Below are 127,466 nucleotides of genomic sequence, written 5' to 3'. Positions count from 1 at the left end.
GAGAAATAAATTGACTGTATATATATACGAGACACCCTAGGTCTTAAGATAGAAACATTCTCTTTTCATTCTTTAAAGTATTATTCACAAATCTCTCCTCTCATACTATTAAGGTATTACGACGATGCTGCTTGTGTGCTAAGAAAAATGTGTTTAGACGCAAAGGCTCCTCATCTTTCATCGACTCCGCCACCCACTTTGCCTTGGAAGTATTATATGCTACTTGATGAATCGACTCTGCCACCCACTTTCATCGACTCTGCCACCCACTTTACCTTGGAAGTATTATAGAAAGATTAATAATGTTTTATTTATTACTTTTAATATTTATAAACTATAAAATACAATGAACGAAATTTTATATAAGATAATTATAATAGTTTTATACTCTACTTGATGAATTATGTTCGAATATAATTATATAATAACTATTTAAATATTACAAAATCCAAAAATGTTTATTAATATTATTTTTAAATTATTTATCGTTGTTTAAAGAATAAATTTATCATAATTTTAAAATAATTTATAAAATGATGCAAGGCAAACTTTCACTTTCAAGAGTTAAGTCGAGATCTGGATTAAAAATCCTAATAACTGGTAAAGAAGGGAAGCCGCAGACAAAAATATTGAATGTTGTCTACAAACAAGTTTTTCAGAATATTTCGTAGTCACGGTACGTAATTTTAATCTACTTTTTTTTTCAAATACAAATTTTAAAATGAATAAACTGTTGCAATTATTTACTTTTTGTATTTGCTAGATGGGTTGTGATGAGTTAGGAGACCGATGACAGTATGTCAATTTAATATTATTTCATGTTCAATAAAATTTAGAAATTTATAAATCTATCAAATAATGTTAACCCGTCAAATTGCTTACAAAATTTATTTAATTTTTTGCAAGTTTCTAATTGAATTTGCTTTCTTTATCGAAAAATGTACTTCATAATTTATATTATTTATGGATAATATTTTGATTTTTATTATATTTTCTTTTAATATGTCTACATAAATGTTTGTTTATTATTTATGGAAAAATAATATTATTCACCTAAAATAAAGAATTACGAAACATATACAATACAATTCTAATTAATGATAATATAAAATCTGTTACTTCTAAAACTATACACTATTTATTCCATTTTTTGAATGAAAGTATCTTCGTAAACACACAAAATATTTTGTGACGTTGCAATTATACATACACACAATATATGCCTCTTCATACTGACGTTACTGTGTTATCTCTCCTGAGGTACGGACCGAGAGAGAACACAGAGTGCAGACCGATCATGTTCTTATGCCCGCGGAGGGTGCGGACCGGTCACCTAGTTTATATTAATTGGGATAATTTATTCCTAGTTTCTTTAGGCGCCAAGTATATACTTTCGAATGAAGATTAAGGGAAGGCGAGAAAGAGGTAGTTTGTGCGGGACTTGATGTGGTCAACCATGCTTGCCGACAAGTTCTAATCCCTCACAATCATTACACTAGTCTCAATGTATGTTATTCATGAAATGAAAATACATTTTCCTCTAATCAGAACACACTGAAATTTATAAAAGATACAAACTTTTCATTACTAAAACCTGTTGAAAACCGATACATAAGCCAAGCTGTGTTTCAGTCAGCAACCGAAGTGTATCACAAAAAAAGTGTTGCATCTCAACATTACAAAACCACTATATGACCTCTCTCCTCAAATCCTTATTCCGGGAAAAGCAAAAGACTAGTTTCAGTAAAGGACACTGGGAAGGAAGATTGGGCTACAAATTCACAAACCATCTTCTAGAAATGAAACAGAAGACTCTTAAATCGCCTGAGTTTGGTGGTTCTTCAGTGTAAGAGAGACTATGTGTGAAGTAGAGAGTAGCAGATAATTGGTCTGTTGGATCAGACCAGAGCCAAAAGTCGATGGTCGAGAAAACATCTTTCGCTTTTCACCTCATTTGTGGCCGTTGGAGGTGAAGAACATGTAGTCCGGATGATCAACTTGCAGACGCTTAAGCCATTTGTCAGCAGCTTGTTGCAAAGACGAAAGCTTTTGGGACTCTTGAGCTCTGTTTTGGTTCCACACAGATAGTTTTAGCTTATAAGATGCCAGTCCAAAAGTAGGTAAAGGTAGCTTCATGGATGGCTTAGTATCACTACAACCCACAGAGCCTGCTTGATTACATACACAATACTGAGTAAGAGATCCCGCTACTTATGATAATCAGGACAAAGAGATACTATCTTATTCACATGAAAAGCATAAGGTTACTTACTTTGATGAGGTGGTGTTGAGAGAGAGTGGAATGTTAGAAAGCAGGCATCGAGATTTTGTAGTGTTGGACCAACTGGTATTCTGTATATTGGATACCTACACACAAACGCATTAAAACCTCACCGTTTCAATTCGAAAAGTAACAATCTCAAGACTCAAGAGAGGGTTAAAACAAAGCATACCATGACACAGAGACCCAACTTGATGGAGAAAGGTCGCAGCTCCGGTATGTCTTTAGCTCAGGAAACTTCGAGGCGAGATCTGATACCTAATGTTATGAAATTTTTTGTAAAAATGTGAAAAAAAAACAAAACAATGAAGATAGCTGTCTTTGCTTACGAGGAAGGACAGTTTACTTTGTTAGCAAGAGGTTCACGGCCAAAGGGGGGATCATACTCCAAGTACTCAAACAATAACCGTCCATGAGGGTTGCTCATCTCAGTCTCTCCACTTGACAACGAACCGGTAACAGATTGATCTCCCAGACTAACTCTATTCAGTTCACTGACACTAAAGTCCACCGCATTCTCCAGAGTCTTAGCATGGTTAGGCAACTTATCAAGCTTACTATTGCTGCTTCCTTCACTACTTACATCATTATCTTCAACTGGATTTCTGTTTCAAAAGACAATAATCAAAGCTGTGAAACGGAAAAGATAAAAACAGCAAGAGTTCTTTCGTGTAATGAACAGAAACACTTGAAAGAACTAACCTGGCTTTCTTTGATGGTTCTACTACATACAACTGAATGCCAGATAAGTAAGGCACGTAGTACTGCACCGTGGAGTCGCTCCCATGCATATGTAGAGGAACACCCGCACCGTACGCACTCCACTCTGCAAACGACTCCCACAGATCCTCCAGAACAAAGTATGCATTGCACTCCGATTCACTGGGTTTAGATTCCAACCTGCTCCTCTGTAAAACGAATTGCACCAATAAGCAATGCTCAAAGGACACAAAAACAAAACAAAAAAAAAACACATCTTGCAATGAGCTCTAAACTAAAGTCTTCCCCAATTAAAGTTCAGGTGTGACCAAAACTCTTAGATCAACGTCACAATCAGCAATAAATAACATTTCTAACTTATTCTACCAGAAAGAGTCTTACCATGGGAAGTAACCGGGGATGAACAAGGGGAGTGGTGTGCTCCAAGAACCGATCCAAGTTTGACCCCTCGCTCTCAACCCGACCCGACCCGGATGATTCAGATGAGCCCACGGATACTTCCGACCCGGAAACCACCGCCCGACTCTTGCTCCTAGCCTGAGCTTTCCTCAGACGAGGCGGCGGCATCGCAGCAGACGAAAGCTCCTTATCCACCAGCATCCCACCTTCTTCCTCTCGTTGCTGCTTCTCCCTCAGCTGCTGCTGCATCCTCCGCATCGCCGGAGGATTGTAAAAACGATTCTCGCCGCGGATCGCTGATCGCGCGATTGAAACTCCTCCAGAACCCGACATTGTGTTGATTGCAAAATCGAACAAAACCCAAAACAAAAAGCAGTAAAATTTATTTCTCCCCCAGCAAAACGTAAACAAGCTTCTTGGTTCTGTCTGCTTAGAGTTGGAAACTCAGGAAGTGAGTCTAGGGTTTTAGAGATTGGGAAGAAGATGAAGGATTTGGGAATTTCGATTTATATTATTTACCACAAAAGAAGACTCTTTTTCATCATTTTATAGTGGCATAGACTTTAATATAAAAACAGCTGAAAAAAGTTAAATATTACAGACAGATGTGGCGAAAAGAGGAAGATGGTGGGAAGCCAAGAGATGTGTTTGGTAGCGAACGGTGTTTCGTCCGTTGACCAAGCAGTTCTTCGTTATTGAATATTGGGCCGGGCTTTCTTAACAGACCCTGTGTTCTTCCAAATAGTATTGTTGGCAGCTAGTTAAATCTTTTCTATTAAAACATAAGTTTAGTCTAATTATTTACAACCTATATTTTTAAATAGGATTTTCTGTAAAAAAAAACCTCAATGTGGTTTTTTTTTTGCAAATTAATCCGCGAATTCAAAAACCCACGGATCAACCTTCCAAGTGCCTGTCAAACCGCAATATAACTCTCGGCCGTATATATGTGTATTTGACTGTGTATAATTTTAACATTTTTTAATACTACGTCGTTTTGACACTATTTTTTTAATGAAAATTTTTTGTTGAAAACATGGTTTGAACCTTGAACCTTAAACACTATGTGCATGCTACGTAACCATCTCGGCCATCAAATATATTTGTTTACTTAACAAACACAGTTATATAGATTTCTAAATTCATTCTGAAATGTATTTGTTTCTTCTTCTTCCCTTAGACATGGGAGCTTGAATAATGAAGGTGGGGTGATCCATAAAAGTGCAGCATATATTTCTTTTTTTCTATCTACATGGGCGCGTATTATATCTTTCTTCTTTGCTCTGGCCACGATAACACTCGAAGAAGAATGTGGAGATGAGCCGGAAACCCGAATCCCATTCTGATTGTTGTTCAAAACATGTGAGATAATAACTATAAGGAAAGAAAATCGAAAAATAAATAAATGCTTGAGTAACAATCAAAGGATCACCCCACCTTCATTACGCATTTACGCAAGCTCACATGTCCAAGAGAAGAAGAAGAAATAAGGTCATTTCGGAATGAATTTAGAAATCTATATAATTGCGTTTGTCAAATAAACAAATATATTTGTTGGCCGAGATGGTTATATTGCATGCACATAGTGTTTAAGGTTCAAGGTTCGAACCCCGTGTTCAACAATTTTTTTTTTCATTAAAAAATTAGTGCCAAAACAACGTAGTATTAAAAATGTTAAAATTATACACAGTCAAATACACATATATACAGCCGAGAGTTATATTTCGGTTTGACTGGCACTTGGAGGGTTGACCCGTAGGTTTTTGAGTTCGCGGATTAATTTGCAAAACAAAACCACATTGAGGGTTTTTTTTGCAGAAAACTCTTTTAAATAATTAACTGCAAATATTTAAAATATATATATCTGTAACGAGACTTGGTATTTTATAACTTCTCCTCCCTTTATTTCCTATAATTTTGGCTTGCATTACTTTGAGTAGAAAAAAAATCACGTATACATTAACTATATATCTAAGCAAAGAAACAATATTCGAATAAAAATATTTGGCTAATTTGTTAATAAATAGTATTTTTACTATATTTAGTTATTTAAAAATTAAATATAATTAATATTTTTAGGTATATAATTTATTTAAAATTTTTGTTATAGCAAGATACAAATGATCATAAATTATATGAGTAGAAAGTTTCATTTAATTGATATTCATATTAAATATAAAATATCATTTAAATTAAAATATTTACCGTATAAATATATAAATATTTTAATTTTGAAATTTTAGTAATATGTATCATACTTGAATTGATAAAAAGTAAATATTTTTTACTTTTTAATGAAAATATTTAGTTTTAGTTAAAAAGTAAATATTTTTTACTTTTTAATGAAAATATTTAGTTTTAGTAAAAAAGTAAATATTTTTACAATAATATATGTATTTTAAAATTTTAATTTGATAAATGTTTTATAAAATATCTCACTCCGCTCATAGCTGGATTATTACCTATTATTTATTATATCGAAAGCATGGGAGAAAATATTGTTTCGGTAAACCTCTTTATTAACCAGAAAGATATAACTTGTTTGCTAATTATTAGAAGCTAGTTAACTAAAAACCAAAAAATTCTAGAGAGAGAAAACAAAACAAATCCGATGTTGATGAAAAATCTTTTCTTAAGCCATGTGAATAATCTCCACTAAACAAAATGTTAACTAAGTAGCTGAAAGTTTGATTTTTACTAAAGTTGTAGTTGAAATTTAGAACAAATCTACTAATAGTTGAAAGTTTGTTATATCAACTAGATCCTTTCTCCGCGCTACGCGCGGATAATATATTTAAATTTGTTACATTTATCATTTTTATTTGTATGTGAATTTTTCTATATTAAATTATATATAACTAATTTTTAAAATTATTTTTTTTATATTTTTAGTTTGAAGTAAATATTTCTATTATATGCAACACAATTAACTAATAAAATATGAAGACTCAAGTCCAAAATTTTAGAGTTATGTAAAAAATATATAATTATGTATAGAACACAAATTATCTTAGTTTAAAAGATCGGAATCTCATCTCGAATAAATTTACGAAAAGAAAAAGTATTCCAATAACCTACTTAAAATATAAACCTCTTTTTCAAAAAAAAAAGCGTACTTAACAATATTTTTTTACGTGTAATAGTTGAAAACTGACAATTGAATATCGATCTAGAATATTATTTTAATATATCTAATGTAAAATATTAATTGTAATAAACAAATTTTGAATTTTGTAATATTACATGAATTAGAAGTCTTTAAAATCTAAAATCTATTTTATTAAAATACTATATTTTTTATTCATTTATTATTTTGACGTTACAAAATATTGCTTTAGTTTTATTTGTATATTAATTTTTTAATAATTTAGTTTCTTTTTAAGTAATTTTAAAATTATCAAGAATATAATATATTTAAAATTATTTATTTAAATATATCCAAATATGATGTCTCATTTTTATGTGTGTTTGCGTTGAGCATATTTAATTTGTAATTTGTATATTTAATAACACCTTATTGCGTGTCGTTCTATGGTTTTAATAAATGTGTTGTCATTTCATTTTTATTACTACTAACATGATTTTTTTAGTGAACAGTGATAATGTATTTTTAACGTTATGTATTATATTTTATAGTATATTTTTTAACTCTTCGTGCTGGCACTTTTTTTAAAATCATTTTAATTAGATAATAGGTTTAAAGATGTAAATAAAACTGTGTATGTTGTAAATTTAGACTTTTTAGTGTAGCTAAGCACTATCAATTAAGGAAATTATATTATGATTTTATTTTCCTAAATCTTTTTTCTGTGTATTTTTTTGTTTTATTTTGTATTTTTACAATTTTATCGCATTATTCTTTAATTGCAGAGAATTGATATTTCCAAATTTTGTTTCATATACCTTAAGTCGTCGGTTGATTTTTGTTTGTTTTCTTTTTCTAATTATACGTACAGTTCGACCGTTTCTTCTTTTTTGGATCAAATTACTAATATCATGAGATAGAAAAGTTTAAACTCTAAGAATGGAGTGAGTATTTGTGCTAGAGAAAACTTATTTAACCACTAATATAGTGAGATATTATAATATTAGAAGGTATGGAAACTCTTCTATGTTGTCCTACGCTGGACATAATTAAGTTGTTGTCAGTTGATTCTATATTTGTGATAACTGGAAATACATCTTTATGTCTTCCTTACATCATCCTTAATTGGTTTACGGTTCGACCATTTCTAATATACTGAGAGTAACATAAAATTAGATGTTGATTATCTCCTCCCAATTAGGAATGCATAGAATGAGAGAAATTCAAGATGAGACCTCTTTACAATTTTGTCCTCATATCTATATAGAGTTAGTTTATAGATTACTCTATCTGTTTCAAAATGTAATCATTTTTAATTAAAATCTGTAATATTTAAAAGTTATTGCTTTAGAAAACTGTCATTTAATATATAAATTTAATCAATTACACAGTAATTTACATAATTTAATTGGCCACACAATATCCAATAAATATAAAGTTACATTGAAATATAAAAACAATTTCCCTACCAAAAAAAAATATAAAAAAAAAATTATATAGTGAAACAAAAAATACTTTTAAACCATTATATTATAAAACAAAGAGAATATTTAAATTATATTGAAACATTAAAATAGTAAAAATCAGAAAAGCTGAAATCTCAACGTCGATCATTTACGTTGGCCATGTTATTGACTTTGAAGATAACGTGAATGATCAAGAACAAAAAGATTAATTTTAGCTTCAGTCTTCTTTTTTTTAATAATTTTACCAAAAAAAAAAGAACAGGAAGATGACTAATAAAAAAAGATACAGACAGAGTACTGTAAAAAGGTGTTGATCACAATAGCAAACATTATAGTCGCAAAAATAATCAATTTTATATTAAATATTAGTCAAAAATAATAAAATATATAATATTAATAAATTTCATTTTAAATATAATTTAACTTTAAAAAATTTATGCTGCACATGGTGCAGAAAAACACCTAATATTATTTGAATTTCAAAAACTATCTGATGCACTGACTTTTTGTGACAAATCAAATTTAAGGAACTGGACAAGAGATTGAGAGGAGTGATGTGGAGAGGTACAAAGAGTCTTCACTTGATGAGTTATAATGGAGCATTGAAGTGCCATTGTTGTAGTCGTAGGAGTTACACCGATGAAGTTGGGTAGACGAACAGTTTTGGAGTCGTTGGAGACGTCTGAGGCGAGTAGACTAAAGAAAAAGAAGCTATAAGTTATACAATGGGCTGACTATTTTGATGGGTTTGGATGGTTCGAGACCCATCATCTAAACATTCGCGATGACGTGGCAGTTTGATTGGTGAAGAATATTTTGTCCTATGTGGCACTTCTAAGAAGCCTCAAAATTAGTAACTTTTATATAGTAGGATAGCATGAAAAAATAATAATTTTTTTTGTTGAACCCGAATCTTTATTAACCATAAAGGTATAATTTTCTTGCTAATTATTAGATTAGTTAGTTAAAAACGAAAAAAAAATCTAGAGAGAAAACAATACAATTTTAATGCTGATGAAAGATCTTTTCTTAATCCATGTGAATAATCTCCACTAAAAACAATTTTCACTATGTAGCTGAAAGTTTTGATTTTTACTAAATTTCTAGTTGAGAGTTTTCAATAAATCTAATGATATTTGAAATTTTGTTATATCCGAAGCATGAAATAAAAATTATTTTCAAGTTGAATTTGAATCTTTATAAATATAATTTGTTTGTTAATTATTAGGACTTAGTTAGATCAAAACAGAGACATTTAGAGATATTAAGAAAATAAAAAATTGATGTTAATGTAGAGAATTTCTTAAGCCATGTGAATAATTAATCTCCACTTAAAAAAATGTACTAAATAGCTGAAATGTTACTAAAGTTATAGTTAAAAATTTTGAACAAATCTACTGATATTTAAAAGTTTGTTATATCGAAAGTATGGAAGGAAATTTTTTTTTTGAACCCTAATATACCATAAAGTTATAATTTGTTTTCTAATCGTTAGGAGTTAGTTAGCTAACAATCAAAGAATTCTAGAGAGAGAGAAAAACAAATATGATGTTGATGAAAGATTTTTTCTTAAGCCATATGAATAATCTCTACTCAACAAAATATTCACTAAGTAGTTGAAAGTTTCGATTTTTATTAAAGTTGTAGTTGAGAGTTTTGAATAAATCTACTAATATTTGAAAGTTTGTTATATCAACAACATAGAAGAAAATAATTATTTTTCATGTTGAACCTGAATCTTTATCAACCATAAAAAAATATATATCGTTCGTCAATGACTCTATTTTTTGTATGGCTTTTTAGCCAAGTTTGTGTCTCCATTTTTCAGGGAGTGCTACTGTTGTTTCTTTCATTTTGTTTTAGTAATATTGTGTTACTCTTATTGAAATTACATGATTTCTGTTATTTTGATTTACTAAAAACTAGGGAGATTCTGACCAAGAAAAAGAAAACATAAGCATCAAGAACATAAGTAAAAAAAGGCAGATCAGAATTTATAAAACTACAATTCGTTCGAGTGGAGAATTGCCAAAAAAAACAATTGTCGAAAGAAGAAAAATATGTGTAATGGAGAAAAGAAATTAAGAAAAGAGGTAAGTGTTCTTTACGTGGTTGTTCTGTTTTGTTTTTTTCCTGATGAATAGTTAACTGGCTTCCATCTTCCATCAAAATAAATTACTGAAAACAGCCGAAGCTTAGCGTAAGAAGTTAAAGAAGGAAAAGCAGAAATAGAAAAAGATAAAGTTAGTCATCAAATCCACATCATTGCTGAGATTGAGACTAAAGTGGTTAAAAAATACATTGGAGGTAATGAAGTTATCTATTGTTTGTATTATCCTTCAACATATATTTTAGATGTTTTCTCTATTTTGGATATTTTGACACTTAATTGGATATTTTGTGACTTAATTATAGACACCGAGTGCCTCTAGCATGCTATTAACATATGACTTTGCTTTCAAAGTTCTATGAGGGCATTACTTTCTGTATATCCCCTAATCCTATTGAGAGATCCAACTGTGGACGATGACAATTCCAGAGGATATTGCTCCAGTGTGAATGAAATCTCAATCACTTTGATTTTTGAATTTGCTTAAATGTTAATTAAATTGATTTCATAATGAGTCTCATAAAAAACAGTCTTGCTTCTTGTCAATTCAAGTACGAATACCCACGCTATTTCATTTTTAGGTATTGACTATGGTGGATAATAGTTTTAGTTTATTCCCGCAAATCATTGAGTTGAGTTGTAGAATCCCACAAAACAAGTCATCTCTCCATGCAGTTAAACAACTTAAATGCAATAAATATCCCGCATCAAAGGCTTATGTTAAACTTGCAAACTATCTTCTTATGTGTGGCTAGTAATGTACTTCACCTGTACAATTTTGAAGTAAACTCATATGTTTTATGCACATGAAAAAACTAACTACGTTATTAGTAAACGCTAATGGTGCATTAGTCCCCAATGACTCAATTGACAAACACATGATTAAAAAAGTCAATGGTAAGCTTAATTCAATTAAGCATTTTAAGTTTCCCTGATCATTTTTAATTAGGAGTTAGTTAGCTAAAATTCAAAGGATTCTTAAGAGAGAAACAAAACAAATCTCATGTTGATGAAAAATATTTTCTTAAACCATGTGAATAATCTCCACTAAACAAAATGTTGATTAAGTAGCTTCAAGTTTCAATTTTTACTAAAGTTGTAGTTGAAGTTTCAAACAAAACTATTTTTTTTTTTGACATCCAAACAAAACTATTTATATTTGAAAGTTTGTTATATTGAAAGGAAGGAAGAAAATAATTATTTTTCTTGTTGAACCCGAATCTTTATTAACCAAAAGGTATAACTTGTCTACTAATTATAGGAGCTAGTTAGCTAAAAATAAAATAAAAAAAATCTAGAGAGGGAAAACAAAACAAATATGAGGTTGATGAAAGATCTTTTCTTAAGCCATGTGAATAATCTCCAATGAGCAAAATATTCATTAAGTAACTGAAAGTTTTGATTTTTATTAAAGTTGTAGTAACAAATATGAGGTTGATGAAAGATCTTTTCTTAAGCCATGTGAATAATCTCCAATGAGCAAAATATTCATTAAGTAACTGAAAGTTTCGATTTTTATTAAAGTTGTAGTTGAGAGTTTTGAATAAATCTACTGATATTTGAAAGCTTGTAATATCAAAAGCATGGAAGAAAATAATTATTTTACTGTTGAACATGAATCTTTATTAACCATAAAATACAATTTGTTTGCTAATTATTAGGAGTTTGTTAAGCCGTGTGAATAATCTCCACTAAATAAAATGTTCACTAAGTAGCTGAAAGTTTTGATTTTGTACTGAAGTTATAATTGATAGTTTTGAACAAATCTACTTATATTTGAAAGTTTGTTATATCGAAAGTATAGAACAAAATAATTAGTTTGTTTGTTGAACCATTATATTTATCAACCATAAAAATATAATTTGTTTTCTAACCGTTATGGAGTTAGTTAGCTAAAAACCAAAGAATTCTAGAGAGAGAAAACAAAACAAATATGATGTGGATGAAATCTTTTCTTAATCCATGTGAATAATTTCCCCTAAACAAAATGTTCACTAAGTAACAGAAAGTTTAGATTTTTACTAAAGTTGTCGTTGAGAGTTTTGAATAAATCTACTAATATTTGATAGTTTGTTATATTGAAAACATAGAAGAAAATAATTATTTTTCCTATTAAACCTAAATCTTTATCAACCATAGAAAAATATATATTTTCTAACAGTTACGGACTTAGATCATCTCCATCGCTGGTTTATAAGGAGTTCATAAGCGAGCCTCTTACCCGCTTTTGATTTAATAAATAATATAATTAAGTGAGATGGTTAGAGGTGCCTCTTAAATAACAATTTTAAGGGGTGAGCTCTAAAGTATGTGGCAACTGCTTTTCTCCTAGTTTCGTTGAGAGAAGAAAAAAAAATAGTTATTCGACGCGGTAGAAAAAAAAAAACACAGACGGCGCATACTTGGCGATTCGGGAGCGTCTTTGTTCTTAGGTAAATCAATACGAAAATCGATTCTCCTAGTTGTTTAGCCGTCGATTTATGGATTGGTACTTGTTCGATGTTGTTTTCCTGTGAAATTTGTTTTCGGTTTTGATTAACAAATCGATTTGGGGATCGATTTGAAATAAGGGTTTTCGTCAGGGTTCAAAGACGATTTGGGATTTGGGGCTTTCGTCTTCGTTTGTGTTTGATTTCGATTAGATTAGGTATTCAAATCGATACAGGGTTCGTTTTCAAATTAGGTTTTCAAATTAGATTTTGGAATTGGTGCTTTCATCTTTGTTTATTTCTTGTTAATGCCCCAATCTGTTTTTGACAGTATTGGAGGTTAGCTCATGGATCCTAATGAAGAGAGGAGATCTATGAAGGCGCTTAAGGCCCACTTCGATACCCTGCATTTTGTAACAGACTCGATGCAAGGAATTCAAGAACGGTGTGCATGTGGGCAACGCTTAGTGCGCGAGAGAGCTCCAGCAGAAGTGTTTGACTACCTACCAGGGAAGAGATTCTTCACCTGCAAGGAGTACAAAGTAAGCGAAATACATGTTCTATTTCTATCTGTCCAGATTGCTTAGAAAATGTAATCATAGTTGTTTGTCCAGTTTTCTTAGAAAATGTAATCATAGTTGTTATATTTCTGTAGGATGATGGGATGCATTACAGGCAGCCGTGGGTCTGTGCAGTCGAGGAAGAGCTAGGTTTCATGAAAACGAGGCTGGAAAAATGTGAAGAGTATAAATCCCTGGTGGTAAAGCTGGAAGTCGAGAATCAGGAGTTGAAGGTGAGTTGCCTTCTATCTTTTCTTAACGATTTAGGTTATGTGGCTGGTATTCTTCAAAATCTTGACACACATTTTAAAATTCTTGCAGGCAGAGGTGGAGAAGCTCTTAGCCCGAGTGTCTCAGCTTGAGTATGTGCATAAGGTGAGTTCATAAAACATTTTAAAGTTTTTTTACGATATATAATCATCTAGTTTGAACATTTAAACATTATTTCAAACTTTGAAGTTTTTAAACATTAACTTCCACTTCATTTCAAACTTTTTTTTCTTTGAAACATTAACTTCGTATCTGACTCCAAACTTTTAATTGTTTCTTCCTAACTGCATTGAGTTGATTGGTCTTTAAAGCTCTATGTTAACTTTCGAAGAGTGGTGGTTAGGATTAGGTTAGATAGTAAATACATCATTTAACGAAGAACACTAGTTAAATAGACCTAGACACCCATAGTTTTACCAACCACAGATAGTAACCAAAACCCACAAACTTAGAAAATGGCATCGTATTCTCCAGGGTTTGTTAGCCTTTTAACAAGCCAAAATGGAGAATTTAGCACTCCAGGGTTTGTGAACCTCTCAGGTTCTGAATCCATAGACCTCGAGTCATCTGATCTTCCAGCTTTTAGCAGCCAATCCTCAGAAGCATCTACTGTCAAGGAGAAGAAGAAATGGTCTCCGAAGGAGGATGTTATTCTCATAAGCGCTTGGCTCAACACCAGCAAGGATCCAATAGTAGGGAATGAGCAAAAGTTGGGAACTTTCTAGTCAAGGATCCAGAATTACTACAACTCAAGTGTTCAGCATGTTGGGCTGGACACTAGGGAGCTAGGTCAATGCAAGCAAAGGTGGGGAAGGCTTAATGACCTAGTCTGCAAATTCTGTGGTTGCTATGATGCGGCATTGAGGGACCAATCAAGCGGTGAGAATGACAATGATGTGATGAAGAAGGCACTAGACATGTTCTTCAATGACCATGGTTGTAAATTCACTCTAGAGCATGCCTGGAGAGAGCTTAGGCATGACCAGAAATGGGCCTCTGCGTATAAGGCTAAGGATAGTTCTAACGTGAAGCGGAAGACGGTTGGTGGTGATGTTCAAGGTGATGAGGAGGTTACTGGTGCTAGGCCTCCGGGTATCAAAGCTGCTAAAGCGGCTAAGAAAAAGAAGGGTGTTCAAGAGGAGTCTAACCAGACAGAGTTAAGAACAGTGTTGGAGATGAAAGATAAACTAAACAAGCAGAAGTTGCTGGAGAAGTTGCTTGAGAAGCCTGACCCTCTATCTGAGATGGAAATGTCCCAAAAACTTAAATTGATTTCGGAAATGTTAGGATAAGTTTGAGTTTGTTGTGTTCTTAGGTAAATCAGTAATAGGTTTGTGTTAGTTGTCATGTGTTGAATTGTTTAGCACAGAGGAGTCTAATGTCTTGTTGTTTTCTGTCACAGGTGGAATAGATGACCACGGGAGCAGAGCACGGGAGCACAGCACTGCTATCTTTTGTTGTTTTATGTCATGTGTTTTCAGCTATGGCTTGTTGTTTTATGTCATTTGAACCTTTCTTTTTATTTTCGTTGTCATGTGAACTACTCTTTCTCTATTTAAACGTATCTGAACAACTATTTATCATGTTTCTCGTTCTTGTCTACCTTCCAAAGCATTTACGGTTCAGTATAAGCAAAGGAGAGTGTAAGCGGTGTTGTTATATCTCTTCTTTCTGGTTCTTGCTATATCATCTTTCTTGATACTACTATTACTATATATCATCGCTTGTGTTTAGTGTTTTCATTAGAAACACGAAACGATCATGAAAAGCAACAACAAAACCATAAATAAGTTAGTTCATTTACGGTTTACATTGCTATAAATTAGTTAAATACCATATGTTATCTTATATACTTATTAATATTTAGTTTCAGTAATTATTATTAGCCACCTGTAAATGTTTATTGCTACAAAATTAAATTGTGAAATATATCTAAATATATAAATGTAAAATAAGAGTTTATATAGAGTTAACCAATAATATTGTTTCGGACTTTCTTTTATTACAGGGATTTAAAAATTTTATTAAGAGTTTAACATGGCATCCTCATCCAACGACGAAGAACAAAATTTAGAAAACATGTTTGAAGATTATTTCGAACAACAAATCGACGTAATATACAACAACATAGTGGACTATCAACCGCCAGTACCGAGGAGACGAGCATACATAGAAAGAAACCGCGAGGAAGGGCATAACCGCTTGTGGAATGACTATTTCAGTGAGGAGCCGACATATCCACCTCACTATTTTAGGCGCCGTTTCCGAATGAACCGATCATTATTCACGAGGATCGTTAATCGCTTCTCCAATGAAGTTCCTTATTTTCAACATAGAAGAGATGCAGTTGACCGGTTCGGGCTATCTCCACTACAAAAGTGTACTGCAGCAATTCGTATGTTGGCTATGGTTGTGCGGGTGATATGGTGGACGAATATCTCCGCATGGGTGAGACCACTGCCTTATTGTGTTTGGAAAAATTTACTGAAGGAATCATCGATTTATATGGAGAGGAGTATCTACGAAGACCCACACCTGAAGATCTTCAACGACTACTTGATATCGGAGAGGTACGCGGTTTCCCTGGGATGATAGGAAGCATTGACTGTATGCATTAGGAGTGGAAAAATTGTCCACACTCTTGGAAAGGTCAATATAGACGTGGTGCAGGGAAGCCAACAATTGTTCTAGAAGCTGTAGCTTCACAAGACCTCTGGATATGGCACTCGTTTTTTGGACCACCGGGTACCTTGAACGATATTAACGTCCTTGATTGGTCTCCGGTTTTTGATGACATTATCTATGGTTGAGCTCCAAGAGTTGAATTCACCGTCAACGGTCACAAGTATAATAGGGCCTACTACCTCACCGACGGTATATATCCAAAGTGGCCTACCTTTATCCAATCCATCTCTATTCCTCAAGGTCCAAAGGACGTGTTATTTGCAGAACGTCAAGAAGCCGCCAGAAAAGATGTCGAGCGTGCATTTGGAGTCTTGCAAGCTCGTTTTGCAATTGTTAGAAACCCGGCTCTTCTTTGGGAGAAGGAAAAAATCAGCAACATTATCAGAGCATGTATCATATTACACAATATGATAGTGGAAGAAGAACGAGATGGATACATTCGATACGATATATCCGAATTCGTAGAAGGAGAAACAAGCATAAGTTCAGAGGTAGATTTCTCGTTCTCTACAAACATGCCTTCAAATCTCGGTAATATACTTGCCATTTGGAGTGAACTTCGCGACCAAAGGAAACATCAACGATTGAAGACCGATTTAATTGAGAATATATTTACAAAATTTGGTAACCAACAATCATAATTATTATATGTTTTCTATTTTTTTCAATAAACATAACTTTTTTTTCATAAATTAAATAATATTAATTTATTCCTAAAAATCTCATTTTGGAGTTCACCAATGGACACCCAAAAAATTGGAAATCCTTAACTTTACAAAATTAATTAAAAAAAAAAACTATTGCTAAGAACCTCTCTTAAGAGGTTCACCAATGGAGTTGCTCTTAGTTAGCTAAAAACCAAAGAATTTGAGAGAGAGAAAAAAACAAAGTTGATGTAGATGAAAGATCTTTTTTTAAGCCATGTGAATAATCTTCACTGAACAAATGTTAATCGGTTACACATGAATGAAGAAATGAACCTGTACAGATATATGAATCTCACAAGCTGCAAAAACATGTAAAAATTCTACACACTGTTTTTTATTTTATTTTGGGAATAAAGAAAAAGAATCTGACCTTTTCTGCTAACTTAACAAAACAAATATGAATCATGGGGCCATGAGCAGCTTCTTTTTTCTAGATGAAGTTTGGTTTCATAAGGCCGCAGCTCTGCCGTAAGAACTTTCAAAACTCATCAGCTCATAGCAGGGTTCAGGGACCACGGACTCTGAAGAACCCTCCACATATAAGCATCTCCAAGAATCATCATCAGGAGAACCAGAGTTAGTCATCGACAGAGATATATTCGACAGCACAACCGAAGTGAAAGGAGACTCTTCGGTTCCAAAGAAATCTCCTGCGATGCTTATGTTCTCTCCAACAATGTCATGTAACCTGATGTGGCTCACTAGCGGGTAAGCATTTTCATCGAAACCTGAATCAGGGTGAGTTCCAAAGCTACCATTGGCTAGAAACGCAGTACCAACGTTAACCATATGGATGTTGGAAACATCAATCTCTTTAATGTAACCGCCTCTTCCTTTTGTTGTCCTAAAAGCAATCCCGGATAAAGAGTTGTGCATGTAAGCGTCGAGGACCACGACATCAGATATGCCACCAGACATTTCACTTCCAAAGGAAATAGAGGAACCAGAAGCTGCTCTGAGGTGAACACCTCGTATCTGGACATTAGCAGTAGGTCTTGCGTACGAGATACCGTATTCGTCCCAACCACTTTTTAGTGAAATGGCGTCATAGCCCATGTTGATGGTAGAGTCTTGGATGCACACATTATCAGAAGAATCTTGAAAAAAGAAAAAGAAATAAAAACATACTAAGGTTTCAATTGTAAAAGCAAACAAACAAGTGAAGCCAAGCCATAACAGAACAACTAACCAGGGACAATGCCTACGGTGTAAGGAGATTCTGGAGAAGTATTAGCTGTTACTCTATGAATGTATACATGGCTGCACAACATCAGAGACCAGAGTCAACATTTTACAAAAAAAATCTAAAATAATAATAATAATAAGAAGGGAATCTTCAGACACAATCTTTTACCTGCAATAGACCGAATGGATAGTGTACTCAGGAGCATTCAAGAACGTAAGATTTGAGACAATGACATTTTCTGAAGAGACAAACTCGACGAGATGCGGTCGACTGTACTTTAAAGAATGAGAATTAAACCGATCCCACCAAAACAGGCCTTGACCATCTATAGTACCGTTATCACCTATGAGAACACATGGAAACGTAACGTTGAGTTTTTCATCTAGCAGTTAACAAATAAAATGAAATGAAAAGGATCAAATCATATATAACCTGTAACTACTACATCATGTAACATATAGCCGTTAATCAAGCTCATGTATCTCTTCCCAGGTAGATCAATGCCTCGTCCATATGATGGTAACGGATCCACAGCTTGCCAATGCGACGGATCCTACATAACAGTTTTTGTTTGAGGTAAAGCAACAGACTCTGATTCAAACCATCACACACACACACGAACAAACCTGAGAGGCGAGAATGACGGCGTCTTTCTCGAGGAAGAGAGTAAGGTGACTGGTGAGATTGAAACTGCCGGTGAGCCACCGTCCGGGAGGAACATAGAGCTGAGCGCCGCCTTTATCGGCGAAAGACTTGAGGTAGAAGACAGCATTCTGAAACGCGAGCGTGTTCAGCGTTTTACCATCTCCAACCGCACCAAACTCCAAAATTGAGACACTGTGTGGTCTCGAGCTCGGTCTCCGACCAAGATCGCATACGTTCCCGGCGCCGTTGCTTCGAATCAGACTGCTCAATGCCAGCAGCAAAACTAATGCCACCTGACAAAACACTTAAAAGAACATATATCAAATCAGCACAGGCTGATTCCAAATTTCAGATCGGATCCATCGAATTGATGGAAACATAGCGAACTCGAGGAGGCAACGAATGGTGGATTAGAGTTTTTTAAGCTTTGACTAAAAACATTTCAAATCAATCGGAACCAACCAATCTCGGACAAGACAGGGTCACGTGGGAAGAAGGACAAGGGACTTAAGAAGTAAACATAATAAGAACACGTACTTACTGGCATCTTTATTTGTAATAGCAAAAAAAGCTGTCAGAAAACGAACAGAGAAAAAGCTAGGAATTTAACGCGCCAAATGCAACCTCCTGATCGTGAGAAAGAAACAGAAGGAGAGCCAAGAAGAAGAAGAAGAAGAAGAGTTATGACAGAGACGAGAGAATTTTTTTAATTTTTTTTTATTGAGCAAAGAGTATAAATGATAAATGGAAAAAGAGGAATTATTAATTTTTATAGTATGATATAATTCAGTTGAAAAAAATATAAGCAAATAAGGTAGGAAAAGATTAACGCCAGAATGACAGCCTTTTTTATGCGTATAACATTATTGGGCGTATGAAGAAAAGATGGAGAAGAATAGAAATATGACAGGTGGTAAGAAAATATAATATAGAAGGAAGTAAATTTAATTTTGGAAAATACTAATTTTAGCTAATTTTAATCATTAGTATCCACTAATAAGCAATTAATACCTGCTTGGCTACTAAACAGTTTTAAGAATAAACGTAACGTATTCTCGCCGACAGATCTTCTACATACCAGAGAGAGAGAAAGAGACCTTTTCTTCTCTCTTCGCACCTCACATGGGAAAAAAAGAAGAAGCAGAAGAAGAAGAAGAAGAGACAAAAATGGCTGTCTGAAATTAATCTTTCTGTGTTTTATTTGGGAAAGTGCATGTGTTTGGTCTTTTTTCTTGTAATTCTTTCTTTTTTAGATATTATAAAAATGATTTTAACAATATTTGACCTTTCCGGTGTTTTGGTTTTATTATGTCTTTTTCATTGCTTCGTCGCGGTCAGTGGTATACTGTTATTGGTTAGACGTCTAGTTCTTCGGTCCACATTGATGAGTCAGTCCTGATAATTTTATTCAACATATTTCTATTAACTCATGTTTCTTCTTTACAGACTAGAAAAACACTTCTGTGATGTAATGTCTTTTCTTATGTATCTCAATTTCAAAAAGATATACAAAATGCTTTTAGACTGATAACAAACTCCAGGGCAAGTTTACTTGCATTTTTTATTCATTTACTTCTATACTCTTATCCATTTTTACTTTATTCACGTATTCTTCTTCTGTTACCCATGCAGCAAACTCTTTTTGTCAAGAATCAAATAAGTGTTTTCAGTTCTAAAACAAAGACATGATGAACATATGATGTAATTTCTTGTTTGGAGGACTATAATACTATATAGGCTGGGAGACTTTATGTATATGCATATATGTTCAATAACTAATATTGAACAAAGTATATAATCTGAATAAATTATGCCAAAAGCATCGAAATTTGAAAAAAAAATGTGAAAATAGATAAGAGGATGAGCGGTTAAAAACAAGAGAGAAAAAACTTGCAAAGTTTGAAATACATAGAAAGAGATTTGCACTAAATGAGGGAATATAAAGAAGAAAGGAAACTGCGGTTGGGAGAAGAATGGAATACTCAAATCCATGTGGCTGGATGCTAAATAGGTCCCACTTCTATCATGCTTCTAACTTGCCAGCCTGTCCTTTGTATGTATATTTTTCCTCTAACGTTTCATTTTTCATTTTTTCTCATCACTCGTTCATCAAAGTTTATTCATATGATAGTTCAGTTTTGTTTCTATCTTCTCGTTCGAAGTCAGATAGTTCATTTTTTAAATCACAATGTTACAGAAAAAAACATAGAACTAATATAGGACGGGAATATAACCGGACTTGGTTCATTTTGAATTGTTTTCATGCATATGACCTTTATACCGAATTTTTGACATAGCAATATAGCATCAATCATTACTATTCGATTAACACATTCAGTATGCTTTTTTGCATAGAAAAACAAATCACATTTTTGAGTAATACTGACATGAAAGCATATGGTAAATAGTACTATTATTGCTCAAATAGCATAAACAAATACAAACACACAATGCAGTAACCACAAGTGAAAGGCGTGAGGCAATCTTTTAGAACATACCACTCAGTCTCAGGTTATGACTAAAATGAAGGATCAAGAAACTCTTCAGCCTCTCTTCCGCGTACCACTAACAAGTAACAACAACGATAAGCACAAATTCACAGCGTGGGAAAATCCGTGGTACAATGTTTACACAGGAAGCATGTACTAAGTGGTAACAATGAAAAGCAAAGTTTCCTTATTATTGACCAGTTTTTAAACTTATCCACCAACACTCTTTATGTGCTTAATGCAAAGAGGCCAAAAACGCCTTCCGCTTTTTTTTCTCTATCTGAAGAAGAAAAGAGAGTAGTTTCCGACAAAAAACACTAAGGTGATCGTTTTCTCAAACAAGGATTCAGAACAGAGATGGGCGTTGGTTCAGAGAGTAGTGGAGTCAACCAGCGCTTCCGTAATCTTCTTCTCCAGTTCCTTTGGCTCGATCCACAATGAACTTTGCTCATGCAATAGCTTCTTTCTCGCTTTCTTCTTCTCTTCCCTTTTTAGTCCCGTCATTCTCCAGAACTCCAGCTTCTCCGCTCTTTCTTTCATCTGCAATTTTTTTAACACGAAACCAGTCAATACTTCAGGCGTTTCTTGAAACAGATTACAACTCACAAGAGAAGCACTAGACCATTACAGATCCGTATCTATGACCAATAGACATAAGGAACTCAAACTAGAATCAGAAACCTAGAGTAGTTACTTTTCAGTCACGATTACATGAAATGAATTTTATGAATCACCGACTACTCATTTGCAAAGAGTGTGTGTGTACAGTGTGTGTCTCTACCTCGCTAACTAATAAGTTTCACAGCCTCCAAAAGAATCACCCATCAAAAGCATCACTTACATCTTCTGTTCGACTAACAGGCTTTGAACCAGAACAAGAGCTAATGCAGAGATAGTATAATGGTTATAGGATTCATCAAAACCTCCACCTGAGGTTAAGCAACAACTATCCAACAACTTCACCAGCTCTGATCTAAAGATCTCTCTACAACTGGTCGATAACAAAGCAAAGATACCCTTGAAGCATAACTATGAAAAGTCCCAAACTTTCAAGAAACCAAACCCTTTTCCTCTATATTATCCAAGAACCATCTCACACACACTAAGACTTACCTACACAGAGCCTATAAATTGTAAAGAAAGAAGAAGGAAACGTACCAAGGTTTTCCTGAACTCATCCTGGAAGATCTTACGCTCCTCAGCTCTAACCTTAGCAGCCTCAGCTTTCAAACGCCGCCTCTCCTCATTAGCAGCCCTTTCAGCCACCAACCTAGCCTCATCCTTGCGCTGCTTCTCCACCCTAAGCATCTCAATCTCGTGAACGTAGTCCTTACGGTACAGGCTCACTTTCTTCGCGTAGTCTCTCCTAAGCTGCGCGAGCATCCTCTCCGCGTCCTTGGGATCTTTCGGGGCCTCCCAGCTGCCTATGTAGCTCTCCGGCTCGAGGAAGCTGTGCGTCTCCTGGTGGTGCCTGTGGTGAGTCGCCGCCTCAGCGGAGAAAGACCTGAGGGACTGTTTGGTGAGAGGGGATTGCTTGACGAGACGGCTTAGTTGATTGCAGAGAGACATTGTAGTGAATCTGGAAGGATCTACAGAGATTTCAGATCTATCGACAAGACGCAAGGGGGGAAATGGGAGATTAGTATTGGTATGAGAGGAAGAAGCTTTTACCTGAGAGAGGAATGAGTCAGAAGAAGATTAGCGACCGTCTCAGAGGGAGAGAGAGTCCCGGCGAAAAACAACAAAACGGCGTCGAAACGGCGTTAGACAGAACATAAAGCGTTTTAGGTTTGGGAGGAAACAAGAAGATCGTATTGCTTATTGAATAAACATTTGTGTTTCCTATGACAATTTCTAAATCTTACTTATTAAAAACTAGTAAATTACTTATTTCCACACCAGAACTATCATATAGTAACAAATCCACACAAACTTTAGATCTACTCCAATTCCATACAATTTAAGTATGTAAACCTATTTCTCCCCAAACCAAAAGTTCGAAACCCGACTCCCCCTGAATTTTGAAGAACGAACTAATACCAACAGATTCCGGCTTAAAGTAGGTTTAGTATTCTGTGTTTTAAAGCTAAACCAATGTCTAACCTAAATAAACCTAACATGATCCGATTACGACTCGATTAGAAATGTAAACCGGATTAACCCAAAATTAAAACCACAAGCCCTAAATCCCCAAATCAAAAAATATGTGCCTCTCTCTAAAGAATCGACGACGAAGAGTGTAGGAGAACGACGACAGGTAATTTCCAAATTCCCTGACCTCTCTGTTGATTTTGTTTTTTTTTTTTGTTTTTTTCAGAAATCAAACATGGATGATTCATGGACTGATGTTAACCTGGAATGGAACGAGGTTTCTGAATTCTTAGCTCCAGACTCATTACTCATTGTCTCAGGGTGTGTGAGAAAGAGAAATGGATGAGAAGGTTTTTGATTTTCGATTTAGGATTCTTAGGAAAACTGAAATCGATTTGTTTTTTGTTTTTACCTTTAGTAGGTGTTGGTCGGGTATGTAGTTGGATAGGAGGGTTGGGTGGGGTTTTAAAATCGGTTTGGTTCTCTGATTACGTGTGGTTTAGGTTCTAAACCATTAAAACCAACTCAACTATTCGTCTGGGGGAGTCGGGTTTCGAACTTCCGGTTTGGGGAGAAATAGGTTTACATACTTAAATTGTGTGGAATTGGGAATAGGTGCAAAGTTTATGTGGATTTGTTACTATATGATAGTTATGGTGTGGAAATAGGTCGTTTACCCATTAAAAACAAATGTCACAACTTTGATTCATGTGTAATTTTTTAAAAAATGGACCTAATGGACATATTCATATAAAGTCATGTTACATTTAATCTATAATCTTATTATTTAAATTTTAGACTTACCAGAATTTTTTATTGGGCTATTAATAATTGGATTTAAAGAATAGATGATCCATTGGATTTATAAATAGTATAAATTAAATAGATATATATAGAAGAAGATACAAATACATGTGAAAGTTTAAAACAATCTATTCAATGAAAAAAATATACTGTAAACTTATTATGTTTTAAAAATTGATAGACAAAATATTTATATAAAAATAAATGAAAACAAAAATCTGCGTGGTTGCGCGGATCGAGATCTAGTTGAGTGTTACAATTTATTTTTTTCGACCAAAAAAAAGTGTTACAGTTTTTTTTACACTGGATAACATATTACCTCGTATAATTTCTAACTTACGTATAATGATCAATTATTTGCAACATGAACAATTCCACAGATAAGGATTCCACGATGAAACTCTCTCCAAGACACTTGGAACGAGGAACCGTTTTGCATATATGATATCTTCGATGGACATGCTCTTTGCGCAGCAAACAACCACAACGATGGTTCTGCCTACAGTACTCTGGAACCTACGATAAGCTTAGCATCTTATAATACGTAAGAAATTACATAGTTTGGAATTCGAATCTTTAAAAGCTTTTAAACCTTAACTAATAGGCTACGGTGCTTCCACAATTTAAATTAGTATTCACTAAAGAGACTGAATGAATGTAAGAATTCAATTGTAGAATTTAAAATTTTGTTAAAACTACATTATTATTTTGATTACAAATGATGGAAATTATTACATAAATTTTGTAAGCAGTAATTTTATTTGTTTAAGAAAAATGTTTATATAGCCGTTCTATTTGCATCACATCGAACCTGGTTAATCTTGAATCATGTTGAAGACTTCTGATAAAACTTCACTATTAATATACGTATTTGATGATAATCATGTTTTGTATAATTTGAAATTTGGTGTGAAAACATTAATAAAATATTAATCAAATGATTTGAATAAAAGGACTTCCACTTAAAATTGTAAATTTAAGATAACAAAAGAAGCTTAGAAATGTTAAACAAATCCAGCTAGCTAATTTAACGAAATACGGGCAAAATATCCAGTAAACTCCATTACGAGTCTAACAGAATACCATGGGGGAAGGATAACAACGTTGAGAGATGAAACGCACGGTGGCTTTGAAGCTGATTTATCGATGGTTCCGTTACTTTGAAGCTAATTATGCTAGTACTTTTACTTGTATACTAGATTCTAACTCGCACACCCGTGCTGGTAACATTTCATTTATAAATATAAAATTTTATATTATTTATATATAATAATTTATGATAATATATTGCTGTCATTTTAAAAATAACTTAATAGATGATATATAATTCTAAAATATTAAAATTTAACATATGTTGACAATTTTATTTTTTGTAAAAATTATTACTTAATTTATGAATATTAATCATTTTAAAAGGTGAATGATATTTTAGTCACTTTAAACGGTGAATAATATTTTTTTTATTTATCTTAATGAAAGTATTTTTTAAAATATATTGGTTTACCAATTCAACATAATTTTAATATGTTTGGACAAAAAACATAATTTTAATATGTAATTCATTAATTACTTCTATTTTAATATAATGTAGAATATACTTATAAAATTTATAAAATTAGCATATAATTTCATTATTTTGTTTATACTAAAATTTTAATTAAAATTAATTTATAATAATATTATACTACTAATTTCGAAATTAATCAGTGCATTAATTAAAAGAAAATTTAAATTTTTAAAAAGATTTTGTTAGATCTTTTCTCAACAGATTTTGTTATTCCTAAAACTAAAATTTAAATTTATAGTTAAAATGGATTTGTTATTAATATCCTTATAATTATTTAGAAATGTTATACATTAAATAAACTAATGTAAACAATAAAAAAATTATTTGAATATATGACCTAGACTTCTAGTATGACTATTTTGTAGTAGATAAAAATGGTACTTCTTTTTTAATAGAGAATATTCGTGAGTTGAAAACAATTAGGATCATAAAACCTTTTCCATTGGCAAATTCTGAAATGACTTTCATGTTATAAATCATGTGATGGATGTCCATAACCGGTCTGATCCATTAGAGGCCCAATCCGCATGAGAGAGAGAGAGAGAGAGGAGAGAGAGTCGGCCAAAGAGAGAGAGGCGGCTACCTTGTGTTTTCCTTTTTCCTTTTTCCTTTTCCATTTGTGTTTATGATTTGTAATCTTTCATTTTATCTATCTTGTAATTCCCTATATAAAGAGCACACTTTATAATTAATAAAATAAGAACTTACTGATTCCAATCCTAAGTTTTACAACACGTTATCAGCACGATAGCCTCTAAAAACCTTAAAGCTAAAAACCAGAAATTGAAAACCTTAATCCTACCCGACGAACCCTAACCCGATCGCGTCTCTTGTTCCTGCACGCGTTCCCGTCTCAGCTTCATCCGATCAGCTCCAACCCCAAGGCGTTCCTGATCATACACAAACTCAGCCTCAGCTCTTGACCAGGACAGTTCGCGATCCGACAGCAGCAGCTCCCGTTCGACGATCAGCCGTTCGCGATCCGACAGCAAACAGCTCGTGTCTAGCTCGCGTATAGATCGTTCCCGTTCGTGTTGCAGCTCGAGGTTCATTCTTTGGTGGCCCGGTTCATCAAACAACTAAGCTAAAGGTAATTCGAATTCTAAGAACATATGAATCGAATTGGGTTGATTGATAAAGAATGAAACCATAAAATATAATCTTTATGATAAAAGTCATATGATAATAGATCAAACCCGAATGAGTAAATCGAAGCTCTAAAAGTTCGATCCCCAAACCCTAAAATCAAGATTGATCTATTGATCAATTAAAATCAAAGCTTTAATGGTTTTGAATCTCAAATCAAACCCCTTTGATCTAAGATCAAATCGAAACCCTAAAACCCTAATTTGAGAGAATCGGCTTTGATTGTTTAAATTTGAATATTGATTGATTGATTTGATCACCTAGAACTGTTTTTAAAGATGGTTTAAACTCAAATCTGAGTAAATTAAGATTGTTTGGCTTGTTTAAACTGAAACCCTAATAACCTAGTCTAGATTGTTTTAAAATCGAATCTGAAACTACATGCTAGGTTAATTGTTCTAGATCATATCTCGTGGCCGTGTGGCCTTGCTGCATTCATACCCTAATTGATCACAATTGATTGATTGCAAATTACACTTAGAACATTATTCTAGGAATGGTATTGAATTAAAATCAAGTAGCTGTGTGGCTTGTTCTTTTGCTTGGGCGGGAGTTTTGTTTGTATTGATTGCATCGTATGAACTGATAGAAACAATATATGTCAGGATTGCAATTACATGATAAACAAAATGTATAAGATTGAACCGATTGCATCCATAGCCGTGTGGCTTACCTTGCATACATAGCCGTGTGGCTTAACTTGGCCGTAAGGCATAGATCTTGGCCGTGAGGCTTGATTGATTGTTTAAACTTAAAACCTGTTCGTTTAAAACATTGAAACTATTCCTAAAAGATCTAAAAATATTAATCTATGATTTCAGATGTCGAAAATCAACAACCTTGATTTTGCTGCCCTAAATCTCTCTGGAGATAATTACCTTCAGTGGGCGCTTGATGCTAAGATCATCCTGAAATCCAAGGGACTCGGTGAATGTATCACCGAGAACAATAATGCTAATGAGAAAGATCGATACAGAGCCATCTTGATCATTCGTCATCATCTAGCTGAGAGTCTCAAAGATCAGTATCTAACCATTGAGAATCCACTAGATCTTTGGACAGAATTGAAATCGAGATATGATCACCAGAGAATGGTGATCTTACCAAAAGCTCGGTTTGATTGGACGAATCACAGGATCCAAGACTATAAGTCTTTGGACGAGTATAACTCTGCACCTGTCAAGATGATGAACATGACTTCGATCATGAAAAGGACGATCTTATGGACTATGAAACTTCAGATTGTCTTAAAAACTGAAGATTGATTTCGACATTTGTAATCCAAATTTTGGTGTTCTTTGATTTGGTGTTTTTCATTTCTATGTTGTCATTCCTTTGAACTTAAAACTTAATAATAAATGAATGGTTTTTATATATGAAGTCTCTAAATAACGTCCTTTTGAATCTTGTTTTATAAATGAACGAGAACAAGGATGTACTCGTTGTGGACAGTGGGTCAAGCCACACGATCTTAAAAGATAAGAGATACTTCATAAACCTAACTCTGAAAAACGCCAACATCTCCACCATTGCGGGTATGGCTAGTCTCATAGAGGGTCACGGCCAGGCCAACATCATGTTGCCTATGGGTACACTTCTTGAGATATCAGATGTTTTGTATTCACCCAAATCTAAGAGAAGTCTATTAAGCTTTAAAGACATTCGAATGAATGACTTTCATATTGAAACCACGAGCGAAGGAAACAAAGAATCCCTTCAGATCATTGAAATCGTCCATGGCAATAAGAAAGTTTTAGAATCCATACCTGCACTATCTACTGGTCTTTACCATGCTAAAGTCAGTATGATCGAGGTCAATGCCACTTTTAATAAAGAGGCAATCGACAACTTCACTTTATGGCACGACCGGCTTGGCCATCCCGGTTCGACCATGATGCGTAAACTGATCATGAACACTAACGGTCATACCCTTAGAGAGGAACGAATTAACCCTAAGAACCTATCGTGTGTTGCTTGTTCCCAAGGGAAACACATTTCTAGGCCATCACCAGTTAAAGTCACTAAGGAAATGATAAACTTTCTGGAAAGAATTCAAGGAGAAATCTGTGGATCAATTCACCCACCTAGTGGGACATTTCGATATTTCATGGTCCTCATAGATGCGTCCACTAGATGGTCGCATGTCTATCTTCTCTTGACCAGAAACTTGGCATTTGCCAGGTTACTTGCTCAGATAATTCGATTACGAGCTCATTTTCCAGATTTTCCTTTGAAGACTATACGTCTTGACAATGCTGGTGAGTTTACTTCCCAAGCGTTTAATGATTATTCTATGTCCATGAGGGTAACTGTGGAACACTCCGTGGCACATGTACATACACAGAGCGGCTTAGCCGAATCATTTATAAAACGCATACAACTCATTGCTAGACTGTTGCTTATGAAATCAAAGCTGCTGGTTTCTGCATGGGGACATGCCGTCCTTCACGCAGCTGAGCTCATACGCATCAGGCCATCTAGTGAACATAAGTATTCCCCATCACAATTGCTTACGGGTCATGAGCCAGACATTTCCCATCTTAAGACATTCAGCTGTGCCGTTTATGTTCCAATTGCACCACCACAGAGAACAAAGATGGGACCTCAAAGGAGGATGAAGATATATGTTGGATTTGATTCTCCCACCATTATAAAGTATCTTGAGCCAACTACGGGTGATTTATTTAAGGCCAGATACGCAGATTGTCATTTCAATGAATCCGAACTTCCAACATTAGGGAGAGATAGCAGTAAAATGGTAAAAGAAATTTCATGGAATCAAACATCCATATCTTGGCAAGATCCTCGAACTCAAGAATGTGGTCTAGAAGTTAAAAAGATCATACATTTACAAAAGCTAGCTAATCAATTGTCAGATTCCTTTGCTGACCCGAAAAGCGTGACTAAGTCATACATACCAGCTGCTAATGCACCAATAAGAATTGATGTTCAAGAGGGACACAATCAAGTTGCTACACTGTCTAGACAACGTGTGAAACGTGGTAGACCAATAGGTTCTAAAGATAAGAACCCTCGAAAAACAAAGAAAGGTGCAGAAAATGAAACCGAGGTTGATAAGATACCATACATGGTCGCGGCCGATCCAGCCCGTAATGTGGCCGCACCCGACTCTCCGGGTTGAGACATAACCGGACCTGATGCCATTAATGTGGCCGGCCCTGATGTGCCTAACAATGTTGCTTGGGACGCCAAGCTTCATGGTACTGATGGTCCAGATAATAATGAGATCTCAATAAACTATGTCTTGTCTGGGAAGCGATGGAACATAAAACATGTCGACATGGATGATATATTTGCTTATGAATTAGCACTTGAACTTATGGATAATGAGGATCATGAACCCACGTCTATAAATGAATGCATGCAACGACCAGATTGGCTTAAGTGGAAAGAAGCCATAAACGTGGACTTAGAATCATTGAGAAAAAGAGGTGTATTTGGTCCAATAATCCGGACATCTCATGATATCAAACCAGTCGGATACAAATGGGTCTTTGTGAGAAAAAGAAATAAAAATGGTGAAGTCGTGAGATATAAGGCACGACTTGTGGCACAAGGATTCTCACAGAGACCATGAATAGACTATAAAGAGACATACTCCCCTGTGGTGGATGCTACGACCTTCAGATTTTTAATAAGTCTGGCCGTGAGAGAAGGTCTAGATTTACGGTTAATGGATGTTGTAACCGCATACCTATATGGTCCACTGGATAATGAGATTTACATGAAAGTCCCAGAGGGTATCGAATTGAAAAACAAAGAGAGTTCTCGAGAACAACATTGTATTAAGTTGAATAAATCTCTTTATGGACTGAAACAATCAGGTCGAATGTGGTACAATAGACTAAGTGAGTACCTAGTGAAAAAGGGATATAGAAATGACCCTATCAGTCCATGTATTTTCATTAAGAAATTCGAAAACAAAGGATTCGTGATCATAGCAGTATATGTTGATGATCTGAATATCATAGGAACCTGTGGAGAGATTTCCCAAACGGTTGAATACCTTAAGAATGAATTCGAGATGAAAGATCTCGGAAAAACGAAATTTTGTTTGGGATTACAACTTGAGTACATAAATGATGGAATCTTTGTGCATCAAATGACATATACAGAAAAAGTACTCAAGAGGTTTAACATGGCCGACTCACTCCCTTTGTCCAGCCCCATGGTCGTGAGGTCACTCGGCCTGGACACTGATCCTTTCCGTCCCAAAATGGACGATGAAGATGTCCTAGGTCCCGAAATGCCATATCTCAGTGCCATAGGAGCTTTAATGTATTTGGTAACTCACACACAGCCTGATATAAGCTTTGCTGTGAACCTAATATCTAGGTTTAGCTCATGTCCGACCCAAAGGCACTGGAACGGGATTAAACATGTTCTTCGTTACCTGCAAGGAACGAAAGACTTGGGTCTATTTTATACTAACCATAACAAAGATGGTTTAGTTGGCTTTGCTGATGTAGGCTATCTATCAGATCCATACAATGCTCGATAACAGACATGATATGTCGTTACACATGGAGGTACGGCCATATCATGGCGTTCCATGAAACAAACGATCGCGGCCACTTCGTCTAATCACTCGGAAATATTGGCCATTCATGAGGCCAGCCGCGAGGTCGTCTGGTTAAGGTCGATGACCCAACATGTCCGATCAGATTGTGGGATGGTCGAGTGCAAGGAACCGACCGTGATGTATGAGGACAATGCTGTGTGCATTGCTCAGCTCAAAGATGGTTACATCAAAGGATACATGACGAAGCACATATTGCCAAAGTTCTTCTTCACGCACGAGCTTCAGAAAGCCGACGAGGTCCATATCGTCCAGATATGGTCTAGCGAAAATTTTGCTGACCTATTCACTAAGTCACTCCCGACTTCTACATCCAGGAAGCTCACGCATCAGATTGGGATGCGTCGACTGAAAGATCTTCACTGAGGTTCACATCAGAGGGAGTAATACGTGTTAAACTTTTTTCCCTTCATCATGGTTTTTTCCCACTGGGTTTTCCTGATAAGATTTTAATGAGGCAGCATCCAAAGCATACTACGAACTCTGTATGGTTATGGCATCCAAGGGGGAGTGTTATAAATCATGTAATGGATGTCCATAACCTACCCGATCTATTAGAGGCCCAATCCGCAGGAGAGAGAGAGAGAGTGGAAAGAGTCGGCCAAAGAGAGAGAGGAGGCTAACTTGTGTTTTCCTTTTTCCTTTTCCCTTTGTGTTTATGATTTGTAATCTTTTCTTTTATCTATCTTGTAATTCCCTATATAAAGGGCACACTTTATAATTAATGAAATAAGAACTTACTGATTCCAATTCTAAGTTTTACAACATTTCAAATATTATTGTATGCTGATTGAGCCAATTGCCAGTTGGAACATTCTTTTACTATCTCTCAGAAAAGAAGAATACAAAGTGTCGCCTCAAATCTCAATCCCTATTTATCTTTTTAGCTAGGTGATTTTTCCGTACTCATGTCAGATATAAATATATACAAATAAATATATTATAAATTATTAATATTCTAATTTTAATTTATGTGTACGATTTATATTAAATAATATTATATTATTTTAATCGCACATATAACTTGAATATGTAATATCTATTTGATGTGGTTATTACTTCGGTGTATTGAATTGTATTTAATTCTCCAAATTTAACCATAGTATATTTATGTGCTGATATAGATTAATTTTTTTATTAATTTTTATTTTTCTACATTTAGTCTTTGGTCTTGGACTTAAAAATATAGATGATTTAAATTACTCATTTTTGGGTTATAATGAATTACACATATATTTTTCAAATTGAATCACAATTACTTTTGATTATAGCTAAACTAAATTTGAATATTTTATTTATTTCATTTGTTCAGATTTTTATCTTAAATACGTATATATAATTCCGTAAATTCTTTTGTATAATTTGATATTTGTGGATTTGTAAATTTTTAAAAACTCGTAGTTAAAATTTTAACCAAAAACAAATTATGTATAAATGAGTAAACATCTCAATCGTATTAATTATAAAATATTTTTGGTTCATCAATGATATTTTAGCATATGTTATTTAAATTACCTTTTGTAAAAATCTGAGAAAATAGACTGATATAATTAAAGAGATGATTATCTTTTTAACATCAAAACTGTTATTTGTACACTTTTTTTTATGAAATCACATTATATATAAAATATATTTTCATAAAACATGTTTTCTTTCCTTTTTGTAAATATTATTTTCGTTTTTTATTATATGAACATTTTCTTTTTATTATGTATGATATTTAGATAATATATAAAAAAACTAAAATTTAATTAATAATGGCAATTTGAAATAATAGTTGAATTCATTAAGAATAATTTTGTAATTAACCACTTTAAGAATTAACGTGAATGCGACACGTATGAAATTGACTTCTCAAATAATATTATAGAGATGAATCCTAATATAATAGAAAAAAACTGTCTTTTTTGTATATTTATGTATACTTTCTCCGGTGAAATTACTGAATAACTTAGTAAAATAGAAATAACTGTTATATATCCAATACTAAATAAAGGAGTATATAGTATTTGATATTTGTATATGATCTTAGGCCACTTTTATCGGTAGTATCTAGCGGAGTTTCAGCAGATTAAAAGTTATAAAAAATGTGAAAGGAAGAGAAGGGGACAGATAATATCTCTGAACAGAACCTCTTATTCAGTTTTAAGAACCTCTTCCGACAGATGTTTGATTGGGGAGAACGGCTTATCCATGCCCGCATTATGAAGTCAGAGAAAATATATACCCAAACAATATTAACGTGCCAAAACACTCCTCAACTAAATAAGAATTTGAATTGCATACCTAAACTCATAATAAATAGCTAAAACATGCCTATAGCCGGTTATATGATGATTTGGACTATTTTTTTAAAAAAAATTATAGTTTAGTCCCTATAATTCTATTTTTTGTTAATATGCCTTAAATAACTTAAACAATCAAATTTATCGTATTTATAATTTTAATTTGATAAGTACAATTTTATTGTTTTTTACCAGATTTTAATTAAATTTAAATAATAAATTTAATTATTTATCAGAAATTTAGATAGTTATCATATACAATATATTAATTAATTTAGTTATTAAAGTATGTTATCTACCTTATTAAAACATGAGAATTAATTATAAATAATCTTACTCATATGTAACATTTATAAGAAATACCACTCAATTTATATTTATATAAAATTTTCTTTACAAATATAATCATTCAAATTTTGAGACACATAATTAAAAATACTCTTTAGAAATTTGAGTTTGCAGTAGAGATCTTTAATAATATTACTCTTACTTAATAAAAAGAAAAAAATGGCTAGTTAACCACACTACAAGAAAACACTGGCTTTACAACGAAGTTTTACAAGGAACATAATTCCTCGTAAATTTACAAGTAGATTACGTCGACGTTACGACGAAAAGCAGTTTCGTCGTAAAGCGGATGTAATATTACAACGAAACTGTTCCGTCGTAAAGTCGTTGTAAAGTTACAACGCTTTTACGTAGAAAATTAAATTCCACGTAAATGCTTTGTAATGTAACAAGGACTTTACGACGAATCTTGTTTCCTTATCTTTCCTCGTAAAGACGTTGTAATGTTACAAGGACTTTACGAGGAATCCTATTTCCTTATATTTCCTCGTAATGGCGTTGTAATTTAACAAGTATTTTACAATGAATCGGGTTACCGTTATACTTGGTCGAAACGTGTATTAAGTGTGCTTTATACCTAACTAAATTCCTTGTAAAGTGGATGTAAAATCCTTGTAAAAAAGTTGTAAATCCGTAGTAATACATTGCGTTGTAAAATACTTGTTAAACCTTTACCTACCAAACTCGAAAATCTTCTATATATATGTCATTTCTCAATGCTAAAAACACACCAACAAATCTAAGAAAAAAGAAAAACTGAAAAACACAACTAAAAAAAATGGCTGATGGATGCAATATCTACGAGATACGGAGTTGGACGATTAGTGACTTTCCTGCTTATGGGATATTGTCTGGGTGGACAACTCATGGAAGATTATCTTGTCCAATTTGTCGTGGATCGACAGATGCTTTTCAACTGAAGAATGGTAGAAAGAGTTGTTGGTTTGATTGTCATCGTCGATTTCTTCCCATCTCCCATCCGTACCGAAGAAATAAGACATTGTTTAGATACAAAAAAGTTGTCAGAGATAGTCCTCCTCCATATCTCACCGGACAACAGATCCTAGCAGAAATTGATTATTATGGAGCTCTGGAAACGGTGCCGCGTGGAGGAAACTGGCATGTTCAGGGAAATATGCCTGATGGGTATGGAGTCTCTTACAATTGGCATAAGAAGAGTATATTTTGGGAGCTACCTTACTGGAAGGATCTTCTTTTACGCCACAACTTGGATGTGATGCACATAGAGAAGAACTTTTTTGACAACATCATGAATACAATATTGAACGTCCCAGGAAAGACAGAAGATAACAAAAATTCAAGGATGGACTTACCTTCTATCTGCTGGAGAAGTGAGTTACATATCAAGAGCAATGGCAGTATTCCTGTTCCCATCTTCCGGTTGTCATCAGCAGCGAAAACAACTTTGTTTGATTGGGTCTCATCAGAAGTTAAGTTCTCTGATGGTTATGTTTCAAATCTGTCAAGATGTGTTGAACGTGGTCAAAAGTTTTCCGGAATGAAGAGTCATGATTGTCATGTGTTTATGCAACGACTACTTCCATTCGCTTTTGCTGAGCTCCTTCCAACAAATGTACATGAAGCACTTGCAGGTAAATATTAATTTATAATATATTACATATGTTTATAAAATGTTATTAATTGGGTTATATTCGCAACATACAACAATTGAAGCATTCTTCAGAGAATACTCGTATGTGGGATACCTTTCACACATACGAGTTAGGAAGACATCGGGCAACAAGTAACTACGGAATATGTGTGAAAAGCGAAACATAATTTTACGGGATCTTGCAGGAGATTATTGAAATTGAATTTCCAGGGTTATTGAAGCTAAAATGTGTCCTCTTCAAATGTGAATGGTTCGATCCCGTTGAGAATCGAGGTGTTCGATTTAACAAATTTGGTGTTTTGGATGTCAACTCTGGGAGAAGATACAACAAATTCGAGTCTTTCATCCTAGCTTCCCAGGCTGAACAAATTAGCTTTCTTCCATACCCTCGCCTTCGAAGTTCTGGGATTAATTGGTTGGCTACTATCAAAATTACACCTCGTGGACGAATTGTTGCTGGAGAAGAACCACCATTGCAAGAAGAAGATGCTATTAATGAAGTTGAGGTTCCTGATCAACAACTTGATGAAAATCTTCTGATCGACCCAAATAACCATCAATAAGAAGATCTTCCCGAAGATGCGACAGATGAAGCACGTGAAGACGAGTTCGATTGTAGTGACGACGATGACTGTTCAGATGTTGATGAGAACTCAAACGATTCAGAATGATGTAATATATGTAACAAATGTTGTTTTTATCTTTACAAAATATTGTACCCAATGTTGTTTTTTATTGCTTAAGTGAGATACTTAATGTATGTGTACTATAAGTTGTCTTGTATAATATCTATTTCTTAAGGTAAAAAGTTTTATTTTGTTGAAGTTAAGGGTTTTAGTTGGATAAAGAGGATGAAAGTATGAATGAGTGATAATGGTAAAGATGATAACTTTGGGGTTTAGGGATTTGATTTTCGGGGTTTCATACTTTCCTCGTAAATTCGTTGTAAATAAAAACACGGGCCTGGTAACTTCGTCGTAACATAAAATATTATTTCCATGTAAATTCGTCGTAACATAAAATACTATTTCCTAGTAACTTCGTCGTAAATGAAAAAACACGGGTCTGGTAACTTTGTCGTAAATTAAAAAACACGGGCCTGGTAACTTCGTCGTAAACCAAAACACGGGCCTGGTAACTTCGTCGTAAACGAAAACACGGGTCTGGTAACTTCCTCGTAACATTACGACAAAGTTACGAGGAAACCGTTTTTATATATATGGGAGAAGTTTTTCAGACGAGCACTGCTCGTATCTTCCTCCCTAACTCTTCTCCCCCTCTAAGGTAACTTTCTCTTTTTTTTTTTTTTTTTTTATAGTTTAGGTGGTTAGTTTAGGTTATTAGTTTAGGGAATTAGTTTAGGTGATTAGTTAACGGAATTAGTTTAGATGATTAGTTTAGAAAATTATTTTAAACAATTCGTTTAGGATATATATTAATTTAATTTTTTTAAATTTTCTAGATGGCTCCAAGACCGAGACCAGCAGCTCCTGCACCTAAGTATGCGGATTTGTTTGGCGATGGATCTTCCTCTAGCGGTCCATCGTCTTCTTCCGGGACAGTTCCGGACTCTCGCACATCTCGGAGAGTTTCTTCGACCCCTCCTCCTCTTCCATCTCAGATGCCTCCCCCACCAGCTCCACCTGTCGCCCCGGATCAGCCTGCCCCACCGGCTGCAGTTCATCCCGATTTGCGGGTGCCAACTCATGCACCATTCGCAAGATACACCGTCAAGGATTTGCTTGCCCAGCCCGGACGAGAGGGTTTACACGTTCTGGACTCCGATAGACCCCCGGGTACTTATTGGTAAGTACATAAAATTATTAATTTTAAATTTAAAATCTTTGATCAATTTTTTTAACAAATTTGTTATATTTGCAGGTTTGGGGCTAACAACCGTGTTAGCCGGAGCGTTTCAGAGACGATGAAGGGATATTATGACGGCCCTTATCCCAACTGGACCATGACTCCCGATCACGTCAAGACGACGTGGTTTAAATGTTTTGCGGTAATTATATTTACATATTATTAATATTTATATTGTTAATTAAATAATTATTATTTTTTTTTCTAATCTTTTAAAATGTTTGTTTTTTCAGCAAAGGTGAAACTGGTCCGTAGGAATCACCGAGAGGGAGAAGAGCGAATTTATTGCAAAGGCGAAAACTCGTCTTTGCAACACCGTCTCTGATTGGAAGGACAAGTGGGAGATTTACGGCTATGAGGGGAAGCCGAGCGGGGTCACAAAGGAAGCATGGGATGGCCTCATCACCTATTGGAACGAACCCAGCTCCATCCGCAAAGCCAACTCCTGCTCCGCTTCCCGAAGAACGAGGGATAAAGATGGCCATTTGCCCATGGTTCATAGAACCGGCCAAAAACCCCATGCCGGAATTCGTCTCGAAGCTGTAAGTTTTATTTAAATTTATAATTTTCATTATTTTAAACTTGTATTTATTAATTATATTTAATTTATTTATTATTGTTGTTTATTAGTTGGAGAAGACGGGAGTTGTGCCATCTCTCTCGGACTTATTCAAGATGACTCACGCCTCACCAGATGGGGTTTTTGTGGATCCTGCATCCGGGAAATTCTTCAACGCTGTGGCATCTCGGGTTGAAGAGCAAGAGACGCAACTTACCCAACAGTCTGCAGATGGATTACCCGTCAAGTTGTCAACCGAAGAGGTCGACCGGATCTTCGAGGAGGTAAAATTTAATAATTTTAATTTTTTTTCTTTATTTTATTATTAACTCGAAATACGTTTTTATATATATACATATAGGTGGCTCCTAGAAAGAAGGGAAGGACGGTCGGAATAGGTTCCGTTAACGAAGTTGCAAGGGCGACTTCGTCATACTATTCGAGACGGGACCAGGACAACGACCGGATGCAGGCTCGCATGGATACCCAGCAGCAGCGTTTGGACTCTCTCGAGGGTTTGCTGGATGTGATGGCGGTGGGAAATCCAACTTTGCAGAGAGCTTTGGCGGAGAGACGAGCAGCTCTCGGGATGAGCCAGCCGGATCCCGAAGCAGGAACGTCTACAGACCCGAACCCCTCAGCCAACTACTTCGATGACGATGGTGTTGGCCTTTAGTTTCCTTTTTTAATTTCTTTTGTTTTGTATAAAAAATTTAAATTCTATTTAATTAATGAATTTATAGTTTTTTAAAAAAAATTATTTGGTTTCATATTTAATTTTATTTCAAATATTTTAAATTTTAAAATTATTGTTTTATAAAATTTATATAATTATTATAATTAATTAATATTTTAAATATGGAGATGTAAATTCGTTGTAAAATTCCACGTTAAGTCCTCGTAACGTTTACGAGGAATTTACATGGAGTCGTTGTAAAGTCCTCGTAAAGTTTACATCGACTTTACGTGGAAGCCTTACGTGGCTTTTACAACGAACTATTACGAGGTATTTACATCGTCATTTACGAGGGCATTACGACGAATAGTTTCCTTCCGCTTTACGAGGAATTGACTTCCTCGTAAACGTAACTAGGACTTTACGACGAAACCTCCGTTACGACGAGCGTTTAACAACGAAACGCGTATCGATGTTAATTCGTCGTAAAGCCCCTATTACGACGAATTTACAACGAATACCGCCCTCGTAAAAAATATGTTTTGTTGTAGTGCCAAAAATAGTTTCGAACGCAGCATCTCAAGAAAACAAATTTTGCACAAAACTACTAGACCATATTACATTATTTTTATTTTGCTACAAAACTAGTATGTAATATTAATAATAAACAAAAAGTTTACAAAACTATTTCCCGATTAATTCTCGTATAATTACCAAATAATTGATTCGGCGCTAGGTTAGGGTCAAGCGCACACATTATGCCTAGTGTAATTAACATTGGTTTTGATAACTACAAACAAAAATTACAAATTTTTAATTTTATTTATATTATATATATCACGCAAGCACATAATAAGATTTGCAACTAAAATAACCTAAAAAAATATAAAAAATATTTTATAAACTTTAAGAACTAGTGAGATTAAATCAGACTTTAAATTATGATATTGTTTTTATGTTGTTTTCTCTTTATTTAAATTTTTTGTATCAAATATTTCAATATGAAATAATAATAAAAATAATATATTTATATTATTAAATATATTTTATTTGATAAAAAATATTTCTATTTTATATATCACCATATATTAAAATTTATTTCCAATTTTGAAATTATAAATAAGGCCAATTTGATGATTTTAATTATTTGTGGCACTTTACAAACAAATAAAATGACAAAAGCTAAAAGATAATAATTTAAAAAATAAATCAATATATTTTAAAATAGACAGACACGTGTCAGTTACGAGGTATGTTTTAGCTATTTATTATGAGTTTAGGTATGCAATTCAAATTTTTATTTAGTTTAGGAATGTTTTGGCACGTTAATATTGTTTGGGTATGTATTTTCTGACGGATGTTTGACTGCTACTGGTAGTAGTCTGATTTACTATAAATAAATAAAAATAGTTATACGATAATAATACTATTTTATTAATTTCTTAGGAAAGAACAGATTCAATGCGATGTGGATGCCCCGTCTAACTAGTTAACTATTTTATCAATTTCTTAAGAAATAAGAGATTCAAGGCGATGTGGATGCCCTATTTAACTAGTTAAAAGTCGAGTTAAAAACCGCTAAGCCATTAAGGCTACCCTTCGTACTAAATTTCTCTTGCTCCCACTTCTCCTTCGGCGTCTTATAAGTTGAGTTAGTACCATTGAGATTGACGTCGATAAGCATTATGTTCTCACAGGCCACGACAGAGCTGCACTTCAGATTCACCCCGAAATCACTTCTGTACGTTCCTCGTATGTTCTTGAACTCTATGTTGCTCAGTTTCACCATCGATGCCTGCATGCGTTTTCATTTCTCCATATTTTTATCACCGAGAACATACAGCTATAAGGACACCAGCATTAGGAGTTCATAAGTGAGGGGTTCACACGCTTTCCGAAAAAAAAAATTATTAAAATATGCTACAGTCACGACTCTGTCTCGCAACGCTCTTTCTGCATGAACCCGGGTTGTTACTGTTCAGCGGGCCCGCTATTGGTCAATTTTTTTTTTTTTTTTAAAAAAAAATCAAACGAAAAATAATAAAAAAAATAATAAAAAATTCACATGATGAACCCCAACCGGGGGTTCATTAATGCGGCTGCTCTAAGGAAATAATATTTTGTAACTTACAGAGGTGGTGTTGCAGCTATTAGAAGGGCAATACTCTTGATCAATGAAAATGGGATTAGAGACATTAATCATTAAAATGTCCTCGAACGTTATATCACTAGCTTGGCTCGGCGGTGATGTAGGCCATGTCTTAATCCTAACTCCGTTATCAGCTCCGTTAACGGTGCAGTTTTGAAACTTAATTCTTCTCACTTCTTCCTCGTTCTTAACCTTCCCCAAGCTCCCAATACTGCACACCAAACCAATTAATGGAACCAAAATTAAACAATGAACAGGATTGCTCACCCTTGTAAAATGAAAAAAGAAGAGAAGGGTATTATCATCTTTACTAAATACCTGAATCCATGGCCTGGACCACAATGTGTGCCGGAGACGAGCACATCAAGACTCCCAGTTGAGATGGAGACGCAGTCGTCTCCGGCTCCAATGGTTGAGTTGGTGATGTTGATGAAAGAGGAGCTATGAACGTGGATCCCATCGGTGTTAGGACTGTCCCATGGGGAGCTGATACTAACGTTGTGGACCGTAACGTTGCTAGCAGAGTGTAACCGCAAATGAAACCCTTTCGCATTTGATAACGAAATGTTTTCGATTATCGAATTTGACACGTTGTCCAAGCTCAGAGACTGTACGTTTGACATCAAACTAACACACATTCATATAAATGAAGTATTTAATATAATCATATTAATTCAAATTTACTAACCGTTATGAGTTTGTCACATTTGGAATCTTCGCAACTTTTTTGTTTCCAGGCTTCGACGTCGCCTCTACCATCTAAGTTAGTACTTCCGTACAAGAAGATATCGTTTAGTTGACTAAAACCAATCCATTGATTCGAAGGAAAATCCTTAATGCCCGTTGGAGCAATTAGATCTCCTGTAATCTCAACTTCCATGGTTGATTCAGTGCGACAAGGGCCCTTGAACTGGATCGCACCCACTAAGAATCTACCTTCCGGGACGTAAAACTTTGATCTTCCTTGGTGGTTGCAAGCTGCCCACCATGTCTTCCCAAATGCCTTCAATTATGAAAATTATGTAAGCCTTATAGGCAATCATTTATGATGTGTCGTAAAGAAAGAGTAAATATAAACTGTTACAAATATTCAAAGAAGTGAATTTGTAAATAAACTGACAAGAGTGTTGTCTGAGTCGGCGTTAGGGCTGGCTCCGAACTTGGAGACATCAAAAACTTCATATGGGAATGATGGACCCATTGGTTCTTCAGCATATCCATAGAATCTATCATAAAAAGCTAATATTTTGTTTGGAGACACAAAGATTAAGAAGGTAACCAAGAACTTAACGACAATGATAAAATTATAGTTAGTCATCTTTGTGATACAATCTTCTTAGCTTTGTGTGCTTTGTCTTTGGCTATGACTTTCTTTTAAAGAAAGAAAATTAGAAACAAAATCTCAATCAGAAAACAAAATTAGAAACAAAATCTAAATTACCCATGTTATCAACTTCAAGTGGAATGTATGACCAATCGTCCAAACTAAAGATTTTATTACAAAACTAGAGATTTCATACGTTTTAAAATTATATTTTGGAATGCAGAGAAAACATCACATGGTATTTCATTTTTAAACGGAACTTTGTAACAAAACAAAAGAAAATTACTGACAAAACAACTTATTCTATTAAAATTTTAAATTCTATACATGGCGGATGCAAAATTGGACGTCACATGACCACTAAATTCCAATAAATTAATTGCTTGAACATATCTGCTCTATTAACTCAGAGTTCTACTTTTTATCTAATTATAAAAAAAAAGTTGTCATTTAAGTATTAAATTAATTACTTGAATACATCTGCTCTATTAATTTGAAACTTCTTAATAATCTCAACAATTAATACCAATGTAAGGGAATATTCTAAACTAGGCATGGGCATCCGGGTCCTCGGGTTCGGATCGGGTCTTGTCGGGTCCAGATCCTTTGAGTCCTAGAAATTTAGACTCATATAGTTATCTATAACTTTTCGGGTCGGTTTCAGGTCGGGTCTTGTCGGGTCAGGATCGGTTCGGGTAATTTTAATACCCGTAAAATACCCATAATTTTTGGGTATATTTCGAATCCGGGTCGGTTCGAGTATTTAGGACCCGAATATCCGAATTGGACCCGGAAATTCTAAAAACACCCGAAGAACCGCAAAAATACCCAAAAATTTATCCAAAATCAGATCCGAAAACTCAAAACATACCCGAATACCCGAATTATATTTTCTAAAAATCTAAAATTTTACCTGAAACCTACAATTATACCCGAAAACCCGAACCCAAAACTTTTAAAAAAAATCTGAAATACCAAAAATATACCCGATCACTCAAATATACCTAATATATACAATTATTTGCGGGTACTTCGGGTACCCGAGCGGGTCTCGCGTAGGACTCGGATCCGAACCGAAACCCGCGGGTCCAAAAAAAAGACTCAATAGGTACTTTAACATGGACCCGAGCCCGAACCTATATTTTCGGATCGGTTCCGGTTTGGATCTTTGGCTCCGGATAAAATGCCATGCCTATCCTAAAAGTACAATAAACCCCTTTAAACTACATAACAAAATGTGATCCATAGCAGGGGCATCGAGGCGATTGGAAGAGGTTGTAGAAACTGTGGACATCCACTTTTATTTCCACAGCTTTTTTTTTATTCAATATTTGCATATATTTTTCAACAAACGAACTATTCAATCATTGTTACGAAATATTTGAAACCAAGAACAACATATCGTATAGCCACAGACGTTCCCAAAAGTATATAATAATGCATTTATAAATTATTATTACTCTTACTTACAAACCTGTTTTATGTAATATATAAAATATCTTTAATTCATCTTACTAAAAATTTAGTTTCATAAATATTTATACCATACATTCAACAACTGTATACTACATTAAACAACCTCGTTATAACAATATTTTATGTTTATTTACTTCTTCGTACAAACGTATTTGAACTTTCATGTTTACCTTACATTAAAAGTTGCGTTTATGAAAATAATAAAATTTTATGAGTAAACTTGCCTTAAAGAAAATAAAACTAGAGTTAACTCCGTGCACCTGCACGGATATTTGTTTAATAGAATAAACATATGAAATTAATGTAATGATTGTACAAAATGAGTCCATATGGATGTTCGTTCAATTTATAATATATAACATTTTATGATACATAGACGGTTTTTAAATGTCTATAATTTTTTGATTGCTCATATTGCATGATATAAACAGGAAACTCTATATACAACCCTCAATTCCAGAGGTTAAAATGATATGTTATATTGTTGCTGACCAAAAATAAATGATATGTTATATAACATATTCTTCAATTAATATTTTTAACTATAGTAACCATCTTTGATGTATTTATTTATAAATTAAAACACTAATTATCAATATTTATGTATATTAGTAAATATATCTTTCCAAAGTAAAATGTATTTATGCATGTAATAAGATAGATATGTCACTAAGTTTTTTATATGTCAAATAAATTGTATTTCTATATTTATTTTTGAGAAAAAATATTAAATTGAAATTTATCTTGTTGTATTATTATAATTCAAATATATATGTGTGAATTCTACTAATCATCAAAATATTTAACATATATTTGAAAATAAATTTATATGTTTTGACAAAAACATTTATAGTTTATATTTTGTATGGTAAATGAAGTTATAATATACATGGATATATAACATTTAAAGTTTGTATTCACATTTTAAATATTTTTTTTTAGTTTACTGTAAAATTTGATTAGAGGATAATCCGGTTAGATGATAACTGTAATTTTTGATAAGTTTGATTAGATAATAATCTAATAAAATAAATGATTTTTGGTTAGTTAACCAAGTTCGGATAGAAATGAATCTAACGAAATAATTAATTAATATTTATTAATTGTGTGGAAGAAGTTGATAAATACTAAGGTGTAGTAAGGATTTTTTTTCAAATGGTAATTCGGTTTTAATAATATATAAGTTTCGGATTCTCACTATATAAAACGGTCGAATTTTGGCGGGTTTTCATGTGTAACAAATTGGTTTAACAAACCACTGCCTCGTCGTTTAACAAATTTAGCGTAGAATCAGAGCATGGAACTCCGATTGGAGCGTGGCTTTCACGTACCGGAGGCCCACCACCTCAGCGGGCGTTACGCTCTAAGAATCTCGCCCACGGTTTTCTTCATCTCCCCCCCGCCAAGTGTCTTCCTCGTTCGCCACTTCTCATCATGTTACAGGGACCATAAAAATGGCGTATTTCTTCAGCCCCGGGTATAAATACACACATGATCCTGTGGTGGTTTCTTCCACAAGTTACATCTCCTTCTGGTTTTTGTATTGCAAGTGTTTGTGTTTTTTGCCTCCGAGAGAAAATCATGCCGACCGGTAGGTTCGAGACGATGCGTGAATGGGTCCACGACGCCATCTCTGCTCAACGCAATGAGCTCCTCTCTCTTTTTTCCAGGTATCTCTCTCTCTCTCTCTTACTGAATATGCGTTACATATATAAGTTTAGTACATGCATTGTCACTTTGTCAACTGTCAACAGTTGAGAGTAGAGTTTAAGTTCAAAAAAAAAACAGTTGAGAGTAGAGCATGTTAAAAAAAAAAAAGTTAGTTCGTTTTACTTGCATGTGTGTTGTGGTTAGTCTCAGGAGTAATGCTTTGGTTTGCTATGTTTAGATACGTAGCTCAGGGGAAAGGGATACTGCAGTCCCACCAGCTGATTGACGAGTTCCTCAAGACTGTGAAAGTGGATGGAACTACAGAAGATCTTAAGAATCGTCCCTTCATGAAAGTTCTGCAGTCTGCAGAGGTGAAACTACAGCATAACTATATTATATGTAATATGTCTCGGTGTCTATATATCTAAACGTTTAATACAATTTTTCGGATTCAGGAAGCCATAGTTTTGCCTCCCTTTGTTGCGCTGGCGATTCGTCCCAGACCTGGTGTTAGAGAATATGTCCGTGTGAATGTCTACGAGCTGAGCGTAGACCATTTAACTGTTTCTGAGTATCTTCGGTTCAAGGAAGAGCTCGTTAATGGCCAGTAAGTGAAATCTTGTGTGTATATGTATATTCTTCTATGCTTAGATGCTTAAAGTCTAAACCCTTTTTTTTCATCAGTGCCAATGGGAATTATCTTCTCGAGCTTGATTTTGAACCGTTCAACGCAACGTTTCCTCGTCCAACTCGGTCATCATCTATTGGGAATGGGGTTCAGTTCCTCAACCGTCACCTCTCGTCAATCATGTTCCGTAACAAAGACAGCTTGGAGCCTTTGCTTGAGTTTCTCCGCACTCACAAACATGACGGCCGTGTTAGTTTTTTTTTCCTACACTTTTAACTTAGTTTATGTTATAGTTAGTATAGAACAGTGACTATGTACTCTCTATGTATAATGCAGGCCATGATGCTGAATGATCGAATACAGAACATCCGCACACTTCAGGAAGCTTTGGCGAGGGCAGAGGAGTTCCTCTCTAAACTTCCTTTGGCTACACCATACTCTGAATTCGAATTTGAGTATGATCTTTCGCCATTCTCTGCATGTCCATTTTTTTAATCATTTTCCTTATTTGGACGTTGTACTTTGGTGAAGACTACAAGGGATGGGATTTGAGAGGGGATGGGGTGACACGGCACAGAAGGTTTCAGAAATGGTGCATCTACTTCTGGACATACTCCAGGCACCTGATCCTTCTGTCTTGGAGACGTTTCTTGGAAGGATTCCTATGGTGTTCAATGTTGTTATTTTGTCTCCGCATGGCTACTTTGGCCAAGCCAATGTCTTGGGTCTTCCTGATACTGGTGGACAGGTAGACTTGATCCAAAGCTTCCATATATGTGGTATTCAGGGCCGGTCCTCGGGATAGCCAAATGAAACATTGGACTATAAACTATGGCTTCCAAAAAATTTAAAGAAAATTACATAGATATAGGCTTCCAAAATTTGTAAAAAAAAAATTTATCGAAACATTTACTAAATTACCTCCAGCCTCCAAAATTTCAGGCCCGACCCTGTTAAACTTATATGCTACTGTTGAGATTTACAGGTTGTCTACATTCTTGATCAAGTACGTGCTTTGGAAAGCGAGATGCTCCTTAGGATACAGAAGCAAGGACTGGATGTTACTCCAAAGATTCTCATTGTATATTTGCTTCCTAACTATCTACTTAGCTGAACACACATTAGCATTCAAGTTTCAGTTTACGTTTATGTTTCCATGCTTGGCTTATATAGGTAACAAGGTTGATACCAGAAGCAGAAGGAACAACATGCAACCAGAGGTTAGAAAAAGTAAGCGGTACAGAACACACACATATTCTACGAATACCGTTTCGGACTGAAAAGGGCATTCTTCGCAAGTGGATCTCGAGGTTTGATGTCTGGCCATACCTGGAGACTTTCGCAGAGGTTAGCACTTGTAGATGTCTATGCATGCACCTTTTCTTTTACGTTTATGGGCTTTACACTTTACTTATGTGTGATTAGGATGCATCAAATGAAATTGCTGCGGAGTTGCAAAGTGTGCCAAATCTCATCATTGGAAACTACAGTGATGGGAATCTCGTGGCTTCATTGTTAGCTTGTAAGCTAGGCGTGATACAGTGCAATATTGCTCATGCTTTGGAGAAAACCAAGTATCCAGAGTCTGACATTTACTGGAGAAACCATGAAGATAAGTATCATTTTGCAAGTCAGTTCACTGCGGACCTAATTGCCATGAATAATGCTGATTTCATCATCACCAGCACATACCAAGAGATCGCTGGAAGGTAATATGTCATCCAATAATTCAAATGCATGCATTGTCTCCCGGAGTTGTTGTTTGATGTCTGTTTTGCCTTTTTTTGTGCAGCAAAAACAAAGTTGGGCAATACGAGAGCCACACAGCTTTCACCCTTCCTGGTCTTTACAGAGTTGTTCATGGAATCAATGTCTTTGATCCCAAGTTTAATATAGTCTCTCCAGGAGCTGATATGACCATTTACTTCCCATATTCTGACAAGGAAAGAAGACTCACTGCCCTTCATGAGTCAATTGAAGAACTCCTGTTTAGCAGCGAACAGAATGTTGAGCATGTGTAAGTCCTTTTACAACGATTTTGATTTACCAATATATAACAAACATAGAAACTAATACCATGGCCGATTCTGAAATTTTGAGAGCTGTAGACAATTTAGTGAAGATTATAATAAAAATAATTATTACAAATTTGGTAGTCTATGCCTATGAATTTTCTTCAAAAAAATTCGGGAGCTATAGGCCAATGTTTTACTTAGCTTTGCTTAGTACCGGCTCTGACTAAGACAACCACATAATAACTTGATCTACTTCCATGTCTTAATACAGTGGTTTTCTTAGCGACCAGTTGAAGCCAATCATTTTCTCCATGGCCAGACTTGATAGAGTGAAAAACTTGACTGGGCTAGTTGAGTGCTATGCCAAGAACAGCAAGCTGAGAGAGGTTGCGAACCTCGTTGTAGTTGGTGGCTACGTGGACGTGAATCAGTCCAGGGACAGAGAGGAAATGGCTGAGATACAAAAGATGCACAGCCTAATCAAGCAGTATGGTTTACACGGTGAGTTCAGGTGGATAGCTGCTCAAATGAACCGTGCTCGGAACGGTGAGCTTTACCGTTATATCGCAGACACTAAAGGTGTTTTTGTTCAGGTAACAAATAAATCAACATTTAGAATCTTTGAAAGGTTTAGAGACTCATCTTTCTCTCTTTTCGCACCACAGCCTGCTTTCTATGAAGCGTTTGGGCTCACAGTTGTGGAATCAATGACTTGTGGGCTCCCAACGTTTGCTACATGTCATGGTGGACCTGCGGAGATCATCGAGAATGGAGTTTCTGGCTTCCACATCGACCCTTATCATCCAGAACAGCTTGCAACTACTTTGGTCAGCTTCTTTGAGACCTGCAACGCTGATCCAAGTCACTGGGAGAAAATCTCTGATGGAGGGCTTAAGCGAATCTATGAAAGGTTGACCTCTTTTTTTTTCTTGACAGGCTCAACAAAAGAACCCTATAATGGCTTCACCAATATGACTGCTTCATTAAGGGGTTTGTGCATGTATAGGTACACATGGAAGAAGTACTCAGAGAGGCTGCTTACGCTGGCTGGTGTCTATTCATTCTGGAAACATGTGTCTAAGCTTGAAAGGAGAGAAACACGACGTTACCTAGAGATGTTTTACTCTCTCAAGTATCGTGATCTGGTCAGTGTAATTCACTCTTCTTCTTTAAATTTCTTCGCCTAGTTCACATGATCATTTTTTTCTGGTTTTGCAGGCCAATTCAATCCCACTGGCAACTGATGAGCATTGAGCAAGCTATGGTTGGATTCTAATACTTGCTGCACTCCCTGTTGTGTGTTTCTGTTATCTTTGAATAAATAAGCTATTGTCGGCTTTTGTTTCCATGACTAGTTTGGTTTTCAGACTTTTCCTGTTGTTTTCTTGATATGAATAACAAGTATCGTTGAGTTCTAAGCTCGGCATTAAATAACTTGTCGTGTAGTAAAAGTTTGATAGAAAAAGATCACGTGCTGTTTGTGACCAGTAAATGAAGGAGAACAATGAGTGTTAGGAAGGGCCCATGAGATTTCCTTGCTACTAATAAATGTTCAATGCATCTTGAGATACTCAAAAGTCAAAACCAACAACAACAAAAATGTACTGTTGTATATTGTATAATAACAAGAAATCATTTGTGTAACTTTAGAAAGATTCAGATGATCATGACCCTATTATTAGAAATCATTAACAGCGTGATCACTACAGAATTCAACCTTTTTATTACAACAAAAAACAATAAGAGTTTTAATCTTCCTTATCTCTATCTAGGCCTTAAACTGACCTTTGATAAATAATACAAACATGGCATATAAAAGCATTTTTGTACCAAAACTCAGAACTAGTAGCACAACAAAACTAAACATTCCACTCCACTTAGCCCATCCGCATTAGTGAATCTTTCGCCATAGTTTCTCACTAATTAATATATAGTTGATGAGTTTAAAAAAAAAAAAATTAGAAACTCATGTAAAATTTCCAATTTTTTTAAGAATTTTTAGTTAAATATTAAATATAATTAGTGATAGATTTTGGTGAGAGACTTACCAATGATGTCTTTAACTACTAGTCTACTAGCTACATCATCTGGTGGTAGAGACTACAAGTTACTAGTTTAGTTTATGTAAGAAGGTCCCTTTCTAAAAAAATATAGTTGGAAAGTATTTGTGGGATGTAGTAACCGAAAAAGAAGGTGGAAAGGGACAAGATAGTTGCAAGAGCATTGAATCAAAGCAAACAGCTCTGTCTCCACCTTTTGTCTCTCAAACCTCTTTAAAGTAAACCCAATAAAACCCACTCACGCTCCTCTCCAAGTAGTAGTGGTAAGTAAGAACAGATGTCAAACAACACTTCCCCTGTTTCTCCCATGCCCCTCTCTCAACACTTCAGCGACTATGGCTTCGATCCCCAAATCGACTACTTTCAGGTTCTTCTTCTCTTCTTCCTCCTCCATGTTTCTCTAGTTTCAAGTTTTCTTTGTTATAAGGTTTTGGAAGAAGCAAGAAAGCACAAGAAAGAAACTTCCTCCATTGACAGTATGCATCAATTCAAGCTCCAGAAGCCTATATCCAAAGACGACCTGATCCGAACCGCTCTCCACAAGAAGAAGAAGCGTTGGTTCTTGAAAAACGCTTTGCTCTTCTTCAGCTGGCGGAAATGGCGAAGGCGAGACAGTCATTACGCAGGGGAAGGAGACGTGGAGATGGAACTCGACGTTCACATGGCGAGGGCTAGGAACTTTCGCGCCTCATCAGTCGGACCCGGTTCGATATCTGGTCCGGTTTACGTGACGGAGAGCTGGAGCGGTTCGAGCACACCGTACCGAACGATAAGACCTTCTTCGCTGACGTCGACGCCAGCTGCTGTTCCGTATATGAGTCTACGGGAGCTTAACATGGAGCGGCAACACAGGAGCAACGCATCTTCTTCTAGGTCGGGTCCTCTTTACTTGGTCACGTGATCCCCTATATATTAAAAGAGAAGCATTTTTAAAACTTACCTTAAAAATTTATTGGCAAGGAATGTGACGTGGTGACGTGGCTTCACGAGAAGGTTTTGATTAGTAAAACGCTTATGTGTCACGCAAAAAACGCCTCTCAACAAAACTGTGAATTTAATGCGTTCACACTAACATTCCTTTAAAAGAAATTCATATCATCTATATTTTCCTCGACAAACATTTTTACGTGATAAACCTTCAGTTTCAAGTTAGATTAGTTGATTTATCAATCCACTCAATATAATCATAGCATCAATAAAGATTTCTTATTCCTCTATACGTTTCTGTTAAAAACGATTAGCCATCTGATCTATCGTCATTAAGTCGACAAATCTGTAGAGACGACAAAGCGATGAAACTTTAGTACGATGCCAAGTGTTAATGAAAGAACCCTTTTCTCCATATCTGCTTTCATGCATTTAGCAGAGCACTCACATCTTGAGAACCGCCTCTTATTGCTGAAAGAGGACGTTGGAAATCTATTTCTAGATAAATGTGTTGTACTCGGTTTTGTTACTGCTCGATGAGGTGATCTCTGTTTTAAGGAGACTGAATTACTGTAAATCGTTTCGGCTTAGAGTATTAGTCTTCTCAAGCAAGCAATATAAGCATGTGAGTGTCACCACCTTCGCCGCCATGAGAACTCTGCATTAGACGACCTTGAAGATGAGAAGAAACTTCCAGGAACGAACCACCAGCAAGTCTCACGTGATGGTCGCATCTGGAACAACCTTTACAATTTAGAGGGTCAAATAAACTTCAATTTCTTTTATTACGCAACTATGTTTTCTGAATTTAAAAGAGCTATACTTTTTTATTTCACACAGTTACTGTTTTGCTTATAATACGTTACTGATCCATCTTTTTCGATTTTATGTGTTAAACCCCTAAGTCCATAATTACTACAACATGATAGGCGAAATATAAAAAAAATATTTTCTAAAGCTTCTTCTCAAACTTGCAAACACCATATATTAAATTTTAATATTAGTGAATCTATTATAAAAAGTCTCTCGATTCGCCCCTGATAACAATCATATATTTAGTTCTATCTAACTATCGCTTAAAGTATACCTTATGTTATACATAATCATAATATATAATTCCAATATTAGTATAGATATCTTATCCCGTGCAAAGCGCGGGTTACTATCTAGTTTAATTATTATCGGAATGGACGAAAATGAAATAAAATTTTAAGTTACATATTTGGGTGTGATGTGTGGGTTCTTTAATTTATAAGAAAAGGGTAAAAAAAAAAAAAATTAGGGGGTCCATCTGGCCCTTATGGATTGATAAGTCCATTACATAAAGGATGTGTGTGCCTTGGCCGTGGGGGCAGCTAAAAAGAACGTTGTAATTTATAGTTTGATATTTAATATGATGCTGTTAGATTTGTACTCATCGTTTGTAGTTGTCTACTGCATTTATCAATAGTCTGGATTGTTAAATTTAAAATAAACAATCCGGTGAAGCATTTGGAACAGAACCAACTTGGAATCGAGTCTAAAACTGAACCGAAACTCTACTAGTTCTTTTTATGAGTAACCTTATATACCGGAATAACCGGATCCGATTAAAAGTGATTCGAATCCAACAACGAGCATGATCCGAAATTCTGAAGGAGATACTTTGCAGAACTTTTATTCAGTGTGCATCCAATTTTGAATCGAAATTCATTTGATAGGAAACAAGCTAATAACATCTGGTAAATATTTATTCTTTTTTTTTTTTTTTGATGCTAATAACATGGTAGCTTCATTTCATTTATCATGGAAAGTGCTAATTTTTTGTTGAATATTCATATTGAGAAGAAAAAAAGTCATTTGTCTAGGTGTGAGATTATTTGGGATTCAACTCCTATCAATTTATCCACCGGAGTTTTGGCGCCAATTAAGTGTCGGTTTAATTTATTTAGTAGTAATAATGTAAACCGAAGAACCTGAAATTCAATTTGTTTGGTTAACACTGTGGGTGAGCAAGTGATTCGGCTTCATAATGTTGAATAACTCGGAAAACCCAAGTCGTGTTCTAGTTATATATTTTGGTCAAGTTAAACCGAGACCGGTTTGATTAGGGTTACAACGTCAAGATTGGGTTTCAAGTATTTCCTTTTTTGGTAAAGCACTACTCCATAATCACACGCAAAACAAACTACTCCCAAAAAGGAAAAAGCATCTCCTATATATATATTACTTGCTCGCTCTCTCACCGTACGTGAAAGAAAACAAGAATGGTGAAAAGAGGAGGCACTAAGAGAAAGATCGATAAGATGGAAAAGATCCAGAAGAGAGAGTATCGCGCGACTACTTTCTCCAAACGTTGTTCCGGACTTTACAGCAAAGCCTCGCAGCTATGCCTTCTCTCCGGCGCACAGGTAGCCATCTTGGCGACTCCTCCTTCTTCGCAGTCCAACGTCTCTTTCTTCTCCTTCGGTCACTCTTCCGTGGATGCCGTCGTGAAAGCTTATCTCACGGGACGGCGTCTTCCTCCTGTTCGAGAAGAGCCGATGGAGGAGGATATTGGTGTATGCTTGGCTCGCAAGGAACTAGGGCTGGAGTTGTGGTGGGAGAAGGAGAGTCTTTCCAAGTCCAAGAATCGTCAAGAGTTGATGGATGCGATTAACTCCATGGAGAGGATGTTGAGTAAACTACGTTCTGGAGACTTAGTCAGTAATTATAAACAAAGAGAGGAAGACCTAAAGAACAACGAGGTGACGAAGACCGATGTCGTTTTACACAAGGAAACTCAAGAACCGGATAAAACCCTAGATCTCCAAGCAGTTTGTTGCATCCTTGATGATGATTTAGCTGTTGGTTTTGACAAGGTCACTGAAGAGCAAGATCAGATCCTGGCTATTTGTGATAGTTTTTGTGCTGAAGAGAACAACAGCAACATAAACGGTTCAAGTGTAAGTTTGGATAGGTCTGATCAAGCGATGGATCATCTCATGGATATTGATGGACTGATAGATTTGGAGACGACTTATGAAAGCTCAGCATTCGATTATGGTGTTTTGGATAGTACTCGGGAGCTTCATGAGACTGCGGGGAGCCTTTTGATCAACTTCGAAGCTGCTCGCGATCTCTAACTCTGAAGACATACAAAGCTTTGGTGTTTCAGAGCAAACCATTGCTACAGTTTAAAGTTAATAGCATTTCTTATTTATGTATAACACGCGATCATTATGAGTAGGACTTAGTTTGATTAATTATTACTAGAGATGTCTTATCTTATATGTAACGATGGGTCTAGTTGGACCTCAAACCAATTTTCATAGTATGGGACTCAAACCGGTTCAGCTTTCCTTTGATTAATGGTAAAGTAGTCCTTATCAAGTGAGTACAAAGAGATTGACTCATCTTTGCATTATAATAGGCTCTTGAAAGCACTCACCTAAGTTATGGGAGAATCAGAAGCTAAAGATAATGGTGGAAGAAAAGAAGTAATGGACTTACTGCAATACACATTTACATCAAAGGGGCAAGGTTGAATATGTTTACTGTCAAAGGATACACACATTCGGTAAGTGCCAACGTCCATGGCAAGATAGCTACCTGTATATGTCCCCCATCATTGTTATCGACAAAGTTCCATGTGGTGAAACTTGATGTGTTAGCTGAGTTGATCTCCAGCTTTAACCGGATACATACATTCAGTAAGTGCCAACGTCCATGGCAAGATAGATACCTGTATATCTCCCCCATCATTGTTATCGACAAAGTTCCATGTGGTGAAACTTGATGTGTTAGCTGAGTTGATCTCCAGCTTTAACCGGGATGGCTGCAAAGACACAGGATTGTTGAAGCCGTCCATGAGCAAGACCACAATATCATTCTTGATTTCCTCTGGCACTTTTGCATTGAATTAGGTCACACAACAACATAAGCCACAAACAAGTGAAGACATTAACGAATTTGAATTAAAAAAAAAATTGTGCCACTATGGGTCTCTCTCGGCTGTATGGTTGGAAAGATATATGAGGAATCATCAGCATCTTATATGATTCGAACCTGAAGTCTATTCACTTGGACTAATGAGGGATAACATAAGCATCTTTCAAGTAAATAGAGAACCCAATAGACTCTCTAGTAGTATAAGCATTGATCCCTGAACCATTACTTCTTGATCAATCACAATAACCTGTCAAGAAAAATAAAAAAGAGGAATGTTGCATAGAACACTCACCAAAAAAGCAAAAAAGTAGCATCATGCCACGGAAACACTCACTTATATACACTGAATACTCATATGGCATACCATAGATGCTCTTATTATGCTCCATTTAAAAAAAAACATGAACTGTATCACTGGCTCTATGTACTTAAACTGGAAATTTGCTACCGGTATGGACAAACCGGTCTCTTTCCCCACCACATCAGCATCAAAGTCATAAAATCCAGAGACAAGGTTTCCAGATCGGTCTCTCTGGTGCAGCAGGATCTCCATTTTGGAAAATAGCTGCCATGTGACTTCCATATCTCATGCAATTGGAAACATCTAAAGGCCCTGCCTCAAGAACCAACACGTTTAGCAGAAGGTAGGGGAACACCATTGAGTGTTTGGCTTTCCTTCTCCACAAGAAGTAAGAATTTTTTTTTACAAGAACAAACTCAATGGAGATATAACCAGATTCAATCCATCTGATGTGTGGTGTATTAACAATGGTTCCAAATGCATCCATGGGAAGAACCACGATGGATACATCACAGCTTCAAACACCTTGTTAAGACCCATCCATGAAACAACACAGACAGATGGATACATTAACCCTTCATAAATGAGAAATTCATTTTGAATGATACTGAACAACTAAACCATGAAAACAGAGGAGTTTGCGTGACGTTCAAGAAACCTAACCTGGGATGACTTCAAGGAGTTTGCGCCACGAATTCAGGACTTTGAAGCTTTCATCACCTATGAAAATGTTGAGCACACCAACCATGATGGGAGTAAAAGAAATCTTCCAAGTGCCAACATCGGCACCAAGATCGAGTCAAACCCCAGAGATGATCGGTGGATCGAAATAAGAACACGTGTCAGGATGCAATATCAACCGTTCGATATAATTATTACACCGGGTCGTAGAGGATTTTTTGTTGTTTCCCGGTTTCGGAAACCGTTTTTTTTTCAATTTCTAGCGCTTTTTAATCAAAACGACATGCAGTGCACATTCGCGTCCATAAACATGAAGGCTTTGCGAGTGCGCACTTGGAAGCCAAAAGTGTCTTCAAGTAATTTTGTTAACAACAAAGAAAACAAACACATGATGTGTCTCTCACTCTTTATCCCCTCCCTACACCCACATAGATCACTGATAGATTAACATACGATTATTGCATCCTCGTCAATTAATCTTCTCTAATCTTAACTTATAGATAATTATTTTCTATAAAAATATATATATTCATGAATTGTTTCTCGGTGACTTATTCGATCACTTAAAATTATTTATATCTAAGTGATAATATTCAAAGTTTAGAATACTTTTGTCACTCAAAATTGTGAGTGTGATGACATTAATGTTTTTTTTTCGGAAGTACGTACTAACTAGTTTATTTCGCTCCGGCTATTCCACTACCGGTAGCGGCCCGGGCTTACATTTGGCTGGAAGCCAAAATTAATTTTGGACCGCTAATATTAATTATCTGAGAAACAAAAAGATGTTTTAGCTGAGATTTGAACATGTGACCTGTAACTAACAAAATCTAGTCTATTTCCGTTGGACCAAGTGTAACTTTCTGTTAATATTATAGTCGAAAATAAACTTAAAAATTTAACGGTTGCTTCTTCCGCTTCTGTCCAGGCCGGCACTGTCCACTACCAAACTTTAGAACATTAGTTTGAATTAAAATGAATGAAAATGAGAATATTATATTTCAGTTTAAAGATTCTATAAGTCTAAAGAATGAGCTTAAAAGCTTTAGTTGTTGTGAAAGATAATTAAGGTGAAGAAAAGAAGCGAGAAGCCACAAGGACACTATATGATGCCTATTTTGGTATGGGTACACATCCACATGCTTGCACATGTGTTCCGGCCAATTAGTTCTTGTTTTTCCATGTGGTTCGGTAGCTCTATAATACACTCACGCACCCCTTATATACTCACGTCTTGGTCATTGCCAATCGAATCCATCGAAAGCGTCATCACGCAATCCATGATCCACTCGCTTCAATAATGCAATATCTTCAGCATTTTTTTTTCTTGCCATACAGTTTTACATTCTCTCTTTGTCCAACGAAGACATTTATATAAATGTATCTAGAATGATTATGTGGGATCAATTAAATTGAGACAAGTCAAGTAAATAGCAATGAACGAGTGTCAAGAATAAAATTTTGGCCGCTTTTACTATTCATTGAACTGTTACAAGAAGCAGTGTTTATATATGTGTAACATGTATGTGTTTTTAATATATGGAAAATTTTAGAAACAGAAAGAAATCAATGAAACAGAAATAGAGATGGTATGAACAACAAACTGAACACTCTGTTAGTGTATGCCTTCTTCACATTGGACAATAATTTGATCAATATCAGGTAAAATGACGTTTTTGCCTACCAAGTCATGAGCCTTTAAGGACTCTTTGTTCCAATCTGTCTTATAGACGACGGTCAAAATAGAGATTGCACAAACGATCTGCGCCCCGAGTAGGCCATAGCATAGGCCCATGAAGTTTAAGCCCCACACAAACGCTAAAATAACAGCCACTGGTGCTCCAACTACGTAAAAGGCGTAGAAATTAATCTTCGCCCCTACACGTGGCCTCGCACTGCCACGTAGGATCCCGCAGCCTGTAGTTTGAGGACAGTTGGCAAGCTCACAAGCTCCGATCACTGGAAGAACCGCCGCGGTCAGCTCCAAGACAACTCCATCCGCCGTGAAAACTCTCCCCCAAGCCTTTCTCCCGACGGTGGTCCCCACAAGCCCGAAAACAGATACGGCTACGGCGGCTACGACAGCTACTGCCGCCGCCGTCCTCGCCTTCTCCGGCCGTCCTGCTCCCAACTCGTTGCTCACCCTCGTCGAAACCGCGGCGGAGAGCGCCGTGGGGATTGTATACATCAATGACGTCGTCTGGATCACGATGGCGGCCGCCGCTAGCGCCACCCTTGGCTCCGGGAGATAGCCGGCGAGGACCGTCATGAACTCGTACCACCACCACTCCAAACAAACCGCTATACAGCTTGGGACCGCGAACTTGATCAGTGTTGACCACACTTCATCATTGCAAGAGTCTCTCGAACTAGACAGTAGCAACGGCATTTTAAGACAAAGTGAGGAACTGGTTTTGTCGCTTTTATGTTCTTCCAAGTAGATGTAGCAAAGAAGAAGCAACAAGGAGATGAAGTTGGTGAGAAAAGATGAGACCGCGACTCCAGTGACGCCGAGAGAGATGTAAAACGTGAAGAAAGCAGTAATGGGGAAATGAAGAAGGACAGAGGCTAACGTGCACCACATCAAAGGCCACGTGGTGCCTTTACAACGCAAGTAAATACGTAAAGGATGAAGGAAGCTATTAGCTAGGAGATCTGGCAAAGAGAAGGAGCAATAGAGAGATGCGACACGCGTGATGTCTTCTTGTTGGCGGAGGATTAGCATTAGAGGTTGGAGGCTCAGCCAGAGGAGAGAGATGGGAAGCGAAGCTAAGAGGAGGAGAAAGATGGTTCGCTTGAGGGTCAAGGAAGCGAGTGAAGGGTTTTTAGAGCCTAGGGCTTGGCCACAAAGTGGTTCCATACCGGTGGCTAAACCGGAGAGAACGGAGTACCCGGTTATGTTTGTGAATCCGACGGCTAAGGCTCCTCCGGCCAGCTCGAGGCTACCTAGTCGGCCCATACACGCGACGGAGGTCATGTTCTTTAGGTAGTTTAATAGGCTCATGGCGGCCACCGGGAAACTTATGTCCCAAATTTTCTTCATCTCCTCCACCACCTTTTTAAAATATAAATTGGAATAATACAATTAAATTATATAAGTGGATATATTTAAAACGTTGATGGAGGCTGTACTGAGAATAGATATTTTAGATATAATAAGATACCTCTGGCATTGTCGGGCTATAATTGTGTTGGAGATTTGTGAGACTTGAGTCTTCTTCTGCCACCATTGTTAGAGTTTGTTTTGATTGAGATGAGAGATTTTAAAATATGAAGAGAAGATGCCCTTTTATAGAGATTTTGTGTGTGTTTAGACCATGATTAACCCGGGGTTCTTAGAGTGAAGTTTTTAGTGGAAGTTAAGAAACTGTTTCTTAACTTTTAACTAAAAAAGTTAAGAACCGGTTCTTAAAATCCTTATTTAAGAATCGGTTCTTAGTTTTTTTAGTTAAAAGTTAAGAAACAATTTTTTAACTTCCGATAAAAACCCTGGGTTAATCATGCTCTTAGGTGCATGGTTCTTAGTTTCGCATGGTGGGGATTTCAAAAAAAAATATCATTATTTTGTTATTCTTTTCTTAGAGGGGAAACATGCAGACGAAATTAATTAGAAACAATCCATATCTTTTAGTTAGTAAAGATGACTCTCAGTCCTATATCTTATATATTAAAACAGAAGTCACAACCTTGATTCATATGTGATTTTTTTAAAAAATAGTACTTCATTAGAAATCAGTTATCATTCATTTATTACTAATAACATGGTTTGATAATATATCACAACTAATATAACCATAACTCCTACAAAACCGGAATGGTAAACATGACCAATTTTTAATCCTTATTAAATGTAAAATCAATTGATAGATAACCAGGATGTAAACCATTATCAAACTAGTGCGTGGACCAATACATTATCCTATTGTTATTATTCTGAACATGCAATATAAATCAAATTTCGACTAACCCCTTAGACTAACGACGAACACTATACAAAATGGGTTTAATTAATCACCATATGTATACTGCGTTTATAAAACAAATTATATACGCCAAATCTGAATTACAGACTAACTAATTGCACCGTAATATTTTACAGGCACAATATATTATAGTGTTAAAAATTTGATGTTTTTAACGGTATCCCAAATTTTTTTATCTATTACCAATTTGATTTAGTTTTTAACAGTAGGTCCAATTTGATTTAAGTTTTATATATATTTCAAATTTAGAAATAAAAAAAATGTAAAATAGTACTGTTACATAATTATGTTTTCAAAACAAAATTTGTTACAATAATACAAAATTTGAATTTTTTTATAATAATAATATCACAAATCACATAAATACAGGTATAATAGAGTTAGATAATATATAATATTAAACTATATTAATTAATTGATAAATTTTGTTTTATAAACCAAAATGATTTAGTATATAAAATAAAATCCGCACGGTTGTGCGGATCGAGATCTAGTTTGTGATGCGGATCGAGATCTAGTTTGTGATTAAATTAGAGATTTTCTTGACCACAAAAGTACGAAATCTGAATCAGATTTTTTCGTACATAAAGCGTCACATAAACAAACGAAAGTATAGGTATGTGGCAATTTAATACAACAGAAAAACAATGAAGAACTTGTTCAGAAAAAAAAAACCAATAAAGAAGAAAAACTCAAATCAAATTTCTTCACAACATGCGCTGATCAACTTTTAGTACAAAGTTCCATTATATGATTATCTCTTTATAAAATTTTAAAATAAATTGTTGCTAAGGAGTGGAGTTTTATTATAACCAAAATTCATATTGAGGCCTATACTAATCTTCAGAAGCTGTAGCAACAACTATTATGCAGTATTCAATAAAATGAGGTGCCAAATAACGTAAACTTTTCTTTGGTTTAAAATCTTACAGGCGAAAGTAAACTATCATCATCAGATTTTGTTAACCGAGTCTGCATTTTTACAAAATAATCACTATAAGAAGTTAAGATTGACCTAAAAGTTAATCTTTATGCTCAAAAAGATTATGCATAAAACTTCCTTTGATTTCCTTTTTTTTCTAAAATAATGTTGATAAATATATTTATGGAGTCAAACTAAAGATATTCGTAGAAAGTGATATGATTGGTCCATCAGGCTAGAAATGAAACTAGTTAAAATTAGGTATAGCGCAATGTCTTGTCTCCCTCTCACTGTTATTATCAACATAGAATCGAATTGTAAATTGGTGTTCAAAAAAAATAATCGAATTGTAAATTATGTATACCTTTTTCTCTCCTTTTCTTTCTTATTCCCACTCCACTCCTTGTATACAAATGACATTTTACATCATGCCTTTGCTTACATAGAAAAATAATCATCACAGTTGATATATTTTTACAGTTCGTTTGAAAATATTTTAAATACATAATTTTTAAAATATATACTGAAAATATGATATTGACTTTTAGATTAGCTATGATATTAGTAATGGGTGAGACTAGCATATTATCAGTGTTCTGAAAAATTAAACAATTTAGTTAATTAAATTTGTTTCCCGATTTTTTTGCTAATAATTAAATAAAATAGCATACATAATTACATATAGTGTGTGACTGGAAAGTATTTCTAGAGTAAATTATTACTCTAAAATTTAATTTACTCCAAAGTCCACTCAAAGTTTACCAATCAGGTGGAAAATCACTTTTACATTTTTACTCTAGTTACTATTTAGATGGTCAGAAATATACACACAGTTTTACTCTACATTTTGCTTTTTTTTGTTTTCCCTTCAATGGCTTTTGATATTCATTCCAAAGTGAAATACAAGAGTTCATACATAAGCTGGCGGTCTAACATGATAACCCCAGAAACAAGAGCCCATAGAAAGCGGCAACTAGAACCCACACCGGGGCAACTTAAAAACACAACATAAAACTAAAACCGCAACTAAACTCAAGACAAACGATTAACTACTACACTCAAGTCTGAAACATATCAACTCATCAGACAAATTATAAGCACATGCCAATGATTGGGATTTACCGCTGCTGCACATAGCCCTAACACACGGTAACTTCCACTTCTACACTCACACCACGACCGACCTATCGCTGCTGCCTACGCCCGCCAAACGATAACGCCCAAAAACCTGAGACTTCATAACCCGACAAGAGGAATCGATACTCGATCAACACAACCTTCAGATACAGAGCTGACGCAATCATAAACGTCCATTTACTCATAGATAGAAGCTCAGCCACAACACCACTAAAACGAAGTCTTACCACCCGAAACTTACCGGACGCATTCACGGAAAGGAAACGGACGACAAGCGATCACTGCACTCACCACCATTGGAAGAAAGTCTGCTAAATCAAATGTCAAACTCCAAATGCAGAGACATCGAAACCCAGATTTGAGCGAAAACAAATGACAACTGATTAGTAAATACGGGTTTCAACTCCTGACCAACCATTGGTCACAGAGCCACCGAGACACCAGGGTGGACCACCAGACCGGAAGTCGCCACCGCTCTGCATAAGGACCCAAGAGGTAGATCCGGAAACCAACCACCAAGATCCATAGCAAGAACCTAAGGTCCACCTCCACGCGCAGCCTTCTCGAGAAGCGGACGAAAGGGGAAAACGACCACTTGAGAACCCAAAAAGCAGAGCCTCTCCGACAGCTACCACTCTCTTCTGTGCCTTAACTCCAGAGCTAGTAAATCCCACACCAGATCGAAACTCTTCTCGAGCGAAGATCTCACCGGGTGAATCTCCAGAACCAGAACCTTGACAAGACGGAGAAGAGGAAGACACCACGGAGAAGCCAAAGGAAAACCAGCGGAGAAAAGAAGAAGATTGACGTCTCCGGCGCGGGGACGCACCACGGACACCGGAACTTACGAGATCCACGCGCTTGTCTTCGGTGAGTTACACTATCTTCTTACTCTACATTTTGCTAGAGTAATAACTTTCCTCTCATTTACGCTTTCTCTTTTTTGTTTTCCACCTTTTTGTTTTTCTCTATTTTACACCTATTTATTTTACTCCATATTACTCTAGTGATATCCAATCAAACCCATAACTCCTTAGAATTATCTTTTAGGCTGGGAGAAACCAAGTGAAAATTGACAGAAACACAAGTAGTGAAGGAGAAGTACAAATAGAGACAGAGTCGTGATGTTCCCCTTATACAAAGGAAACATATCATCTATCCTTTCCTCACTAATATCCACTTCTTCTATTCTTTCGCTTCTCCCGCACGTGGCCTATTGCTCCTACTTACATCTCCATCGTTGATCTCGATATCTCTCAATCTACACGTAACTCACGCATAGACATATGCCTAACCTTGTGTGACATTGTTTGTGTGATATAAGGCTTGGTCTACTTCCTAAACTCATATAGTAAAATCCTATAGTAAACATAATGTTAGTTTGTTTCAAAAAAAAAAAAAAAAAACATAATGTTAGTTTAAAACAAAATGTTTTAGAATTGGTGAACTGTGATGGATAGTAATATCCTTTAATGGAACCGTGCATGGTTAGACATTTCTCACTAGATATAGCACTTAAGTCTTCTCCTTTGTTATTCACACATCCGACATTTCTAATGTGCTTTTAGACTCTAACATAATGCTATAATGATTACACATTGAACAAATTTCTATAATGGAAACATAAATATATTATTCTATATGTTGTTGTCCACATTGTGGCTTACTAGTTCATATAAGTTGACTAGATTTTGGGGTGAACCCATTCACCATAACTAATCAAGCAGTAATTAATGGAATATCATGAGTCTGTAAATTCTTTGCTGTCAAAAAAAAAAAAAAAAGTCAAATGTTAAGATCCGGTTTGAGACATTTGTCATAATCAAATTATTCGCTGTTGTTTAATTATTGACCAATTGACTTTATAACGGCAGATGGAGGAGCAAATTCAATACAACTTGCGTAAATTAATAGTATCAGATGAGCTGATAAATATATTAAAATAATAATCCATACTGGTTTTGAGTTTGTTGTGTAAAAACATAATCTGGTTTGAAACCATGTTCGAGTTGACGCTTTACCCTTCCCCATAGAAGCATATACTAGCAACATTAATAATCCCGGCTTTGACGCGATGAATTGACCAAAAGAACAAAAAATTCCATTGAGTTATCTTTTGGATTTGTGTATCACTTGGCCTCATCGGTCCCCATTAATGTTCATAGATCACCCCTTCAGACGAGAAAACACAATATTGTGTACAACTATATAAGGAAGAAATTGTGGGAGGGGGGGGGGGGGGGGGGGGGGGGGGTGAATGGGATAAACGAATGAATTAGAAAAGCAAAGGCATTTGTGTAAAGTAAACGACAGCAACTGGGTCATAATTGGCAACCATGCATGTCTCTTAGTTACTATGTCTTGTCTACGACGTAATCTTTGAAGACTAATCACATGTTCAATCATAAGTAAACCTGAAGTTACTCTGCAGATTTTGAGAAACAGAATAAATCATAATTGACGACCATGCAATACAATGTCGACTTTTTCTCTATTTAAGTCCAGTTTGGTTGGTAAATCCACTAATATAAACGGATTAAGAAACTGAAAGTTCACACTGATATTCACATTCCAAGTAAAAATATTAGATTCACTAGCATCATGTTTGCAATAATATCAACGTGAAAACTTAATTATGTTGATGTGTGTTTGTTTAGAGTCATGATGTTTAGTAGTCTAATCATCAACAATAAGAGTGGTGCTTTTCACAATTAACCTTTGCTTGTATCTAAACCAACAACCCCACATCTCCCTACACACTATATAACATAAGAAGAGGCCATTATTTGAAACAGAAAATCATGTTAAGTTGTTAACATACATAAAGAAATTTGAAAATTAAAAGTTTTAAAAGTGGTTCAGGAAATAAAAAAGGAACCAACATAAGCTACAACGGAATTATAAATTTGTGGAATGAAAATCATTTAGAATGGTTTATTCCATCAATTTCACAAAAAAAATCATTTAAATTGATTTATCATTCCATAGGTTTCACATCAATTCCATAAAAATACAATAAAAACCTTCACATACTTTCATTTACAGTTATGATAAGGAATGAACGAAATGAATCTATTTCGTTCATTTATTATCATATTTATAGGAAGATTTTTATTGGAATGGAAAACGGATAGAGGAAGAGGTAAAAGAGGTCGTCATGGCCGCGAAAACTACCTTCCATCCTCCTAGTAGTTTCATTTCTCTCTTGTTTCATCAAGTTTATGAATCATAATAAGTCTTCTCCTATGTAAGCTAAAGGCACCATTAGTGGGGGTATCTGACTGAGTACCAATCAATTAAAGTAATGAAAAAAATAAAAACAGTAGGAAAGAGAATGACAATTTGTTAGAGTCGATTGGTCATGAAGATACTACAAAGAAAATGTTGATAGTGTTATAAACCAAATGATGATCGACCATGGACCAGTCCGTACTGCAGGCCCAATCCGGGACATGATAAAGAAAACCAGAGACTATGTGTTTATCTAGTATATATTCCATGTATATCTGTAACATAGTGTTTATCCTTATCATTATCTTGTTAGGATAAACATGACCTTATGACGGTCTAATACCTTGTATATATATGGACCTTCTGGACGACAGTAATAATAACACAAGTTCCCCTCTTCATTCACAACACATTATCAGCACGATAGACTCCAAAACCCTGAGACAAAACCTAACCTAAAATCCGTCACACATAAACCCTAATCCAGGCGTAACTTAAAATCAATCTATCTCTCAAACCCCGAGGAACCAGACGACAAGACACATATCAAATTGAAGCTCTGAACAAGACGAATCTATCAGCGAAAACCGTTCGTCAATCCGATCTCAGACGCGCCCACACTCGCAGAAACAATAGACGGCGCCGCCTTGGTCTTTTGGAACCCTAATCCCGAAGAACCCTAATTTGTTCTTGATTCCGTTCCAGCAAGCATTACCGTCTCAGCTTCATCCCGATCTCAGCTCAGACGAACCCTTGAACACAATCCCGTCTCGCGTTCCCGTCACTGCCTCAGCTCGATCCGACGATCAGCATCAACCCGTTCGCGAGAGACAACCAAGGCGATCGCGACCTAACAAACCTAACCCGATCGCATCCTCTCAGCTCGCGATCCCGAAGCAGCCAGCTCGTGTCCGTTCGAGGTTCATCTTGGTGGTCCGGTTTCTACAATCTGCAAAACAAAGGTAATCCTAATTCTGAGAACATGAATTGAACATAGTTGTTTTGTAAAGATTGAAACCCTAAAATCAGAACTCTAAAGATGAAAGCCATAGGGAAAATAGATCAAACCCTAAAGAGTAAATCAGAGTTCGAATAAGTCCGATCCCCTAAACCATAATTCGAGATTGATCCATTGATCAATTAAAATCAAAGTCTTAATGATTTTGAATCTCAAATCAAATCCCCTTGATCAAAGATCAAAGTTTTTTGAAATCTCCTAAAAACCCTAATTTTGGAAAATCGGTTTTAAATTGTTTGATTTAAACTTTGATTGTTTGATCACCTAGAGCTATTGATAAGATTGTTTAAATTCGAATCTAAATCACTCAAACTGAAACCCTAAAAGTTTAAATCAGTTTTAAAATGTCTTTGTTTGATGATTGATGATCTGAGATGTTAGGATTGATAAATTGATTAATAGATCTAATCTCAAGATTCGAAATCCTTATGGCCTTGAAACCCTTAATCTTGATTGATATTCCTAAAGGCCTTGAAACCTTAAATCTCTCATTACTTAAAACCTGAAAGATTGATTTAAAGAATTTACATATTGAATGAGAGTTAGGTTGCTAGATTATTTGATTGATATGGATCGTGTGGCATTGTGTTTTTGTTATCAATCACACTGAATGGCCGTGAGGCATAATGCATTGGTTCATACATGCGGCCTTGTGCCCTTGATTGAGAATAAAGTCGTAAGGCCTAAGCATCACAAAACATGAGCCGTGTAGCCTAAAGTATTATAGATAGACTTATGAATCATATGCACTAATTATTTGAATTGGTTGCAAGAATTCTACATCATGAATTTATTAATGATTTCAGATGTCGAGATTTGAGCCTTCAGATTATGCTGCCCTAGATATCTCTGGAGATAATTATCCAGAATGAGAAATGTACACTTCAATTGCCCTGAAGTCTAGAGGACTCGGGATATGTATCATTGAAAGAAATGATGAAGTTGAAAGTGAAAAGCATAGAGCCATAACAATTATGCGCTATCATCTCACTGAGGAACTGAGAAATAAGTACGAAAGTATTGAGGATTCTTATGATCTTTGGATAAAACTAAAATCCATATACTCAATTGAATTATGGCGAAAGGCCATGAATGATTGGAAGATACTCAGGTTCCAGGATTTTAAATCCGTGGAAGAATACGATTCTACTCTAATGAAAATCGCCCATAGCCTTGAACTATGTGATGAAGTGGTTACAGATAATGATCTACTGTATAAAACATATTCCACATTCAATCCAAAGGATCGGTTGCAATCATATACAGCTAAAGGTTTCACAACCTATAATGACCTATTGTCACACCTATTGGCAACTGATTAAAGAAAGCAAAAAATTAAAGATACCATTGACAGATTTGAGAAACTTCAGAAAAGATGCATTGAGGAACAAAACAGTGAGATGAGATATCCTGAGGCATTGGATCAGGATGAATCCAAGAAAGCCGTGTGGAGTAATATAGATTGTGAGGCCGGCTTATACATTGACTAAAAGAAAGATCTCGACATGATAATTTTATTTTAAGTCTATGATTTTGTGATTTGCTTTTGACCTACTTGATGATTCACGATTTTGTTTTTATATATTATCTTGCTTGGTCTTGCTTGATGATTATTGATTAAATAACAAATAAAACCTTAATAAAAGGAAAATCAGTCCACTGATAGTTGATTTCATGCATGGTTTAACTTTACCTTGATTGTATAGGTTTAACTTTACCTTCCTCCAATCACATAAAATCAATTGTTGGGTGTAGACTAATGAGTCAGTTCACTGATAGATTGATTTCTCGCATAGATTTAACTTCATCTTGATTGTATAGGTTCAACTTTACCTTCCTACAATCACTTGAAATCAATTAATTGGTACTAACAATGGCAAAAGACACGACATTATTCAGACCCATTGAGTTATAAAGAAATCAATTAATGCATATACCCATATTTTCTACTGATTTATTCTATGCTAAGGATCAGTATGAAAGAGGCATAAAACCATGGTAACCAGTATGGTTCACCACGAAATAAACACTTATGGCATGACCAGATTAGTCATCTTAATCCAAAACATGATGAAAAATTAATTAAGGCACAAAAGTGATCCCATGAAATCTCACAATGTGTTATAAGTACACAAAAGGGAAAATCACTAAAGTAATTAAGGCTCCACTGTCCTAAGCACTACGAAATTATGAGTATGTTCATGAGGGGGAGAGAGGACTAAAACCCACAGTCCATGATCATATCATAAATTCGGATTCCATGGTTTACAACCATAATATACACAGCTGGAAAGCTTTAAAGCTCTCACTAATGGTACATCACCCACGTCCAGCCTAAAGCTTAAGGACATTATGTATATAAATATTGATTTACATCAGGCCATACATGTAAGCATAGACATTCCCACCTCAGAATGATTAAGGGTCATAAACCAGACATATACACAAACCATCTTAAGAAAATACGAATATTCCACCACATATATGTGTGTCATTTAAGATGGAACCTCAGATGAGGATTGGGAATATATATTAGATAAATAAGACTTCCTCCACGAAACTATAATGTATCTTGTCCCAAACATGGATGATTTAATCAAGTGGCCAAGAACACAAATTACAAAAGATAGTAATTTGATTATCCAACTTTGAAAGGAGAAAGTTATCAGGCTGATAAAGAGTAAAGAGTAAAAGAGAAATATAATGGTATCAACCATAGTTGTCTTGGCAAGATCCTCAGACCAAAGATTATAATCTAGACGTTCTAAAAGAATATGATCAAAAGATATAAAAGCTAGCAGAAATATATGCCAGACACACTGACCCGAAAAGAAAAAATGTCTATGTCATACCAGCTTAAGCACCACGAATTTGATGTCTAAGAGACACAATCAAGTTGCTACAATGTCTATTAGAGATAGACAAATAAGTTCCAAATAATAAGGAACCTCGGAAAGTAATGAAAGGTGCTCAGAATCGTACAAATCCGAGTTCATAAGAGAAACCAGTTCAGACAGAGAAATAAGGTTGCGCAACCACACATCTAAGGTACCAGACCATGTAGTTTGGGATGCCAAACTGCAAGGTATAAAGGTCTTGGATAATAAGATCTCAAAATCTAATTAGATCATGTCTGGAACAGTATGAAACTGAAGATAAAGAGTGTTAACACCAAAGATGTATTTACATACATAAGAGCTCATAAAAGATTGTAGTACTTGGGATTTGAAGGATATAACCTGAGGATCATGAACCCACGTAGAGTACTCATAAAACCTATATAGGGACGTGGGGGTGTTCAAAGAATTCAAAGTAATTATAAGACAGATGGGCGTAGTAACCATGTACATACAGAAAAGCCATCTAAGAAAGAAACCAGTGAATGGATCTTGTGAGATAAGAAATTCCGTGAGATTAAAGGACATGACCACATGGTATAGTGTGTCCATGTTCCTTCTAAATAACGTTCAAGTATAGCTTGATTACACAAGGATACTCACAAGGACCAAGGAACAATTTATAAAGAGATATGCTCCTATATGGTGGATGCTACTACAGAAAATCAAGTTTGATTTTGTCTGGATATTTACTAAAGAAATAATGGTGTAGTAAGCAGCAAATGGATCACTGGATAAAAGTATCAACGTACCATAGAAATATGAGAAAGAAATTCTCATAGAACAAGCTTTGTTCCTAAGTTGTTTATGGATTGTAATATACAGCAGCTGTAAGTAATATGAAAGACTAAGTATTTACTTAGTGCAGTCAGTCCATACAGAAAATATTATAATTCCTTGTGATCATAATAAAGACCAACTGAGAGAAAAAGGTTTAATGGTTCTAAGGTTCAATGATACAAGTTATCGATTGATTAAACAGGCTAAGTTTTACATATGGAAAGTCTGTAGAAAAATCATAGTCGTCTGTGTGTGTGTATGATTAAGTCAGCACGCCTAAGTGAGAACCATAAACCAGGATAGTGACCAGAAGGATGTCTGGTTGTGGCTTAATGATTATAAGCATTGCTAAAGCAAGAAAAGATCGATAACCATGTACAAAGGACATGAGTGTATGACTGCGAATTCATTGTGTGATGAGTTTCATTGCAGCAAATAATTATTGATGGTATGACCTTAGATACTCATGATTATGAACGAATATAGACAAGGTCTATAGCTCAACATGGATCGACAAAAGAAAATAAAGAATGATTGGTTACAATGGATAAAGCCATTGGCACATACGAAGAGATATAAGTCCGAATGAACGAAAGATATGAAGTAAAGTTGTTCGTATGTGTTCTGGGTCTATGACTCAATATATATTGAATGTCCACATTTTGGGAAAGCCATATAACCAAAGAGAATCTGTGGGACATGAAAAAGGACCTGCAAGTAAAGTTTTATTGCAGATTATAAAGTCCATCCGAGCACCGTTTGAAGCACCATCAGTTCAACCAAGACATGGAGTGATCAGCAGCAAAGATGTACATCCTGACCACATCTTAATGGAGTTCCAAAAGACATACCAACGTCCAAGACTTACAAGTTCATTCAAGGAGAATCCAGCTGATCATCTTCACCAAGTCATAGGCAACTTCAACGTTCAAGAAGACTCGGATACCAGATGGGAATGCGTCTACTACAGTGATGCATTCATCTGGGGGAGTTCATGTGTTGTACTCTTTTTCCTGTCCTTGGTTTCCCATTTTGCCACATTGGTTTTGGGGTTTTTCAGGAGAGGTTTTAATGAGGCAACATTAAGCATGCAACGAACCTGTACCGGATGTGTCGATCAAGGGGGAGTGTTATAAACCAAATGATGATCGACCATGGACCAGCCCGTACTGCAGACCCAATCCGGGACATGATAAAGACAACCAGAGACTATGTGTTTATCTAGTATATATTCCATGTATATCTGTAACATAGTGTTTATCCTTATCCTTATATTGTTAGGATAAACATGACCTTATGACGGTCTAATACCTTGTATATATATGGACCTTCTAGTCAACAGTAATAATAACACAAGTTCCCCTCTTCATTCACCACAGATAGATAATTCTACGCCTGTCAACCCTACAATAACTCAATTAATCTGAAACAACTAAAAGATAACTAAAATTTTTAATATTATATATTAGAAACGGACGGAGGCTCTCTTCGTTGCGGATGCTCTAATGATTGGTTGAATATGAGACATGTCTCATCATATTTTTTCAAACTTTATGGTCAACCATACATCATTTGTTTTTAGTATTTTAATTTGAAAACCATTAAAAAAAAAAGAAATGAATATGTTTCATGTTTTTACCTATTTCATATCGTTCTATTATTTTTCCCCCACTAATTCCCTTTTATGGCTACTATTTATGCTGTAACCTTTGAATTAAACAGTAATGTTTGTAGATAGAAAATAATTTTTTTTTTTTGCAAAGAAAAATTAAATATATCCTGAATAAGATTGACCATAATTAGCTGGTTTTGTGCATTACAATCAATCAAAAAGGTGAAAATATTGAAGCTATTCAGAGCACGAGATTGACTGTGATTAGTGTTCAGCCGATACCAAAATATTCAAAGGAAAAGAAAATCGAGTGATGGAAGTATATCAAGGTTTGGGCCTTTATCGAAATAGCGTGTTTGTAGCCTTTAACAATATGGGACATATAAGAACTCTGGCCTATTTGATAATATATAATCAGCCCATTCAGCCTTTTGTTTCTTTATTTTGATGTCTCCTTATCTTCTAAAATCAACAGCAAAAGTGAAGCTCTTTTGAAACGTAACACGAATAAAAACTCTCGTAGTAGACTTATGAAATGAAACACACACAAAACGACAAAATCAAACTAGATAACTTTTGAGAAATTATCAAAAGCAAAAAACTTGGGGTAAAAAAAAAAAGAGGAAGAAAAGTTACACAAGTCATGAAGAGGACTGGAGGAGGACAAACACGTGGCGAGTATCAAGCAAAAGAAATCAAATCAATCGTCCTCACGTAGTACACTTGTAGGTCCCACCTATCCTCTATACATCCTACTATATAAAAGCTACTAATTTTGAAGCTTCTTAGGAATGCCACATAGGATAAAATATTCTCTACCAATCAAACTGCCACGTCATCGCGAATGTTTAGATGATGGGTCTCGAACCATCTAAAACCATCAAAATAGCCAGCCCATTGTATAACTTATAGCTTCCTTTTCTTTAGCCTACTTGCCTCAGACGTCTCCAGCGACTCCAAATCTGTTCGTCTACCCAACTTCACCGGTGTAACTCCTACGACTACAACAATGGCACTTCAATGCTCCATTATAACTCATCAAGTGAAGACTCTTTGTACCTCTCCACATCCCTCTTCTCAATCTCTTGCCCAGTTCCTTAAATTTGATTTGTCACAAAAAGTTAGTGCATCAGATAGTTTTTGAAATTCAAATAATACTAGGTGCTTTTCTGCACCATGTGCAATGATAAAATTTTTAAAAGTTAAATTATATTTAAAATAAAATTTATTAATATTATATATTTTATTATTTTTGACTAATATTTAATATAAAATTGATTATTTTGGAGACTATAATGTTTGCTATTATGATCAACACCTTTTTACAGTACTCTGTTTGTATCTTTTTTTATTAGTCATCTTCCTGTTATTTTTTTCTTTTTGGTAAAATGATTATAAAAAAATGACTGAAGCTAAAATTAACTTTTTTGTTTTTGATCATTCACGTTATCTTCAAAGTTAATAACATAGCCAACGTAAATGATCGACGTTGAGATTTCAGCTTTTCTGATTTTTACTATTCTAATGTTCAATATAATTTAAATATTCTCTTTGTTTTATAATATAATAATGGTTTAAAAGTATTTTTTTGTTTCACTATATAAATTATTTTTATATTTCAATGTAACTTTATATTTATTGGATATTGTGTAGCCAATTAAATTATGTAAATTACTGTGTAATTGATTAAATTTATATATTAAATGACAGATTTCTAAAGTAATAATTTTTAAATATTACATATTTTAATTAAAATTGATTACATTTTGAAACAAATAGAGTAATCTATAAACTAACTCTATATAGATATGAGGACAAAATTGTAAACTGGTCTCATCTTGAATTTCTCTCATTCTGTGCATTCCTAATTGGGAGGAGATAATCAACATCTAATTTTATGTTACTCTCAGTATATTAGAAATAGTCGAACCGCAAACCAATTAAGGATGATGTAAGGAAGACATAAAGATGCATTTCCAGTTATCACAAATATAAAATCAATTGACAACAACTTAATTATGTCCAGCGTAGGACAACATAGAAGAGTTTTCATACCTTCTAATATTATAATATCTCACTATATTATTGGTTAAATCAGTTTTCTCTAGCACAAATACTCACTCAATTCTTAGAGTTTAAGCTTTTCTATCTGATGATATTAGTAGTTTGATCCAAAAAAAAAGAAGAAACGGTCGAACTATACATTATAATTGGAGAAAGAAAACAAACAAAAATCAACCGAAGACTTTTAAGGTATATTAAACAAAAATTAGAAATATCAATTCTCTGCAGTTAAAGAATAATGCAATAAAATTGTAAAAATACAAAATAAAACAAAAAAAAATACACAGAAAAAAAGATTTTGTAAAATAAAATCATAATATAATTTCCATAATTGATAGTGCTCAGCTACACTAAGAAGTCTAAATTTACAACATACACAGTTTTATTTACATCTTAAAACCTATTATCTAATTAAAATGATTCTAAAAAAAGTACCAGCACGAAGAGTTAAAAAATATACAATAAAATATAATACATAACGTTTAAAATACATTATCATTGATCACTAAAAAATCATGTTAGTAGTAATAAAAATGAGATGACAACACATTTATTAAAACCATAGAACGACACACAATAATGTGTTATTAAATATACAAATTACAAATTAAATATGCTCAACGCAAACACACATAAAAATGAGACATTATATTTGGATATATTTAAATAAATAATTTTAAATATATTACATTCTTGATAATTTTAAAATTACTTAAAAAGAAACTAAATTATTAAAAAATAATATACAAATAAAACTAAAGCAATATTTTGTAACGTCAAAATAATAAATGAATAAAAAATATAGTATGTTAATAAAATAGATTTTAAAGACTTCTAATTCATGTAATATTACAAAATTCAAAATTTGTTTATTACAATTAATATTTTACATTAGATATATTAAAATAATATTCTAGATCGATATTCAATTGTTAGTTTTCAACTATTACATGTAAAAAAATATTATTAAGTACGCTTTTTTTTTAAAAGGAGTTTTTATATTTTAAGTAAGTTATTGGAGTACTTTTTTTTTCGTAAATTTATTCGAGATGAGATTCCGATCTTTTAAACTAAGATAATTTGTGTTCTATACATAATTATATATTTTTTACATAACTTTAAAATCTCAGACTTGATTCTTCATATTTTATTAGTTAATTGTGTTACATATAATAGAAATATTTACTTCAAACTAAAAATATAAAAAAACTCAAATTTAAAAATTAGTTATATATAATTTAATATAGAAAAATTTACATACAAATAAAAATGATAAATGTAACAAATTTAAATATATTATCCGCGCGTAGCGCGGAAAAAGGATCTAGTCTTTATAACACATTTTATTAAAAAACATTTTCACTACCAAAACTTCTTCTTCTTCCCCTGGCCATTAACACCTGAAAATCTCGAAACCATAAAGGAAGAAGAATAGATAATGAGATAAAAGAGATGAAAATGGTGGGACTAAGTATTGTTTTGGAGTTTTCTAACAACAACACTCTCAGCAACGGCTTTGTTAGTCCCAAACCGCATCAGGTTGTCAACAAATCCACCGTCGTGGTCAGCGCCATCGCCTCTGATCTCCGCCGTGGTAGTTCTTATCCGGATTCTGGGTTTCTCAAACATTGTTTTCTCTGTAAAAGGAAACTTCTTCCAGCGAAAGATATCTACATGTACAAGTAAGTCATCGACGAACGTAAATAAATCATTTTTTTATTACACGGCTTGTGTTAATGTTTCTCGGATGTGTTTTGAATATGTCAAGAGGTGATAAAGGTTTCTGTAGCGTGGAGTGTAGATCGAAGCAGATGGTCATGGACGAAGATGAAAGCTTTAGAAGAGAGAACTGTTCGTTCATGGCTGTTAAAGCAACGAAGCCTGACTCACCGGCCCCGACGTCTTCAGGCGGTGGTCCGCCGTGATCCGAGAAACTGAGCCAGGCGGTTTTCGAGAAAGCATTGCAAACTGAAAAGTGTGATCTGACTTTTCCACCCTTTGGACTTATTTTTGTCGTTTTGTTTTATGAGATGTAAAACCAGAAGGGTGTTTTCGGTATTTCTTGTTTACATATCTATGGGAGCACCTAGTTTCTATTTATTTGGTTCTTTACTTCTTTCTCATGAAGCTTACCTTTTTTGCCTACATTATCAACGTATTGTCACCAACTCTGTAGTTAATGTTTGATGGAACTAAGTTAAAGTAGAAAGTTTATTTTTTATGTTTCCACCATGCAACTTTATTTTAAAATTTTAAGAGGTTAACATAGCTTTAAAGAAGATGACCTTCTCATGAATTTTAGGATAAAAGGGATTTTGTAGTATAGTGGTGGTTAGTGATAGACTATGTTGATCTAATCCACAAAGGGACAACCAAAATAACACGTAGTAAAAATACTACTAGATATATATGCTCTCTATATTAATACAAATAAAGATATTCTCTTTTTTCTTTGGTTTCATGCGAATTTGATTCAATGTGTGGGAGAATCTCAAGCTTTTGACCGACATATGTTTCTATATATTTGTGTATGTCGTCGCAGTTAAACGTATATTGGAATTTGTTTATATGATTTCAAAGAAACTATAGTGTAATATTCGGTATTTACATATAAAAACATTTATTAACTTCTTTGCTTTTCCATTGTGTTGATTGTGAATCAAACTATGCATCACACGAGAAGGAGAAATGGACTATTTGGACCTTTTTTATAACGTTACTTTGTTTTATTCATAAAGGAAAAGCATCATTATGTATAGTGTACAAATGAATACTACACAAGATTAGCATGTTATACTAACTACCTTTGGGTCAACCAAGTATTTTCCAAAATGATGATAATAGATTTCTGGTTCTCATGTCAGAACGTACGTTTTGTAAATTAGTATCATCGAAAGTTTATGTAGTTTTTCAAATTAGCAATAGCTGAGATAAAGAAAAATATGAGAAATACAACAAATCATATAAAATGTTAAGCAATTGATCAAATCCATTTACAAATGACATATTAGGATAAAAATGACATATACGAGTTTGACATTTTTTTCAAAACAGCGAACAATACGTACACAGAGTGCACAAACATGATAATGTGAGTTTCACTTGTTAAGAATATGAAAAAAATATCACCCACTAAGTAAAAGAGTATTATCACTTGGTCAAGTTTCATTAATTTTTTTTCTTACTTGTTTTTGGAATAATGTGGACCAAGTTAATTTTGACATTTTACTTTGTCTTCGTGTGAAAATTGTACCATGAAATGTATTGATTACTACTTCCATATTCATAGGATCCGACTGCAAAGAGCAGTGAGGTCCCTTGTATGTCGTCTCACTCTCACTTTTCAAAGTGGGTTAAAAATGTATTGGTGGGGCTTAAATTAGTTTTGTGACCAGCCTTTAGTTTAATGCAATATGACAAGAGAGAGAATCTCCACGTCTTTTACTTGAACACACCACCACCTTAATGCTCTTTGAAGTTTAAATTAATGCAAATATGACTTCCCCATAACACCCGCCTCATTCATTAACAATAACTCTTATTGCATGACTTACATTTTCTTAATCACTAGAAATATTGAACTGAATTATACATCCTGTAAACTCATACTTATAGGCGTCAGGTATACAATCTTAAATGTCCATCTTAGGAAATTGTGAAATTCGATAACAATTCTCTTTATTAGAGCTTTAGTTATTATAATCCCAACTATGTTTAAACGGATAAGGCTGTGTTATTTTAGTATAAGTGGATTTGATAATGAAAGGTCAGAAGGCCACATGTTCCTTTAAAGTTTAAACTATCAATCTTAAATTCTTAATGCAAAATCCACCATTTTCCAATTATAATACTCAAAAGGTTAGAGACTGTAGAATAGTATATTGTTATAATGGAAACACAAATCACTATTCAATAGTGTAAGTAAAACGCTTTTTGATTATATTACTCATAGAGTTTATTGACAATGTTGAACGTAGAATGTGTCCATAAGCATTACCCCTAATGCAACACTTTGTAGAGATGAGAGTGAGCTGACCTGTTCAAGGAAACATGTGAGCTATTAAGTACAACGTCTTATGTTCCTTATTGAGCTTGCTAATTTTATTTACAAACATGAACCTGAAATGTTTCGGAATCTTCTTCGGAATCTTCCACAGTCCAACTCTTCTTTGCTATTTTTTTAGGACGACTATAAAGCCACTTCTTTCTTCTGCTGCTATTTCTTTATCAGATTGTAAGTTTTAGTAACTTTGCTTAGTTGAATAAGGCATCATTCATAATCTTCTCAATATCAAATTCATAATCTTCATAATTGTTTGTAAAACCTAACTGCTAGTCTAAGAAACTGGGCTGCTTGCGAGTCTGCAGATCATGAAAGAATGTATAATAATAACAAGCTCACTTACAGTTAGTGAGAGAATAAGGCAGAGACTTTGAGAAGTAAGAACTCGGCTTTGAGGCTCTTTAAAAAAAAGGACGAGAGTATCCTGACTGTTGACTCAGCCATTTCATTCAAATGTACTCTCATCATCATGGTTGGTTGGGATGGATGTTCTTCCGAGAGACCACATGAAAATTATTTGCTTCTTTTGGGCCCCCAGTCCATGTAAGCTATTGCTGAAACAATTGATTGCAATATTCAAGAAGTTTTTTACTGGTTTAATTATGACCATGTAAGATTACTGAAAAATAATTTGGGCCTTAGTTTATCTGGGCTGAAGGCCTAAGGAATCCGGACATCGATCCTTAACACAGTAGACTATTCTGAAAAATGTTAATGCAAAGCACTAAATAAAGCATGATTAACCCGAGGTTCTTAGGACGAGGTTCTTAGCGGAATTTAAGAAACAATTTCTTAACTTTTAACTAAAAAAGTTAAGAACCGGTTCTTAACTTTTTTTTAGTTAAAAGTTAAGAAACAGTTTCTTAAATTCCGCTAAGAACCCCACTCTAAAAATCTTGGTTAATCATGGTGTTACATTCCTTGCTAGTGGACTTCTTGGTCAATGTCATTACACGTTTAGATACTTAAGCATTAAAATAAACAGATGAAATGGCGGTGACTGTACGCAGAGCGAGGCCAGGCTTTTGCGAGCCTGTGTCCATGCAAACTAGCCTTAAAAATGTAGGCAGCTATATATCAATCCATCTCGATCTCTCTATCAAGTAACACTATTACGTGAAGCTTCTCTTCTTTTTACTGTTATACGTAATCCACTCGTAATTTCCAACCTAGAAGATATATCATATAATGTGTATTATAATCAGTCAATGATCAATCAATTATAATTAGGAAAATAATAGTTCGTAGGTAGTGTGCTCCCAAGGTGGCGTGACATCTTTCCCATCTCTTACTCTATGTCTCTGCGTATTTTTAAAATAAAGACAAAACAAAGATAAAAGGATGTGCATGCATGTGAGCCTCTTCTTATCAATCAGACGGCTCTAATTGTAAACTTAAGCGTGACATGCACCATTGGATTCTCCATTTCACCCATGATAATAAATGAAGATAGGGATACTCCAACTTCTATAAAGCATTCACATATTCATTCAAGTTGGATTCTTGTTCATTACGTCAAATATTTTAATTTTCGTGATGATTTTGTTTTAATGTTAAAGAGAAAAAGCTTAACATACAAATTACATGGGGGGACAAAAATAAAATAGAAGACGTGGTCTATGAGAGAGACGACACAATGGTCAATGGTGCAATAAGCTCAAAAAGACATGAAAATTCAATGTTGTTTTTTTGGACCACTCTTTCTTTCTTTCTTTCTTTCTTCGTCTCCATATCTCCTTACAAATTACAACCAAGATTTTATAAAAATCAGCGGCTAATCCATCGTCGTCTTCTGGTGTAGAATTGAAGATTATTTAAAATATTCATGATGTCTGTTTCAGTTCGTTATCTTTTCCGATTCGTTTTCGATTAACTATTCACACACTGTTTCCAAATACTATAATCATCATAAAAAGTTAAAAACGCAAAACAAAATTTAACAAATAGTAGAATCTAATATTTGTGGAAATTTAAAAAATCACAAATACTGATTTTAAAGATCCATAAACTCGGCTATCATAATACTACGTACTCTCGCCTAAATACACTATGAAACAAGAGGTTGCACATACTGGAACACCCCTCCATCATCTTTATTCTTACTCCCAGATCAATTCACCTTGATCCTTTTCTTTAGAACTCGTCAAATGGGGAGTTAACATTTGTGTATGCATTCACCCTATTCGTACCTAAGCTCTCACATATATAAATAAAGCACATAAGCATCAGATTCCCCGCTATAAAGGTTATTTTCAAAGCCAGCTTCAGCCATCTCTAGTTAAAACATCATTTGGTATTGCTCAACGACAGTTTGAATATACTTTAGCTTATAGGTGTAAGGAGTCACCACTACTAACCTATATACAGGGCCGTGCCTGACTTTTTTGGGCCCCCAAGCACAAAATATATTTTTGGCCCTTCAATTACTTATCATAGAAAAAAATTAAAATTTATGGAGCAAACAATTGAACTCCCAACCCTTTGTAGGAAAGAATTGGACAAAGACCCGTAGAACTAACCACACTTTGTTAAAAAAATTGGCCCTTAAAATAGTTATACACATCAGGGCCCCAAACATGTGCTTGATCAGCCTATAGTGAGGCACGGCCCTGCCTATATATACTGCGTTATGAACATGTAATCAGTCACTAATATGGGTATTATCTCTATGGATTTTATGATTAATTTGTGGCTGCTTCATGGGTTCTATGGATTTTTTCTCTTATGAATGCAAAAGAAATCTAAAAGTATATATCATGTAGTAATGTAGCTAACTTTTAGCTAGAAGCTTTAGCTAGGGTGTTTAATAAGCAGCAGAGCAAAGGGGATTGGTTTAGTAATGGTTACAGAAATGGTAAAAAAGCCACGTGGATGTGGGTTGCGCATAATGGACCAGAAAGAAAGCCTTTTTAGTCCTAAACTAAAATGTGATTAAAGAGAGAGAGAGACCACAAAGAAAGAAGTCAGTCAGTAACCCACGTGCACCTGGGAACTCGACCCCTCTTCTCTGCACAAACCCACTCCTTCATTTCCTCCATTTTCATTCTCACTCAAGCAATCTCTCTCTCTTCTCTCTCTCTCTCAAAAGAAGCGAACAAATGAACCTGAAAGCTTGACTTCTCCTCCTCCTTCTTCGTTTAGATGCCTTGAACCTCTCTCTCTCACACACACACAGAAACAGAGAACTAAAAGAAGTCATCGATGGTGGAAGCAAAGGATCAACAAGACATGGGCGATGGGATGCAATGCGTAAACCATCCCTTCACGAAGAACCCAGGTGGGATCTGTGCTTTCTGTCTCCAAGAAAAGCTCGGAAAGCTCGTCACTTCCTCTTTCCCTCTCCCCAAACACCTCTCCTCCTCCTCCACCTCTTCCTCATCCCCTTCCTTCAGATCTGACTCTGTCGGCTCCACCACCACCGCCACCACCGTCTCCGCCTCCGGAGCCAGAATCGTCACAGCCAACAACAACAACTACAACAACAGCACCAAGCTTCCGTTTTTACTTGCCAAGAAGAAGTCCTCCTCGTCGACGGCCAATATCGTCTTCAAGAGAAGCCAGTCGACGACGACGGCCGCGTACAGAGTCTCCGACTCCACCCCGAGGAAGAAAAGTGGGTTCTGGTCTTTTCTACACCTCCACTCTTACAAACAACATAGCAGCAGCAAGAAAGTCGGAAACTTTCACGACTCCTCGAAGCCCACGACAACAAAACATACTGAAAACACTTTGTCCAAAACAGAGGTGGTCGGATCTTCCTCTTCTTCGTCCTCTTCGATGTCAAAGAGAGCGAATGGAGGTGGGAGTGGTAACAGAAACGGCATTGATGTGATTGTTGAGGAAGATGGAAGCCCCAACGTTGCGGCAGCACCGCCGAGCGAGAGGAAAGTGTCGAGATCCAGATCTGTCGGGTGTGGAAGCAGAAGCTTCTCTGGAGACTTCTTCGAGAGGATCACTAACGGGTTTGGAGACTGTACTTTGAGGAGAGTTGAGTCACAGAGAGAAGGTGGTAGCAACAAGGGTAAAGTTAGTAGTAGTAGCAATGGTGGTGGTGTGAGGGAGATGGTTAGATGTGGTGGGATCTTTGGTGGGTTTATGATTATGACGTCATCCTCTTCTTCTTCCTCGTCTTCCTCATGGGTGTCATCGTCATCAGCTGAACAACAACATCATCAGAACAACATGGCTCATGGTGGAAGGAACAGAGGTTGGGGATGGGCGTTTGCTAGTCCAATGAGAGCTTTTGGTTCTTCTTCTGGGAAGAGAGGTCGTACGATTACAGATTCTACAAGCAAGAACTCTGCTCCGAACTTGGATGCTATTCCTTCATTGTTGGTAGTCAAAAGCTAAATTAAAGAACTTATAATCCCACGTTGCAATAAGTGAACTTAAAACAAGAAAGTTTCATGTTTTCATCATTTTAGATGTTTCCTTGAACATTGGGTTGATGATCTGATAGTATTGTAATGTTACACTACCTCTTCTATGTTAATTATCATCTTTTTTTGTCAACTAAGGAGAGAAGGGAGCTTAGGATACTCTTTGGGGCTACTTTCTTCTGTTTTATTTGTCTTGTTCTCTTGATTATTTTTCTTATAATTTTTAATCCTTGTTTTGTCTCTCTAATCTCTACTTAGAAGAACCATCTGTCTTTTGCTTTGTGTTGTCATTATGGTGTGTTTCTTAGCATTGTTAATTAAATTATTAAGAGAAACCACACTGGAAAAGCCAGTCAAAGGTGAGGTTTTGAAGGGTTTGACTGACTTTTTAAGTGTGAGTTTTGTGTTAAATGAGTGAATCAAAAGGCACATGCCTTTGCACATGCATTATGATTCCATGGTCCCCAACTAAAAAAAAACTTCATTTTTTGTTTGTTTCTTTTATATCTTGCGACCCAACAAAATTAAGGCATTAACAAACGGTTGTACTGCTACATACACACATCACACTGATAGTGATTACCTAATCCTTTAAACAGTGCAAACTTGGTTTCACACTGATCTTGTTAAGTGGATCATGGACATTAAAAAACAGAAGATTTTGTTATTATATAACGTGTAGAAGAGGACGTAAGGGGTCCATGAGATGAAAACTAGATATTGTGGATTCTGCAAAGCCGAAGAGACAGGGGAAAAAGGGCCCTCCTTCTCATTTACTCTTTAAACTTTCTTTTTGTATTTTTCCATGGATTTTTATGCATGTTCCAAAGACCAAAACTATCTATAATAGATTATTTAAAAGCTGAGCATGTGTCATTAGAGCAGTTTAGTAGGATCGTTCAAGAGATCAAGATCTCAATCAAATTACTAAGCATGTTCTTAAATCACCAAACACTAGCATGCAAATTTCTAGTTCTACCTAGACTAGGATAATTATAACATGGTAACCAAAAAAAAAAAAAAACTGCGGTCTAGTTACACAAAACTAATAATAATTACTTGTAAGCAGTAATGGTTTTGTTTTGAAGACAAAAACAAAGTAGCCAAACAGTAGAAGTCGTAATCTGAACGAAACACACGGTCTACTAGTCGACGCTCTCTAGAATGATTAATACTACGAAGATGAGTGTAATCAACTCATAATAATAAAACTATCAAAGATATTTCAAGTCCATAGATTTGATCATTCCACCCTCTAGAATTTAATGGTTTTTGCCGACCCATCTGATTCAATCATGTTGTGTGACAAGAACATGTTGGGTCTATATAAATACTGTTCGTAATGGGGTCAAAGTCCCCCATCCATTTAATACCTCTCTACGACTTCATATGCTCATGTGTTGCGTTGTGAGTTTGGTCTTTCATTTTCGTAGTTATTGCCAAAGCTAACAACAGAATCTTAAAGCGTCTGTAATCGCCGAAACCAACTTCTTGTCATTAATGAAGGCCAAGCGCCTGAAAAAAACAAGATGTTCGTACACTAAAACGGCATGCAGTTTGTATCCGTTTGCTGAAAACACATTGTCATTCTCATCAGTGTGTGTTTTGTTTGTTCTCATCGGTGTCTCAGTTTTATCCACATAGTTTCACTGTTCTGAAACGTAATGATTTGGAAAAAGAACACAAAATTACAAAAAAGCAGTAATAATGTAAGATAATTTCCTGATTTCTGACCCCTCGGCTTGTCAGATTTCAAATAATTTCTCCTCATGAAACTTTTTGCATTTTTTCTAAAGGACAGTAAGAAAATTACAGACCATTTGGCTCTATTCTCTATTCTCTATTCTCTATTCTCTTTCCTATTGTTGGGTGTATATGGAACATGGCTGATTAAGCCTAAACACTTATCAGACAACCCTAGTTAGAACCTTACTAATCAGACAAGCTAGAAGACGTGCTGAGACTAATAATTGTTACGAAAGACGCAAAGAAGGCTGAAAAATAGCATTACCTAACTCAGTGAAACCCTCTGCAGAAGCTTTTTTTTCTTTCTTTTTTTTGCTAAATTCCTCTGCAGAAACTTCCACATGATAATTTCTGTCTTATATCTTAATGTGAACTACGACAGTGGGCGAATCAGTAATCCATGAATGAAAACTAAACTTAAGTGAATAAAGTGAAACCAAACCATACAAAAAGTTCCACCAAAGGAAGTTGTTCAATTCATTCTCAATGAAACCACTTTTCAAAGGTTTTGGAATGTTGTTTGGTCTCATTTTCACCCTTTCAGCCATTGAAATTTCTTATGTAACTCTTCACATGTCCCTAAGGTTTCATAATCTAGCAGTAGCAGCAACAATAGTATTTGAATCATTGGCACAATATATAGATTCTCAAACCAAAACATTTTACCGGTGAACTCATCAATAGAGCTTTGATCTGACTGAAACATATCAAAGCGCTGTTACCATATTAGAAATGAATAGAACTATTATTTGCTGCATCTTCTAGAGTGAACTATTGGAGTCTTCTTTTTTTTCTCTTTTTTTTCAAATCATATTATGAGTATAGCAAGTGGTACCTCTTTTGTAAGGACGTTCTTCCTTGTTGTTCTCAATATTCTCCTACGAATTATTATCCCCAAATCCATATGCAAGAAAAAAAAGAGATTATAGTTATCCTCCCTACACACATGGCACATTACAGTTTACACCTTCAGCACTAAGAACTTCTGGAACATCAAAATCTGGGAGTCTTCGTTATATCTTGGACAGTCCTGAGCTGATTTCATATCGGTATTTGCCTGTTTTGTGTCAAACAGAGAAAAGATTAAGCATCAATCTTTGTTGCGTGACCATAAAAAACCTAACACTAGCATTATCCAAAGCAAATGTTGCTTATGGCCTTCACTAGTCAAAAGAGATTCATTCATTGAAGATATTATAGATTGGACAATTCAGCTTCTAACTGTGGAAGAGCTTACTAAACATGATACAAGGAGATCACAATTCACAAGTAACCAGTACATAACATAATCCAAAAAAACGAAATGGAGGAGAAAATGAAAGCTGTTACCTATCAACAAACCCACGCTCGTGAAGTTCATTGCAGTGAGGAGTTGGCATCTTCTTGTTCCACCGCCTTCTCTGGATCTCAATGCGACACGACTGGAAAAGAAAGCTTCTATACTCTTTGATCACGCTGGCGTCAAGGTTAGCACGAGCAGAGCTACCAAGCGGATACTTCTCATCAAAGGCTGCTGACGACCGAACATAAAAGCTAATCTCCATATTCTCTGTCGTCTTCGGCACCTGATAAGTCTGGCTCTTGTGCAGAGAATAGTCCGGCTCAGAAAAGGGCAGATAAGCCAGCAACAAAAGCAGCAGGAACGGCAGTATCTGAACAATCGTCAAACAAGTCGGTCCAGCAAAATTAACCTCCTCCTCTCGTGGTGGGTTACGCGCTTGTCTAGTTCTATAAGTACGTGTAGCAGCACCGAACGCGTCTCGTTGCTGACCAAAAAACGCCCTAAATATCTCGTCAGGATCAAACTCATCCTCAAAGAAATCACTCCGCGTAGTGTTATACCTCCTTCTCCTCGGCCTACTACGGTTACTTTGCCTCTGGATGTGATCAAACTCATCAACAAACCCCACCTGATCATACTGGCTCCTCGAGTTGCCATCACTCAAACACGTAAACGCTTTAGAAACTTTCTTGAACGCTTCCTCTGAGCCTGGAGCCTTGTTCTTATCAGGGTGAACTTTCAAGGACAGCTTCCTGTAAGCTTTTCTGATTTCTTCAACGGAACAGCTCTTCTCTAAACCTAGAATCGTATAGTAATCGTTGTTCCTCTTGATACTCCTAACCAGCTCAACGTTTTCCTCAGTGTATACCTTCTTCTTATTCTCGTGAGTCTTAGGCTCAAGCTTATCACCATCAACAGCTTTGTGGTTTTCATCACTAAGAGACGGATTCTCTGAAACTGAATCCAGATTCTCACAAGCAGTGGCGAGTTCATCGGTGGAGAGGCTTGGATTAAGCCGTTTCGCCATCTTGATGAATCTCAATGCTCGTTCCTTATCGCCAGAAGCAATGGCTTCTTCGGCGATCCTCACACACCTCGCCGCATCGTCTTTGTTACCATCCATAACTTTTTCAAATCCCTAATTCAAAACCTACCGAAACAAGGATCGAATCAAATTCAGAATAGAGCTTCGATTTGGAATTTTCGTACATTTAGGTGAAGACGATCGAAACAAGGATCAAAGATCGTCGGACTCAGAAATTAATAGTTACCTGATTCAGAGGATGAGAGTTGGCATGGAAGAGTGAAGGAGGAGCTGAGCAGAGAGAGAGAGAGAGTTGATGGTTTAATTCAGTGCCTTGCCGTCGCGAAGAGAGGTAGTCAAGTCGGAGATGATGATGATGAAAGCTCACGGCATCAAAGATATTTTTACATAAATGATATAATGGGCCATTTATATAATGGACCTCGTGGATATGAGTACGAACCCGTTGGAGTGGCCGACTTGCGACAGAGATCTGGATGTTCCAAAGACTACGTGAAGACTTCGAGGTTCGAGGATGTGAGTCTGTCTCATATTCTTCTGAGTAGGAATGATTGAGCGGACGCGGAAGAAGCAAGAAGTAGAGGATATATCTTTTTCCATATAAATCAGATTCGGAGAAACGGAGATGCTCCTCGGAGAATCGGCTCGTATGCCACCACTTGATTTATCTCACATAGGTAGCCGACAAAAAAACAATAATATATATATATAATGAACCGGCGATCATTGGTTGGATTTTAACTTTGATTTATTTTTAAAGCATTAATCTTAACTAATCAGACTGTAACTGTACTTTTAAAGTTAAAGATTGTTACAGCATCTGCAACTTTATTTTTATTGGGAATGATTAGTACTTTAGCTTTATATATTTTTAAATCACTGATTTTTATCTATCATGTTGTAGCTTTATTTCAAAAAGTTAAAGTGTATATCAAGTTTTTATTTTGTTTTTACCAATCATGCTTAAAGCTCGCTACAGATTCTACAACTTTATTTTTTTATTAGAAGTGATTGTTTGGAATTTATCTCCATACTTTAGTTTTATTTATTTTTAAATCACTAAATTTTACTAATCATATTGTAACTTTATTTTTAAAAGTTAAAGCTTACATCAAATTTCTATTTATTTTTATCAATCATGCTTTAGCTTTATTTTTAAAGCTATAACAAGAAAAATAAAACAAAATTTTTTCTTATGTTATTTAGGTAAAATACCCTACATCTTTCATTTACACGCTGTAGAATCTGTAAAATGAAAAAAATTATCTATAATATAAAATAAATTAGATAATTATAATAAAAAAACATCTATAAATATTTTATTTTAATTTTGGGTGTTTATTAATTATTGGAATATTTTAAATAACGTAAATATTATTTACATATCACATTTTAAATAATAGTAAACTTTGATAATATATGAAAAGATATTAATATAAATTATTTTAATTGATAAAACATAAGTTTCTTATATATACATCACATATTTTATTTTAAAATATCTACAACATATGATTTACATCTACAACAAATTTAACTGCAATAAAAATCTCTGCAAAAAAAGTTTACAATAACAATTTTACAACTACAACCAACTTACCTAAATCTAAACTTTTTCAGCTAAAATTTTACAGTCACGTAAATTCAATCATCACCATTGTTTGTTTATGTTTTACTTTGTTTTTTTTCTTAAAGTAACTATTAAAGTGCTTTAAAAATTATAGTATCTTGCTTTAGTAAAATATAATACAGCTACATAGTAAAAACTACAGACTAAATTCTACATTTACATTTCTACGTCTACACAGTACAACCAATCATTCCCAATACTTATTTTTCTTGGACCAAACCGAACATTAATTTTAAAAAGGGAATTTATGGGGAAAAACATAAGTTCAAGGGACCAAAGGATAAAAAACCCGAAAGTAAAACGAGTTTTGAGGTTTGGGTTTAGCGTCAACGGTTTATCCACACACAGGCCTTTCTGAGTGCGTCGACCTTTCTTTTCCTTCCTTGTCTTCTCAGCCTTGTTTTGCCGGTTAGCGTGGCACGAAAATGAGGTGAGAAAATCGAAGCGACATAGAGAGAGAAGTGAAGAAGATGTCATCTTTCTTCAAATCTTTTGCCGGAAATCCGAGGGAAGCAGCTGCCATGGCAATGGTGCAATCCTCATCTTACAGAGTATGTGAAATTTATAAGGATTAAACCTTCTTTTTTTCCGTTTATTGCATTCGTTTTGGGTACCGAGAAAGTGATTGACTTTCTTTCAAGCTCAATTTTTCAAAAATGCATTGGTCTCTCAATTAGTCCATCATATCAATGCAATTGTATTTTCAGTTTATGAGATTTGGTTAGTTCTCCCTTTGTTAATGTAGCCATGTTGGTATATAATTCTCAGGTCTTTTCGAGTAGTTAGTGTTGTTTTACTATTGCACACCACTTGTTCGATAAAATTTCAGAGGCTTCAGGGCTGATCATTATCCATTGTTTATATCTTGAAATAGATAAGAGCGTATTAGTTTTACAGAAAAAGAAGAAATTGGAAGTAGTTTGACTTGATTTCTGGTTTTCCGAGCATCACATCTCATATAATATTTGGAGCTCTCTATAACCAAATTCAAACTATTTCATTTTCCAGGCTCTCTGTCATCGAAGGAATTTTATTGGAAAGAAAACACTTGATAGAAATTCTTGATCTTTTATTTTGCGTGGAAATAGTTTGAGATTGTGCTTTGTGCCGTGTTCAGGTATTGTCAGGTAGAAACTGTTCAAATATAAGGAGAACCACACCGTTGGATTCCTTTCTTGCCAAGGGAAGGTCTCCTGTCAAGGCATTTTCTTTCCTACATGTCTCGCGGTATTCAACTCAGCCCAACAACGAGTTTGGTCATTCATCAAAGCGTAGGTCTCGTGGGCCTGTTATGGCAGCAAAGAAAGCATCTGGAGGTTTGCATCTAACTGCTTTTTACTTGACTGTTATGCAATGTGGCACTCATTTGCTATTGTGTTTGGTTAGGGGAAAAACAAGAAGAAGGAAAGTACAAGCACACGGTTGATTTGCCGAAGACAGGTTTTGGTATGAGAGCGAATTCATTGACGAGGGAACCTGAACTCCAGAAGCTGTGGGAGGAGAACCAGGTCTTCAAGAGAGTTTCTGATAATAACAATGGAGTGAGTTTCTCAAAATTCTCCCACATCAAATTTGCTTCAAGAAAATTGTGTCTGAGATAGTTAGTTTGATTTCCAGGGGACTTTCATTCTTCATGATGGTCCTCCTTATGCCAACGGTGACCTGCATATGGGTCATGCTCTTAACAAGATACTGAAGGATATCATTAATCGCTATAAGGTATTTCACCTTTCCTAACTCGGAAATGCGTTTAGTTCTTACCTGGGTTCTCTATTTTCCTTACGCATCCAAGAAATGAGTTTTTCTCTCATCAAATTGTCTGCTTCTTCATCCAGCTGCTCCAAAACTATAAAGTTCAGTACATTCCTGGGTGGGATTGCCATGGCCTTCCAATTGAGTTGAAAGGCAAGTATATAATAGGTTATGGACCGTTGAGAACATTACCATGCGAAAGTAACTTTTCTTTTGTTGATTTCCAGTTTATAACTTATCTGAGTAATTTGGCTGCAACTGTCAAACATTTCAGTTCTGCAGTCCCTGGATCAGGAAGTGAGAAAGGAACTTACACCACTGAAGCTAAGGGCAAAGGCGGCGAAATTTGCAAAAGCAACAGTCAAAACACAAATGGAATCATTTAAGGTAAGCTCTATTCCCATAAGTTCTTGTTTTGAATGCAGCGGTCATTACGATCTTTTGATCTCTTAGGACGTTGTAATTATGAACGATATTTGTTTTGGTCATTCAATTGACATTTAGCACATCTGACATAATACTTGATGCTTACAGCGGTTTGGAGTATGGGCAGACTGGAACAATCCTTATCTAACTCTTGATCCGGAATATGAAGCTGCCCAGGTAATGGTTTAACCTCTGACCTCCCACATTATGTACTGGATTCGATAGTCATGCAGGAAGATTATTGTAAGAGTTCAAGGTATCAAAAGGCTGATATTGTAAGGATCTACATATTAATTTATCGCATATCACATATTGTAGATTGAAGTATTTGGCCAGATGGCCTTGCAAGGGTACATCTATAGAGGTAGGAAGCCAGTTCACTGGAGTCCTTCATCCCGTACTGCTCTTGCAGAAGCTGAACTAGAGGTACAATTCCCGTTTTCATCTCAAATAGTCTTAAGAAGAAAAAACATACCATGGATATCTTTGGGCTGAGCTAAAGTCAGCTAAAATTATACCATTTTTTTTTATACATTTTACCATTATGTGATCTGTAGTCTGTTAGACCCAGGAGTACTGCTTTATATATCCTCGATGAACCCTGATTTAATGAAAATATTATCCCCCTTCTTAATGCATGCCGCTTTCATGATTGAATGTTTAGATGATTCCACACGTTACCGTGGTTATCTTATATTTTACTCGTCTCTGCCTTTATATGTAGTATCCGGAGGGTCATGTTTCAAGAAGCATATATGCCATTTTTAAATTGGTTGGTGGAGCGAAAACAAGCCTTTTAGATGAGTTTATTCCTAATATATGCTTGGCAGTATGGACAACCACACCTTGGACTATTCCAGCCAATGCTGGTAAGTGTCATATTAGCATATGTTACTCTCATCCGCCAAAATAGATCCTATTGACTTGGTTTATTTCCAACCTCTCGTCCACGTAGATGCAGGGATACATACTCTTCATTTTTTATCTGGTTTCTGTAGCTGGATGCCATATAAGATCCTCTAGTACTCTCCGTCCTTACCTTCTTGTCTAACTTTCAGCTGTGGCGGTGAATGCAAAGCTTCAGTATTCTGTTGTCGAAGTGCATTCATCCTCAGAAGATGAATCTGCGTCGGCAGGGAAGAAAAAGAAAATGGCTGGGAAGGTTCTGAAGAATCAACAAAAGCTTTGCGTGATTGTAGCAACCGACCTTGTTCCAGCATTAGAAGCGAAATGGGGTGTGAAGCTTATCATAAGAAAAACATTCCTTGGTGCAGATCTTGAAAATTGCAGGTTACATTAAAAATTAAACAAGGAACCTCAATTTTGCGTGTGATGCTATAAAATTCAACCCCTTGGTTAACGTGTATTTATGGTTCTAGGTACACACATCCAACTGACAACAGGGATTGTCCAGTTGTTATAGGGGGTGATTACATAACCACGGAATCAGGAACAGGGTTAGTCCACACTGCCCCTGGTCATGGTCAGGAGGATTATGCAACTGGCCTGAAGTATGGACTGCCTATTGTCTCTCCTGTAGATGATGGAGGGAATTTCACTGAAGAAGCTGGACAGTTTAGAGGGCTCTCTGTCCTTGGAGAAGGAAATATTGCTGTTGTCAGTTACCTGGATGAAAATATGTCTCTGGTCATGGAAGAATCTTATGGTGAGTTGGCTGCAGATGCTTTCTGGCCAAACGTTTGAGCAAACAATTTTCATTCACTCTGTTTCAGATTAAAAGATGATTTGATTTATTTCCTTTATATGCAGCTCATAAATACCCATATGATTGGCGAACTAAGAAACCAACGATCTTTAGAGCGACTGAGCAGTGGTTTGCATCGGTTGAAGGATTTCGCAAGGCCACTATGGATGCAATCAACGATGTAAAATGGATACCACATCAGGTACCTAGTTAACTGCATATTGAGTATATACGTTGATTTCTTTTGGCCTGAGTGTGTGGGTTGAAAGTATCACGTATGAATGTTAGCTATAGAAGGAGACTCACAACATATTAACCACATAAATTGATCCATGCTTGTCCTCCTCTTACTTAGCTGCCTTATATATTCTTTCTATGATCTGCTTGTTATGTTGTTTGGAATTCAATTTGATACCTGATATGTTTTGGCTTCAGGCAGTTAACAGAATATCTGCCATGACCTCCAGCCGATCTGATTGGTGCATCTCGAGACAAAGGACGTGGGGTGTCCCTATTCCTGTCTTTTATCATGTTGAGACAAAAGAACCCCTAATGAATGAGGAGACAGTTGAACATGTTAAGTGTAAGAGTTAAATTGATAGTATGGTCTCCTTTTTGATGTTTCTTAGAGGCTATTTTTCTGTTATTCATGCTCGCTATAGTTGCTATCGGTTTCCTGTACCCTTATTTGTATACCTTGTCGGACAGCTATAATTTCCCAAAAGGGCAGTGATGCGTGGTGGTATATGTCGGCGGAAGACCTACTTCCTGAGAAATATCGTGATAAAGCAGCTGATTATGAAAAAGGGACTGATACAATGGATGTCTGGTTTGACTCAGGTACTATAATAAAAGAATGTTAAATAAAATTAAATAGTACAAAGCACCAAAAAACTTATTTTTCACCACTTCTTTCTCATCTGTATGTCAGGTTCCTCTTGGGCTGGTGTATTGGGGAAACGCGAGGGTCTTACTTTTCCTGCAGATGTGTATCTAGAAGGTACTGATCAGCATCGTGGATGGTTCCAGAGCTCTTTGTTAACAAGCATCGCAACAAAAGGTGCTAAATGCTCGCCGTGATAACTGCCTCTATAAATTCAGATGATTGTACATATTTAGTTTTCTTGGTGTGAGTTGGTTTCTTAACATTTTGTATTATTGGATATAGGCAAGGCTCCCTATTCTGCCGTCATAACACATGGTTTTGTACTGGATGAGAAGGGTATGAAAATGAGCAAGTCTTTGGGTAATGTGGTTGACCCACGTTTGGTCATTGAAGGAGGGAAAAATTCAAAGGTTCGTCAGTGGAATAACAACCATGCTCATTATGTAAAAACATCTTTATGATCCATTCAATCTGTTTCTTGACAAAGGTTTGTCTTCTTATGCCAGGACGCACCTGCTTATGGAGCTGATGTTATGCGTCTCTGGGTTTCTAGTGTAGATTACACAGGAGATGTTCTAATTGGCCCACAAATTCTTCGGCAGATGTCTGATATATATAGGAAGTTGAGAGGAACGTTGAGATATCTCTTGGGCAATCTTCATGATTGGAGAGTATGTCTCTGACCGGAAACTTTATGTAGAATTGCATTATTTTTCCTCTTGCCCCACTTTTCAAGATTTATTGCTTCTATCTTATGTTTTGCATCGGCGACAGTGTTTTAATATATAAGTTGTGGCTGTTTGCAGGTTGATAATGCTGTGCCATACCAGGATTTAGCCATCATTGATCAGCATGCTCTCTTCCAGCTTGAGAGTGTTGTAAAGAACATACAAGAGTGTTACGAGAACTACCAGTTTTTCAAAATATTCCAGGTACTAAACCTCACCATCTTATTTTGGTACAGTTGAACTGATCAGTGTCCTCAGAGTAGTAGTCTCTCTAAATGTGTCACATTTTATGACTGGGTCGCAGATAGGCAAGAGCAACTAAAAACTGGAAAACCCATTAAAATGATTTAGTTCACTCACATATGTTTGCCTTTGCCTGTGACGGAGAACATAGATAAATTACCAGTATGAGACTTAGTTTATTGATTAGGATCTCGAATATATCTAAGAATTCATACTTCAGATTTGAGAATATCTCTCTATGAGAGCGAAGTTTCTATTTAGTTTCAAATTGGTATGCTTGCGCCACCTGGGGAGGAGGCTGAATTTCATGTTTTAGATGATCCTTGTTATTAAGTGACCTTTCGTTATTTCAGATCATACAACGATTCACAATTGTTGATCTGTCAAATTTCTACTTCGATATTGCTAAAGATAGACTGTATACTGGGTAAGTTTTTCATCTTCTTTAGGTTTGACATTTGCTATAACCTGTTTATCGCTTACCAATCTTTGATTGCAATACGTATGTGCTATTCAACGTTATCTCAGGGGAACTTCGAGTTTTACCAGAAGAAGCTGTCAAACAGTTCTTTCAACACATCTTTTATCCATATTGAGAGTGATCGCGCCCATAGTACCTCACCTAGCAGAAGATGTCTGGCAAAATCTCCCATTTGAGTACAGAAATGAAGATGGCTCTGCAGCAAAGTTTGTCTTTGAACTTAAATGGCCTCTGTTGAACGAACAGTGGCTTTCATTTCCTGCTGAAGACGTTCTCTTCTGGGAAAGGCTTCTCGAGGTATCAAAAATCTCCTAAAATCATAGCGGATAAACTCTCAGCAATTTCCACCATCTACACGTCTTATAGTTAATAATTAAAGTTCCTTAACTTCTTACTGGATACGACCCAGTTAGGATATAGCATTATCTCTCTGTAATAACCTTTTAGTTTTAACCTTTGTTTACTTCTTTACTGAAGACAACATTTTATTGATGCCTGCTATGTGATGAGGATCTTAATAAGGCTTATGGTGCGTGTGTGACAGTTGAGGACAGAGGTGAACAAAGTGTTGGAGCTTGCACGTAATGGGAAATTAATCGGTTCCAGTTTAGAAGCAAAGGTGTATCTGCATACCACCAATGCAAGCATGGCTTCTAGATTATTAGAGATGTGTGAAGCTCAGAATGAAGCTGACACGCTGCAACGCATATTCCTTACATCACAGGTAAGCACTAAATCTCGAGGGAATCGGAAACTTTGTGCTCAATTGAGATCATAATAGCAGTAGGGACATCATGTAGAAATTAGATGTATGAGAAGACATTCTAGAGAGCCCTAAACACCTAAGAGATGGATACGAAATCGAGGAATTTTAATTGAATCTCTGTATTTTGGTGCGATAGAAAAACCATGGATTAAGAGTAGCCTTTTGATGACATTTGGACCCTCTGAGTACATTTCTATGAAATTTAGCCATGAAACTGTTGTGGATATGTATACAGGTTGAGGTATTGTCGTCAATGGAGACGGAGATGGTAAGCAGTGTGCAGCACACAGGAGAGTATGTGGATGGAGAGAACAAAGTGTGGATTGGTGTGTCACGTGCCGAGGGATCCAAGTGCGAGAGGTGCTGGAACTACTCAGGCCAGGTCGGGTCCTTTTCTGAACATCCCACTCTCTGTGGACGCTGCTTCAAAGTCATTGTTGCTAATCCGCCTGAGCCAGTGGCTGCAGCTGTAATCAACTGATCTTCAAATTTGCTTTTGTACTGTAACAATTTATTTGCCCAATGCACTCTTTGTACATTGTCCAATTCATATTTTTTCACTGAACTCAATGATAATAATTTAAGTTGCTAAAGTGGAATATTTTTGGTAGTCTTGCCAATACTTTCTAGTTCTAGCCCCAGTTAATATCCGATGGTAAGGATCAATTTTACAAAATATTACGCACCAAAAACTCAATTAACCTGGTGTCTCCTAAGAGAGGTTTAAAAACCATGTAGTGATCCATAGTTTAAATGGACTCGGACCCAACGTAAATACGTAAGATTCAATGTCTTAAAAGGTGAATGGGTCGGAGCTAAAACCATGGAAACCAAACACAAAGTACAGAGACATGGCGTGGATGAAAGCAATGGCAAGGATCTTGCATTCTACAGCTGAGCGTTTGCGTTCTGTTGTAGTAACTCTACTTCTTCCAAGTCATCACTCTGTATCTGCAAGTCCTGCACCGAGAAAATATAGATACATGTTATAATGCTGATACATACTTCGGTATAGATGTAAAATTCCAAGAATCAGATGGACATAACAAACGCTTACTTGGGCTTGTGCTGGTGGTTCTTGTGCAACAGGGTATACCTGCGGCTGAGACATTCTATAATAAGGCTCCTTCAAGTCGAGTTTGCACGATGATGTTTGGAGGATGCCACCTTGATTGGCACCAGGCCCCGACATCTTAGCTGTTTAAGAAGTCAATTTGAAACAAAGTAAGAAATAAGCTAATATGATTCAAAAGGAGAGATGCAAAGAGAGCCAAAATTGACCTGAGAGAGTTAGATTTATAGTGTAACTCTGAGCACTGTGGGCAACCAAATGAAGTCTACCAGTGATCTCTTGCCCTGCCATGACATGAATAGGCTGCAAGAGAACGCATCTTATTTGATACCAATGGGTTGTTGGTGCACCAGGAGCAGTCGTGAACCATCTTTGCACCGTGCTGTTGGATATATAGAGCAGATCAGGTTTGCATGTATGACAGCAAAAGTATATTAACCAAAAGTGCAAGTAAGAACGTATAAATTTGTTATGGTTTGATACCTTCCATCGAAGAGAACGTCGAACCAGCACGCAAGTCCATGAACTCTGGTACACACAGACGCTGTGAACTTCAACGGAACATCAATCTCGTAAAATTGTTCTTCCTGCGAAAATAAAATTAGCCGGTAAATGAGTTTGGACCATGTCATTCACCAAACAGGGAAAAGACTACCAATTGAGGTTCCATATATGTGAAAGTATCACAAAAAAAAATTCTCGATGTTAAGGAAACATTACTGAACCAAGTGTTATGTAGAGAGCAACTATACCTTCATCTTAGTGAAGTCTATCACATGAAACATCGAGGGAGCCACCAATAATCTTGGATCAAATGCATCAACCACAGGCTACAAAATCAGTAGACATGAGTCATTGTAAAATGAAAAAACAACATAATCAGTGATCCACGGGTTGTGAGTATACCTGGGAAAAATAACCCTGGTGAGCTGATCCATAAAGAGGTGTCAAATCAACTCCATAATAGTTCTGTTGCTGCCAAAACAAAGCCTGCATAGAGGTGGATAACCTAATTACTGTAAGCTTAATATCACATGCTAACTCAGCCATGAGCATTTTCAGACATAATCTTCCTTATAAGATGCGTAGTATGTACCTTATTTGCCATTTCAATAAATAAGAATTCATCGGCGAAAGGTGCCATGTGGATCCTGCAATGAGAAAGAATGATTTTTATGAATTAGAAAAGTAATGCTACCGAAGATCAGCTTTACCTTCCGACTGTTGGAAACATTTTTCCGTTTGGAGACAGAAAACGGTCCCTAGCAATAACATATGTTTCCAACATCCTCTCATTGACCAATAAGGTGCCTACAAGCACATATCATTTATGATAAGACTTCAAATCAGAAAGGTTCGAAGTTTGCCTTCTGAAAGATTTTAGTTTTCATGAACGGTATGTGAAAAGAATCCATCTCTGAAGCACATACCCATTGGTTCAGAGATCAAAACATCAGCCTTCTCAGGCAACTCAACATCCTCAATTTTTCCCTTGATGACCTACACTTGCGCCAGCCAACGTAAAGAAGATGAGAAACATGAAAAATGTACTAGCAAAACTGGACTACACGTCTTACCGTGATCCGTTCAGCAAGCAATGGGTTTCCAGCGATCAGCTTACGGGCATAATCAGCCATCTCTGACGCTTCCACAGCATACACGTGCTTGGCACCAGCCTAAACAATGGACACTTATTAGAAAAACGGAATCACAATGCAGATTCTAGAAAGTTTTGGGGCCGAAGTTTCTTAAATATTTGCATACCAGTGCAGCAAACATTGACAAAATGCCACTTCCAGCACCCACATCGACCACAACACGGCCTGAAAAGTCTGAACGATTCTCCATGACTGCAGCATGATAAGTACCTAAAGACAGTAACATGGCGTAAAAAGAGCTATCATAAGTCAAATATCTTTGTGAAGAAACTACATAAATTCCAACTTTGATAGATTCTCATCCTCCCCAGCCCAAACATACATTAAAAAAATTTGAGGTAACCTATGCATAAAGGCCAGACGTCTTACCAGTCCTCACATAATCCTGTAGCATGTTTTGCTGATGTAGAAGTTGCCCATAGTAATGGAAATACATTTTGGCTGAGGCAGCCTCTATCTTATTGTCAAACTTGCTTGAACTATATGAAACTGTTCCGTTCGGCAAGCATGATCCTAGAAACAGAAAGAATGAGAAGCTGTCAAGGAATGATTACGAGCAACAGTCGTGAATACACTGTGAATCATAAAGATAAAGGAAGATAGCAAATATACATATAAATAAACGTTGAAAGATACACATCACTTATATAAAGGTCAAATGCATCTACGACCTTTTTTTTTTTCTGAAAGAAAAACATGAAAACACATAAAAGTTTCAAAGAGGCACCTTTTGTAACAGCATCCTTTGTCCATTCCTCGAACGAATCACAAAAATCCTTGCTTTCCTTCTCATCTCTAAACTTTATTACAACCCCTCGAGAAAATGAATTCTGGTTAAATAAATCAGAAAAAAATGTATATCAGACATAAAGGTAACACTTTTAGTAACCAAAGTGAAACAAATCATCTCCCAAAACAAATCTCGCAAACACTGAGAAGAATGAGAAGAAAGGGAAACTTAATGAACAAAAGTAGAGGTAATGACGTACCTCTTTAGTGGAATTCGAACTATCACACACACAGACCAACTGAAGCGCCCCCAACTTGAACAACTGACAAACACAACAGCTACGATCAATGTAACCCTTTGCTACATTACTTAATTAAACATAGAAAAGTTCCAAACTTGATATGAGAAAGAAAAAAAAAAAGATAACTGAAAGCAAATCGAAAGTCACCTGAGCGGAGCTAAGATCAAAACTGAAACTATCAGCCGATTCAGATTCCTGAAACCGAAGTTCCGTGACTTCATCAACGCAGGAGAACGTAGCTACAACAGGAGATGACGAGGAGGAGGTGAGATCAGTGAGGGATGCTAAAGTGAACTCCTTCTGCTTAAGCTTATTCATACAAGGAGCCTCCATGATTTTGAGAGACTAAAGAACGTAAAAGTACACTACGTGTATGTATAGATAAATCAAAGAGAGGAGCTTTCACGAGCTCCGAGTAAATACGAGAGGGAGACAGTAAGGAGCGAGCTTGAGCCGACACGACAAGACCAAGCGAAACAGCACTCTGTGGGGGTATTTCTGTAATTTAGTCGGATAGTGGAGTCTGTTTTTGTATTTAAACTTCTTTCTTTTTTTTTGGTTTTCTGATATTATTACGTGGTAGACGTGCATTGGTCCATATTTGGGCTGTCTAATGAGATCCATTTGAATGTTGGGCCTAAAGTTTGAATACTTCTTTCATGTTTTTTTTTGTCAGCTCTTCTTACATGTTTATCTTAGGAGATTAGAAATTGAATTTGATCTTTAGATTATTATTATAAATGAGTTAGATGTACATACTTCTGAATGATGGATTGATGATGATAAGAAAAGAATATTGTTATCATGATGTGACATGTCATCAATAGAGGTTGATCATAGTGGGAAGCAATGGAGGAGGAATCACCAACAAGTTACAAATGTGCTTTTGAGATTTGATTACAAGTGTCTGTGGTGGCAGATAACTAAGGCATTCGCTAATAAGTCCTGTAACCACTAATCAGACAACTTTAATAGTAGGAATAGTTGATTGTATAAAGCTAAATATATGAATTCAGAAAGTCAATAGAAACAATATGTTACATTTTGAGAGAAACTGTATTTTATACAGAGCTATAAGTATTTTTTCACTTGCTCCTCCAGTGGGAGCTTAGCATCAATTATCTTCCTCATCAATGCAAGCTGAAATAGTTTGAACAAAGAACCAGTCTGTGATTTGAAAGAAGAAAGAAACATTTTCCTCTTAAAAGAGAAAATCCACAGATGAGTTTCTATTCTAAACTGATACCATTTCCCTAAGTTACTGTTACCAAAATCTCTTGGATGATTTCCATTTTAAGTTATATGTTTATAGGAGCTGATCAAGTTTTACAACCTAGTTTCATCCGGAGACATATACAAAAGAGGAAATGGCTTATAAAGAGGAAAAAAGAATTGAAAAGGTTTACCTCCGCAGCAGAAACAACAGAAGCAGCAAGAGAGAACCATGGCAAGATCTCCGCAGACAACATAAAACCAGTTACCAGATGGAATCTCAGGGCCAGATTCTAGGAGTTTCTGTTGATTGCTTTGACTATGCTGCCCGCTGCTGTTAGTCCTTTGATATTTCTTCTTGCTAGTGCTCTTGAAAGAGTTTCTAAGTTTCAATGATGGCCACAGATGCATTTTTTTCAAATGTTGACGAGGCTAAAGCAGTTTTTTTGGGTTTTAAAAGGAGGGAAAAGGCACACAATCTTGAGCTTTTATGCAACTAGAACCATTTGCTGTTGGTCCAAAACACACACCTCACTCTCTTGTCCAAAGCCGACAAGGAAATCAACCTAACAAAATAAGAAAGAAAGACACAGAGTTGATATTTCAAGACCAAAGAGAAACTAAGAAAAGCAGACTGATTCAAGCAAGAAACAAACTCTCATGTAAACTCAATAGATATATTTCACCAATTTTTGCTAACCTAAAAAGTCACAAACACCAAGCTCAAAAGACAATGACTTTTGCACACACAATAAAAAAAAAGAAATCTATATGAATTCACCAGAGAAGATATTCATCTAAAATCTCATGGGTGTCACTGTTTATCCCTGAACTGATACATCCCAAACCAACTGAATTCACAGATCCTAGGCTTAAGACCCAAACTTCATCCACGCAATTTCAAGAAGCGCAATAACACACAAGAAATCAAGATGCTAATAGTTCCACAGAGATCAAAAATGTTACAAACTCACAGTCCACCACAGAGGTTGAAAGGCGAAGACTTTGCTGGGATCTCACCTCTATGCTCTCTATTCAAGACTCTGCAAGTAAGCAACTAAACCTTTGTTCTTTTATTGGTCGGCACACGCAACTTTTTAGATATTTTGATATTATTGTTAGCCAAAAAAAAAAAGATTTTCTTAGATTGTTTTATAATAACATTTTTAAATATATTTTCTTCGGATTTTATTGTTTTAAAAATTTTCGAAAGGTTACAGATTACAATCAAAGCTTTGTGGTGCATAGCACGCCAACAAAAGACTTTGTTTTTTGAACCTTCCGGTGTTAAAACTCATTTCTACACTTCAGTGAATTAGTTTAGTTATGATTATCACCACCTAGCTATGCTAGGGACAACAACACAAGCAGCAAGGAATCCTAAGTCTCTGACATTTGGGATTTGGGGAAACTCAAAACAACATGGAAGAAATTCACTATACAACTCAAGATCATAGAGCAAGAACAATGGTAACACCAGCTAATAATGCTTATACTATGGAAAGAGTTCTGAGCGGAAATGAATTGTAACTTGTAGCTTTTGAGCTCAGATCAAGTCCATCTTCCCAGATTCGATTGCTCCTTTTACAATCTTGTAACGTATGAAGTAGAGATCCCCACGGTCCATCTCCTCAGTCTGGGTGCTCTCTCCTCTGCCAAAAAAAAAAAAAGAGCAAACCAGCTTAAGATTACAAGAAAGGTTGTGTATGGAGAAAATGATGTTAAGGAGTTCTCACTCTTCGTATAGATTGAGAGTGAAATGGCTCTTGCTTCTACAAACAACAAAAGTGTCCAAATGCGGCTCCGGCACTGAAACAAAAAACAATCACACTCATCACTAACACAAACAACTCTAGCTAAACCAACTGAGATTCTAAAATTTGAGAGATGGAACATGATGGTTTAGGATAAAGTACCCATATCATCCACTTCACTTATAAGGGATTGCTTGAGAACGGACTGATAGTTCTCAGGCAACTTACGCAGTACGCTCTCTTCGAAATGCTTTGCCAAATCATCAGCACACCTGCAACCATTCATTCATATGTCTCATAACACCAGCCAAATTAACATAAAATCAGATAATTATTTAACAAAAAACAAACAAACAAACCTTCTAGCAAACACTTTCTCTTGCTCAGAAAGGCGACTTTCAGCTTCTTCTGACTTGAGGCTGTGGAACATAAACTTCTCTATCTGCAGCCCAACACTCACCATTAGAGAAGACACAAAACCAAAGTTTATATAGACTCATGAAATATATATACACTGAGAAGGAAATCAATCAGAAGACACACCTTCAGAAGCCTAACCCTAAGATATGATCTCAGTAGAAACTGGGTTCTGTCCAAATCCATCTGATAAAGCGACACAACCAAAGGGTCGATACCATTTTCCACATAAGCTTCAATATTCTCTTCCTGTAGTCACAAAATTGCAATAAAAGACCTTTACAAAAGCTGCTACGCAGATGATTAACATCGTCATGTGAACTAAGGTTTTAAGGAAGACCCAACAGAAAAGATTAGGGCTTTTAGAGAATTTACCACTAATTCAATCTGCCCTTTGGCTCTTTCGACGAGATCCCCTTCGTACGGTAGAATCTCCGGCGCCGCCTTCTCGTTACGCCACGCTCTCTTCAAGAGCTCGACGTCTGAGGTAGAGGACAATGATTCGAAATCAGCCGATCCCATATCCGAACTCGACGCCATTAGATCGGTTTCCTCTCTTTCTCTCTGCTGATAATCCCTCTGAAAAGTTTCAGTTTCAGTTTCAGATGGCGTCAAGCTGAATAGAGCGGTAAATAGAAAACATACGACCGTGGATTCGGCGCCAAACTTAAGGGCTCGTGTTGGGCTTTACGGTGATAATGGGCTTAGCCCATACAGTATTTGAGTGTCCTATAATGTCACCACAAGAATCAAACAATTTAAAAAACTATATTCGCTGCGGCTGTAGATGTTCCAAACAGCCAAAATTTAGTATAAAGTCATTTATATCAACCAATCGAACTTTTATTTCTTTAAAAATCTCACAGCAAAAAAATCTCTACAAAATTATTTTATGGCCGTAAAAAATTTTATTTTCAGAGCTAAAAGATAGTGTTTTACAAAACTATAGCAAAATAATCTACATCAAATAAATTTATAGCTTAAATTCTACAACTAAAAGCATAAAGCTACAACTCATTCCAATTACTCCCTCTATCATTTGTTAATTGGAAATTTTACAAACCAAATGATGTTTATGAAAATTTGCATGCAAACAATGTAGAGTTGTACAAGTCCACTAGTTGATCCATTTGTCATGACTCGCACGAGGTTTTCAGTCAATGACCACCACAAACTTATAAGAGTCCACATTAAGGTCCTTAACTTGTGATTTGTGAGCCTAGATTTTTTTTAAAATATTTGTCTTAAATGTCTCGTTTTAAAAATTATATACAAATGGTAGTACCGTTGAGCCTATTTGATTTTTAAAACTTGAGATTTTTCTTACTAATTGAAGTTGCAGAAAAATCATGTGTAGACTTTTCAAACTTAGAAATATATTTGTGTATTATCAACGTGACGTATGTGAATGAACATACCATGCCGTCTTCAAAAGGTGAAGAAGACCAGCCCAAAAAACGTTGCAGAGGGATTTATTTAATTCGTGAAGCATGCATGCGTTCCTTAGAAGTTAGAACCGTCAAAACTGATCTACCTCATGACTCGTTGAGTCCACTGTCCACAATGAGGTCTGAGAACACAACTGAATTTTTTTTGTCTTAATTGATAGGTAAGAGCAAGAAAAGCAAGAGTAATAATCATTTCCCATATGAACAGACACTACTTTTGATAGATGATTTTTGAATTAAATTTGTGACGATTAATTTCAAAATCTCTTCATGATAGTTTGCTATGCTGACCATGAATAACTTATTGACTATGTATTGAAATTGTTTCTATATTTTGTTTTATTTTTCTTCCGCAAAAATCTTTCCATTTAATAGAATACTGTTCATGAACATTAAGCTTTTTGTTATATTACAAAATTATATATGAAGTTGGGTTGATTTAACACATGTTCTAACGTATGGACCAATTTGAAGATGTATCCTTTGCCCATCCCTGTGAGATAAATATATTGAATTTCAAAATTTGTTATGTATACTTTTCTCTCCATTGTGACTTTTTTTCTTTTTGATATTCCAGCTTCTTCAATTTTATATGTCAATATACCCCCAAGCACTTCGAAATGACTTGTCAGTCCAAGAAAGTGAAGGAATGCCCATGCTGATAATCTGATTCAGGAATGGCTTCACATAATTATTCACAAGCTAGGGGTCAAATGTGATAGATAGTATGTATTTGGTAAAGTTTGAGTTGTGTAAAGCATTAGCATACGGTTAATAACTGCAATTCAAATGGCGGTTCGATCTTTTAACCATGGGACACAAACATATTTGGTAATTTATGAAGTATGATTAATCAGATTAGTGTTATATATGTTTGATTTTTATAATACCTATTGTTACATTGACTAAGTTGCGTATACACCTAATAACCAAATCATACTCAAAAAAAAAATCATACTCTCTAAAAACAATTCGGGAGTAATACAATTCTGACCAAGTTACCAAAGTACATATATTTCAAAATGGCACATCATCTCATTTTTAACAAAAAAAAAACATTGCTTCTATTTTATTTTATTTTTGGAAAAAAAGCTGTGGTAACAATATTTTCTGTCAGACTTCTCAAGAATATAATTAGAATACATTAACTGGCAGAAAAAAAATTAATTACTGAGCTTGCTCTTATATATAACCACGTCTCCTCTACCAGGATACCTCGAGAACAACTTCAATATATACTTCAAAAGATAAAGACGTGGAGATGTCGGGAGTGTGGGTGTTCAAGAATGGCGTCATTCGGCTAGTGGAGAATCCCGGAGCTGATGAGACGAACATTGTGAAGGCAAAGCGAAAGGTTCTGGTTTACACTCCAAGCAACGAGGTCATAACCTCTTACTCACATCTCCAGCGACATCTTTACGCACTTGGTTGGGAACGTTACTACGAGAATGCTCATCTCCTTCAGTTCCACAAAGCATCCACCGTTCATCTCATCTCGCTCCCCACTGATTTCTCCAAGTTTAAGTCGATGCACATGTACGACATCGTCGTCAAGAACCGCAACATGTTCCAAGTCAGGGACATGTAGTCATATTTTGGCGGTTTTCTATTTTCAGGCTCTTATCTTTTTTTTTTTTTTTTTTTTTTTTTTTTTTTTTTTTTTTTGAAAGAATTTTAAATTTTATTCACTTCAAAAAAAACTTTTTTACAGAGGGGACTGCTTCCTATTACAAAAAAGAACTCATATCTATTGCTTAACTTCCATACTCCTTTCTTCACCTTCTTTTAAACCATTCCTCCATTGCTTTCTCATATTTACCTCCATTCTTCCTTCTCAAAGAAGTAATTCTGTTTCTGACCTGCTTGTCCAACTTTATCATAAGACAAGAAGTTGGCAGAGCTTTATCCTCCACACGCCTAGTATTCCTTTCCATCCAAATCGCATGAAGAACAGATTGGAAACAATACCTCCATAAGAACGTCACTACCCTTTCATGTAAACCATTGGTCAGTATCTGCATAACCTGCAACCATTGACACACTCCACTGCCTGTTAAACCTCTAGTTAACCCCAACCAGACTTCCTTTGAATATTCACACTCGAAAAAAAGATGATCTCTAGTCTCCAAATGTGTTTTACATAACCAGCAAACAGACACTGCTTGAGGATTCCACTTAAGTATCCTATCACCAGTAGCCAGCCTGTTATGAATGACAATCCATGCCATAAAGGAGAATTTTGGTGTGGCTTCAGGAAACCAAATACCTTTAGACCAGGGAACCTTCTGCTTCTTCTCTCGTAACAAGTTCCAAGTTTGGGAAGTAGAAAACTCCGATGCGTAGTCACCACTCTCTCTTTTCCACAAACAAACATCATCCAGCTGATTAAGACTTCTCTCCTGCAGAGCCATAATCTCTTGTTCTATCTGCTGTAAAATAGGAACTCTACGCCTTCTTCTCCTATAAGTTTGAATGACTCTCTCCACCGTTGCATTTATTGGAATACCTAGTTCTACACAGCCTCTTCCTCCAGTGAAATCAATAAGAACCCCCAAAGGTGACCATCTATCGAACCAGAAAGAAGTAGTAGAGCCACTGTTTATCTCCACCTTAAAAAACTGCACTGCAACAGCTCTCATCTTCAGGAGTTTCCTCCACATCCAAGAGCCTAGAGTGCTCCTTTCATTTACACTCCAAAACGATCCCTTCCTTATGAGATACTTCCAAATCCATTTAACCCATAGCGAAGACCTTGCAGATAACACTCTCCATATTAACTTCAGACAAGCCACTCTGTTTGCTTCCAACAAATTCCTCAAACCCAACCCACCTTCATCTCTTGGTTTACAAACATCAGCCCATGCAATTTTTGCTTTCCGTGTGGATAGCGTTGGCCCAGACCAGAGAAAAGCAGAGCAGATGCTGTGGATTTCCTTTATACACTGACTCGGGAGGCGAAAAGCCGACGTCCAAAAGTTGGTGATGCTATATATCACTGAACCAATCAATTGAAGTCTTCCTGCAAATGACAAGTGCTTTGCAGTCCAAGAAGAAACACGAGTTCTTATTCTTGATATCAGAGGAGAATAATCTTGTACACTCATCTTCTTTGTTAGTAAGGGAAGACCAAGATATCTTACTGGCAGTGAACCAGCTTCAAATGGGAATTGCTCCAGTATAGAAGCGCTATCTTCACTCTTAACTCCCGCCAAGAACAGGGTAGATTTCTCAAGACTAATATTCAAGCCTGATATCTTAGCAAAATCCTGAAACACCTCTAGAATCCCTTCAATTGAATTCTTTTTCCCATCTGAGAAGACTAAGACATCGTCAGCGAAGCATATATGAGTCAAATTCAAATCTCTGCAATACGGGTGGTAGCCAATCCTTCTCTCCACTGCAGCTTTATCAAGGAGCTTTGTTAACACTTGCATACAGATCACAAATAAGTATGGCGAGAGTGCGCATCCTTGACGTAGCCCTCTTCTACTATTGAAATATCCTGCCAGCTCCCCGTTAATTTGAATAGAGAAAGACGCCAACTCTATACATTTCTTAATCCAGAGAATGAACTTTGCTGGAAAATTTAAAGCTTCCAAAACAGATAGCAGAAACGACCACTGAACCGAGTCGAAAGCCTTTGATATATCAATCTTCACTGCACATCTCTCTGTGACTGAGTTCTTATGATAACTCTTTACCAACTCCGAAGCTAGAAGAACATTCTCCATGATCAGACGATCCTTAACAAATGCTGATTGGTTTAGCGATATAAACAATGGCAGAAGTCTTTTCATGCGATTGGCAAGAATTTTTGAGATTACCTTGTACAATACGTTGCAGCATGAGATAGGTCTATAGTCTTTCATGTAGGTGGCATCATTCTTCTTTGGTATAAGGGCCAGAATGGTGGAGTTGATGCCCTTTGGCAGAAAACCTTTCTCAAAAAATGATTGAACCGCAACCACAAAATCCCTGCCTGTAATAGACCATGAAGCTTTGAAGAACTCACTCGTGTAGCCATCAGGGCCTGGAGACTTGTCCGCTGCCATAGAGAATAGAACTTTCTTAACCTCCTCTGCATTAACTACCCCAATCAACATTCTTCCATCTTCCTCAGAACATTCATAGTTTAGAAGCAGCTTCAATTCATCCCTTGGTACTTCTCTGTAGTCTGAAGGAATATGTGTGAGGAAGTTTCGAAAATGATCCACTGCCTCCTTCTTTATATCTTCTTGACTCTCTGCTACTGAACCATCAAGCCTCCTGATTTCTCTTATGGCATTTCTAACTTCTCTCACTTTAGCTGCTTGATGAAAATTCTTATTGTTTCCATCTCCCACACTTAGCCAATGGACTTTTGCTTTTTGACTGATAACCCTCTCTTCCACCATTGACAAAAGAGACCACCTTCCATAAGCAGTTGATTCTGCCCTCACATTATTCTGATTAGGATCCTCCAATGTCATGATTTGGGCTTCGCAGAGAACCTTATATGCTTCCCCTGTTCTTTTAAAAATATCTCCAAATTTTTCTTTTCCTAGATTCCTCAATAGTGGCTTCAAAGCTTTTAGCTTCTTTGACAACCGAAACAAAGCAGAAGTTGAGACAAACAGATTCTCAGTTCCAGACCAGAAGCTCTCTACCACCCTGAGAAATTCCAGAGTGTCAACAAGCGCATTTACGAATTTAAAGGGCTTTCTTGGCTTCAACAGATCCATTTTTATGATAACCCTGCATCTCTGATGATCCGAACAGCCACCAGCTTCAAATACACAATATGATTGAGGATAGCTCTGAAGCCATACCTCATTTACCAAAGTCCGGTCCAACTTCTTACAGATAATACCATTATCTCTCTTATTTGACCAGGTAAACCTTGGACCTTGATACGACATGTCCAGCAAACGACAATACTCAACAACTTCTTGAAATTCTCTCATACCCACAGAATCATGAGAAGAGCTTTCTACTGAATGCTCAATTCCTGATAGTATCTCATTAAAATCTCCCTGAATGATCCACGCCCTTTTGCTGATAATTGGAGAATCTTGATGAGATTTGAGATCTCTCCAAAGCTCCCTTCTCTCTTCCTCCAAATTCAAACCATAAACAAAAGAACAGTAAAATTCTTCCTCCAAACCCTCCATTAGTATAGATACTGTGAGAAGCTGCTCACTCTGAAAACAAGGCGTAACCCTTACCCCCTGCTTCCACACAATCCACATTCTTCCCAACCTATTGTGCTCATAGTTCTCCATATAGGACCACCCTGGAAACACTTTATTTACAATCCTCCTGATTTTATTCTCCTTCACTCTAGTTTCTATTAAGCAACCAAATTGAAAACCTCTCTTCTTCACCCATTCTTTTACCATCTCCTGTTTAGATGCTTTATTAAAACCTCTTATATTCCAATAGAAACCTGACATATTAGCGTCGAGATTTCTTCGTTTTCAGATAGCTAGGATCGCCTTCCTGAGCTTTCTGACCTCCTTTGTCTCCCAAATATCTGTGATTCAACTTTGAGTCTCTAGGCAAGACTTGCCTTGACACTCGTACTTCCTCCTTTTCCTTCAATTTCGAATTAGACGGCACTGCAATCTGTTCTACATTCTCCTCATCATCTTGCATTCCTTCTTCTGGTGATAAAACCGAGAATCTGGATTCTGTAATAAGAGAGACTTGATCATATTCCAATCCCCTTTGACTCATATTAGGGGAACGGCTAGCTTTCCCTGGAGTGATTTCTGACCACTCTAGTTCCTTCTCTTTCTCCGTATTTTCCTCAACTTCTTCAAACTTCTTCTCTTCCTCCTTATTTTTCATGTGAACCACTCTGTCTTCCTCCTGTCCTTCCTTCTCCACTTTTTCCTCACTCTGAACTTCTCTTATTTCTCCCTCTTCAATTTGGTCTTTCTCCTCGGACTGCTCTTCATTCCCTTGTGGACATCTCTTTACTGTATGTCCCCACTTCTCACATTTTGGGCATTTTGTTGGTAACCACGGGTAGATGTATTCCACCATGACTTCCTCTCCCTCTATATTAAACTTCATCTTCTTTGGCAGATCTTTTGAAAGGTCCACCTTTACAAATATCTTTGCCACTTCAATGTTGAGACATTGAGTTGTCTCCGGATGCAATCTCACTGGGCTCCCCAATGGACTTGTCACAAAGCTCAGACCCTGCCACGAGAACAGCTTTACTGGAACATTTTTAATGTGCACCCACATAGGAATTGATTGTGTGGGTGGCTTCTCCTTCTCAATCACTGGTGACCATTTCGTTAACACCACTGGGACACCAGCAATGTTCCACATTCCTCTGCGCAGCACCCTGTTCTTATCAGCATTATTTAGTATCCTAAACTTCATCATTGTTTCATTCACTTCGAAAACCTCCACCCTCTGAGCTTTGTCATTGAGCGTCCATATCTTGTTTACAATGGCATGAACCTTTGCTATATGCGGCGCTACATCAAGAAATTTCCCAATCAAGAAATCATCCCATAGCGGTGCTACACCCTTTGTAATCTCCTCTGGTACCATTACTGATCCAATACCATCCTGCATCTGTATTTCTACATCATATTTCTTCAGAACCTTTTGCCCTTGAACCACTCCAACCCACGAGTTCTTCGATCCCTCTTTTGATACCTCCAGATTTGAAACCACCTGCGTTTTCTCCTTAACCCCATTCTCAATCACCTTCTCCGGAGAGATCCCCCGATTTGCTACCCCCAGATTCAAGATCGTCGGTGATTTCTCCGTAGATCCATCGTCCACCGAAACTCCTTCTACACAAACCTTCATCGATCCATCCAAAACTCGCGTCTCCCCCAAAGATGTGCTTCCTCTCGTCGGAGAGATCAGAACATCCGGCGGATCCGCCGTACTCATGCCTTCGTCGTGCGTCATGACCGGGATATGGAAGGAGAACAAGCGAAGGGAATCCTCTCCGATCTCGAAACTTCAATCCTCACTACGTTTTCAGGCTCTTATCTGTAAGATGGGTTGTGTGCACATGGTGTGGTTTGGTATGTGTTATGTCTCTTGTGAAGCTAACTCTGTATTTGAATGTTGGATGTTGTATGTACTACTATTCTGGAAATATTAAGTATGTTAATAAGTAGTCTAATATGTATATGGAAAACGACCTTTTTTTCCTACTGGACAATAACTATATTATATATGCATTAGAAGAATGATTTTTTTTAATTAAAACAAAGTCCAGTTTGTGATTGATTGGTCAAAGAAGATAATTTATCAAGATTGCATGAAAAGGACATGTCTAGAATGGATATAGGTGATTCACAAAAAAAGAAAAGAAAAAAGAATGGATATAGAGGTAAGAAAATTACGTATTTTGATATCTCACTGGATCAATATAATGTGGCACTGTAATAAAAAGAAGATGGTAACCACATTGTGGTGGTTTCCTAGACGAGGAGTCTCGTCATGTTGGTTCGTGCCATAAATCGATTTCACTTTAGTGCGAAATTATTAGTTCACGTGTGGCCATGCGGTGTGAATTTCTAATTTTCCATGTAGAACAACCGGGCTGCCTGTCGTCGGTAGGCCGACCCACATGAGCAGATGATTAGTCGAGTTTCGGTCGACACCTCTCCCGATTAATAAAAAAGGCATTCCAGGTTACATCTTGTATTGTTAGTGTGTCCTCTGAATAACCATATGGTGGAAGTTTTTTCTTTTTTGAGAATTGCCATATGGTGGAAGTCCATTTGCAGAGAATGATATAACGGTGGAATTGTAAACGAGTAAAGGGTGATACTGTATATACATATTTTATGAACAACTAGGATGACTTTTTAAAAAGGCAGATACCAAGAAGCTTACACGAAAACGAGTAGTATCTGCAGAGGAAAACACTAGATATTAAGATTCCACACTTAGTTGGGGAATCATATCTAGCCATCACCTGCTTCAGCGTAAACGAGTTCCAAGAGCCAGTTAGGAATTAGGACCATCTCTAGTCAAAGCCGTGCTTAGAGGCTTTTGAAAAAGGCATTTGCCTACGGCCTTCAAGTTTTATAGAAATTTCAGGGCCCCTAATTACAAAAAAAAATACTTTTACACGATAGTTAACATTCTCCTAGTTAGATTTTTATTTTTATTTGATTTTAAATTGGACTTCTGTTTAAAGTAACTAGGTTTGTGATCATTTTTGCTATATTTTAAATAAAACTATAAAGATTCTACTTCTAAAAAACTGCAAATATTTTGATCCACATTGGTCTTTTTTTTTATATGCTGTGAGTTAGATTTATTTTATATATTTATGAGAATTTGATAAAGATTTATAATATTTTCAATATATAGTTTACTATAGTTAATTTAAATGTTAAGATTTACCTTTTTGACAGCTACCAACATTTCAATCAATTTTTTTTTATCTTTGTATTTATATTACAAATTCATACTTTTTGTTCATGATTAAAAAATTTTAGTTTATAAAATTTTGGTGAAGAAAATTTAGAAAACGTTTATGTAATAATTCAAAACTTTTGAATGTTATATATATATCTTATTATTAAAAAGATATCATGTAAAATAATATTTTTGAACTCGCTTCGGGCTTCCGAAAACCTTCGCACGGCACTGTCTCTAGTTATATAAGATCGTTTTTATCATCAAATATATTCCATAAACAAAAGTTTTAAAAGTTTGTTTAGCAGTTTCAAAACTCTAATATCAAATATAGAGAAACACATAATATTCAGAAAGAAATGTGAATATCATATCATGGGAGTTGGGACCCTCTGAGGATTTGAACATATTCTAATTCGGTGTAAATACTACTAAAACGGATTTTAACCAGGCGTGAGCTATATAACTCCCATCTCTGATTTTTTCATATTCGTTTTAAGTACGAGTTAATCCATGTTTAAAAAAAGCTAATATTCTCTCTACTCCTATCCTATCCTATCCTATCCTATCCTATGGTCATCGTGTTTCATAACCCGTCGAGAGAGAAGCTACAGTGAGTAGTCCTCACCCATTCAGAAGACGTAAAGGCACGTCAAAAAAAAAAGAGCAACCTTTGCAAGTTCCTTTGCAAGTTGAAACCTTATTAAAAATAAATGATATTAGCTTTGTCCTCATAAAATTGATATTTTCATGAAACCGACAGAACATTAAAGGGGCTAACTCTGTAAAGAAGTGTTTTAGTGCGTTTAAATTGGGATACGGAGGAGCACACGATCGTTGACGGAGATTGAAGAAAAGCTCCCAACTTTTTTTTTATAATCTTTTTCAAGTCGAATCCTTTTCTATCACCACCCAATTCCGCGGCAACACAACCTTCCTGTAAGGCTCATCCTTCCTTCTTCTTCTTCTGTGCTTATCCCGCAAGATCACCATCGTCGTCAATAAATGTCGCTGCTCCTTCTCGTTATCTGGTAAAATCTCTCGGAAGATAAAGATGATATCTTTTTTTCCAATGTTGATGTGAAATTGATCTCTTTCCTTTTGTGAGGTTTTATATTTGATGAGATGGGTTTTGTAATTGATTTTAGCTTGTAGAGACGAAACCCTAGAAGAAAAAAATGAGTTCCACGGAGGCGGTCGAAGATCCCGGACAGATTAAACGTGCCCTGATTGATGCTTCCGCCGGTGCCATCTCCGGTGGTGTTTCCCGCACTGTTACTTCTCCGCTTGATGTCATTAAGATTAGATTTCAGGTATTGCCTTTCTCTTCTTTCATACCCCATTGATAAAGTTTAGCTCTTTTTCTACTTTATCTGGGAATATTTGGATTCACTAGGAAAGTGATTACCTTTATCTGTGGAGATGGCTGAAGAAGCTTTAATGTGTGGTTGCAGGTTCAGCTAGAACCGACGAGTTCATGGTCTGTGGTCAGGGGGAACTTGTCAGGAGCATCTAAGTATACAGGGATGGTACAGGCTACTAAAGACATTTTTAGAGAAGAAGGTTTCCGGGTCTGTCTCTTAGACCACTTCCGTTTCCTAAAACCTTTGCTTTAAGGTCTGTGGCATGAAGGTCTTGTTCTTTGTTCTGATGTTTTTTTTCTCAGGGGTTTTGGCGTGGGAATGTGCCAGCTTTGCTTATGGTCATGCCATATACTTCAATTCAGTTTACAGTACTGCATAAGTTGAAATCTTTTGCATCTGGTTCTACTAAAACAGGTAATGACTCTACATAGTAACTCTGGTTTTTTTTTCTTCTAGATATGGTACTTTGTAGATTGTTAGTGCGTTGTCTTTTTTGTTGTTTTCACATGACTATCTTAGGGGTAGATGATTCTGTTCTTTCCTACATCGTGTTGCATTTCTTGTTATTGGTGAAAGAGAATTTCACTCTAGGCAAATTCTTCAGATTATGTTGGCTGAATGACTGTTGTAATTTGGAGATCAGTGTGTTACCTAAACTGGTTGTATACTTTTGGAATGCAGAGGATCATATGCATTTGAGCCCTTATCTATCTTTCGTCAGTGGAGCTTTAGCAGGGTGTGCTGCTACGCTAGGATCGTACCCCTTTGATCTTCTTAGGACAATATTGGCCTCGCAGGGGGAGCCTAAGGTTTTGTTTCTTGACTTATGAAGCCTGTAATACAGTTTAAATCTCTTGCCTCCGAGGGGTCTTCTTATTTTTCTATTCTTGTTAAGTGACATTGCAACCATATTTGACTGATTGATGGCTGTTTACAGGTGTATCCAACAATGAGGTCTGCATTTTTCGATATTATCAAATCTCGAGGCATAAGAGGATTGTATAATGGATTAACACCAACACTTGTTGAAATCGTACCTTACGCTGGCCTGCAATTTGGCACTTACGATATGTTCAAGCGTTGGATGATGGTAAGAGTCTTCTTAAATAATCTGTCTTTCTATATTTCTAGTGACAGACAATCAGGGCATTTGATTATTCACCAGGACTGGAACCGACGCATGTTATCCTCCAATAACCCTATCAACGTGGACACCAACCTTTCTAGCTTCCAGCTTTTTGTTTGTGGTCTTGGAGCTGGCACTAGCGCCAAACTCGTCTGCCATCCTCTTGATGTGGTTAAAAAGCGCTTCCAGGTCTGTTAATCTTTACCCATTGGATTCTTCGTAAAGATATTCAATTAATCTTAGTACTGCTTTTTTTATGTTGTTGCAGATTGAAGGTTTGCAGAGACATCCGAGATATGGAGCCAGAGTGGAGCGACGTGCATACAGAAACATGTTAGACGGTCTCAAACAGATTCTAATGTCTGAAGGGTGGCACGGTCTGTACAAAGGCATTGTGCCATCCACTGTGAAAGCTGCTCCTGCTGGTGCTGTTACCTTCGTGGCCTATGAGTTCACCTCTGACTGGTTGGAGTCGATTTCTTGGTAGAGATTTACACTCTTTTTCACATTTTTATATCTTTTCTGTTGCTGGCAATTTATTATAGGCTCTGGCCCTATTCACGGGTGGGAATTATACAAGTAAAAGTAAAACATCAAGTGTTGTTGGCAATTTTGGAAGTTTCTAACAAGTGTGGCTGATTCTGTGAAGTGAGATTATAAAGCTGTGTAATGAATCCAATTTATCATGTTCAAGCAATTGTTTAATATGGACTGTAATTCCAAAAATTTATGACAAAAATGTGAACTACATCAAGTTTAATGCCAATTAAAAGCAGAGATTAAGTGCTGGTTGGTCTCTGTTCGCTTGGTCGCACAACCTTCCACACCTAAAACCAACAACTAGAGGGACAAAAACCAAAATGTTGGGCCAAGTCAGCTAACCATAACTATGTTTTGTCTTAATCCTGTCTCTCCGTCTGTACCTCAGACCCAGCTTTGCAGGTCTTCTTGTTATGTCCCAACCCCTTGCAGTTGCTACACTGAAGTTGACGCTTGATCATGTCTACCGGTTCCTCTTGCTTACTCTTTGGTCTCCCCGGTGTCCTCCTAGTGGGCGGCGGCGTCACCGAAACAACCCCTTCAATAGGCTGTTCCTCCGACATCATCCCCCCGTTAGGGACAGGGTTAATAGACTCAGCATACATCAACCGATAACTCTCCGATGTCAAGTACCTAGAGCAGTACTCATAAGGGCTTTTCTCTATGCACTCAATCACCGCAACCGCGTGGCTACACGGCAAACCAGTCAATCTCCACACCTTACAGTCACAATCACACTGGTCGATATCAACTACATTGATGGATTCACCACCATGAACCTCGAATAAGCTATCGTGAGGCCGCGACACCTGAAGCGACCTAGCGAGTTCCATCTCCTTCCGCAGCTTCTCCTCGTTACTTGGTGTTAGCACTGTCCCAACCCACTCCCGGGACTGCACCTGCCTCGTGTAGATCGTTTGCATCAGCTTCGCTCTGAGCTCGTCTATCATTTGAGTTATAGGCAGCTCGTGCGCTTCAGTGACCCAGCTGTAGAAATCTAACCCGAAAGTGGAGTTCATGTGGTTATACCTCTCTCCTTCGAACAAAGCGTTAGCCCAACGGTGAGGCTCACTCTCCACAACCCAAGCGCAAGCGTCAGGAGAAATGTTCTTTATATTCTCCAAAGAACTGTAGTATCCTTCAGGACGCGTGGCGTAAGCAGCTGCGTAGAAGTCGCTGAGCATGAACCGTCTCGCCTCGTGAGAGAACTGAGCCTTCAAGTCAGTGTTCAGCTTCTCCGCGAGGCGTCGCAGGCAATAGGCGTGATGGTGGTGCTCGTCACCGAACACAAGAGGCAACGCATTCTTCAAACCGTTTTGAAAATCCGCAACGAACGTGATTCTCCGTGAATCAGCCAACGCTAATTTGAGACTCTCCAAGAACCAAACCCAGTTCTCTTCTGACTCAGTATCCGCAACCGCAAACACTACTGGAAACGCTCCATCTTCTGCGTCAGGAGCTGTAGCAACAAGGATAACCCCTTGGTACTTTGAGTTTAAGACAACACTGTCAAGGAAGAGTAGAGGGCGAGAGCCTTGTCTAAACCCACTTATAGATGCGTAGAACGATATGAAGAGACGATGGAAGCTAGAATCTTCTTTAGTCACGAAAGTTGCAACGCTACCAGGGTTAGTCTCTTTAATCTTCTCGCAGAGAAAGGGAAGCTGAGTATACGCTTCTTTATAAGAGCCTTGAAGCTGCTCTCTAGCGATCTCCTTAGCTCTCCACGCCTGAGAGTAGTTCAGCTGAATCCCATACTCTCTTTTTATATCCTCTGCAATGTCCTTAGGCTTGTAGTCAGGAGAAGCCTTCAGCTTCTCCTTTATAATACTCCCAACCCAGCCTCTCGCCGCGCGGTAACCCGCTTTCACTACGGCTCTCTCGCAGGTGTGCCTCGGGTTCATTCTCTTGATGCATATCAGCTGCGTGGTGGAGAGCCTCGACGCGGCGATGCGCCAGGGGCAGCCTTGCGCTTTGCATTTGACCGAGACGCGGTGGCTGTCGTTCTTCTTGTACTTGTAGGTGAACCCGTGGGCGATTGAGTACTTGTGTAATGCGTCTCGGAACTCCGTGAAGCTGCTGAACCTTTGGTCGACGCCGGTGATGGTGTTCTCCCACTGCTGTGCGGGTTTGATGTGTTGTTTGTCGTCGGTTTGAAGGAAATCGCTGGTTATGTCAGGCATTACTACTCCCATATCGATCTGAAAATCATTAGTTGTTATATCATCATCATTGTCATCTCTCATAACAATATCTCCTGCAGAAACTACAGGTACCACTGCTTCAGATGCAGTAGTCCTACTTGACCTGGCTCAAACAAAAAAAAAAACAAAAAATTCACACATCAGTTGTTATGATCTTCAACAATGTCAATCACTAGACGGTAGTTAGGTGCTTTATATGAGATTATTGATTATGCAGGCGCTTAGGCCGATGGTAGTTAGGTGCTTTATATGAGATTATTGATTATGCGATTTTTAAAAATTAGTTTTAGAAAAACCGTTTCGTTTATGTCTGATTTGCCGACTAGGCAAGCAAGCGCCACCTAGACTGATTTTTAGAATACAATTTGATGTATTCAAAGCCACTCTAATCTTGTTAAAAAAATCGACAAATTGTGTTCTAAAAATCAGTGTAAGGGCCACCTAGACTGATTTTTAGAACACAATTAACAGCCATTAGGTGTGAGAAACTAGGACAATCACAGCAACATTAATGTTCTTTAACAAGAACTTTCACATTCTCTCAAGTAGAAACACACATACCTACTAGCTGGCATGTTGGACACAATCATGGCTTTAGATTCCTCAGGTAAGACAAAGACTTCAACATTAGGTGCATCTAAGGAGAAGCTGACCATGCGTTTAAAGTCCTTATCCTTAGAGATGGTGATAAGGGTTTTCCTGTTTCCAGGGAGGAAGTACTTGAGGGTCATCGTCTCCCAACTAAACCCGAAATTCTCAGCTAATTCGGACCTGAAGTCGCTCAATGATGTGTCATGATCGATGTCTATGGCGTAAGCGTCTCCGTTGGTGTAAACTAATAAACCATCTTTGTTGGTTACGAACTGTCCACCTGCTTGACATATAGCTATCACTTTCTTCGTAGCCATCACTACAAAACCTTCGAATCTGAAAAACAAAAACCTATATCAGACCAAAGAGTAAGGAGTTTGATAAAATGCTATCACAGCAAATCAGATTAAGATGATTTGGAAAAGAAAAAGAAAAAAACCTAAAATGAAACAGACCAAAGTGTTGGAGTTTGGTAAGAGAGGGAGAATCGAAAAAGGGTATCTTTGATAACGGCGGAGAGAGACAGAGAGACCACGTACGGTCTGAAAGTCGGAGACTTTGCTTCGAGAAACGAATCCAAGCCACTCGGAGAGACAGAGAGGAGAGACGGCAAAAACTTTCAACTAATTAATTAATATAAAACCGAAAGTGGTAAAACGCTGCGTTTTGGGTGCTTCAATTCAATCTGTTAACATCGTCTTTTTTATATAACTTTCATCTTCTTCACCAATAACCACGAATTCAAAAAGTTTTATACAATTAGTCTTTTGCTGTTTTGCACAATCAAGAGTGTGAAGCAGAAACACAAAAGATAAATCAAAACGATGGCATATTTATACCAACCAAGACCAGCATCAACTTTTTTTTTTTTTTTTGTGACCAGCATCAACTTTAGTTCAGAGAATAGGAAATACAAATTTTATACATAAAATATTACACTTCTATCGACAGTTTTTCATTACAAAAAGATAAACACATACAAATCTGCCTCCTCAAGTTTGGGCACAGACAACTGCTAGTTTTCCTTAGCCACATCAGGAAGGGGAGAATCATGAGCCAGTGACTGCAGTGGAGACACACAACATGAATGAGTTTAATTAAAATATGCCTCAAATTTGATTTGTACTGTACTCTTGACAATCTGTTTTTGAGTTATTTGCCTGCTCTTGTGAGCGGAAATACATGAAGGGTGTGTAGTTGAGGAAGTTGGAGACTCTTGATGTGTATATATCAGCATACCTGAAACCAATTTTGAGGGAAGTAAGCGTGATTCAAATGTGAGAGATTACAAGTTGTTCAGCAATGCAGAGAAGAGGTATCCATACTTTTCGATTTGTCTCATCAAGTGGCTTTTGTCCCACAACCCCGCACGCGAAAGGAAGCCCCATCTGGTAAACAACTCAAGAATATTGGGGGTCAGACATTCGTTTCTGTGATTCCCTAGTCATTTAACTAAAGAGTAGTTTGTCTTTTTAACTTTTTCCAAACCTTTTGTTGAAGAGCTCGCCGTCTGATTCGAGCATTAGACCAATCTTGTCATCTAGTCTTTGCATTACAATGAGAAGCTTCTGCATGGTTTCTGTCAGTTCTTGGTCATCCAAGTTGGTAGCAGCGAGTGTCTAGAAAGAAAAGAGAAACCAACACCTTTATGAGCAATATCCATCACAAATCTATCTTCTCTTATCTGATCATACTAGCCATTGTGTTCAACAGAGGAAGAGAACAGGACTCTAGATCTTGTAAGGAGTGAGCAAACCTGAGCAGGACGTCCTTTGCTTCGTCTTTGAAGAGCAAGTCGAAGCTGGTTAAAGAGATCCCCAACAACTTCTTTTTGATTTATAAGCTCAATCAGCTCTTCTCGGTGACCACGACTACAAATTAGAGCCATATACTGCAAAGAAACAAAACCAAACCAACTGACAAATCCCTCCAAGTTCTGTTATTTATTGATTATAGTTCAGAACAAAATTTATCCAAACCTCTTCTTCCAGTTCACGGCAAATCAGTGCAGTTCGCCACCTGAGATGGACTTTGGAGACGCTGACATCAGTGTAGATGTGGTCACCAACGTACAAAATCTCATCTCCATGAACATTGAGAGAACTCTCTACCATCTGAGCACTTCCTCCTGAGTATAAACCTCCTGTGCGAGACAAACATTGAGATAAAAGGAAAAAATAGCTTTCTCCACAGAAGTATTATCAAACAATGAGAAATCACCTGTTTCAGCCTTAAAGCATGGACGCATCAAACCTTCTCCAGTCACAACCTCGTACAAAGGGTGTGACATCTGGAAGAACTCTGGTTTCCTCGCAGAAACTATCACCTATGTGGATACATGATTTTTAGTTGCTTAGACGATGAAACATAAGTTTAAAACTACTCTCTGTTAAAACGACTGCTTTACAGTTAAAATGCAGAAACGAATTTACGTTTGCTCACCATGTCAAAAAGATTTCGCCAGTCCATGTCATTGGGAAGAAATTTATTAAATGAATGCTTCATCATTTTGTCTGTGTAGTGATAATCTGAGTTTGTGATAAGCAAGAGCTTTTTACCAGCCTGTGAGCGAACAGTACGGATATTAACAAATGAACCTATCATAATTAGACACTTTCTCTGGGAAGACAGAAACATTACCTCCTTTTGATCCAAAAGAGCTAAAGGTAATTCTGGGTCTGGCTCCACAAATAGTTCCGGCTTCGACATTATCTCACTCTGCAAATATAATTATCATTAATTAGTGACCTGGGAAACCTGATTTGTAAGAGATTGATTGCAGAATGGACAAACTATAAACCTTAAGTTGTCCTTCAACATGTGCTCTGAAGAGAGCCTTTGCAACAGCCTGAAAACATTGATTACAGGTAAATAATATGCAAAGCTTTCAATTCAATGAAATTTAGGTCCTGTGAAGCAAATAACCTTGTACAGTCCTTTGTAATCAAGAGTGCCAAGATCTGCTGAAATAAATCCACCATCCAATCTATCAACCATCTGAAAATGGTTGATTGTCCCCAACATAAACAAACAATATTCAGCAACTAGTTCTCGTAATAAATGAACGTACCTGCGCATAAGCCACAGCCTCTGAAACAGAAAAGAATGTGTTGAGAAACTCCCAACGGCTCTGGTTCCGAAGATCAACTAACTCTCTTCCGTAGATCTCACTTTCACCCATATAAATCGAATAAGAGAATAAGACTTCCTAAAGAACAAAGACTACGCAACTGAATGGTGTTGAAAAGTTTATCATACCTGACAGCTTTTTTTGATAACATGTTTGTACCGTGCATGGCTCTCTGCACATATCCAAATCTATCAGCCTTGATTAAATTACCTTTCTCTTTGTCGATCATGAGACCCCTTATAACCTATAATAAGAGACAAAGTATTTTAGGCTTAGCACTACAAAAAAACTTTAGGGAGGATACTACAATGTGGAACCCTTCAACCATCACAAGAATAAACATATTACCAGTTCTGGATCAAAAGAAAGTCCATCAACAGGGAAACCCATGCTCTTTAGATTTTCCATGCAATAGTCATAAGCCCTTCCTTCCCAAGCCTGAACAAGGCAATAAATTTGCGTCACTTCTGTATCTTCTGTATACATCTTTCCTACTTAAGTATGGGAAAAGAAGAACTCACCATGACATTGTAATGCATCAAAGTGTAATCCATATCATATCCGATTACACTAATAGACCGTAGATTCAGTGTACGACTACAAAATATACCACGAGGAGAGTGTTGCGCAGAGAAAGGACCCTGCAATATCAGGCATGAATGTGTGAGACCAGTGAATGATCATCACAAAGTCCTTATAAAAACCATACAAAGCTATCCTCAAACTCTAAATTCAGAGAATATGTAAGACACAAATTACAAGGATTAGAAAACGAACTTCGATACCCAACTCTCTAATCAAATTTTCAGCAGCTTGAGCCTCTGTCCTCGCTACCTCCTCAATTGGACCCTCCAACGTAGCCTGCCCATTTCCTACATGGATAATACAAAGCTATAATGACACTACATCAAGAAAAAAAAAAGGAAATATAAAATGTAAGCTTTTGCATTTGCTCCTATATCGAGACAAGTCCACGGGACACCCACATCGAAAAGGTTCGAGCTTTAGCTCTTATTCACCTCAATAAACAAAACAACACCCACAACAACAACAAGGTTCGACCTTTAGCATCTAAGTATCAAATTCCTTAACCAGACACCAATACATTAAATTCCAAAGTTCTCTAAAACTCCAGTTCAGTTTTGAAAACTAGCAACAATGGGAAGGAGGATGTATACCAAATGAGTGGAGAGGGTCAAGCTTGAGATTCAAATCTCCCTTGGTGCTTTGACCCAGATAGTCCACTTCATACTTAGAAGAAGTCGTAACCGAGAACACGTCGTCGCCGACGGTCACGCGTCCACCGTCAGCTCTGCATTTGATCATCCTCACAGATCTCCTCTTGTTTCTTTTCTTCAAGTCAGGTAACTCCGCCATTAATACCGGAGAAGAAGAAGAAACAGCAAACCTCAACCTCGTCGCCATATCTCCACACAGAAGCATTCTGTCGAACACCTGATGGGCGCATAGATTCATTTTCACTTTTGCCGCTTTTTTATACTACTCTGTAAAGGGGCTAAGCATGCCACTACATTCTATGGCATGATCTAGTGTGCGAGGAAAAGAACGACACGGCATCGACGTTGGGATTGACACAATGGCATGATGTTTTAACCACATAGATATGGATTGAAAGATTCTCTCTATCATCATATAACATATCACGTCTGATTTTATAATCATACTTAGTACCATTTGGACATTCTAACAAGATATTCTCTTAATATATTTTTTTTAATGAAATGATCTGCAAATTAGACCAAAGATTAAATAAAGACTTGGGGGGAATTTATGTAATCGTTTGGACAATACAATACAACCACCAAACTAGTAAAACGTTCTCTATTCCCAGCAAACAAGGCTGTGAGAGTCAGAGAGATACAAAATGAAAATTACAACTTGGATACAAACTTCTTGAGCTGGTCCAAAGAATCTTTAGCGTGGTCCGGTACAGGTAAACCACTCAAGAGAGTAACACGGGATGTTGATATCATTTTCCTCTTCTCCGTTTCCTTGGTTTTCCATAGCCGAACCTCCCATACCTAACATTTATTCGTAAATTTGGAATAAAATATCTTTTTTTTTAACCAATAAAATATCTTAAAATAAAGAGTTTCGTACGTTTAGTCAAATGCATGTTAACAAAACATCAAAGTGTCCCACGAACAACTCACTAGTCATTTCATTTCGTTATATAACACGAAATGACTCACAAAAAATTAACATAACTAGTTTTCTTTCCATTTCATTGTTTCATCAAAAACATATTTCAAATTTTAATAATCAACTGATTAAAAACATAGAGTCGATGAATAACTACTAACTTGTCACCTTTTTACCAATCAAAACCCGGAAAAAAATATCGTATGTTTAATCGTGAATTTATTTTTTATACTTGTATAAATTTAATAGTGTATATCCTTGACCAAGTTTCTGTTATTAAATTAGACTAACATATCTATATGTCGTTGACCAAAAAAACACATCTAATTAAACAATGATATTTTATATACGACCGAACAAGTATACGTATATATATATGTAGATTACCTGTATATTTTTGCCGACGGAGACCGGAAAAGATTCGGCGAAGACGGATTCACCGAGGGCAGCAGGTCGGATATGGTGGATGGACAGATGTACACCGGCTACACGTTTATAGCCAGATGCGATTCCGGCGCCTAAACTGGCGAGTCCTTCCGCGATCAGAGCGGATACGCCGCCATGCAAGACTTTGAACGGTTGGCAGCATTTGTCAGTTACGGCGAGGCGGCCGGAGACTCGGGTGGCGGATAGCTCTTCGAACACGAATCCTAAGATGTGAAGCGGATTATCCGCTGTAAACTCGGCCGATTTTGGATCCATTCTTAGGATTTTAACGATCGATTCTATTCACCAAGTTTTAATTTTTTCGATTTCGTTTTCTGGTTTTGCTTGTTTGTTCATCGTCTTTTATAAGGGTTTATTGGGCTTTTGACAAAGATTATTGTTGGGCCTTTAGTACGAAAAGACCACCCGCAGATCTTTTAAATGGCGCTGTAAGTATCAATAGAGCTTGGATCTCGAATCTCAAGTAATGTATGTCATCTAACATGATCCCTTTGTTCAACGGGAATATAAAATCCATGTTCAAGCATATATATTTGATTATATGTTTTTTATTCATATAATAAAAATTACATATCTATAAAATAATGAATTAGTTAGGAATGAGGACATTAGCATCATAAGACACGGAAGAATCTTGAGATTCAAAATTACGTTTGCAGCAACAAGCACCGCTCTTTGCGCCAACATCCATCTTTACACAAACCCCTCCTCTGTATCCTTTAGATTTGCAAGCTGAATTGCATGCTGATGAGTTTGTACATGCCCCGGGTAGACATGGCACCATTTGCCCTGTTTTGTTCATAACCATCACACATTTACATGATTTTAGCTATTGTATAATCAATTTTCTTTTTACATCTTTGTTGAAACTAAAACATCTAAACATATTTGTTTTTCATTTCAAATAATTTAATTGTAACAAAATCCTAGCTTCAGTTTTCCAACGAGTTATATATTGTGCTTGAAATGATCTAATTGTAAATAAATAAATGATTACCTGAAATTATAGGCATAAGAAAGAGGGCAGTTACCATCACCAAAGAAAATATAAGAGATGAAAATTTAGTGGTTGACATTATTGATGTTGCTAAAAGATGCTGCAACTCGTTGTTAGAATATACGAATTTCAATCTCACTGGAAATTAAACTAATGAAAATAAAGATCGAAATCAAGCTTAGAAGTTCTTGTATCATATGAAGGTATGAACATGAAAAGTTGGAATACATATATATATTAGGTAAATCTCCTAATTAGCTTTTTTTTTGTCACAAAAATCTTTTTTTTTTGTCACATTTATTCTCTAAATAGCCTCTAAATGTCAAAGTGACCAAATAAATTTTATTAAATGTTTTTTCTTTAAAATGATATTTATGTCCTCTTTTATAATTTTAATTAATTATTTTATTAATATATAAAATAAAGAAATATTTAAAATGTGAAAAATAAAACAAAAAATATTTTTTTCGATTTTTTTCAAAAAAAGTTTTCAAATCTTTTTTGTTTTTCAACATATTTTTTAGAAAATAATTTTTCTTAAGGAAACTTAGGAAGACCTTCGTGGACGCTATCTTCCTAAATTATAATTGTTATTTTTCTGAATTCAGAAATGCCTTCATATCTATGTAAATAAATTTTTGCATGTAATTTGTATGTATATTTAAGAATTTCTTTTAAAATATGTAAATAATCTTCTTAAACTTGACTTATATGCATATTTAGAAAATTGTTACTCAATATATAACATCTTTAAAAAATTTACAAAGGTGCTTTTAAATATGTATTATATTGATTTATATGCATATTTAGCAATTTTTACTGTTTGATAGAAAATATTATTGATTTTCAATATTTTTAATAATAACTTAAAATTTGACATATGATAGATATATAACCTCATTTTCATTTTTCTCTGATTTATGGTATGTAAATTCTATAAATTTATATTTGGGCATATATATTATACATTTAATGGATCTGTCATATTTGTGATTATTAATAAGTAACATATATGTTTCCATAAGTAATTTTAAATGTTTTATTTGGACAGTGATCTTGGTCAAAAGGTTGATATTAAATTATTTTTTTATACTAAATAATTTTTATCTAATTTATATATGATCCTATATAAAATCAAATAAAAATTATTCTCAGAAAATGAAATTTAAATGGTAGTAACTAAACTTAGATAAAATAAAATTATAAATTAGTTAAACCAAATTATTTTCTTGTTTAAAAAGCAAATTACAAATATTTATTTATATATTTATTTTTTTAAAATATGAAAATAAATCTAAATAGATAATATCAAAATATAAGCCAGTTTTTAGTTTTTATATTAACTAAAATATTATCTTAAAATCAATTGTCTTCTTTTTAATTATTTTATTGTATCTTTGAAATCTTAGCGTTAATGATCTAACATGAACAAATTGAGACCATGTGACTTTAAATTGGCTGATGAATTTTGAAATAAGAAATACTCCAACTACACTCTATTTTCAATAATACTTTAATTAAGCAAAATTGTACAATTAAAATTCAATGCTTTCAAATAATTTAAACCACTTACAACCATCCACCCGTCAAATAAATATGAGAACCGTATGTAAAAGTGCCTTTGTAGAGAACTTTTAACTTTTTTCTTTCTTATTTTCTTTTCTTTTCTATTTTTGTTAATTGTTGAGATATTCTCAAAAGCACACTAATGGAGGTACACTAATGGATAGGGCTGGCAAAATAAACCGAATCCGAAATCCGAACCGAACCCGATCCGATGAAAATGAATCCGAACCGATCTGAACCCGACATAAATACCGAATGGATTTTGTTTTATGGTATTTCGGGTTATGGGTATTATCCGAACCGAACCCGAAATTAAATGGATATCCGATAGAACCCGAAACATTCAAAATGCCAAAAAATAACTTGTACCAAACATGATCTCAATTCCTGATATGTAGCCAAAATACACTAAGATATTATTAAACATCTACAATAACTATCTACTACATGAAGGTTGATGGTTGAAAGTGGCGGTTGAGGCTTGAAATTTTTAGATTTTGGTTTTATTTTCATTGAATAATTTTTTCATTTCATGATAACTTAATTTTTCGTTTTATGATTTCATTTATTGGTTTTCTTTCTATCAATAACAACGTATACCTTTCGTTTGACTTTGAATGATCATGTTTGATGTTTTTTTCTTATTTCTGAATCGATTTTACTTATGTTTTGGTTACAAAATAGGTACAAATCAAGTACTTTAAACCAGAAGAACCGATTTTACTTATGTTTTGGTTACAAAATAGGTATAAATCAAGTACTTTAAAACCGAAGAACCGGTTGGAACCCAAAACCCGAAAGTACATCAGGTTGTACCGGTTCTTTGAAGATTTACTAACCCCGATCCGAACCCGATAAAACCCGAACCGATCCCGAACCGAATTTTTATATAATCCGAATGGGGCTGATTTTGATAAACCCGAAAAACCAAGACCCGATTGGATAAAACCGAAACCCGATTGGGACCCCGAATGCCCAGACCTACTAATGGAGGTGCTCTAACTTAAAAGCTAAAAGGCTCGGAGACAAGCTAGATGACAAAAGGCAAGGGAGCATAGGACAGCGTTAGATTTTAAAAATAGTCAGTTATAGTGTATACTAATTTGTTTATAGCCAAAAGGAAAAATCATATACTAATTAATGTTTTCAGCAAATGCATCTACTTTACAGTTAATCTAACTTCCTGCGAATTAACAGGACTTCGTTATCAAAATTTGACTATATAAGGAGCTTCAAATCTCTAATACTACTCCAGATAAAATCGATTCGCGAGGGACCTTACCATAACAAGGAGCTTTAAAAAAACATAAGTAATGGATAGTCGGAGAATTCGATACGCTATCATTGTGGTTTCTATCATTGTTATTTTTTTGATCACAGGTCAGTCAACTGCGTAAAATAAGATTAGTGCTTATAATTATCAGGAACCGACCTACCTTTATTCACAATTAAAGATGAATTTTGGAAAAATATTACGAATGTTCCTTCTCTCTCCACACACACATGAAACAACAAGACCGTTCTTGTCATGTTATTATTTAAATATAATTCTAAAGTACAGTATAAAATTAAACTATATTAATAGCTTTGGTTTATGGTTTTACTATGTGCTTGTTTTTGGGTTATAAACATAATATAATAATATAATAATACAGGATCAGAAGAAAGATCAGAGATATACGATCCCAAGTGTCCGGGTGTATGTTCACCTGGAATTGTACCAGACTGCAAAACACTGTGCACTGGCTTAGGGTTTCATGCAGGCTACTGTAAAGGATTAACGTGTTGCTGCAAACCAAAATTCTCTAACCCCTCAAGTAGCTAGCTAGCCCTCATCCATAATTGTATTTTTTTT

The 127,466-nt window shown here is 36.0% G+C and overlaps 23 protein-coding genes and 1 pseudogene across 33 annotated transcripts; 10 read left to right on the top strand and 14 right to left on the bottom strand.

Moving 5' to 3' along the window:
- Window positions 1–1,560: 1,560 nt before the first annotated feature.
- Window positions 1,561–4,036, bottom strand: LOC106406979. Its single transcript, XM_013847745.3, has 6 exons — window positions 3,383–4,036; window positions 2,984–3,189; window positions 2,628–2,886; window positions 2,454–2,539; window positions 2,273–2,367; window positions 1,561–2,168 (listed from the first exon to the last, which is right to left on the bottom strand). Exons 1-6 carry the CDS (start codon window positions 3,731–3,733, stop codon window positions 1,951–1,953), a joined length of 1,215 nt encoding a protein of 404 aa, XP_013703199.2. The 5' UTR covers window positions 3,734–4,036; the 3' UTR covers window positions 1,561–1,950.
- A 9,739-nt stretch (window positions 4,037–13,775) lies between these two features.
- LOC125590630 (glutathione S-transferase T3-like) lies at window positions 13,776–14,612 on the top strand. Its single transcript, XM_048764266.1, has 2 exons — window positions 13,776–14,029; window positions 14,102–14,612. The coding sequence occupies exons 1-2, from the start codon at window positions 13,776–13,778 to the stop codon at window positions 14,610–14,612; spliced, it is 765 nt and encodes a 254-aa protein (XP_048620223.1).
- Window positions 14,613–16,901: 2,289 nt separating this feature from the next.
- LOC106411294 (probable polygalacturonase) lies at window positions 16,902–19,375 on the bottom strand. 3 transcript variants are annotated; one of them, XM_013852033.3, is made up of 6 exons: window positions 19,081–19,375; window positions 18,525–18,847; window positions 18,331–18,451; window positions 18,067–18,241; window positions 17,902–17,972; window positions 16,902–17,809 (listed from the first exon to the last, which is right to left on the bottom strand). In XM_013852033.3, the coding sequence occupies exons 1-6, from the start codon at window positions 19,088–19,090 to the stop codon at window positions 17,160–17,162; spliced, it is 1,350 nt and encodes a 449-aa protein (XP_013707487.1). In that variant the 5' UTR covers window positions 19,091–19,375; the 3' UTR covers window positions 16,902–17,159. The 3 variants fall into 3 exon arrangements, with proteins under 3 accessions (XP_013707487.1, XP_013707489.1, XP_013707488.1); XM_013852035.3 differs by having other exon boundaries at window positions 18,525–18,836; window positions 19,085–19,374; XM_013852034.3 differs by having other exon boundaries at window positions 19,085–19,370.
- A 1,734-nt stretch (window positions 19,376–21,109) lies between these two features.
- BNAC07G49280D (trichohyalin) lies at window positions 21,110–22,885 on the bottom strand. 2 transcript variants are annotated; one of them, XM_013852249.3, is made up of 3 exons: window positions 22,704–22,885; window positions 22,191–22,611; window positions 21,110–21,572 (listed from the first exon to the last, which is right to left on the bottom strand). In XM_013852249.3, exons 2-3 carry the CDS (start codon window positions 22,599–22,601, stop codon window positions 21,402–21,404), a joined length of 582 nt encoding a protein of 193 aa, XP_013707703.2. In that variant the 5' UTR covers window positions 22,602–22,611; window positions 22,704–22,885; the 3' UTR covers window positions 21,110–21,401. The 2 variants fall into 2 exon arrangements, with proteins under 2 accessions (XP_013707703.2, XP_013707702.2); XM_013852248.3 differs by having other exon boundaries at window positions 22,191–22,621; window positions 22,704–22,883.
- Window positions 22,886–31,303: 8,418 nt separating this feature from the next.
- On the top strand, window positions 31,304–31,606 carry LOC125590629. Its single transcript, XM_048764265.1, has one exon. It carries the CDS (start codon window positions 31,304–31,306, stop codon window positions 31,604–31,606), a length of 303 nt encoding a protein of 100 aa, XP_048620222.1.
- A 2,888-nt stretch (window positions 31,607–34,494) lies between these two features.
- On the bottom strand, window positions 34,495–42,790 carry LOC106409949 (exopolygalacturonase). The gene is made up of 5 exons (XM_013850484.3): window positions 41,877–42,790; window positions 41,445–41,759; window positions 41,075–41,364; window positions 40,739–40,967; window positions 34,495–40,402 (listed from the first exon to the last, which is right to left on the bottom strand). The coding sequence occupies exons 1-5, from the start codon at window positions 42,072–42,074 to the stop codon at window positions 40,160–40,162; spliced, it is 1,275 nt and encodes a 424-aa protein (XP_013705938.1). The 5' UTR covers window positions 42,075–42,790; the 3' UTR covers window positions 34,495–40,159.
- A 2,178-nt stretch (window positions 42,791–44,968) lies between these two features.
- LOC106407384 (sucrose synthase 2) lies at window positions 44,969–49,283 on the top strand. Its single transcript, XM_013848239.3, has 14 exons — window positions 44,969–45,226; window positions 45,445–45,577; window positions 45,662–45,813; window positions 45,891–46,083; window positions 46,171–46,289; window positions 46,366–46,582; window positions 46,820–46,915; window positions 47,008–47,181; window positions 47,260–47,543; window positions 47,627–47,851; window positions 48,121–48,442; window positions 48,515–48,759; window positions 48,856–48,994; window positions 49,068–49,283. The coding sequence occupies exons 1-14, from the start codon at window positions 45,048–45,050 to the stop codon at window positions 49,101–49,103; spliced, it is 2,514 nt and encodes an 837-aa protein (XP_013703693.2). The 5' UTR covers window positions 44,969–45,047; the 3' UTR covers window positions 49,104–49,283.
- An 803-nt stretch (window positions 49,284–50,086) lies between these two features.
- On the top strand, window positions 50,087–52,107 carry LOC106407113. 2 transcript variants are annotated; one of them, XM_048762219.1, is made up of 2 exons: window positions 50,087–50,276; window positions 50,337–51,124. In XM_048762219.1, the coding sequence occupies exons 1-2, from the start codon at window positions 50,187–50,189 to the stop codon at window positions 50,808–50,810; spliced, it is 564 nt and encodes a 187-aa protein (XP_048618176.1). In that variant the 5' UTR covers window positions 50,087–50,186; the 3' UTR covers window positions 50,811–51,124. The 2 variants fall into 2 exon arrangements, with proteins under 2 accessions (XP_048618176.1, XP_048618175.1); XM_048762218.1 differs by adding an exon at window positions 52,008–52,107 and having other exon boundaries at window positions 50,095–50,811.
- A 527-nt stretch (window positions 52,108–52,634) lies between these two features.
- LOC106409846 (agamous-like MADS-box protein AGL97) lies at window positions 52,635–54,066 on the top strand. The gene has a single exon (XM_013850399.3). The coding sequence runs from the start codon at window positions 53,083–53,085 to the stop codon at window positions 53,938–53,940; it is 858 nt and encodes a 285-aa protein (XP_013705853.1). The 5' UTR covers window positions 52,635–53,082; the 3' UTR covers window positions 53,941–54,066.
- Window positions 54,067–54,293: 227 nt separating this feature from the next.
- Window positions 54,294–56,283, bottom strand: LOC111208080 (annotated as a pseudogene).
- An 889-nt stretch (window positions 56,284–57,172) lies between these two features.
- LOC106409708 (protein DETOXIFICATION 55) lies at window positions 57,173–59,007 on the bottom strand. Its single transcript, XM_013850281.3, has 2 exons — window positions 58,892–59,007; window positions 57,173–58,782 (listed from the first exon to the last, which is right to left on the bottom strand). The coding sequence occupies exons 1-2, from the start codon at window positions 58,955–58,957 to the stop codon at window positions 57,343–57,345; spliced, it is 1,506 nt and encodes a 501-aa protein (XP_013705735.1). The 5' UTR covers window positions 58,958–59,007; the 3' UTR covers window positions 57,173–57,342.
- A 15,697-nt stretch (window positions 59,008–74,704) lies between these two features.
- LOC106409141 (FCS-Like Zinc finger 15-like) lies at window positions 74,705–75,471 on the top strand. Its single transcript, XM_013849819.3, has 2 exons — window positions 74,705–75,053; window positions 75,140–75,471. Exons 1-2 carry the CDS (start codon window positions 74,824–74,826, stop codon window positions 75,294–75,296), a joined length of 387 nt encoding a protein of 128 aa, XP_013705273.1. The 5' UTR covers window positions 74,705–74,823; the 3' UTR covers window positions 75,297–75,471.
- A 4,725-nt stretch (window positions 75,472–80,196) lies between these two features.
- LOC106411223 (serine-rich adhesin for platelets-like) lies at window positions 80,197–81,946 on the top strand. Its single transcript, XM_022714876.2, has one exon. The coding sequence runs from the start codon at window positions 80,636–80,638 to the stop codon at window positions 81,782–81,784; it is 1,149 nt and encodes a 382-aa protein (XP_022570597.2). The 5' UTR covers window positions 80,197–80,635; the 3' UTR covers window positions 81,785–81,946.
- A 2,419-nt stretch (window positions 81,947–84,365) lies between these two features.
- Window positions 84,366–86,445, bottom strand: LOC106411483 (chaperone protein dnaJ 49-like). Its single transcript, XM_013852253.3, has 3 exons — window positions 86,113–86,445; window positions 84,889–85,991; window positions 84,366–84,616 (listed from the first exon to the last, which is right to left on the bottom strand). Exons 2-3 carry the CDS (start codon window positions 85,962–85,964, stop codon window positions 84,601–84,603), a joined length of 1,092 nt encoding a protein of 363 aa, XP_013707707.2. The 5' UTR covers window positions 85,965–85,991; window positions 86,113–86,445; the 3' UTR covers window positions 84,366–84,600.
- A 1,371-nt stretch (window positions 86,446–87,816) lies between these two features.
- On the top strand, window positions 87,817–95,096 carry LOC106410416 (isoleucine--tRNA ligase, chloroplastic/mitochondrial-like). The gene is made up of 22 exons (XM_048762215.1): window positions 87,817–88,067; window positions 88,634–88,832; window positions 88,903–89,057; window positions 89,134–89,235; window positions 89,352–89,421; window positions 89,543–89,655; window positions 89,803–89,871; window positions 90,013–90,120; window positions 90,419–90,563; window positions 90,753–90,984; window positions 91,074–91,360; window positions 91,465–91,601; window positions 91,835–91,982; window positions 92,108–92,239; window positions 92,331–92,459; window positions 92,568–92,695; window positions 92,792–92,956; window positions 93,092–93,217; window positions 93,610–93,683; window positions 93,785–94,034; window positions 94,282–94,461; window positions 94,739–95,096. The coding sequence occupies exons 1-22, from the start codon at window positions 87,987–87,989 to the stop codon at window positions 94,982–94,984; spliced, it is 3,276 nt and encodes a 1,091-aa protein (XP_048618172.1). The 5' UTR covers window positions 87,817–87,986; the 3' UTR covers window positions 94,985–95,096.
- Window positions 95,097–95,179: 83 nt separating this feature from the next.
- LOC106410415 (probable histone-arginine methyltransferase 1.4) lies at window positions 95,180–98,766 on the bottom strand. Its single transcript, XM_013850904.3, has 15 exons — window positions 98,412–98,766; window positions 98,223–98,285; window positions 97,961–98,063; window positions 97,603–97,746; window positions 97,340–97,443; window positions 97,153–97,251; window positions 97,006–97,075; window positions 96,790–96,886; window positions 96,672–96,726; window positions 96,482–96,565; window positions 96,328–96,405; window positions 96,059–96,162; window positions 95,785–95,957; window positions 95,561–95,700; window positions 95,180–95,463 (listed from the first exon to the last, which is right to left on the bottom strand). Exons 1-15 carry the CDS (start codon window positions 98,595–98,597, stop codon window positions 95,392–95,394), a joined length of 1,572 nt encoding a protein of 523 aa, XP_013706358.2. The 5' UTR covers window positions 98,598–98,766; the 3' UTR covers window positions 95,180–95,391.
- A 470-nt stretch (window positions 98,767–99,236) lies between these two features.
- Window positions 99,237–100,619, bottom strand: LOC106407125. 3 transcript variants are annotated; one of them, XM_048762216.1, is made up of 3 exons: window positions 100,497–100,619; window positions 99,671–100,042; window positions 99,237–99,404 (listed from the first exon to the last, which is right to left on the bottom strand). In XM_048762216.1, exons 2-3 carry the CDS (start codon window positions 99,885–99,887, stop codon window positions 99,379–99,381), a joined length of 243 nt encoding a protein of 80 aa, XP_048618173.1. In that variant the 5' UTR covers window positions 99,888–100,042; window positions 100,497–100,619; the 3' UTR covers window positions 99,237–99,378. The 3 variants fall into 3 exon arrangements, with proteins under 3 accessions (XP_048618173.1, XP_013703376.1, XP_048618174.1); XM_013847922.3 differs by having other exon boundaries at window positions 100,451–100,612; XM_048762217.1 differs by having other exon boundaries at window positions 100,443–100,544.
- A 232-nt stretch (window positions 100,620–100,851) lies between these two features.
- On the bottom strand, window positions 100,852–102,283 carry LOC106409227 (DNA replication complex GINS protein SLD5). The gene is made up of 6 exons (XM_013849888.3): window positions 102,023–102,283; window positions 101,774–101,896; window positions 101,590–101,672; window positions 101,393–101,502; window positions 101,213–101,285; window positions 100,852–101,128 (listed from the first exon to the last, which is right to left on the bottom strand). Exons 1-6 carry the CDS (start codon window positions 102,185–102,187, stop codon window positions 101,023–101,025), a joined length of 660 nt encoding a protein of 219 aa, XP_013705342.2. The 5' UTR covers window positions 102,188–102,283; the 3' UTR covers window positions 100,852–101,022.
- A 1,872-nt stretch (window positions 102,284–104,155) lies between these two features.
- LOC106352228 (flowering-promoting factor 1-like protein 3) lies at window positions 104,156–110,291 on the top strand. Its single transcript, XM_048762214.1, has 2 exons — window positions 104,156–104,711; window positions 110,090–110,291. Exon 1 carries the CDS (start codon window positions 104,357–104,359, stop codon window positions 104,681–104,683), a length of 327 nt encoding a protein of 108 aa, XP_048618171.1. The 5' UTR covers window positions 104,156–104,356; the 3' UTR covers window positions 104,684–104,711; window positions 110,090–110,291.
- Window positions 110,292–111,980: 1,689 nt separating this feature from the next.
- LOC106410805 (mitochondrial thiamine diphosphate carrier 2) lies at window positions 111,981–114,680 on the top strand. 2 transcript variants are annotated; one of them, XM_048762211.1, is made up of 8 exons: window positions 111,981–112,514; window positions 112,632–112,796; window positions 112,938–113,054; window positions 113,150–113,261; window positions 113,529–113,656; window positions 113,785–113,937; window positions 114,013–114,162; window positions 114,242–114,680. In XM_048762211.1, the coding sequence occupies exons 2-8, from the start codon at window positions 112,662–112,664 to the stop codon at window positions 114,458–114,460; spliced, it is 1,014 nt and encodes a 337-aa protein (XP_048618168.1). In that variant the 5' UTR covers window positions 111,981–112,514; window positions 112,632–112,661; the 3' UTR covers window positions 114,461–114,680. The 2 variants fall into 2 exon arrangements, with proteins under 2 accessions (XP_048618168.1, XP_048618169.1); XM_048762212.1 differs by lacking the exon at window positions 111,981–112,514 and having other exon boundaries at window positions 112,524–112,796.
- Window positions 114,674–117,958, bottom strand: LOC106410803. 3 transcript variants are annotated; one of them, XM_013851417.3, is made up of 3 exons: window positions 117,848–117,958; window positions 117,279–117,644; window positions 114,674–116,820 (listed from the first exon to the last, which is right to left on the bottom strand). In XM_013851417.3, the coding sequence occupies exons 2-3, from the start codon at window positions 117,623–117,625 to the stop codon at window positions 114,873–114,875; spliced, it is 2,295 nt and encodes a 764-aa protein (XP_013706871.2). In that variant the 5' UTR covers window positions 117,626–117,644; window positions 117,848–117,958; the 3' UTR covers window positions 114,674–114,872. The 3 variants fall into 3 exon arrangements, with proteins under 3 accessions (XP_013706871.2, XP_013706869.2, XP_013706870.2); XM_013851415.3 differs by having other exon boundaries at window positions 117,748–117,941; XM_013851416.3 differs by having other exon boundaries at window positions 117,764–117,923.
- Window positions 117,959–118,203: 245 nt separating this feature from the next.
- On the bottom strand, window positions 118,204–122,047 carry LOC106348887 (5'-nucleotidase domain-containing protein 4-like). 2 transcript variants are annotated; one of them, XM_013788712.3, is made up of 17 exons: window positions 121,617–122,046; window positions 121,216–121,310; window positions 120,960–121,079; window positions 120,787–120,876; window positions 120,567–120,682; window positions 120,379–120,478; window positions 120,234–120,305; window positions 120,109–120,156; window positions 119,949–120,026; window positions 119,751–119,870; window positions 119,529–119,634; window positions 119,288–119,451; window positions 119,065–119,199; window positions 118,797–118,927; window positions 118,634–118,696; window positions 118,469–118,547; window positions 118,204–118,371 (listed from the first exon to the last, which is right to left on the bottom strand). In XM_013788712.3, the coding sequence occupies exons 1-17, from the start codon at window positions 121,912–121,914 to the stop codon at window positions 118,324–118,326; spliced, it is 1,863 nt and encodes a 620-aa protein (XP_013644166.2). In that variant the 5' UTR covers window positions 121,915–122,046; the 3' UTR covers window positions 118,204–118,323. The 2 variants fall into 2 exon arrangements, with proteins under 2 accessions (XP_013644166.2, XP_048618167.1); XM_048762210.1 differs by having other exon boundaries at window positions 118,204–118,547; window positions 121,617–122,047.
- A 157-nt stretch (window positions 122,048–122,204) lies between these two features.
- Window positions 122,205–123,428, bottom strand: LOC125589787 (1,4-dihydroxy-2-naphthoyl-CoA thioesterase 2-like). Its single transcript, XM_048762213.1, has 2 exons — window positions 122,989–123,428; window positions 122,205–122,480 (listed from the first exon to the last, which is right to left on the bottom strand). Exons 1-2 carry the CDS (start codon window positions 123,301–123,303, stop codon window positions 122,331–122,333), a joined length of 465 nt encoding a protein of 154 aa, XP_048618170.1. The 5' UTR covers window positions 123,304–123,428; the 3' UTR covers window positions 122,205–122,330.
- Window positions 123,429–123,566: 138 nt separating this feature from the next.
- LOC106408258 (putative defensin-like protein 83) lies at window positions 123,567–124,255 on the bottom strand. The gene is made up of 2 exons (XM_013849062.3): window positions 124,046–124,255; window positions 123,567–123,837 (listed from the first exon to the last, which is right to left on the bottom strand). The coding sequence occupies exons 1-2, from the start codon at window positions 124,122–124,124 to the stop codon at window positions 123,638–123,640; spliced, it is 279 nt and encodes a 92-aa protein (XP_013704516.2). The 5' UTR covers window positions 124,125–124,255; the 3' UTR covers window positions 123,567–123,637.
- Between the last annotated feature and the right edge of the window lie 3,211 nt (window positions 124,256–127,466).

The sequence above is a fragment of the Brassica napus genome, chromosome C7, assembly GCF_020379485.1.
Source record: "Brassica napus cultivar Da-Ae chromosome C7, Da-Ae, whole genome shotgun sequence".
In the NCBI taxonomy this organism is placed as follows: domain Eukaryota; kingdom Viridiplantae; phylum Streptophyta; class Magnoliopsida; order Brassicales; family Brassicaceae; genus Brassica; species Brassica napus.
This window is presented reverse-complemented; position numbering and strand designations above follow the sequence as displayed.

What these genes read in the sequence shown, in the direction of transcription:
- LOC106406979 (XM_013847745.3), bottom strand. Translation starts at nt 3,733, where the DNA reads ATGTCGGGTTCTGGAGGAGTTTCAATCGCGCGATCAGCGATCCGCGGC. An exon ending in GAACCATCAAAGAAAGCCAG is followed by an intron (nt 2,887 to 2,983) that starts GTTAGTTCTTTC and finishes CTTTTGAAACAG; the next exon opens with AAATCCAGTTGAAGATAATG. An exon ending in CTCAACACCACCTCATCAAA is followed by an intron (nt 2,169 to 2,272) that starts GTAAGTAACCTT and finishes GTAATCAAGCAG; the next exon opens with GCTCTGTGGGTTGTAGTGAT.
- LOC125590630 (XM_048764266.1), top strand. Translation starts at nt 13,776, where the DNA reads ATGGCATCGTATTCTCCAGGGTTTGTTAGCCTTTTAACAAGCCAAAAT. An exon ending in ATAGTAGGGAATGAGCAAAA is followed by an intron (nt 14,030 to 14,101) that starts GTTGGGAACTTT and finishes GCTGGACACTAG; the next exon opens with GGAGCTAGGTCAATGCAAGC.
- LOC106411294 (XM_013852033.3), bottom strand. An exon ending in ACATGATGTAGTAGTTACAG is followed by an intron (nt 18,242 to 18,330) that starts GTTATATATGAT and finishes GTGTTCTCATAG; the next exon opens with GTGATAACGGTACTATAGAT. An exon ending in CACCGTAGGCATTGTCCCTG is followed by an intron (nt 17,810 to 17,901) that starts GTTAGTTGTTCT and finishes TCTTTTTTCAAG; the next exon opens with ATTCTTCTGATAATGTGTGC.
- BNAC07G49280D (XM_013852249.3), bottom strand. Translation starts at nt 22,601, where the DNA reads ATGTCTCTCTGCAATCAACTAAGCCGTCTCGTCAAGCAATCCCCTCTC. An exon ending in ATGAGTTCAGGAAAACCTTG is followed by an intron (nt 21,573 to 22,190) that starts GTACGTTTCCTT and finishes AAAAAATTGCAG; the next exon opens with ATGAAAGAAAGAGCGGAGAA.
- LOC125590629 (XM_048764265.1), top strand. Translation starts at nt 31,304, where the DNA reads ATGACCCAACATGTCCGATCAGATTGTGGGATGGTCGAGTGCAAGGAA.
- LOC106409949 (XM_013850484.3), bottom strand. Translation starts at nt 42,074, where the DNA reads ATGACTAACTATAATTTTATCATTGTCGTTAAGTTCTTGGTTACCTTC. An exon ending in GGTCCAGGCCATGGATTCAG is followed by an intron (nt 40,968 to 41,074) that starts GTATTTAGTAAA and finishes TTTGGTGTGCAG; the next exon opens with TATTGGGAGCTTGGGGAAGG. An exon ending in ATAGCTGCAACACCACCTCT is followed by an intron (nt 40,403 to 40,738) that starts GTAAGTTACAAA and finishes AAACGCATGCAG; the next exon opens with GCATCGATGGTGAAACTGAG.
- LOC106407384 (XM_013848239.3), top strand. Translation starts at nt 45,048, where the DNA reads ATGATCCTGTGGTGGTTTCTTCCACAAGTTACATCTCCTTCTGGTTTT. An exon ending in TTCCTGATACTGGTGGACAG is followed by an intron (nt 46,583 to 46,819) that starts GTAGACTTGATC and finishes TGAGATTTACAG; the next exon opens with GTTGTCTACATTCTTGATCA. An exon ending in CTAAAGGTGTTTTTGTTCAG is followed by an intron (nt 48,443 to 48,514) that starts GTAACAAATAAA and finishes TTCGCACCACAG; the next exon opens with CCTGCTTTCTATGAAGCGTT.
- LOC106407113 (XM_048762218.1), top strand. Translation starts at nt 50,187, where the DNA reads ATGTCAAACAACACTTCCCCTGTTTCTCCCATGCCCCTCTCTCAACAC.
- LOC106409846 (XM_013850399.3), top strand. Translation starts at nt 53,083, where the DNA reads ATGGTGAAAAGAGGAGGCACTAAGAGAAAGATCGATAAGATGGAAAAG.
- LOC106409708 (XM_013850281.3), bottom strand. Translation starts at nt 58,957, where the DNA reads ATGGTGGCAGAAGAAGACTCAAGTCTCACAAATCTCCAACACAATTAT. An exon ending in ATAGCCCGACAATGCCAGAG is followed by an intron (nt 58,783 to 58,891) that starts GTATCTTATTAT and finishes TATTTTAAAAAG; the next exon opens with GTGGTGGAGGAGATGAAGAA.
- LOC106409141 (XM_013849819.3), top strand. Translation starts at nt 74,824, where the DNA reads ATGAAAATGGTGGGACTAAGTATTGTTTTGGAGTTTTCTAACAACAAC. An exon ending in AAAGATATCTACATGTACAA is followed by an intron (nt 75,054 to 75,139) that starts GTAAGTCATCGA and finishes GAATATGTCAAG; the next exon opens with AGGTGATAAAGGTTTCTGTA.
- LOC106411223 (XM_022714876.2), top strand. Translation starts at nt 80,636, where the DNA reads ATGGTGGAAGCAAAGGATCAACAAGACATGGGCGATGGGATGCAATGC.
- LOC106411483 (XM_013852253.3), bottom strand. Translation starts at nt 85,964, where the DNA reads ATGGATGGTAACAAAGACGATGCGGCGAGGTGTGTGAGGATCGCCGAA.
- LOC106410416 (XM_048762215.1), top strand. Translation starts at nt 87,987, where the DNA reads ATGTCATCTTTCTTCAAATCTTTTGCCGGAAATCCGAGGGAAGCAGCT. An exon ending in TAAAATGGATACCACATCAG is followed by an intron (nt 91,602 to 91,834) that starts GTACCTAGTTAA and finishes TTTTGGCTTCAG; the next exon opens with GCAGTTAACAGAATATCTGC. An exon ending in AAAGATAGACTGTATACTGG is followed by an intron (nt 93,684 to 93,784) that starts GTAAGTTTTTCA and finishes ACGTTATCTCAG; the next exon opens with GGGAACTTCGAGTTTTACCA.
- LOC106410415 (XM_013850904.3), bottom strand. Translation starts at nt 98,597, where the DNA reads ATGGAGGCTCCTTGTATGAATAAGCTTAAGCAGAAGGAGTTCACTTTA. An exon ending in TTGATCTTAGCTCCGCTCAG is followed by an intron (nt 98,286 to 98,411) that starts GTGACTTTCGAT and finishes TGTGTTTGTCAG; the next exon opens with TTGTTCAAGTTGGGGGCGCT. An exon ending in ACAGGATTATGTGAGGACTG is followed by an intron (nt 97,444 to 97,602) that starts GTAAGACGTCTG and finishes TACTGTCTTTAG; the next exon opens with GTACTTATCATGCTGCAGTC.
- LOC106407125 (XM_048762216.1), bottom strand. Translation starts at nt 99,887, where the DNA reads ATGCATCTGTGGCCATCATTGAAACTTAGAAACTCTTTCAAGAGCACT. An exon ending in CTGTTGTTTCTGCTGCGGAG is followed by an intron (nt 99,405 to 99,670) that starts GTAAACCTTTTC and finishes AAACTATTTCAG; the next exon opens with CTTGCATTGATGAGGAAGAT.
- LOC106409227 (XM_013849888.3), bottom strand. Translation starts at nt 102,187, where the DNA reads ATGGCGTCGAGTTCGGATATGGGATCGGCTGATTTCGAATCATTGTCC. An exon ending in GAGAAAGTGTTTGCTAGAAG is followed by an intron (nt 101,503 to 101,589) that starts GTTTGTTTGTTT and finishes GAATGGTTGCAG; the next exon opens with GTGTGCTGATGATTTGGCAA. An exon ending in ACTCTCAATCTATACGAAGA is followed by an intron (nt 101,129 to 101,212) that starts GTGAGAACTCCT and finishes TTTTTTTGGCAG; the next exon opens with AGGAGAGAGCACCCAGACTG.
- LOC106352228 (XM_048762214.1), top strand. Translation starts at nt 104,357, where the DNA reads ATGTCGGGAGTGTGGGTGTTCAAGAATGGCGTCATTCGGCTAGTGGAG.
- LOC106410805 (XM_048762211.1), top strand. Translation starts at nt 112,662, where the DNA reads ATGAGTTCCACGGAGGCGGTCGAAGATCCCGGACAGATTAAACGTGCC. An exon ending in TCATTAAGATTAGATTTCAG is followed by an intron (nt 112,797 to 112,937) that starts GTATTGCCTTTC and finishes GTGTGGTTGCAG; the next exon opens with GTTCAGCTAGAACCGACGAG. An exon ending in TTAGAGAAGAAGGTTTCCGG is followed by an intron (nt 113,055 to 113,149) that starts GTCTGTCTCTTA and finishes TTTTTTTCTCAG; the next exon opens with GGGTTTTGGCGTGGGAATGT.
- LOC106410803 (XM_013851417.3), bottom strand. Translation starts at nt 117,625, where the DNA reads ATGGCTACGAAGAAAGTGATAGCTATATGTCAAGCAGGTGGACAGTTC. An exon ending in TCCAACATGCCAGCTAGTAG is followed by an intron (nt 116,821 to 117,278) that starts GTATGTGTGTTT and finishes TGTTTGAGCCAG; the next exon opens with GTCAAGTAGGACTACTGCAT.
- LOC106348887 (XM_048762210.1), bottom strand. Translation starts at nt 121,914, where the DNA reads ATGAATCTATGCGCCCATCAGGTGTTCGACAGAATGCTTCTGTGTGGA. An exon ending in TGACCCTCTCCACTCATTTG is followed by an intron (nt 121,311 to 121,616) that starts GTATACATCCTC and finishes TTATCCATGTAG; the next exon opens with GAAATGGGCAGGCTACGTTG. An exon ending in TTGATGAGACAAATCGAAAA is followed by an intron (nt 118,548 to 118,633) that starts GTATGGATACCT and finishes AATTGGTTTCAG; the next exon opens with GTATGCTGATATATACACAT.
- LOC125589787 (XM_048762213.1), bottom strand. Translation starts at nt 123,303, where the DNA reads ATGGATCCAAAATCGGCCGAGTTTACAGCGGATAATCCGCTTCACATC. An exon ending in CCGTCGGCAAAAATATACAG is followed by an intron (nt 122,481 to 122,988) that starts GTAATCTACATA and finishes AATAAATGTTAG; the next exon opens with GTATGGGAGGTTCGGCTATG.
- LOC106408258 (XM_013849062.3), bottom strand. Translation starts at nt 124,124, where the DNA reads ATGTCAACCACTAAATTTTCATCTCTTATATTTTCTTTGGTGATGGTA. An exon ending in TCTTATGCCTATAATTTCAG is followed by an intron (nt 123,838 to 124,045) that starts GTAATCATTTAT and finishes TGAACAAAACAG; the next exon opens with GGCAAATGGTGCCATGTCTA.